Below are 144,179 nucleotides of genomic sequence, written 5' to 3' on the forward strand. Positions count from 1 at the left end.
CATTAATTTTAAATTGATTAAAATGTTAAATAAAATAAAATATATAAAAAACTCTCTTTCTCTCCCACCGATTTCTTCTCCCCCCCCCCAAAAAAAATCCTCATGACCACCACATGCTCCCATGAACCTAGAACTCAGCTCCCCCACCCTAGCCCGCAACTACAAAAAAGAGAAAACAAAAATATCATCCACAAAACCTAGAACCCCAACAACTACAGAAAAGAGAAAAAAATTCATTCACTGAGGCTTGTTTTTTAATGGGTAAACTGCCGAATACCCCATGGACTATTTCGACTGTCGAAGTGTCCACCATGAATTATTTTTTCAGCCAATTTAGCCATCGTTTAAATTTATTCTCCAATTTCGCCCTTGCCGTTAGCTTTTTCATAATTCCATCCGATGTCTATCAAAAACACCATGTGTATAGCGCGTGCTGCTTCTGTTGAGGGTAATCTCAGATTCTTCCCGTCCATCAATAACGACACCTTCTTCTCCACTTCCTCTGCACACACAAACCCTTATTTTGACTGAACTGGTATCCCCAGCTTCATCTCCTCCACCAAAACAGAGCACTTAAACTTAAAGCCCTTAAACTCCAATCCAAAAATGCACACAAAACAAATATAACAATTTGAAAGAAAAAACTAAGCAGAATCAAAGAAACCCAAAAATAAAATTCAAACCTTTTTGGCGTCTCTAGAAACGCCAAGCCGCTGTAAATTGTAATACATCTGACCGACCTTGGCCTCCTTGAGCGTGTCTTGGAACCACTGTTTCACACAGTCTGAGACCACTTGGGCCAGCGGAACTCGGCTTTGGTGTTAGTTTCTAGATTTACTGAGAGGAAACAGAGTGGGAGAATTAAAATACTTCATTAAGTGAAAGATGGCTGTTAAATAGCCTTACAAAAACAGAAAAGAAACTTTGCACGACTCCATGACATGCTGCACGATCACATGACCAGCAGCTCCTAAATTTAAGAGATCTTCCTGAAGAAACGTTCAAACCTCAGCTACTTCCCTAAAACATAGGGTTATTCCAACTAAACAGAAATACTTTAATAAATATTAAATAACTTCACATCCTCCCCTAAACTGAAAAGTAATTGAACTTTCAGTTTAAACTCGAACTCGAACAAATCCCAAGTGCTTCTCGCATCCTTATGTAAGCCTCCAACGTTAATGGCTTAGTTAGAATATCAGCCACCTGCATATTGCTTGGACAGTGTTCTAGTTTAATGACTTCATCTCTGGCAAGATCTCGAAGAAAATGAAATCTAACATCAATATGCTTACTCCTCCCGTGCATTACTGGATTTTTTGATAATTTGATGGTAGAATTATTATCACAAATGATCACAGTAGCCTATTCCTGTATAAAACACAATTCTTCGAGTATCCTTCTCAACCAAACAGCTTGACATGCACATGAGGCTGCAGCTATGAATTCAGCTTATGTTGTAGAGAGAGTGACAACAGGTTGTTTTCTCGAAGACCAAGCTACAACAGCTGAACTTAATAGAAATACGTATCCAGATGTACTTTTCCTATCATTAAGATCCCCAGCATAGTCACTGTCGCTGAATCCTATCAGCTTTACTCTAGTTTTCTTCTTGTAAAATAGACCAAGATCAGTTGTTCCTTTCAAATAGCGTAAAACTCTCTTAGCTACTTGAAAATGAAGTTCAGTGGGTGATTCCATGTATCTGCTAATAAGGTTCACAGCAAACATTAAATCAGGCCTTGTAGCAGGTAGATACATTAAACTTCCCACTATTTGCTTGAAGTGAGTGCTGCCGACTTTCTCTCCTCCCTCATCCTTGACTAGCTTTGTTCCTGGAACTATGGGATTTTGAACAGAGTTGCAGTCTTCCATATGAAATCTTTTGAGAATCTCCTTAGCATATTTCTTCTGTTCAATGAAAATCCCATTGCTTGACTGCTTCACTTCAATTCCAAGGAAGTAGTGCATTTTCCCCAAGTTTGTCATCTCAAATTCCTCCATCATGGACTTCTTGAAGTCTTTGAACATATCTGCACCATTTCCTGTGAATATTAGATGATCCACATAAAGACACACAATAAGAATCTTCCCTTCTTGACCATGTTTGACAAACAAGGTATGCTCATAAGGACACTTGATAAATCCAGTCTTCAAGAAATTGACTCTATATGACTATACCAAGCTCTCGGAGCCTGTTTTAGTCTGTATAAAGCCTTTTTTAGTTGTAGACCTTCTGTTCTTTTCCTTTTTGCACATATCCAGGGGGTTGATCAATGTACACTTGTTCATTGAGCTCTCCATATAAAAAGGCAAACTTCACGTCGAGTTGGTAAATGGACCAATCAGTCTGTGCAGCTAAAAATATAACCAAACGTATGGTATCATGACGAACTACGGGAGCAAATACTTCAGAATAATCAATACCATATTTTTGAGTATATCCTTTAGCTACTAACCTGGCTTTGTGCCTGTCAATCTCCCCATTTTCTTTGAACTTAGTCTTGAATATCCACTTCATTCCAACTTTTTTTCTCCTTTAGGCAAATCAACCAACTCCCATGTGTTGTTTCTTTCAATTGCTTGTATCTCCAGATCCATGGCTTTTCTCCATTTCAAACTCTTTATAGCATCATCAAACGTGTTGGGATCATTGCCACAAACAAGGCAAATTGAGCAATATTGTCATCATCTGAGAGCTCATCACCACTCACATAATCAGTCATCTAGCCAGGGGGTCTTCTCTGCCTTGGTAAATTTGAGGAGACTTCATTAAATCTTGGCTCAACAGGTTCATCTTCACTTTCTTCAACAATTTGCTCAGTTTCAGTCTCTTCAAGATAAACACTAGCTTCCTTTCTTGGTTTATCATTCCAGTTCCAACCACTAGCTTCATCAAACACCACGTCTCTACTAATTATGATTTTCTAAGCCTCTGGATTGTATAATCTGTAGGCTTTTGATTCGTTTCTGACTCCAAGCATTACACATTTTGTGTTCTTGTTATCGAGCTTGGTTCTTAAATTATCTGAAATATGAGCATATGCCAGATAACCAAATGTTCGAAAATAGCTTACTTCAGGCTTCTTACCACTCCATGCCTCCTCCGGTGTAACATCCTTCACAGCATGAGTAGGGCATATGTTTAGAATGTGACAACTCCAGTTCACAGCTTCTGGCCAGAATTATTTTGGTACCTTCATTCTTGCGAGCATACTTCTTACCATATTCATAATGGTACGGTTCTTTCTCTCGGCCACACCGTTTTGTTGTGGTGAATAAGCTGCTGTTAATTGCCTGTGTATGCCATTTATCTCACAAAAATTAACAAATTCATTGGAAGTAAACTCTCCTCCTCTGTCTGTTCGAAAAGCCTTAATAAACACACCAGTTTCTTTTTCAACAGATGCCTTAAATTTCTTGAAAGTCACTAAAGCTTCAAACTTTTTAGCAAGAAAGTATGTCCATGTTTTCCTACTAAAATCATCAGTAAAGGTTATAAAATATCTTTTGCTGCTGCTCGAGATGGGGTTGATTGGTCGACATATGTCAGAGTGCACCAATTGCAACACCTGTGTGGCTTTCAGCTACTTTCCTTTGGAAATGTTTCACGATGTTGCTTTCCCACCATACATTCCTCACAAACCGTTGAGGGAGCTTGCAATAGAGGAAGTCCTTTCACCATGTTCTTCTGTTGGAGTGCTTTGAGGCCATTGAAACTCAAATGCCCAAATCTGCAATGCCACAGCCATGATTCCTCTTTAGTTGTGGATTTGAAACACATTTGTTTCTTATCAAGTGCTTCTGTTTTGAGTATGAACATACGATTCGAAGTCATATCAGCTTGAATAATCAAACCCTTGTCAGGATGATGTATGTGACAAGAGTTCTTTTTAATCAAGATGACCATCCCTTTCTCCTGCAGCTGACCAAGACTAATCAGATTGTTTTTCAGCTCTGGAACATAAAATACCTCAGTTATGCAGTGCATCACTCCACTGACTTCAACTTTTATGTTGCCTTTTCCCATGACACACATACTGGAATTGTTTCCAAGTTTCACATTATCCCTGAATGATTCATCCATCTTTGCAAACAGCTGCTTATTTCCACTCATATGATTGCTGCAGCCCGAGTCCAAGTACCACGTGTTGCAGTTCTGGTTATTTCTTTCATCAATAGATGCCATCAGTAACATCTCCTCCTCTATCTCAGCCACATTAGCCTTGTTCTCTTTCTCCTTTTGAGGACACTCATATTGGAAGTGTCCAAGTTCATGGCAGTGGTAGCACTTCACAGTTGACTTATCAAATGGACCTTGACGACCTCTCCCTCTTCCACGACCTCTGAATCTGCCTCGACCTCTTCCTCTTCCTGATGTGTAATTCTCATGACTAACCTTGAGAGCTTGCTCTTCAATATCATGACAGGTCATCCTTTGCTCATGCACCATCAAACTACTTTGCAATTCATCAATTGAAAGTGCATCAATATCTTTTGACTCTTTAATCGAACATACAACGTAGTCATACTTAGATGTCATAGACCTGAGTATCTTCTCAATCACAGTGACATTTTCCATTCTATCTCCATGTATCCTCATTTTATTTGCAACAGTCAATGTTCGAGCAAAATAGTCAGTGACTGTTTCTCCATTCTTCATTTGCAACATCTCGTACTCTTTGCGAAGAGCTTGCAGTTGTGCACGTTTAACTCTAGTCATGCCTTGATACTTTTTCTTCAAGGAATCCCAGATATCCTTTGTCGTATCCTTCTTCAGAATTGTCTCCAAAATGGCTCGATCAATGGCTTGAAACAAGTAATTCTTGGCCTTCAAGTCTTTGAGCTTCTGATCCTCTAAGGTTTTGAGTTGAGCTTCTATCAACACCATTCCTTTTGCAGATGCTGTGATTCCATTCTCCACAAGACTCCAGTATTCTTTAGATCTCAAAAAATTCTCCATCAACATGCTCCAATGATCATAGTGACCATCGAAGCGTGGGATTGATGGTTGAACAAAGCTGCTTCCTTTAGTCGATATTGATACTTGCTACGGCAAGAGTTGCTGCTTTCCTTTGCTCTTCAGGCCCCAATTTGGAGCTCTGATACCAATTGTTAGTTTCTAGATTTACTAAGAGGAAACAGAGTGGGAGAATTAAATACTTCATTAAGTGAAAGATGGCTGTTAAATAGCCTTACAAAAATAGAAAGAAACTTTGCACGACTCCATGACCTGCTGCACGATCACATGACCAGCAACTCCTAAATTTAAGAGATCTTCCTAAAGAAACGTTCAAACCTCAGCTACTTCCCTAAAACATAGGGTTATTCCAACTAAACAGAAATACTTTAATAAATATTAAATAACTTCACATTTGGCCCTCGGAGCTCTCCATCTTCAGCTTAATTTGCTCCGGGTCAACCCGAAAGCTCTCCGGTTTCGGTGCTTGTGGGGTGCAATTCGGACTTGCGAGACTTGCTTTGTGCGTCTGGGCCTGTCTGAGAGCTTGTCCGTAGAGATAACTCTTGGAATCTGGTCGCTGAAGGAAGTGCCTTTCCCATGAACGATAAAAGCAAGCAGACTTTTTTTTTTTTTTTTGGGTGGGGTTTTTTTGTTGAATGGATTTGGAAATGGAAAATGAGGCAAGGCAATTGGTTTGTTATCTAGTTTTCATGGTTTGGGTTTTGGGTGTTTCTAGGATCTGAAACTACACCAGACTTTCAGATTTGTGCAAGGTGGGTGATAGCTTGGTGTATGCATTGTCTTTTCTATATAATTAATTCAATAAACCAAAACTCGAGGGATTTACAGCAGTTCTTGTTGATCTTCATGTGATTTTGGAAGACACGTAGTGCAGTTGTGAAATGGAAGGAAGACAAGCAGCGAAGTTGTGAAAAGGACGAGATTACCCTCAACAGACGACTCATGTGCAATTTACGTGGTGTTTTTGACGGGCATTTTGGATTGAATTGTGGAAAACTAAATCGGCAGAACGCATTGTAAAAATTAATATGAATAAATTGGCTGAAAAAATAATTCATAGTGTTCATTTTGTGACAAATGAAATGTTAGGGGCATTTGGCATTTATCCTTTTTAATTTCTTTTATTTCCTAATAGAAATTGATGGACCCGAACCTGGGTGATCCACATCTAAATGAGAAATTGATGGGGTCTGATTTGGGTGGGAGAAGATTGGTGGTGGAGAGAGAGAGAGAGAGAGAGAGAGAGAGAGATATTTTTTTAAATTGTGAAAAGACATTTTTGCCCATGTCAAGTGGAACTTATCCATATATCATGTATCATCGTTGGAAAAGTTGGTGAAGATGTGAGAAGCGATTATGATGAGACGTAATTAAAGTACCATACCACCAATGTGATTTAGTAATATAAGAGGCGAAAAGTAAAGTTTGGTCTTAGTCCAGAATCATTGCTACAATTTAACCAAAATTAAAAAAGCTTCGCATGCTAACCTCTTCAATCTTCAAATTTAAACCTCTAGAAGAAATCACGAATTGAAAAAAGGTCATAATGTTCAAGCTCCTAAATTTCAACTCCACTTTTTTAATACAAATGCTAGAAATTGAAATTCAGGAGAAAGTAATGTTGGAAGTTTGAATGAAATTCAGGAATATTTGTCCCACATTGGTAGAAAGTAGAAAGAGTGAGGCATAAGTGTGGAAGTCAACTTTGTAAATGGAAGTGGGTATAGCCAAGTTAGATTGGGCAAAAACTATTTGGGCTTTTGAATATTATATAAAACTATATAATATTTAATGGTAAAAAAGATGGGCTTTGGGGCACTTGGGAACTTTCAGATTTAAATTATTTTTTTGGTTTCGAGTTAATAATTTTTTATTAATTCAGATTAGTTTAATTAGCTGTTTTCTATGATTTGTGACTCTCGATAAGGTTTTGGAGGTTTTATTTAAATCAAACAAAGCCTCATTCGTTTGACACAGAAAAAACATTCTACAAGCATTTCACATTGTCGAGAGGAAAATATACAAAGTTCAGCAGAGATTCTAAGTCCGAGTGCTAGGGCTTAGAATACAGATAGTTGAATCCTAAGAGGTAGTTACCTATAGAACTTCAAGGCACGGAGAAGGGGTGAAATTACTGTCTTTAGGACATTGCATCAAATCTGCAAGCCTCTATCTCGAATTAAAGTCATTTTTATTTGTTGTTGTCTACTGTATTCTATATTACAGTTTGTATCTATTTCTTTGATATTGTTAATATATAATAATTTTAAATAGTCACTGATTATTGTTTTTCCAACAAGTAAGTGTTCACCCTAGGAGGAGAAATGGGGCTGAAACTGCTTTGTATAGCAGATGTTTTGCCTTCTCCTCTGTTGAATTAAGTTGGAAGAAAGTTAGGTTAGGGTCCAAGCAACAGGCCTCAGAGTGATCCAATTGCTTTGTTTGATAGGCATGCCACTCTTGGAACTTGAGGAAGCCCAATAGAAAGAGATTAGTTGATATGTGTTTGGGCCAAAAATTGGCACATCCCAAGCCATCGAACAAACAGGCAGGTTGAGGCCTCACGACAGCATAAATAGGAAGAGGAGTCCAGGAAGGAGAGCAATCATGTGTGACCTCTGAGATAAAGTCGCAATGGCGGAAGTCAGTCGAGGATGAAAAGTCAACAAAGCGACCTACAAATAAAAAGTCGACAACATTCTGTAGAAGAAGTAGTGAAGGGTTAGTGACATCAGAAGAGCTGAAGATTAAGTCCCCTTATATATGTATATCTGAGAGATTTTCTACATCTTTACGGAAGGTAAATCTCCCAAGATAGATAAGCGAGGTTACAATCTCGAGAGAGGGATAGCGAGGCGTGTCCGGAAGGGCAGGCGAAAAGCAGATGATCACCTATCGGGCTATCTGCCAGGGAGTGAAGAAAGAGGAGGAAAAGGGGAGAATATCTTTGCTTAATAAAAACACAATCACTTACTCGGAGGAAAGCAGTTTTTCTATAAATACAAGAAGAGTGAGCAGGGTAGAGGCACAAAAAAACCAAAATCAATCAAAACAAAAACTCAAAATGACTTGGCAAAACACTTGAAGCAGCAAAGCTCAAGCCAGGAGACACAACACAAACAACTCAGCGAGAAGCTCACTTGATTCCAAGTGAAAACCGGCTTTAGATTAGAATTCCCAAGGTTCGGACTTAGAAAATAAGTCATTCAAATTTCACAGTCAGTTTCTAGCCAGAGTCCGAGCGACCATACAGAAGCCGCGATGGTTCGCCCACTCGAAGCTTCACAAAAAGCCTAAAGTACATTGAAGCTCTGCCAGAATCAACCTTTGGTATCGATTTAAAGTTGAAACTTAGCAATCGAGTTGTCAACATTCGATCAGTCACCCGGGCGATTTCCAATCGGCGGGCGGTTCGAGTCCGGCGGGCGATTCGATCCGGCCGGACATTTCGATCCGGCCGAGCGAGCCTCCCATTCGAGCGAAATGGAGTTCCAATTGTATCTTCATCTCTCTAGCATGAGTATTTATTATTATAGTTTTGTAAAGCGATTACGCTACAAGATTCAAATTCCATGATTACGCTAAGCAGTTTAAATCCCATCGATTACGCACACAAAAGCGGTTAAATTCCATCAACCATTCACGGCGGAAACAGGCATTGTTTATCTTGAGATAAATTATTAAAGTCCTCACATAAATGCTGAGGCAAGAAAAGAACTTACTTAGGAGATATTCCTCACCCAAATTCACAATCGTTTGTTTAAATCGGTAACTTGGGGCGCAAGATTATCTACTCCAAACTAAGTGCACTAGAAATTTGTATTGCTAGCGATGTACGCTTTCACCAAAGAAAGTGACTTATCGACAGTTTATAGTTCTCAAAGCGGTTGAGGAACTTGCCTTTCCATCACAGGAGTGAGCGTAAGCGGGCAAACAATTTGCACACCGAGTGGGACTTCTCGGTATATTGTTCTTTACCGGTCCATGAATCTGGAAGCTCTAGGCAGAACCAACACCCGACATGGAAATAAACCAAGTGGCCTCGGGAAGGATTGGAATCGAGAGAAAGTGATGCCCGGCATTGGCACATGGCAGCAGGCGGGAGGTCGGGTGGCTCGGAAGGATGAACACGATACGAGGACTGCGTATTCGACAAGAGGTCACAACACAGGCAAGACCTAGATAATATGGCAGACCATGATGCAATGGCGAGGTCAGCGAGCAGTCGGGAAGGATCGGAGGTGCCATGGCGAATCTCAATCTAATGGGTGGTCGGCAAGAACCTTCCTAATGGTTCCCTATCGGGTCCACCTGGATTGGCATGGCAATAGAATCCCTCTCTGCCGGTGCGGTAGCGGGATGCGGAGCGGAGAAATCGAGTGCTGACACCGAAGAAGTGGTTCTGGCCAAGCGTGTGGCTGTACGGCGGTTCCTCGCCCGAGGACAAGTCTCGCAATCAGGCGAGGAGAACCACGACATTCGCGACAAGCGGCCCCAAGATCTCCCTATGGCAGTGCACGAGCGAGCAGACAATATTACCTTCACAGGCCCGAAGGATGGACCCAATCCATTCCCTCCACGCAGAGGAAGGGGAAGGGGAGGAATTATCCTTATGCCAATACAGAAGCAGGCGAGGGGCAAGCTGGAGAAACCAAGAGGAAGGCCAGGAAGGAGCCTGGAGAAGAAGTTACCTGACCATATAGGCGAACCGATTTGCTCGGCGAGCGAGTTTTCTCGGCCCGAGCGAGGTTGCTCGGCGAGAGGGTGGAACCTCCTCGGTTAATGCTCTAAATGACGTGGGGCATTGCGAGATGATCAGAGGAGATGATGGAACTGAAGCGGAGAGAAAAGGCCCACCTATAGAAAGCCATATCCACCTTACATCGATCAAATACCCTTGTCCCCAGGTTTTAAAGTACCAAACTTCACTTTATTCAATGGAGAGGATCCTCATGCTTCATCAGTTGAGCATGTAGGCAGATTTTCCACCCAATGCATAGCCATAGAGAATAACCCATGTTAAAGCTAAGACTTTTTGGGAACTCTCTCTCTGGACAAGCACTTGGTACACTAACTGCCCGACAAATTGTATTGGACTTGGAGCAAATGGAAAGCGTCTTCCATACTACTATTACGAGAGTTCAGCAGCCAGTCACCATCGGTGACCTTCTTTGCTCTCTCAAGGTGAAGATGAACACACCCAAGATTTTATAAGCGGTTGAGAAGCTCAAAATGAAGTCATCCCATCGAAGAAAGACACTTCATCCAAATGGCTCAGTGCCCTCAAAATTTCTTTGAGAAAAGATTTGATAGGATGTTGTTTGGAATCTGGCGGCCCAGAGGCTGGCGGACAACAGCTAAATCACGAGAATTGCTCGAGAGAGGAGCAGCAAAGGAGAGAAACTCTTCCAAAGCCGTATTACAAATCCCCTTCTTCCTCAATACATATGATTGAAGTGGAGTCAGAAGAAGATGCGAGGAATCGGAGGAGAGAGAGTTGCTGTTGCGGAAATGGCAAATTAAAGCATCCCATCGTTGTAAGACCCTTACAAAGCCTCCAAGGGATCAAAAGCCGCCACCATTCACAGGAGGGTTCGTTCCAAACAAACCCATGCAGAACAAAGTGTATTCTTTCGATCTGACCAAAGTAGATGCTTTGTTTGATGAAATGTTGCTACAGAAAGCAATAGAGATGCCTCACAGAATGCCCAAACCAGAAGAACTCAAGGGCAGACAGTATTGCTGAACACAATTCTTGGAATCATTCTACCAATAGTTGTGTTGTTTTCAGGAGATGTTATACAGGAAGGAATAACAGGAGGAAGGCTGAAGCTAGCAGAAAAGCCTCCATCCGTCACCACAGATCCTTTTCCCCACGCCACAAATTAATATGGTCAACCTAAATTGGCGAAGCGAAGAAGGGACGGAGCGACAATCGAGTGGACCCGGTAGAAGTGAGCGAATAGTTTCAAAAAGACTATGGAAAGACCAAAGCAACCATTTAGTTGGAATAGTGCTGCAGAGTGCAAGTGTGAGGTGGTGGAGGAGTGACACAAACGGATCGCCCACTCCAAGTGTTTTGACACGGATTGGAACCTCTTGCCCGAGATAAGGCGGACAGAAACTACCTAGGCTTGTCCAATCGGCGAAAAGAAGACTAGGCGTGACAGCCCAAGGAAGAAAAATCAATAAGGTTGCCCAGTGATAAACCTTTGGCGTGCCATCATTGAAAGGCGGTGGTATTACAGCCGAAAAGGTGGAGACCAACAATAGAGCGCGGGAACCCAAAGGAGGAGGTTGAGAGGCGATCTGCACATTCCTCAATAACGAGAAAAACGCATACAGTGCTTCAGTCAATTCGCCCAAAGGAAGAGCGAAATATTTCCCAGACGGAACAAGCGATCTCTCAACCGAAGTTGGGGCGAGAATCCTCGAAGAGCCTTCTATCCATACGCCTCACGCCTCTTTCGAAAATCTACTTAAACTCCCAGGCCCGAGCGGAGGAAAAAACCGATTCTATTCCGGAAGAAGGGCAAGTGGCTGGGTTGAGAGTATGAAGAGGAGCATTTGGATTATGATCCATCTGCGGATGACGAGATCGCTCTCGGAGCAGAAGAACTAGGAGAATGGGCGGAGGTATGAGGAGAGAACAGATGGATTATGACGGAGGAGTTGGATCGAAGCCGGGCCTTGGTGCGGGTGGAGGACTTGTTAAGTCTTGACCTAGGCATTAATATGGTGTTCATTACCGCGAAAAGTTACAGGCGATGAAGAACGGAGAGCACCACGGATGGAGATGTATTTTCCCAAAGTTTTGAGTGCGGGTTGGCGAGAAGCGAGAAGAGGGAGCACAGCGAGCGGTCGGGGCGAGAGGAACAACCCACAAGTTGGCTGGATCAGCTTTGCTTCTCCAAACCAACCAAAGAAATGGCAAAAAACAGCAAACTTTGGGGTGTTCCTATTCCCAAACTATGGTAGATGGAGGTGCAGCCATCAACCTACGCCTAACAGAATCTTTGAGTAAAATGGCGAGAGAAAGGGACTTAATTCCAACCACTTTGACCGTCACCAATTTGCAGGAGGCATCACCAAAACCCTTAGGATCCTAGATGTGGATGTTGTAGTAGGAAGCAAGAAGCTGAAGGTTGCATTCTTTGTGGTAGAAACTACCTCTACCACTTACAATGCATTACTTGGCAGAGACTGGATTCACCAGAGTCTATGTGTTCCTTCCACTCTCCATCAACAGTTAGCTTTATGGAATGAAGAAGGCTACATGGAAATAATAGAGGCCGATCCACGGCCATTTCTACTTCTGCCATGTGTTGTGAGGGCAAGGTATTATCATGATGACCTTGGTCCTTTCACCTTCTTTGGAGTCAACGAGCGGCCGCCCCCATGGTGTCACGGCCCAGAGACTCATTGAAGAAGGTCTAACCAATTCCTTGGAGGATTGGAGCAGACCTTTTGTCCTAAATTTCCATAGCATTAATGTCTAGTCCCAATCAGGAAAAGGATCAGCTGCAACAATCCGGTCCATTACAAAAGATTGTTGATATCTTGGGAGGAAAAGAAGTTTTTGGCGAGAATTCAGCCATCAATATGGCGAAATTCACTCATGAAAGCCTGAAAGCCGAGGAGGAAGAAGAACTACGGGAGGAAGTGCTAGATTTTGCACCAGCCGCCTTGGATGACTCTGCGGGGTAGAAGATCCTTTGCGGGAAATAAACTTAGGAGCAGGAGGATCAAGGCCTACCTTTATCGATGCACTATTGAAAGAGCCATAGAAGGAACTCGTTGCACTTCGCAAGAGTTCAAGATTGTTTTGCTTGGCATTATCATGAGATGCGAGATTAGACAGAACTTGGTAGAACACAAGCTGCCAATCAAGAGGATACCTACAGTCAAGCGAGGCGGAAGGAGGATGTCCATGGACCAGGCGAAAGTCAAAGAAGAAATAGAAAAGGCTGCTCAAGGCGGGATTCATCAGGCACGCCATCTATCTTTGATTGGCTAGCTAACATTATACCGGTTCTAAAAGGAAAAGCTGGGCGATCAGAATCTGCGTGGATTACAGAAACCTAAATGAAGCCTCTCCCAAGAATGAGTACCTATGCCAATGGAGACATGCTAGTAGATGGGCGCCCACAACGGATGCTATCTTTTATGGATGTAGCGCGAGTTACAATCGGATCATGATGGCAGAAGAAGATATCCACAAGACAGACCTTCATGTGTCCGGGCATATAGGTGCTTTTGAATACACTGTAATGCCTTTTGGCTTGAGAAATGCACGAGGGCTACCTATCAAAGGGCAATGAATTCTGTTTTCCATGATATGATTGGACATTCCCTGGAAGTTTATATTGATGATGTTGTGATTAAATCACGGAGGAGAAACCACATGGAGATCTAAGAAGAGCATTCCTAGAATGAGGCGACATAAGCGAAAATGAACCCAAAGAAATGCGTTTTGGAGTTCAAGCGGGAAATTTCTAGGATTCTTGGTCACCAAAGAGGCATAGAGATCGACAAAAACAAAGCAAGATCCATCATGGAAGCTTTGCCACCTAGGAACAAGAAGGAATTGCAAAGTCTCTTAGGAAAAATTAATTTTTTGAGGAGATTTATATCCAATTCTGCAGGAAAGATCCAGCCTTTCTCTTCTTTGTTAAGATTAAAACAGGAACAAACCTTTAAGTGGGAAGAACAGCACCAACAAGCTTTTGAAAATCAAGCATTACCTCTCAAATCCACCATTCTGTCCCCACCAAGGAGAAGCGAGACCACTCAAGCTCTATATATCGCATCAGTATCCATTGGAAGTTTATTGGTTCAGGATAACAAGGAAGGAAAGGAGAGCGGTTTATTACCTAAGCGAGAACTCTGCAGAAGTGGAAAGAAAATATTCTGCAATTGAAAGACTTTGCTAGCCTTGTACTTCCTTCTGTAAAGCTCAGACATTACATGCTGCCATACACCATCTATATCATTGCCAAAACAGATCTGATCAAATACATGCTAACAAGACCAATGCTTTGAGAAGGCGAGGTGGAAAATGGACCTTGGCCTTGCGAAATTTGCCTTGAGATATGTTCCTCAGCCGTCAAAGGACAAGGCATGGCGAACTTCTAGCAATCATCCGGAGAGGAGATGAAAATATGGACTCTCTAGACATAGCAAATGCAGATCTATTGACCAGAGCTCACACCTGCCTCAACAATCCTATCTACTCAGTTCATCTTGCACCTTGGAAGTTATACTTTGATGGATCAAAAACTGATATAACTTCCGGGGCAGGAATTGTCTTGGAAGAACCACTTGGAATCGAACACTTGCTATTCTTTCAATTGGATTTCCAATGCACCAACAACAGGCAGAATATGAGGCCTTAATCATTGGCTTAAATCTTGGTAGAACTAGGAATCAATCTGTGGAAGTGCAGGAGATTCCATGCTAGTTTTGAAACAAATTCTTTGGAGAATACAAGTGCCTAAGCCCTTCTTTGGCTGTCTATTTGGTGGCAGCTAGGAATCTTCTGACAGAATTGGAGAAGCCACTTGGGAACATATCCCAAGGGAAGAAAATTATCGGCCAATGAATTGGCCGGTGTATGCAGTGTACAAATGCCCCAAGGCGTGTACAAAGAATCATCAGGGTAGGAAAGAAAAGCCTACCATACATGTTCTGGCCAGAGGGATGGAGATAGATGTCAATTCTGCCACAATCACTTGAAGATGATTGGAGAAATCCTATCATGACCTATCTACGATATCCAACTTTGCCCTCTGAGAGAGAGTCAGAATCATGGCTTTAAACTACCTTATGTGGAATGAAGATTTGGTCCGAAAGAGCAAGGGAGGTGCTTTTAAGGTGCCTCGGAAAGGAAGAATACATGAAAGTTATGGGGAGACCCATGAAGGAATCTGTAGCACATCAAGGTGGGAGAAAAATGTCTGGTTAATTAGGAGATATGGCTACTTCTGGCCAACCATGATGAAAGATTGCATTAACTATTCCAAGGGGTGTGAATCTTGTCAAAGACACGGTCCAGTCCAGCAGGCTCCATCAGTTCCCATGAATCCAGTGGTAAAACCATGGCCCTTTAGAGGATGGGCAATGGATCTCATTGTAAGATCTATCCAGCCAGCGCCAGCTGCTTTATCATTGTTGCCACAGACTATTTCACTAAGTGGGTGGAAGCCAAAGGCTGTTAAATCTACTACATCTCAAGAGATCATCACTTTCATAGAAGAGCAGATTATCCAAAGATTTGGCATCCCAGAATCAATCACAACTGATAGAGGATCTTCCTTCATATCGAGAAATCTTGGACATGGCGAGAGGCATTCAAATTGACTGCTCCAATCCACTCCTTATTATGCCCAAGCCAATGGACAGGCGAGAATCAAGCAACAAAGTGATCATCAACATTATCAGGAAAATGCTTGAGAAGAATCCGAAACAATGGCATGAGAAGCTGTCAGAAACTCTGTGGGCATATAGAACTTCAAAAAGAGAGCGGTGGCATGACTCCCTATGCGTTAACCTACGGTCATGATGCAATTCTGCCTATGGAGATAGCTGTTCAGTCCCTCAGAATTGCTCACCAACATGACTTAGTAGGAGAAAACTACTCCCGGGCTATCTTCTTTAGGCTGGAAGGATTGGATGCAGCGAGAATAGACACTCTCAACAAACTCCTGGCAGGAAAACAGGCTGTATCAAGGGCCTACAACAAGAGAGTCAGAGGACAAGAGTTTTGAAGAATGGGAGATAGTCTGGAAGGCATTCGCCCCTCGGAACCCATGTGGCTGGTTATGGAAAATGGTCACCTACATGGGAAGGCCCTTTCATAATCAACCAGATCCTCGGAATGGGGGCATACAGGTTGCAGGATAGGGATGGAGAAGTTCATACGGCCCCAATCAATGGCAAATGGTTAAAAAAGTTTTATCCAACCATGTGGGATCATGGTGTACAAAGCAGACCGGGATAGACACAAGATTACACTAGAAATCTTTTGGTTCCTTTCAAAATTACCCTTGTTTCTACTTCCGTCTTTTAAGTTTGTCCCTTTTTTGTTGTACTTCCACTACTGTCTTTAAGTTTGTCCTTTGTTTCTATACATCTTTAAGTTTGTCCTTTGTTTCTACTTGTCTTTGAGTTTGTCCCTTTGTTGTACTTCTATACATTTTTAGTTAGCGAATTTACCATGCAATTTAATGGCCATGTCATTTAAGTCTGAAACCGTTCAAAAGCGATTCAAACTTAAGGGGCATTATTTGGGCCAAAATTGACACATCAGCCCAAGGCCCAGGAACAAACAAGCTGAGTTGGGCCTCACAGGCAACATAAATAGGAAGAGGAGTCAGACAGGAAGAGGAACAATCCCACATGGCAGCCTCTGGGATAAAAGTCGACAATGGCGAAGTCGTGAGGATGAAAAGTCGACAAAAGCGACCTCGAAATGAAAAAGTCAAAATAACAAGCTGCCATAGAAGAAGTGGTGAAGGTTCGTGACATCAAGAAGAACTGAAGATTAAGTCCCCTTATATATGTATATCTGAGATTTTTCTGTCTTTCAGGAGAAGGTAAATCTCCCAAGATAGATAAGCGAGTTACAATCTCGAGAGAGGATAGCGAGCGAGGGGTCATCGAAGGGCGGTGAAAAGCAGTGATCACCTATCCGAGAGCCTATCTGCGAGTGAAGAAGAGAGGAAAGGGGAGAATATCTTTGCCGCAATAAAAACACAATCACCCTACTCGAGAGAAAGCAGGTTTTTCTATAAATACAAGAAGGAGTGAAGCGAGGGTGAGGACACTCAAAAAACCAAAAATCAATCAAAACAAAAACTCAAAATGACTTCAAAACACTGAAACAGCCAAAGCTCATCGAGCCAAGACACAAACAAACAACTCAACGAGCTCACTTGAATTCCAAGTGAAAACCACTTTAGATTAGAATTCCCAAGGTTGGACTTAGAAAATAAGTCATTCAAATTTCAGATCGAGTTTCTAGCAAAGTCCTCGAAGCGACCATACGCCCAAGAAGCGCGATTACTGCCCACTCAGCTTCACAAAGCCTAAAGTACATTGAAGCTACGCGAAATCAACCTTTGGTATCGATTTAAAGTTGAAACTTAGCAATCGAGTTGTCAACATTCGATCCAGCCGGGCGGTTCCAATCCAGCCGGGCGATTCGATCCGGCGGGCGATTCCAATCGGCCGGGGTTCCGTCCGGTCGGACATTTCGATCCGGCCGAGCGAGCCTCCCATCCGAGCGAAATGGGTTCCAATTGTATCTTCATCTCTCTAGCATGAGTATTTATTATTATAGTTTTGTAAAAGCGATTACGCTAAAAGCGATTCAAATTCCATCGATTACGCCTAAAAGCAGTTTAAATCCTATCGATTACGCACAAGCAGTTTAAATTTCATCAACCATTACGGCGAAACAGCTGTTTATCTTGAGATAAATTGTTAAAGTCCTCACAAATGTCGAGGCAAGAAAAGAACTTACTTGGGAGATATTCCTCACCCAAATTCTGTCGTTTGTTTGCAAAATCGGTAACTTAGGCGCAAGTTATCTACTCCAAACTAAATCTGCTAGAATTTGTATTGCTAGCGATGTACGCTCGCACACCAAAGAAGGTGACTTGTCGACAGTTTATGGTTCTCAAGGCGGTGAGAACTTTGCCTTTCCATCACAGGAGTGAGCATAAGCGGGCAAACAATATGTTATCTTGTTTTTAGTGATTTACGCAAGGCCTTCCCCAACCATGGGAGGCAAAATCCAAAATTTGGGATTTTTAGCCCAAAACTTTCTCAACCCATGTATTTGGAGAGAGAGAGAGAGAGAGAGAGTGTTGGTTTGGGGTGGGAATTTGGGTTGGTGAAAAATGAGTGTTATTTGGCCCCATTCCAATCTAAGCGGAATTTTTGTGAGGCCCAATTTGCTGCAAACAAGAGTTAGTGGGGCCTCATTCGAAGCAAATGATGGGCTGATGGCCACTACCCCAAGTTGCTAGCCGCATGTCAAAAGCCTAGGCAACTTAACAACTGCACTTCAATGGCTACATTTCAAATGGGCTGCTTTCCATATGTATTTTTTTTCAAACCTAAAGGCTAGAAATCAATGGATGATAATAAAATTTGGCTAATAAACGGGAAAAAAATAATCCAACTACTGAAATTTAAATCTAAAGGTAAAAATAAGTAAAGATATTATTCTAAGTTGGTTGCGACCTCAAAACATATCCTAAACTCTATAAATACCCATAAATTTGTTAATAAAATTATGTTCGTGAAATTTCAAAATTTTTACTTCAAAATGGTCAAAAAAATAAATCACGGAGTAATATGCAAAAATTAACTAAAAAAAATTAACCACAAAAAAGAAAAGATTATATCATTCTTTAACAATTTAATAAAGTTGTGGACTCAAATTATGAGTCTGCAAGGTTGAAGGAAAAAATAGTTTGAATCTTGGAAGCACGTGAATAGCTGTATTTTTTATGGTGAAATTTGGTGTTTGAGTCCTCTAGGGTTGGAGATGGCCTAATAATTTTAACATCTAATCAAGTCATTGTGCTTCAAGTGGAGAACTGGCTGATATTAGTCTTTTTTAATGCCTTGTATGAATTAAAAACTTCAATATTCTACTTTTATGTGCAAGTTCGAAGAGATTCCCTATATATATATATATATATACAGTCCCCTTCTATTGAGGATCCCTCAAATAATTTTATTTGAGGGACGCCCTTTAGAGTACCCTACAATTTTTTTTCCAATGATCAAAACCATCTATTTTTTAGGTCTTCATTCATAGATCATCCTTACAAAAAATTAGACAATTTGGAAACCGTTTCGACATCCAATTGTGTCATACAAAATCAATGAACACGGTGCTTCAAGAAAGTATTAAAATTTCAATAACTCAATTGAATGATCAAATGATATCGGATTCAAGTGATTTTTTGTAGAGATGATCTTTGAATGTGTATCTACAAAATAGACGGTTTGGATTAGTGAAATACAATCCGGAGTGGGCCCTACAAGGGTGTCCCTCAAATAAGCTTATTTGAGGATCCCTCAATGGAACTATATATATATATATATATATATATATATATATATATATTATATATATATATATTATGTGAAAGTTCGAAGAGGTTCTTTATATATATATATATATATATATTGATTTTGTTATTCAAATTAATTTTTATGAACTCATCCATAGCTTAGGATTGGGGGAGATGGTGATCTTCGCAGCTCTTCTGCCCTGATAATGGAGATCCTTGCCATTAGACAAGCTCTGAGTGCGTGTGTCCAACTTCAACTCACAGATGTGATGGTTAAATCTAATGCCCAAAGAGGTATCTCGATACTCAACAGACAGATTGCGGTGGATGCTGACCTTGAAAGGATTGTCTTCGACATACGGGAGCTGGTGTCTCAGTTTACACGAATGACTTTTGTGTTTGCACCCTACGTTGTAATCGGGCTGCACACGCGATGCTCGTCTAGTTTCTAGACAGGGGGTCCTCATGTGTTAGAACTGAATGGCTCTTTAATATTCTTGCAGCCAATGTAAACCTTTCTATTTGTTTCTAATAAAATATTCCAGCGACTTTGACATTATATATATTTTCTTTACAATTTAAAAATAAAAAGCCTCATCCATAGCTTTTAGCAGCTTTGGTTTTCCATTTTTGTAGTAAAATACAAAAAAAAAAAAATCCATACAAAAATTTTACACACTTTATATTTCTAGCATTCTCTGGACCCGCTTTGAATTTCAAATATTTCTGAAACACTGCAGTATATCAATTCCCCAATTAATCCAATTTATTAAGTTTCAACAACATAATTAATCTACTTGTAACATAATAAGATAAGAGAACCATGCAACTCCATAATCAAGATTGACTTTAAGAAAATCTTAAAACTGGATCGCGTGCAGGAGAAAGCAAGAGACAGAAAGGGAGGCAGAGAAGGGCACAAGTAAAATGGGTACATTAAAAAGAATGGACAAACATAAATACAACATTCGATTGCCTTTCACTTGAAATAACTGACATGATACACATAAACATCACATTCTAGCAGAATACAAATTTTACTGCTTTACATTTCCAGTGGACTTGTGAATAGCTAAGGTAATCCCTAAGCTGTAGACTTTGGTATCTTGTACTGCTTCTTAAGGAAAAGGGAGGCTTCGAATCAGCTCTGTGACATAGGATTCTCACAAGAGTCTTAGAATCAGCCCCTAGTTTGCTTCTACCACCCTGCACGCCCAGGCCACTGGAAGACTTCAAGTCCTCAATCAGTTCTCGAGTCTGAGAACAGAAAAAAGTAGAAAGAAAAAGCACCATAAATTTAAGTCGACAAGATTGTAGAGACATTAACACAATCAAACATTGAATTCTGCAAGCTCAAAATTTAAGCAGTCAGAAACTTTGCTATCTTGGGTATAGGGTAAAATAAGATGGTTCTCTCTCTCTCTCTCTCTCTCTCTCTCTCTCTCAACAAACTAACTTGTTGAAATCACAGCAAGAGGAATGCCTAAAAATAAATAAAAAAGAATCCGAACATGACGACTGTCCAGATGTACATTTTGCATTTTAATGAAACTCTCATTGATAGTGAAATACGATAATGCCTTAAATAACCTGATTCACTTGTAAAGTCTCAACCAGAGAAAAAGATGGACTAACCTCATAGCTGTGCAACTTTATTACATCTCGAACACGTGCTACCTGATTTTCGACAACTCCTCTTGGAAGCCCATCTCCTCCAGAGATAAAAAACTCCTGTTAATCACAACCACAGTGACACAAAGTAAGTGCAAGTTTGGTTTACAAATTTGAAACTCCACGAAATGCTCTGTCATACAAAGTAGACAATTCTTCTTGTGAAGCAATTTAAATGAACAAATTCACCCGTTTATCTCTTCTTTTGCCAGATTAAGTTCAACCAACTTCCAAATGCCTACTTGTATCTTTCCAACGCTAAGGGCCCTTTTGATAACCATTTTAATTTTAGTTTTTAGTTTTCATTTTTCATTTTTCATTTTTCATTTTTTGTGCTAGAGAATAGAGGAAAAAGAGGAATGGAAGTGAGAATGAGAGTGAAGATGAGAGGGGAGGATGGGAGGGAGGAGTTATAAATGTGAAAACAAGAACTAAAAACTGAAATCTATTTGAAATTGTTTTCACTTTTGTTACTCCTCCCTCCCATCCTCCCCTCTCATCTCATTCTCACTCTCATTTTCCTTTATACTCTAGCACAAAAAAATGAAAACAAAAAACTAAAATTGAAATGGTTATCAAACAGGCCATAAATGGAACAAGTGTAAATTTGTGGGAAAAGACGATATGCAACTTTGTTGGATTACCTATCTGGATTCAAAACAAATTCTCTCTTTTTGGTCAGATATAAAAATAATTATTGGCCTATATTTTAACAGTCAAGTATGGTGATAAACCTGGAAAAAAAAGAAAAAAAAAAAAAAAGAGAAAAGATTCCATGGTATCAAAGAAGCAAACCCGAGTACAAATCCCAATAATGACAACCACCAAATATAGGTACTCTCATATGTTGGGTCCTCTAATGGTGAGGTGATGTCCACATGTGAGGAGTGTTAGGAGCTAAGATAACTGTTCACCCACGTGAGGAGTATACACCACTATTTAAACATATAAACACACCCAAAACCCATCATTACACACACTCAAAATCCATTTATAAACACACCCAAAAAGTTGACTTTGGGGTTGATTTTGGGTGTGTTTCTATGTTTAAATAGTGCTTGGGTTTTTCTATAAATACATGTCTAGGATTGAGTTTATTTATAAATTTGTATAAAAATTTACCACTTGCAATATTCAAAGGGCACAAAGCAGGTACCTTGAGGACCTCCAAATCTTCTTCTAATAGCTTTGCATCGCCCAAAGAGAAAATTCGTGATGGGCCTCCATCTAATACAACACGGAGTAAACCATCCTGGATAAAAAATAAAATAAAATAAAATTCCAGTGAAATAAAAATTACAGTAAATTTGACAGATTTGTGGAAAGAAAAGGGCGAGGAATAGACCAGCGTTGCTTGAAGGAGACTTGTCACGATGCGATCCCTTAGTGGTTCCACAATTATAGCACACAGTTGACTAAGTTCCTGCAGTAGTTCATAATGACAGGCAGCCCTTTGTCTTCAATGTCAATACAATCTTAAGAAACAAATACAAATTAAAAAATGACATGGATACATGGAAATTAATAACTGAAGAAGAAACACATAATAGGTGGATAGAAAAATCAGACAGAACACTCCTTTTGTCGTTCTTCTGAAACATAAACAATATGTCTAAACAAGTGCTAAAAATTATTCAACTCTACCAAGATGAATAGAGGTAAGTCAAAATTGACCGTACGTAGCATCCAATTTTGATGCCTTTTGAGCATGAATCCAACATAAAAGTCATATGATCAGGTTGATGTGCCAGATCCTAACTACCAACTACCATCTGAACCTATTAGTCAAGTTGATGTATCTTTCTACCTCATGAGATGTAACTCAAACTCCCAGGACCCTTGTTTAATGGCTAAACTTGTGCTAGTACTATCCACATGACAACACAATTACGAGTGAAAGTATACGCAACTTAAAGGTTGATCAAGAAGAGGTACAATTCATAACATGTAGAATACAAATTATATGCAACGTGAGGGCAATAAATATAGAATAATTTGGTTTCTTTCTATTGTGCAAGGAAAAAGAGGCTAAAGGCAGATGAGATCTTGACAGATCAGTCATTTTCAAGCTTAAGCAGCTTTAACTACCACCAAAAATAGAATGTAGCTTCCAAATGGAATAAATCTGACCGTATCAAGTGGTTCATACACTGCTTCGAACCTAGAAAGAGAAACACTTGGTTTATATAAGTTGTTAATAAATGGTTCCCTCAAGTCCCAGAAGATAATCTTAGTTCCTGCAATAAACAGTTGGTAAATTAATAAATGGTCTAGTATCTCAAGGAATTTGACATCTACTAAAAACACAAATCTTGTACCAGTGAACTCGCAAATTTGATCTATAGCAGCATTTATATCTTTTCTACTCCCATCAAACGTGTCCTTCTGAGTGAAACTTTTTGACTTCTCATCAATGGATTTCTCTACAAACAAAAGGTCAATATATCAAGCACTGAAAAGATTGCAAACAACTGATGTTAATATGCGTTCCTCAACCTAAATTCCTGTAACTAGAAAGATTGCAAACAAATATAAAGTTAGAAAACCACTTTTCTGCACTTACTGGTAAACTTTTGGCTGGGTTTCTTCCTCGTCCATCGCTCCCACATGCTATCTTCCAACTTATTCAGCTGACTGATTGCATACTGTGAATAGCACAAAAGTATACCAGATTTTTCACTAATCTTATTGGTCAATCAAATTCCTATTAGAAAAAAGTATATGGCAACCAAACAAATTTATATCTAAAAGATATGGTGAAAAGAAACCGGAGGACCATCAAATGTAGATGCAACTAAAGATCTTTAGCAAATAATTATAACAGAGTGCCATCATTTTCTTATGAAACTTAGGTCTCATTAATATAAGAATCACGTGCATATAACCCATCATTTTCTCACCCAGGACACGTACAATACCAGAACAAAAACATTATAAGATCACAAGCACCTAGAAGAACTCATCTGGCCAATTCAAATTAGGAGTATCATGGCTTAGTTGAGTTTAGCATTAAAAAATCATTACGAAAATATTTCCTCCCCTCATAATGAAAACAAGAAGCTAAACCTGAACTTACATAAAGTGTATTTAACTGAACACAAAGTGTTGGAGTCGTTCGAACACTAATTTCAGTAGACCTTCTCTCATCAGGCAGCCTAGGGTCAAATAGTTCCTTCTTTACAAAAGCCTTTATTCCAACTTCCTTCTTGTATCTTGTAAGAATGGGCACAGGTGGAATTAAATCTTCCTTGGTAGCTGCATGACCAAAATCCCAATGTAAGGTCTGTGTGGATACAATAAGGGTAGATAACAAGGGGAAAAAAAGAAGAAGGTTAAAATCATTGTATGGCATGTAGAGAAGAATGAAAAATCTTGTTAGCTTGATATACATTGTTTAACATTACGGGGTATTGGTAAGCTAACTTGGTAGCAAGGCTTTGGTTGTAGGAGCTCCTGGGTTGAAACCTCAAAACCACAGTTCTCAATTCTTTGTTGGTTTGCAAGGTGTAGGTTGGGGCAGCACCTATTGGCATGCATTTCTCTCTCACCACGTGCAGGATGGGGCTGCACGTGAAGGAGGGCTCAGTATGATATACAGTGTTGACCCATTCCTTCACAGCTTAAGCTTTTGGGGTCCAAGGGAAATCTAACAAATCTAACAATGTAATAAGAAAACAAATAAAGAAACAATTTTGTTTTCTTTTTGGGCACAAAATAAGTATTCATCATTCATGAACCTATTTATAACTAGAAGTTCCTGAGTTCAAAGAAATAAAAGCAGAAAAGAACATTTACACAAATAAGTGCTACACTAATATCCATCAATAAAATTATCTACAGGTCAATTCTCTAAAAGGCCAGATAAACAACTGTTGCCCAAGGAATATGTACGAGAAGCAGGGTAAAGGAAACATAACTTGTGATCAGATAATTTTAAATGACCCTCACGAAGTTTTCCACAACTGTGATAACACATGTATGTCATGTCAGTCAATTCAGAATTGTGCAACTCACAAGTAGCACATACCCAACTTGTCAATGACATGATTTGCGAACACTTGAAAAGCATTGTCAACTCCACGAAACAAACCACTCAATTCTGTAGGCCTCATTGGAACTTTGAGATCAAAAAATTGGTCGACAGTCTGCATGAAGAAATGTTTATAAGGAAACACATCAGCAACGTTGGTCAGTGGCAAGAGCAGATAATAGATTTGAAGGCCAAATCCTACAAGTATATCCAGAATTGTTAGATTCCATATGAAACCGCTGACAAATTCTAGAATTGAAGTACAGATACTTGAAAATGCATTTAATAGTCCACTTCCTTTAAAACCAACCTCCAATAAAAGTTCCACATTATATCCAATTCAATTTATTTTTCATTTCATAAAGACATCCTTCCTTGATGAATAACACAAATATTTGACTGCTATTGATTGTACTATAGATGAGGACTCCTTGTCCATTGCATGCACTTTTTGAGTTTTTATTTTTTAAAGTACATTTTGGTTCAAAAAATAACACAATCATTTGAAACCCAGAAATGAAAGCATTTCAAAGATATCAATGGCAACGATACAATTATTTGAGAAGATGCAGACTTTTGGAAACATATAACAAACTTATTTATCACCAACTATAAGTGTGTGACCCATATTGTCAACTATGTGTGCATTTTTATTATGAATACGCAAGTTATTGTTATTAACACACATAAATTGATCACTGTTTTTTTTTTTTCATTATGAAAGATATCCAAAAACTACTTTATAGCTTATACAATACCATATGCAAAACCCAAAAAGAACAAACAGTCATACCTCCTCCACAATCCTAAATACTTCAACTATTGAACTCCCATGCCGCTGTTGAGGTGATATTGGGTCCCACCTCTGTAAGATGATGCACACGAACATTAAGCAACTTACAAGATGAAAAAAGAAGCCCCATATATTGTTAAAAAAAATGAAGATGAGAAAAGTTTCCATAAATTATAACAAAAACTTACCTACATGCAAATGGTGATAAAACGGCTTTCCCTAAGTTGTTATGAAAATTAAACAAAGGACAAAATGGAACTAGAATAATTATGTCTGAAGAGGCAGGACAGCCAGACGGTCCTACAAATACCCAATTACTGAATAAGCCCCATGTGTTCAAAGTATTAACGAGTCTATGACAACCCGAATTACTGAATGGCATAATGAGTAGCAGACTTGGCCGTTGATACACAAAACTTACAATTTTACATGAGATCATGGATGATGGATTTGAGTAATACAATCATAAGAAATAACTGGATGCTTCACATATACTACCTTCCTCTCATTTTCCACACTGATAGAAAGAAGAGATAAAAGTATTATCTCTTTCATAAAACCTTCCACAGAATATTACACAAGTATTACTAACCACAGTTTAGGGGCAGGGGCCTCTCCCCTATTTTATTTGTCACCATGACTCCTCAATATAACCTACCTCAAAGCTACCAACTTCCTGGAACCCAACACCACCACTAATTAGGTGAGAAAACATCATTCCAACAATAGTTTTTTAAGGAAGTTGAGGTTCCACCCCAAAACCAATTGGCAATGGGGGGAGTAGCCCTACTCCTTATAAACTCAGCTAGGTCCCTTAACTTTTCAATGTGGGGCAAACACTCTCAACACGCCCCCGCACGTGTGGCGAACTTTTAGGCCTTACGCATGAACAACATATATTGGGTGACATGGAAGCACGTGTGGCCGTTGGGCTCAACACGTGAAGCCTTGCTCTAATACCATGAAGTTGAGGTTCCACACCAAACCCAATTGGCCATGAGGAGAGTAGCCCAACTCCTTATAAGCCCTTGCTAGGTTTCTCAACTTTCCAATTTGGGACAATTCACTTTCACATTCTCACACGCCTCTGCACGTGTGGCCGTTGGGCTTTCACACGTGGGCAACCGCTCTGATACCACGAAGGAAGTTGAGGTTCCACCCCAAAACCAATTGGCAATGGGAGGAGTAGCCCAACTCCCTTAATTTTTCAATGTGGGACAAACACTCAACTGTTTTAATCCATGTGAAAACACATAGGACACTTTCCTTCTGACTGGATTACCAAAAGTTACCAATCTAGTGTATATCAAACAAGTACAACAATTTCTGAAGAAAGACATAAAATACCAGTCAATATCATGTTCACCCCTACATCTCAAACAGGTAGCATAAAAACAAAAATGTGCTTGCTTCCTTTCTTTTTATTGCTTTTATGGCTTGTGCTTTCAAGATGAGAACAATAAAAAGTAAACTAACATAAGAAATTAAAACATAAATAAATAAAAAATAAAAAAAGGATAAACTTTAAATTTTACCTCTTGTTGAACAGCCCGTTCAACCCAACCTAAGATCCTTCCAAGTTGCGAATTGACCCAACGCATCACCAATGTTCCAGATATGGATCCAATCTAAGAAAATATAAGAAGTTCAATAAAATGAAAATAAGAACCAATGGAGCATATTGGTAAACAGAAAACCTGACATATTGTTCGCAACTATCTAATTTTTCAGCTTTAGCTTAGCGGAACCAAGTCTTTTACCAATTGTGCATATCCATGACTTTACACTATTTGAAGACAAATTTATATTAAAAATGAAAAAGAAAAAAAGGAGATATGTAATGTAGAAAAAAATCCAACTATCACCTGGTATGGAGCTAGTTTCCTACAGTATATATCTGCAGTTTCCTCTCCATAATTGGACGTAATAAGTTCCATAATGTACTGCTCAAGGTTATCAGCTGCTGGAAATACAGATATTACATCCTCGGTCAGATGTTCAGCCACACCGAGAAAAGGTTTCTGAAATAACACATTAGCATTAAGTTCTCCACTTCCACCCCAAAAAACTACTGTATCGTGGAAAAAATGTAGATAAATGTAATTCTCATTATTTAAAAAAAAGGGAGGGAGCATATAAGCTCACCAACTTGTTGCCATAAAGCCTATGAAGGAGTGAGGCTGAGACAGAAGTTGCTTGTGGATGCCTCTGGGATAAAATTGGCATGAACATGGTTGTATCTTTTTTTAAGAGTTTCTTGGTCTCTTCAGCAAGCAATGCCAAAGGATGTTCATGCTTTGAGTCTGATTTTTCAACAGACTGTAAGATCTGTACAACAAGAAAATACATTTTTAAAATTTAAAATTCAAATCCATTATTCAGCTGTCTTAAATGGAAACTTTAATCGTATCAAAGGTATCTGTTTTTGTAAGTGTGTGTGTGTGTGTGTGTGTGTGTGTACACATGAGTTCTGTGGAGAGTGACCACTGAATAAATTGTGTACTGGACTCTAGTCTGAACAATTTACCACTCGGTGTCTTCTCGATTTTGAAGCTTGCTAGTTACTAGTAAGCCTAGCTTGACATCACTGCCCCTTTGTCTTTGACTAGGGTCCCAACACAATATTTATAAGATCAGTGTTTTATTGACTATTCAGGGGAAGTGTTAGTTAGAGTTGTAGGTCTTTCTCTAGTTAGTGTTTTATTAACATTAATGTATTATTGTATTTTACATTCATGCTTTAATTCTGCAGCACAAGAGCCCATAGAGATCACCAAAATCTGACCCTTCCCCAAAGCTTCTCCTCCCCTACTTGGCTTAAATCTTAAAAAAAATTATATTTCTTTCCATCCACACAACAGGACAAGAGCTTCGCTTTCTTTCCACCATTGATCACAGTGTGTTTTTTATGCAGGAAAGAATAACAGCCTTTTGGAACTACCCAGCTCACGCCAAACTCCTAAAGATATTTAGACATAACTTCAATGCTATCGGGCAATAACGAAACACAATAGTCTGCTATATCCACAACTTTTTAACACTTTCAAGAGAACCTTAAGTTTTTCCTCACTTTGTAATAATAATAAAAGTTTTGCCTTACTTCATAGTCCTCTATTCCTAGCAGGACATTAGTAAAACATGAAAGATCAAACAAACATTTCAAACCAGTAGAGTCTTCACAAACCTCAGAGTAATATTACCAACTCTTAAAAGCCCTGAAATAAGAAGCCAAAGGCTTCACCTTATTCTCAATGATGATAAACAAATTAGGGACAAAGTTTCTGGTCAACTATTACAACTTTATGTACATGATAGAGCCTAAAAATAATTCCTATACAGCCAAGTTTTGATTAATTTTGTTAGTTACCTACTACTTTCAAAAGTTTAACATGTTAGAATGTGGGCTTGAATTTCCTCATGACTGGGGTCTAACATATACACAACACTGGACTCCTGTTCTAATACCATGACAAATATTTTTGGTCTACTAATGTTCCAAAAGCTTAAGTATGGGCCAAGTATTGTTTTTGTCCTTACACCTCTTTTCCCAAAGGAGAAGTCCATTGCCTAATTTTCCTATATTAAATTTTGCTTAATTGAAATAGTAAGACTTACTAATATATTGTGTGTCAAAAATCTTATAAAAAAATCACTGAAACACTTACCCTTGTAAATGCATTCTTAATAGAAGATGATATATATGATTCTATCTGATCTCGATCTGTGCTGGATGTATATTGCATCATTGCCTGTGGAACAAATAAAAGAAATCATCTTTAAACCTTTTACAATTTGACAACACATTTGAATATCTGTTATTTAAAAAAAAATCCAGATACTGGAGTTGGCAAAAAATAAGGGTTCGTCACAAGAAAGAATAACTTAGAAAAGTTGGAAAGTTATACTAGTTGTTTTCCACAAGTCAAGAACCATGCTTGGCTCCTCACCGCTGAGATGTCACCAATTCATACCAATGAATTGGTGAAAGTGGTGAGTCCCACCATTCACCTGACACCTTAGCAGTGAGAAGAAAAGTTTTTCCTCACCGATGAAGAGCCATGCATTATTCTCTAATATTAGTCAAGCACAAAGTTTCTTTTGAGTCCACACATACTGCTTCAGGTTCCTCCAATAGAAGCCTTTGAGCAATCATTGCAACAGCTACTACATTCTCCATCATAACTGGCACCTACAAGGTACATGAGAAGTTTAAGAAAACTGAGTTGCAACCAGGAAGGTCCCTTGGTAAAAGTGACTAAAATTAGCATAAATTTTTAATTAGCTGAATCAGCTGGAGCCCAGAGTGGTGTCATGAAGATGCAACATTAACAAGTACCAGAAGTGAAAACAGCTGCATAGCATAAATACACAAGCATATAATAAAACAGAAAGATCATGCAAGCAAATGGGCACAAGACCTATGATAGTTATTTCCATGGTAGTATAAAAACAAACATATACAAATTAAAAATAATTGTTTAACAAAGCTAACATCAGCCTGACAATAAACCAAATTAAGAATGAGGACCACACCCAAGTATAGCACTTCTAGGACCTTAGCATACCTCAGAAAAGTGCAGATGGTAGTCTCCCAACTGCTTATCGGCCCATTTCTGAATGGGCAACAAGAAGGACTGTAAGAAAGATAAATCTTGGTGACCCTGATCGCCTTCAACTCTACAATGTAAACTCTTCAAATGTAACCTCTCTTGTGGTCCCCGTTGTTCCTTCAATGGTATTTTCTTTAACTGTTCAATGGCATGTTTTAAAACTCCTTGCTCACTTGTAATAACATGCTGTGATCACAGAATCAATACAAACTGTAAATGCCGATGATACCTATCAGTAGAAAAAAATTACTAATGGAACTGCCAAGATCAGACATTCATGAGAACAAACAAAAATGAAACAACAGAATTAGAAAGAACTAATCTAGCTTAAAAGAAACTCAAAGAATTGAACAAATACAGCAATTGTTGTAGAATGGACCAACTCAAAGAAAATGAGACAGTACATAATTGATATGATATCATGCTGACAAGGACCCACCCATGAAAGACAATCCACTAGCAGTATCTTTATACTTGAAACCTTCCAAAAATATGCATTTAAATTTTTTTATCACTGTAGAGCATGTGTGTGTGTGTGTGTGTGTGTGTGTGTGTGTGTGTACATGTGGTGGGCTTCAATTCCCAGAGAAAAGATTTGCCAGTTGAAAAGTATAAGATGAAACGTCAAGTTGTTCAAAACCGAAGTCGATTGAACCAAGCTTTTGAAGACATCTACCACATGTTGGAATCTATTATTAGTGTCATTCAATGCAACTTCAATTATCCAAGATGCTCTACATATAAATTTTTAAAATGTTGGAAAAACATTTATGTTTCCAAAGATACGGAATGCCTTCAATAAGAATGAGAGGTTCATGGGATGGGAGAAGAGTACCTCCGATTGTATAACTTATAGGCCTATAGGCCTCAGACTAAAACAAAATTATAAACAACATCGTACAAAACTCTGGGTTTGTACAATCAGAGGTACATGTTGTTTGTGTGTTTGTGTGTGTGTGTGTGTGTGTGTGTGTGTGTGTGTGTGTGTGTGAAAGAGAGAGAGAGAGAGAGAGAGAGTCCTTTATGTCTTTAAGTCCACATCTTCCAGTAATTATATGAAAAACAAATATCTTTTTTAAAGTACATATTATAAATGTAACAATATAAGACACAAGTCAAACATACTCTCCATCACATATAAACAATGACATTATAGCTTTTCCCATAAAAAAAACAAAAACATCACTTTAGTGGCTGCAGAACAATGCGAAAAGTAAATTACTTTTATGCCTATTTTACCTGACGGAATAAGACCCATGCATAGCAAGTGTAATGCATGGTCTCCGTGATTCCTAAAACACGCCACGTTGACTTCACAAGCTCGAGTATTTCTTCCACTTCCTGAAAATAAAGATAAGCTAGAGACTCTGAGAGACAAAGAAAAAAAGCCCAGCTGCTGCTTTCTTTGTAAATTCATATTTGACAACTTGGGGTATCTACAGCTGGAGCCCACATGCAACAATAGACAACAGTGACTGTTAATGGTTTTGATGTTTGTGCCCTAAAGATTCTCAGGTTAAATCAATTTTCGACTTCAGCCTTTAATTAAGAGCTGAGTTATAAACTTTTTTGCCTCACAGGGGTACGTATGCAGAAATTTGTATGTATTATTTACCAATCGTGTTGAGTTCAGGACTTCCTAGGAGCCCTGGGTATGAAATAAGTCCGTGTGTTTGAGACATAGTTTTTTTTTTTTAACTGGATACTCTCATTATTATTAGTTTGGCTCAAGAGTCTATACTTCAAAATCAGTTGTCAAAAAAATTTAATTATTTTGTGTTTCAGGCATCTCTCTCTCTCTCTCTCTCTCTCTCTCTCTCTCTCTCTCTCTCTCTCTCTCTCTCTCGTATTGTTTAACTTGGTACAACAACCCCTGACTTCTCTCTGTTCTTCTCTCTTCAAGACTTCTCTCTTTTCTTATCTCTTCAAGACCTTAACTCTCTCCCTATCCCCACATTCCACAATATTTGCCCCCAAATAAGCAATCATAAAATGAGCATTCTTCTTAGATTTCAATCAATTTCAGCTATCAAGATTCAACCTTTTCACCACTAATTTACAACCCCTAAAGCTTTCTTTCTACATTTCCAAGCCTTAAACCCATAATTCTTTCAACCCTAGCACCCACCACATAAAACCAAGGTTAAGTTTCCTAAACTACCATACATCACTATGAAGTAAACCAAAACTACATTTTATTTTACAGAAAAATTCTGAAATCTCAGAGCTTTTAAAACAGAATGGAGATCCTAACTCCAGAAAGCTTTTAAAACCCAACCAATCAAGCAGAAAGTGACTTGGCAATGTAAATGAATGCAGTTCTTTTGTAGATTTTGACAGAGACGTGTTGTCATGGCCAAGAACCAAAAGTACCAACCTCAGTCAACTTTCCCTCATCTAACATATCAAAGACACTGAGAAGCAGTTTCTCATACAGTCTAACGTTCAAGTGATAACCATCTGCCCAGTGACATACTTCACCAGTTAAGTCACCACGAGCAGGCCTCTCAGCAAGTGGAGTGGCAATCTCTCGAAGAGATCTTAAGCATTCTGTTCGTTGGAGTTCACCCGTGGAAGTTGGAAGAAACTACAATCAAAAGAGAAAGGAAAGGGGCGAAATGAAAAACAAAACAAATATAATTATACCAAAAGCAACATGCAAAAAATTGAGATGGAACCATGCCGGAAATGTAGACCATATTAAATAGTACAAATTTTTTTTGAAACCACCAAGTTATAAAAGAAATCATTATTATAAAAAATTTTGGGCTAGAGTTCACATGGTGGTAAAACAGGAAATGGGTGCTAATTTGTTAGTTTACAACAAAAGAACACCTAACGCCCAACTATATGCCACATGAGCCATAGTTGATGTGGTAAAACAGTGAGTGGGACTGGGTAGCTTTTAGGTCATTTTCTTCTTTTTCCTTTTTTCTTGTTTACCAAAAACACAGAGAGAGAGAGAGAGAGAGAGAGAGAGAGAGAGAAGAAAAGTTTAACACCCAAACAAGATCAGTAGAATTTTTTTTAATAAGATATTAAAATACAAGAGAAATGCACAAAAATTCCATCATATTCCATACACACCCTCAAAGAAAAACACAAGTTACACTAATGTTTAACACCCAACTACCCCTATTTCTGGTGTTTCCAAAGCAAATAAAAGGTTTAAGACCCAAATATTTCCATTATAATCTTATAAATATATAAAGTAGAACAAATGGTTTTCAAGTGTTAGTTAAGAGAATAAATGATTGGGTAAGGGAAATTTTAATTGTCTATTATTGTGATAGAGAGCATTCCAGCCATTTAGACGAACAGAAGACATACCTCAGATTCTTCAATTTTTGCTAAAAGAATCCTAAACTCACTGGCCTTCCGTCCAGACTCCCCAAATCCAACAGCAGGGAAATTAAGAAGCCCTTCCTCCAACATATTCAACTGTGAAAACAAATCAGAATTTCTCAATTTGGATCTCATGTGCATATATGGTCACCCCTCCAATTACACCAAATAGGAAATTTACAAGGCCAATAAAACGTAACAAGACAAAATGATAGATTGTAAGGAACAGAACTTACCTGCCTTTTCTGCCACCGTATATACGCCTTCTTGTCAGAAAATTCTGTTCGTGAAATACAACAGAGAAGTTCCAGAGGAACCAGTAGGGCATCCATTCTTTTTCCCACTTTTCCAGCTAGGGCATTAAGCAGCCCTTGTCTAGTTCTGATGTCCATGGCCTCAGATATCTGCATTTACGAGTATGGGAAAAGAAATCATTAAATCAATATGAATCCAATGAAATACAGTTCACCAAAACTGCATAAAAAATCATATTTGAAGACAGCAATGATTTCAGAACCCCTCTGGCTGACGCCACGTCAATTACAAACCAATAATGAGGTACAAAAAGGGTCACAATCAGATGAATATATTCAGTGGGGGGTACCCGAACAAGGAAAGAAACAACTGACCCACTTATAAAATTTTACAGTGCATAGCAGCTTGAAGTGACAGCCAGTAATGCAAGTAATGCACACAAGATTAACATATGCATGTACCAAATCTTGTATTGCTGGGCTACGATAAAGAAAAATTATGCAACAGCACATGACTTGGAACTAGCACAACCAGATGATTGTTTACAATATGGTCTATTCTCCAGTGAACTAATAAGCTTATACATGACGCTCAGCCTTTTAGTCTTAGTAATTAACCCTCCGGTTTCAAAAGAAAAACATGCCATGCAGTCCTCCTTTGTGCTCGCATAGTTCTTAAGTATTCTACCATATGGGCTCTCATTTAATATGCTGGACTGAACTGGACTATTTCAATTTGATTGTAATGTACTTCTTCCTATTGTATTAACCTTACTACTATCATGGGTTTGGTACGGTCAGGACTAAGACGCCGGATAATCTGTACGGTGTTACGTATTGTACTGTATAAGGGAACCAACAGAACTAAACAATGATTAAATAATTTCTAAAAATAATCTTATTTAGGAAGCTTAAAAATGCCTTGTAACTATCATCTATAAATATCATTCATCTCCAATGCTTATCAAATACCGCTTATTTGAAAGTTTTACAAACTACTCCTCAAAATCAATACACCCATTCAGGATGATGGATGAGTTCCAACCCCTTGGTCTTCCATTTTTAATAACACAAATTAATTGAACATTAATGGCATGTTACTTACTTTAAGTCATAAATCAGGTAAGTCGAGAATAGGGGAGAGAAGGAATGGGTATGGGATTAACTATTCCCCCCTAATCAATCTAATTCATGGTTTTTCAATTATTGGATTGCGAATTTTAATGTAAAACTCACATAAATTTTGATTTCTCATGTGTTGGAATCGGAATAATTCGAACACCATTCCCAGGTAAGTAAGCATGCCATAAAAGGAGAGGAAAAGGGAGAAGAAATAAAGTAGTAATGCCTCCATTTGAAAAGCAAATGAGTACTAAATACCTCCATCTGGACACGCATGGTCTCCAACAAACCAACCAATCCAGGTGCTCGCTGAGACTGACTCAAAGGATTTTCATTTCTACTACGTCCAAGTTTCCTCATCAGCTTGGACCTTTTGTCTTTCTTTTTCTCTTTTGACGGCACAATCAGACCCCTGTTCAGACAGAGAGAGTGCAAGCATGGATGGTGTCATGTCAGAACTAAACTAAGTACACAAATAGACCTGCAATCACAACGGCATTTCCTTGATTTACAAGAAAACAAAAAATATTTGCAGACCCAATACGAAAATGAAAGTATACCCTGCAGCACCAGCACATGCCAAAAGGACTTCATATGCAGTTTCACGGAGATCATCTTCTGTGATACCTAAACAAGAAAAGGAGAAAAAAAAAATTATGACAACCATTCCGTGCTTTTTAGTGTCAACTTTCATCAATCATCCTAGGGGCTGGGAATGCAGTCTTATATACTGATTGCCAAATATGTGGAAAAAGCAGACAGATGCATCTGTATAGGATACCTGTAGGTTACTCTATACCTCTTTAATACTTCCTAATGTGCCAAATATTTTAAAAAAATGCATCCAAACATAAATAATAATTAAAAATAAAATCACGTCTCGAATTGGGCAGCTGTTATAGACTGAAACATAGCAAAGGGTCATATGAGATATGTTTTACTCTTTGAGTTATACATAAATTAAGAATACTTGCATGATGAATCTACCACACCATATGAGTGTAACAATCTCGGAGAACTTTGAAAAAAATGTATGTAAATATCTATACATTGATCTACATGTATGCGCATTTAGCATTGTGGCGATATTGCAGTCTACTCTTTCCAGAATATTTACATTTCAATGTATCCAACATCCATATCCAACCTTCCTTGTGCAAAAGAAACAGACCATTAATATCAATATTCATCATGAAAATCTCCAAAACCCAATATCTTCAAATCCATTATTCCATTAATATCATCAGAATCTTACGCAAGATGTGGTTTATGATACAGAATTTAAAGTGTGTAAGCTCGGTAGAGCATAGGGTGTCTATCTAGAGGTGGGACCATTGCCCTAACTATGTTGGTCTTTAAGTAGTATTCCTTTTTCATGTCTCTCTTTTGAATGTCAAGTAGAGTAGCTAAGGTTTTAGAAAAAAATGATGCGGGGAATCCTATTGATGCATAGCTCTGTTTTGCATTGGTTGTCGAATCGTCGTCGAGTAGTCTAGCTAGCAACTACCAGCTAGACCACTGGACAACTTGTCCCCTGTTTTGTATTTTTTTCAATTTAACAAAACTGTGTTTCTTATCACAATATTTATTTAAAAAATAGTATAATGTATATCATAACCAGTTAGTTTAGAATTGAAAAGTCAACCAATGACCATAAATTCAAAGCTTATTGTACTACCTGAATCTGGCACTTCTACTGAATTCATAGTGTAGTTTTTCATGGTTAAGTATAATGTAGTTTGACTAGATTTATATGGTATGCATATACGCTGGTATTGGTTAAGATAGTAGGAATGATGATATCAAAGTACACAACTTTTTATTTGAGGGCTAACTCTCTCTAGATTTTTTTTTTCTTTCCTTTCTTGTTCGATAAGTTAAGGCCAAAATTTAATGTATCCGCACCTATCTCTTAATCACATGAGCCCACACCCAAGGGCCATCATGTGGGAAATGTAGGTCATTAATTAGACTAGTTTCATGCAGGGGAAATTTTACATAATTTAGTTTTGATACAATTTCAATGGCTTTAAAATCTAATACCTGTCTTAAAAGAAGACAATCCAAGCGAAAGATCAGTAGCATCGTTTCGAATCCTTCGTGAAATCCGGAGACTGTCAGCCTCATCAATATCATCATCCTCGAAATCTTCGATATCATCTACAGTCAGTTCTTGAGCTTGTGTGTAGTTAAAAGATTCTGACTTTGACACACTTGATGCAACTGGAGATGAGTCAAGGTCAGGAATAGATGAAAAGACACCAGGAGGTGGAGTTAGAACAGGAGGTGGCACGAAGTCCGGAACAGGTGGTGGTGCCCGTTTTGGAGGAGAACCGGAAAACTCAGGATTCGTAACCAAAAAGAATTCACCAGCAGAACCTGTACTGTTCTGGTAAAGTGGAAAAATGAACAGAATGGGTATAATTTAAGCAAACAAATTAACGGGAACAAGAGGAAATGAACCTTGATAATACGCAAAAGATAACTAATTAGAAAATAATTTTTTTTTGTGATTATCCTAATCCAAATTACAAAACAAAAAACAAAAACAAAAAAATCAACCAAAACCCAGAAAAGATGAGAATAAAATAATACAAATTTATAAATAATGAGCACAGGAGCTGCAGAAGGAAAGACTATTAATTGGGAATTCTATTTCCTTGATTGGTCCTAATTTGGATCCACATTATTAAAAACAAAAGGGGTAATAACAACACTAAATCTCCAACCAGATTTGAACTCCAAAGCTGACAAAAGTTTTCACTAATCAACATGAGAATAATTCACTAAATCATGTCTTAAATTGCACTTACCATCTGGGGTAACCCAGTATGGTCATGGTAGTCTCTAATAGCTTCCGAGAGTTCAAGCATTCCACCTACATAACAAAAATGGTGTCTATATATGTAAAGAAAGAAACTTTAACAAAACCAAAAAGTCGAAATCAACAATAAACAAACCAGATAAACCACCTTTCTTTGCACAATTGAGCACATAATCAACACTGACTTGGTCTAGATCCACATCATCTAGGGTAACCGCACCAGGAGGCATTATCACCTTCTTTATTAAGCTACCGGCAAGTATAAAATCCAGAAGTATTCGCCTGTCCCGACGATACCGTTGCAAAAGCTCCACCGCATTCTCCCTACATTCCATTACCAAATTGAAGTTTTCTTTTTGTTGTTTCAGCAAAGCAAAATTCTTTCAAAATAAAAAGCAAGACTTACTCTTCCATCTGAAAATTATTCCAACTCTGCTACCTGACAAATACCCCAAAACAGGAAAACTCAAGCTTCACAGAGTGGCATAGCTTGCTCTGTGAGGAAAGAAAAGAAAATGAAACTTAAAGATGGGGCTCCATTTCTTAGACGCACAAGAGAAGATCAGTTTCCGTTTGGCGGCTATGATTTCAGAGAAGAAAATGAAACTGGAGAATCAGAAGAAGCATGTCCGAATTGTTTACCTCAGTTTTTCCCAGCAACCAAACAGAGCATTGAGCTTAAATGAGTGAGAGAGAGAATCGCGGGACTCAAAAATGTAGAGGAGGAAAGCAAGTGAAACGGCGAGTTTTGACCGCTGTTGAGTTGAGTTGGGTTTGGTAGCTTCAAGCAGAAGTCCCGGCAACGGGTTCTGAGAGAGAGAGAGAGAGAGAGAGGAAATCCCAGTCGACGAGATTTGGATCTAAAAAGCTTTTTTTAATTATTTGTAGAAAAAGTAACTATTTGGGAATTTTACTATTTACGATTTACTACTTGTCGAAATTCTAACAGACACAGTTTCCTAAGTCTCATAAAACCCTGTTCTTCGAAGGAGTACTAGAATACAAAATATATATAGATGAAGGCTCTTCGTTTTCTAATCAAAATCGAATGGATTCTTCTTCTAGGGTTTGAAATCATGAATCCAGGTATGTTTTCCAAACAAACACTATTTTCTGTAATTAATGTATTTATTTTACCATCCTCCAATCTTTAGCAGAAATTGAAAGATGTTTTTATTATGATATTCTATTTTTCCATAACTCAAATTGTATGAACCTATTGAAATTCATCTCTCTAATTTAATTTTTCTTCGTGTTCTCATATTGGGAAAACTTGCCTAAGCACCTTTCAGATTCAGTTCTGGAGTTATTAGTATCACCATTAGACTATTTACGATTCAGTATTATTTGTAAGTTGTGGCATTCTGTAGCAAATGGACAATGAAAGTAAACTCGCTAAGATGACAACTCCAATGCGCTTGATCTAACACAGTGCTGCTTATACAACCTTATGGATAATAAGGTCCTGAATTTGCAAATAAGAATGTCCAAGAAGAAAATGAGATTTTGTGTTTCTTCAAAAGGATGGCTAGTAGCTGTGGAAGAAAATTTTGTAGTAACCTTATTGAATCCATTCTCTACGGTTAAAGGGAGGGAAAAGAAAGAAAATTCAATCATTCATCTTCCTCCATTAACACCTCCTAAACGGGGAAAGGAGCATTGGGCTAAAAATTGTGACTATTATTTCTACAGAGCTACAATTTCAGCAAATCCAATATTAAATGCATAACGACTGCATTGTTTTCGTGGTGTGAATATACCGGCTAGATCTCTTATGTGAATTGGCTTATATTAGACTTAATAAGGACTCAACATGGACTAAAGTAGAAACCATGTTAAATGAAATTGACGATGTCATTCACATTGAAGATAGAGTTTATGTTGTCGATGATGATGGTAATCTTTTATCATGTGATATGCCTTATGACTCATTTGTGAATTTGGAAGCGGATGGCAAGGGAGCTGTCGCGAAGAAATATCTTGTGTATTCAAATGAGAAAGAATTATTAATGATTCAAAGGTCTTTGGTAGTGCAAGGTGGCAATAATGTCGCGACAAGGAAGTTTATAATCTTTGACATGAATTTCGACAAGTGTGAGTGAATTGAGAAAGAAACGTTAGGTGATGCTGCTCTTTTTGTTGGTGATAACTCCACGATATATGTTCCAATTTCAAAGGTTGCAGAATATCAGTCGAATTGCATATACTTTAACCATGATACCATTTGTGGAGCATGCTGGAAGTTTGGACTTAATGATTTTGGATGTCAAAATTTTGGTGTGTATAACGTCAAAAATCAGAGCATATCAAGGCCTTACGCCGAAGATGCTATGACCCTAGAGAAGATGACCAATCGTCCTCCAATTTGGGTTGTGCCAACCTTTCAACTGTAAAAACTTCTATATTTATTATTGTTCTTTTCTTAATTCGTCGTTTCCTTCTCTTGTAAAGTAGTAACTCTACTATTTGCTAACGGATATATATATATATATATATATATATATATATTTATTTATTTTTTATCGAAAGGAATGAAACTTCATTTCCAAAACAAAGATACAAAATACAGGGGAGCCCAAATAAAAATAAAATTATGGGGTCCTCTCATTCAAGTGTTGAGTTAGGGTGAGCAGTGGGTTGAATTTCTTGGTAGTTGATTTGGAAACAATTTAACAAATTAGCCTTCAGCGTGAAAATGAAAGCAGACACAAAAACAAACAACTTGCTATAAAGAGGAGCCAATTTTGTGTCAACTTAATTTGCAGATACATTTTGTAAGAGAACCAAAACTTATCTTATATATGACCAATACGAAACTAATGTCCTCATAGTGAGGTCTCTGATTCCAGCAATCTGAGACATTTCCCCACCTGGGATATAGTTGTTTGATTGGGAGTCAGGTTACTTAAGAAGCAAGTTTTCATTTGTTTCTCAACGTATTAGGCTTTCTCAAGTGCTAACGCTCGCATCTAACACAATCTCTTGGCCTATTGTCAAGGATAGGACAATCCGGAGTACACAATAAATGGCCAATGCTTAGAAAAACTCTGTCCTCATAATGAGGCCTCTCCGATCACAGAAATATTGCGTACCACTGCAAACACATCATAAGCTATTATGTAATCAGAGGCAGTGGGGAGTTCCAGGCTTGCTCTTAAGCGGGATTAGTGCAGCCACTATCATTTTTCATGTCAAGGAAGTGAAACTAACAAGGAGCAAAAACCTGAAATATAATGCCATGTTTCCAGTGAAAATACACAGGTTCAGCAAAGGGAGTTCTAAAGCATTTCCAAAACATGAATACGAAAACATAAAGATGATAGCAAAACAACCAAAACCAACGAAATCATCAGATCATATAATGTGGGTGAAAAGAAACGAAGCATACTCACACAATGGGAAGTTTTAGCCCTTCAGACAGAATTTGTTCCTTAGCGTTTGGAGTTCATCAGTATTGGTTGTGTCCAACCATTCACCACGGAATGTTTACAAATATTCCTGTTCCAAACAAACTCCACATTAGTAAGGAAGAAACTGCTTGCCATATGAGGTGAAAAGAAAGAAATTAGTAGCGCAAAAGAAAAAGGATAAAGAAAATTTACAGCATCAACTGGTTCAGCCTGTTCAGCGGTTTAAATTCCCAGCCCTAAACTGGGATATCATCAGGGAAGTACGGTTTACTGCAGTAAACATACTCAATCCTTATATTAAATAAATAAAATGAACATACTCAATCCTTTCAAGATAAATCATGAATAGGAATATAAACTTTATACAATGCTGTAATCCTATCACAGGATATCAAATAAGAATAATCACTGCTTTGCATATTCACAGATAATAGAACAACCCTCCCTATATACAGTGGCGGATCTAGAAATTTTTCAGGGAAGGGGCAATAAATAAAAGACTAAAAACACAAAAATAATTAAATAATTAAACAACCAAATACCTTTAGAATCTAACGAAGATTAATCTAAATAAAAAAAATCTAAAAAAATTAATTTTAATTAATCTAATTGAAATGCATATCAAATTATCAATTAAACAAATACAAAGAGAGCCAAATCAGTAATAATAATATATATATTTTGTGGTCATAAATTGTGATTTCATTAAATGACTTTAGTAGTGGCAAGGTTCCAAACATTAAAATAGATGCTAAGTGCAGTGATTCTATTGGGTGAATGAAAATGGTAGAGATTATATGGAATTAAATTATAAGGCAGAGTTTTGGGGATTTTACAAACCAAATGGTGGTGTCTTTATTGTATGAAACAGACTACATCGTTTCATTAAAAAACCCACGCATCTCAATACGTCGTTCACTTAAAACCTAGAGGAAAACAAAGTTGAGTCAGGGTTTGGTCTTCTTCTTCGAGAGGAATAAGCCATTGACGGCGCCTCATAGAGCTTACATACCATAGCTGTTGTGGGCATTAGCAGAGGGGCATTTTCAGGCACCTCCAAAGCTTTTTCAGCGAAGGAGGTGCAGCTTTTGCGCCTCAGATCCGCCTATATACATGTTTGGAATTTAAAAAAATTTAAAAAAAATTGCGACAGAGATTTTGTGTTGCGAAACCCAGGAACATCATTTAGAATATAGTACACAAGGTGAGATTTCAAAGGACGTATATTACATTAGAATATTAGTATTCCAGAGTTCTGAACTTTGTAATGGTCAACTTCAGATCATAAGCAATTTGCCACAAGAAGGAATGATGCTACTAATTACACTAAAGGAGCAGTGCTTCAATAGAGACACGAAAGCAAACATCAACCACATGAATGCATTCAACAAAAATGTACTAATTCAAGCAAAAATTTTACTATTTTCTGTTCATATTGGTGCTTCCAAAAAGGAAAAAAAAACCTATTATATGAGTTAATAGAATGTTGAATTAAGACCAGCACCACATATGAACAAAAGCAGGAAGTAAAATTCTATTAGCAGGAAAAATCAAATTCATACAGAGAGTAGCAGGATTCCACATAGTTCTGATATCTGTAGCTTTAAGAGATGGAGACTCATCTGGACAGCATTCAATCTTCTCCTCTCCTCAGATTCAGACATATTGCTTTCTGGTATTTCCCAGATATTTCTACCCAAGTTATGTGAAATAAAGGCCACTTCATCAATTATTTAAATTACACAAGCAATTGAGCTGCTTGCTGAAGGGTCAAGAACGAGACACCCAGGAACTAGGCCACAATTTGATTTTCCCTCTAATACAGTCTCAAGCTCCTCCAGTTTGATGCGTTTTGGAAATGAAGAAGGCATTACCTAAGCCGTTGTCTTTTCAATCTTGAGGAAGTATGGACACGAGTTCCAGAATGAGATCGCTCAGAAGTGATTCATCAGGCAAGAGCCTTGCAGTACACATCCAATAAAAACACAAATTTACCATTCACAGAAGGGATAAGTGCCCAATTCAACCCGTTCATAAGAATCTGGCCCATGCCTTTGATACACAAAATCATCCAAAATATTTCCAAGAGCATAGAGTTTTCCCAAACCACTGATTGACTGCTAATAGTAAACATATAAAAAAGGATTAGATAAGAACATTAGATGACCGAACAAATAAAATGGATTACAATAATGCATGTGTGTGTACAAATAGAAACTCACCCAATAAAGAGTAAAGAGTTTAGCCAAACATAATTTCAGAGCACTCCTTCCTAACAAATTAAGAATAGATCCTATTCCAACAGGGACAGCAATCCTAGACTTGCTTGCTTCCAGTTATCAAGCAGGATGAGATTTTTCTTTTCCGTTCTCTTTTTAATTAAAAGAAAGGAACTTTTATTGAATCAAACTCAAACTATACAAGCAATGGAAAAGAAGTCCATTTCTATTTTCTGAAGTACAAAACAAACCAAAACAAAAGTGAATCAAAGTCAGTTATTAATTATTATTATTATTTTTGGTTTTAAAGAAGGAAAGTCTAACAGATAGCTACCTTCCAGTAGTATAATAGAAGGCAGACAAGTGTGCAGGCCTAAACACACTGGAAACAGAGGAAAAGTGATGATAAAAAAGACTTACTAACATTCTACGGAGTCTGGGCATTTTACATCCCAGCAGCACAAATGACTCACTATAGTATTTTAGATACATGTATTGCAACTTGATCCATATTTCACTCACTCTAGACAACCATGCTGACAGTGTGTATATATTACGAACATACATCACAGTGCTTGTATTTCTGTCATTGTATAATCAATAAATTGATATGGTTAAGTGAGCCGACTTATATTCTAGATGTTAGAATATTCCAACAGATCAATGCTAAGATACAGGTAGAAGCCACCTACATTATAAAAGGTTTTCTTTTCCCATAGAATCCTGTATATGCCATTCTGATAGTAAGAAACATTTAAGCAGTCCAATGAAAGGGGTTTAGGATGTTTCGGATACTTAGATGCTACCTGCTACAGATTTTTAACTTGTTTGTTTACATGCCAGATCTCGAACAGAAAACTTGGACCATTGGGATAAGTACTCTTAGAAAGTTCAGGCAAAGCTAAGCTTCCTCTGTTAGAAATGATAAAAAATGATAAGAGGAATGACAGCACACAAATTCAAAATGCAACAACATTAACGAAACAGGCATCCATCATAGCTCTTCTAGTTTCATTATCTGTACAAGTATATCATGTAATTCTCCAGCAGGATCTTTCTTTAAAGATGGTAGCTTCTCCTGCACCCTCTTCCATCACAGCACTTATATTGAAAAAAATATTTCTAAGAACACCAAACTTATCATAGAAGCAATCAAATTGAAGAAGAAGAAATTACATATTATAACAAGTAAAAGCCCCAAAGAAAAACTAGTGATTCACCATATTTTAGTTTAGACTTTGTTTCGAGAGCCATCTATTTATAAAATTTTGAGGGCTAACTTTCGTGCCTATAAGATGTATTTAATGACTGGGCAACATGTTATAGGATCAAATTGGCACATTTACAATAATAAATAATAATAATAATAATAAACAAAAACAAAAAAGGATATAATTCTAAACAGTAACCAGAATCCATAGAAAAGGAAAAGGCTGCAAGAAGAAGTATGTAATAATAGCATAACACTAACATCACAAAAATTGAAACATCTCTTACAATTCACCAGCAACCTCAAAACAGCAAATGGGATACAAACAAAAACTAATTGGGGCACCTAGGAAGCTAATTACCCAAAATGAAAAGGTTACCCAAATAATGAAGCAGCTCCTCTTCGCTTTGCAACACCAAATCTGAAAGTTGTTTGCAATGGCGAGACCACTTGAGAGAGAAAGGACTGAAAATCTGAAAACCAAAAAGAACACACACTTTTAAGTGTGCCTTGCCAGGGTAGCGGAAAAAGGCTAAAAAGCCCTCATTGTGAAAAATAAATAAATCATTTTAAAAACTAACGAAAATCATTAAACAGCAAGAATGCCGACGTAGAGGGAGACGAGAAGAGAGAGCTCATTCTCTCTGTTTTAGCGCTTTGTAAACAGAGCGCGAAACTCACATCACACTAATGCAGTTAGACATGAACTATATAAAGAGCTCTAAGCTCTCTCTCTCATTTCCCACAGAGAGAGACAGAATGTGAGAGCGAGAGGGAAGGCGAGAGCGAGTTAGAGAGAGTGATGGAGTCTATTTCAAGGTAACTATCTGAATTTGATTACTACTTTCTCGCTCAATTTCAATTTATTGCATCGTTTAACTATTGCATGTCAATTTAATTTTGAATTAATGGAGCTTGAACTAGCTAATTTTCAATGTTTGATTTCTGGAGCTTGAACTAGCTAATTTTCAATATTTGATTTCTGGAGCTTTAAATTTTTAGTTTGAGAGGTGAGTGATAGAGAGCAAAAAAGTAGTCTTTTCTAGCGGTAATTATATGAATTTACTTTCTCTTAATTTTAGTATCGCTGGAGCGTTCATTTCGTGACCAGTAAATTTAAAGTTGATTATTACTTTCTTGCTCAATTTCAATTTATTGCCTCATTTAACCATTGTATGTCAATTTAATTTTGAATTAATGGAGCTTGAACTAGCTAATTTTCAATGAGTGATTTCTAGAGCTTTCAATTTTTAGTTTGAGAGGTGTACCGATAGAGAGCAAAGTTGTTATCTTTTGTAGTGGTAATTCTATGAATTTTCACTTTCTCTTAATTTCAGTTTCCATAATTTTAAGCTCTGTCATTTGTAGGTTAATTCATTGATTTTCAACTGGAGATAGAGAACCAAGAGCTTTTAGTGAATGCAAATGCCTGTGCAGAATGTGAAGGTTTGGTCACATTTGGAAATGCAGCTTAGAAACAAGAGCATTATATGCAATTCCACCCGAAGATACAAACTTCAGCTAAGAATGAGAAACGAAATAAGAAAGCTGATAAAGATAAGGCTTGCAATTTGTGCACAAAGATGTCTACCTCTGCTGGTGATTTGTTCAACCACCAGAAGCATCATCGAGGTTGATTTCACACGGTGTGCACCAAACCTAAATGCAAGAAGAAGTTTACTACTGAAAGTGATTATCAGAATCACTTGAAGGGGTCCAAGCTGATGAGGAAACTTGGACGTAGTAGAAATGAAAATCGTCAGTCTCAACGAGCAGCTGGTTTGGTTGGTTTGTTGGAGACCATGCGTGTCCAGATGAATCAACACCAAGCACAGCAAACAGAAAGCAGCCTATTTGCACCCTTTCAAGTGATTCTGATAATCACTTTGAGTAGTAAACTTCTTCTTACATTTAGGCTTGGTGCACACCGTGTGAAATCGACCTCGATGATGCTTTTGGTGGTTGAACAAATCACCAGCAGAGGTAAACATCTTTGTGCACAAATTGCAAGCCTTATCTTTATCAGCTTTCTTCTTTCGTTTCTCATTCTTAGCAGAAGTTTGTATCTCCGGGTGGAATTGCATATAATGCTCTTGTTTCGAGCTGCATTTCCAAATGTGACAAACCTTCACATTCTACACAGGCATTTTCATTCACTAAAAGCTCTTGGTTCTCCATCTCCAGTTGAAAATCAACGAATTAACCTACAAATAACAGGTTGAAAATGACAGGCTTAAAATTATGGAAACTGAAATTAAGAGAGTGAAAATTCATAGAATTACCACTACAAAAGATAACTTTGCTCTCTATCGGTCCACCTCTCAAACTAAAAATTGAAAGCTCTAGAAATCACACATTGAAAATTAGCTAGTTCAAACTCCATTAATTCAAAATTAAATTGACATACAATAGTTAAACGAGGCAATAAATTGAAATTGAGCAAGAAAGTAATAATCAACTTTAAAATTACCGATCACGAATTGAGCTCAGCGAAACTGAAATTAAGAGAAAGTAAATTCATAGAATTACCGTTAGAAAAGATAACTACTTTTTTGCTCTCTGTCACTCACCTCTCAAACTAAAAATTTCAAGCTCCAGAAATCAGATATTGAAAATTAGCTAGTTCAAGCTCCAGAAATCAGACATTGAAAATTAGCTAGTTCAAGCTCCATTAATTCAAAATTAAATTGACATGCAATAGTTAAACAATGCAATAAATTGAAATTGAGCGAGAAAATAGTAATCAAATTCAAATAGTTACCTTGAAATCGACTCCATCGCTCTCTCTCTAACTCGTTCTCGCCTTCCCTCTCTCTCTCTCTCTAACTCGCTCTCACCTTCTCTCTCTAGCTCGCTCGCTCTCACATTTTGTCTCTCTCTCTCTCTCTCTCTCTCTCTCTCTGTGAGAAATAAGAACTGGAAATGAGAGAGAGAGAGCTCAGAGCTCTTTATATAGTTCATGTCTAACTGCATTAGTGTTCGTTCTTCCTAGTGTGATGTGAGTTTTGCGCTCTGTTTACAAAGCGCTAAAACAGAGAGAATGAGCTCTCTCTTTCTCGTCTCCCTCTACGTCATCGTTCTTGCTGTTTAATGATTTTCGTTAGTTTTTAAAATGATTTATTTATTTTTCACAATGGGGGCTTTTTAGTCTTTTTCCGCTACCCTGGCAAGGCACACTTAAAGTGTGTGTTCTTTTTGGTTTTCAGATTTTCAGTAATCTCTCTCTCTCTCTCTCTCTCTCTCTCGTATTGTTTAACTTGGCAAAACAACCCCCGACTTCTCTCTGTTCTTATCTCTTCAAGACCTTAATTCTCTACCTATCCCCACATTCCACAATATTTGCCCCCAAATAAGCAATCACAAAATGAGCATTCTTCTTAGATTTCCATCAATTTCAGCTATCAAGATTCAACCTTTTCACCACTAATTTACAACCCCTAAAGCTTTCTTTCTACAGTTCCAAGCCTTAAACCCATAATTCTTTCAACCCTAGCGCCCACCACATAAAACCAAGGTTGAGTTTCCTAAACTACCATACATCACTATGAAGTAAACCAAAACTACATTTTATTTTACAGAACAAATTCTGAAATCTGAGAGCTTTTAAAACAGAATGGAGATCCTAACTCCAGAAAGCTTTTAAAACCCAACCAATCAAGCAGAAAGTGACTTGGCAATGTAAATGAATGCAGTTCTTTTGTAGATTTTGACAGAGCCGCGTTGCCATGGCAAAGAACCAAAAGTACTAACCTCAGTCAACTTTCCCCCAGCTAACATATCAAAGACACTGAGAAGCAGTTTCTCATACAGTCTAATGTTCAAGTGACAACCATCTGCCCAGTGACATACTTCACCAGTTAAGTCACCACGAACAGGCCTCTCAGCAAGTGGAGTGGCAATCTCTCGAAGAGATCTTAAGCATTCTGTTCGTTGGAGTTCACCTGTGGAAGGTGGAAGAAACTACAATCAAAAGAGAAAGGAAAGGGGGCGAAATGAAAAACAAAACAAATATAATTATACCAAAAGCAACATGCAAAAAATTGAGATGGAAACATGCTTGAAATGTAGACCAAATATTTTAAGTACCAAATTTGACTGAAACCACCAAGTTATAAAATAAATCATTATTATAAAAAATTATGGGCCGGAGTTCACATGGTGGTAAAACAGGAAACGGGTGCTAATTTGTTAGTTTATAACAAAAGAACACCTAAGGCCCAACTATATGCCACATGAGCCATAGTTGACATGGTAAAACAGTGACTGGGACTGGGTAGCCTTTAGGTCATTTTCTTCTTTTTCTATTTTTCTTGTTTACCAAAAACACAGAGAGAGAGAGAGAGAGAGAGAGAGAGAGAGAGAGAGAAGAAAAGTTTAACACCCAAACAAGATCAGTAGAATTCTTTTTAATAAGAGATAAAAATACAAGAGAAATGCACAAAAATTCCATCATATTCCACATACACCCTCAAAGAAAAACACAAGTTGCACTAATGTTTAACAACCCACTGCCCCTATTTCTGGTGTTTCCAAAGCAAATAAAAGGTTTAAGACCCAAATATTTCCATTATAATCTTATAATTATATAAAGTAGAACAAATGGTTTTCGCGTGTTAGTTAAGAGAATAAATGATTGGGTAAGGGAAATTTTAGTTGTCTATTATTGTGATAGAGAGCATTCCAGCCATTTAGACGAACAGAAGATATACCTCAGATTCTTCAATTTTTGCTAAAAGAATCCTAAACTCACTTGCCTTCCGTCCAGACTCCCCAAATCCAACAGCAGGGAAATTAAGAAGCCCTTCCTCCAACATATTCAACTGTGAAAACAAATCAGAATTTCTCAATTTGGATCTCATGTGCAAATATGGTCACCCTTCCAATTTCACCAAATAGGAAATTTACATGGCCAATAAAACGTATCAACACAAAATGAAAGATTGTAAGGAACAGAACTTACCTGCCTTTTCTGCCACCGTATATACGCCTTCTTGTCAGAAAATTCTGTTTGTGAAATACAACAGAGAAGTTCCAGAGGAACCAATAGGGCATCCATTCTTTTTCCCACTTTTCCAGCTAGGGCATTAAGCAGCCCTTGTCTAGTTCTGATGTCCATTGCCTCAGATATCTGCATTTACGAGTACGGGAAAAGAAATCATTAAATCAATATGAATCCAACGAAATACAGTTCACCAAAACTGCATAAAAAATCATATTTGAAGACAGCAATGATTTCAGAACCCCTCTGGCTGACGCCACATCAATTACAAACCAATAATGAGGTACAGAAAGGGTCACAATAAGATGAATACATTCAGTGGGGACCCGAACAAGGAAAGAAACAACTGACCCACTTATAAAATTTTACAGTGGATAGCAGCTTGAAGTGACAGCCAGTAATGCATACAAGATTAACATATGCATGTACCAAATCTTGTATTGCTGGGCTACGATAAAGAAAAATTATGCAACAGCACATGACTTGGAACTAGCACAACCAGATGATTGTTTACAATATGGTCCATTCTCCAGTGAACTAATAAGCTTATACATGACGCTCAGCCTTTTAGTCTTAGTAATTAACCCTCCGGTTTCAAAAGAAAAACATGCCATGCAGTCCTCCTTTGTGCTCACATAGTTCTTAAGTATTCTACCATATGTGCTCTCATTTAATATGCTGGACTGAACTGGACTATTTCAATTTGATTGTAATGTAGTTCTTCCTATTGTATTAACCTTACTACTATCATGGGTCTGGTACTGTCAGGACTAAGACGCCGGATAATCTGTACGGTGTTACGTATTTTACTGTATAAGGTAACCAACAGAACTAAACAATGATTAAATAATTTCTAAAAGTAATCTTATTTAGGAAGCTTAATAATGCCTTCTATCATATTTGTAACTATCATTTATAAATATCATTCATCTCCAATGCTTATCAAACACCGCTTATTTGAAAGTTTTACAAACTACTCCTCAAAATCAATACACCCATTCGGGATGATGGAGGAGTTCCAACCCCTCGGTCTTCCATTTTTAATAACACAAATTAATTGAACATTAATGGCATGTTACTTACTTTAAGTCATAAATCAGGGAAGTCGAGAAATTCCCCCCTAATCAATCTAATTCATGGTTTTTCAATTATTGGATTGCGAATTTTAATGTAAAACTCACATAAATTTTGATTTCTCATGTGTTAGTAAACCCAGGGGAAGTCTGGAATCGGAATAATTCGAACACCATTCCCAGTTAAGTAAGCATGCCATAAAAGGAGAGGAAAAGGGAGAAGAAATAGAGCGGTAATACCTCCATTTGAAAAGCAAATGACTACTAAATACCTCCATCTGGACACGCATGGTCTCCAACAAACCAACCAATCCAGGTGCTCGTTGAGACTGACTCAAAGGATTTTCATTTCTACTACGTCCAAGTTTCCTCATCAGCTTGGACCTTTTGTCTTTCTTTTTCTCTTTTGACGGCACAATCAGACCCCTGTTCAGACAGAGAGAATGCAAGCATGGATGGTGTCATGTCAGAACTAAACTAAGTACACAAATAGACCAGCAATCACAACAGCATTTCCTTGATTTACAAGAAAACAAAAAATATTTGCAGACCCAATAAGAAAATGAAAGTATACCCTGCAGCACCAGCACATGCCAAAAGGACTTCATATGCAGTTTCACGGAGATCATCTTCTGTGATACCTAAACAAGAAAAGGAGGGAAAAAAAATTATGACAACCATCCCATGCTTTTTAGTGTCAACTTTCATCAATCATCCTAGGGGCTATGAATGCAGTCTTTGCTACTGATTGCCAAATATGTGGAAAAAGCAGACAGATGCATCTGTATAGGATACCTGTAGATTACTCTATACCTCTTTAATACTTCCTAACATGCCAAATATTTTAAAAAATGCATCCAAACATAAATAATAATTAAAAATAAAATCATGGTCTCGAATTGGGCAGTTGTTATAGACTGAAACATAGCAAAGGGTCATATGAGATATGTTTTACTCTTTGAGTTATACATAAATTAAAAATGCTTGTATGATGAATCTACCACACTATATGAGTATAACAATCTGGGAGAACTTTGAAAAAAATGTATGTAAATATATATACATTGATCTACATGTATGTGCATTTAGCATGGTGGCGATATTGCAGTCTACTCTTTCCAGAATATTTACATTTCAACGTATCCAACATCCATATCCAACGTTCCTTGTGCAAAAGAAACAGACCATTAATATCAATATTCATCATGAAAATCTCCAAAACCCAATATCTTCAAATCCATTATTCCATTAATATCATCAGAATCTTACGCAAGATGTGGTTAATGATACAGAATTTAAAGTGTGTTTGCTCGGTAGAGGATAGGGTGTCTATCTAGAGGTGGGACCATTGCCCTAACTATGTTGGTCTTTAAGTAGTATTCCTTTTTCATGTCTCTCTTTCGAATGTCAAGTAGAGTAGGTTTCGGAAAAAAATGATGTGGGAAATCCTATTGATGCATAGCTCTGTTTTGCATTGGTTGTCGATTCGTCGTCGAGTAGTCTAGCTAGCAACTACTAGTTAGTTTAGAATTAAAAAGTCAACCAATGACCATAAATTCAAAGCTTATTGTACTATTTGAATCTGGTACTTCTACTGAATTCAGTGTAGTTTTTCATGGTTAAGTATAATGTACTTTGACTAGATTTATATGGTATGCATATAAGCTGGTATTGGTTAAGATAGTAGGAATGATGATATCAAAGTACACAACTTTTTATTTGAGAGCTAACTCTCTCTAGATTTTTTTCTTTCCTTTCTTGTTCGATAAGTTAAGGCCAAAATTTAATGTATCCGCACCTACCTCTTTATCACATGAGCCCACACCCAAGGGCCATCATGTGGGAAGTGTAGGTCATTAATTAGACTAGTTTCATGCAGGGGAAATTTTACATAATTTAGTTTTGATACAATTTCAATGGCTTTAAAATCTATTACCTGTCTTAAAAGAAGGCAATCCAAGCGAAAGATCAGTAGCATCGTTTCGCATCCTTCTTGAAATCCGGAGACTGTCAGCCTCATCAATATCCTCGAAATCTTCAATATCATCTACAGTCAGTTCTTAGGCTTGTGTGTAGTTAAAAGATTCGGACTTTGACACACTTGATGCAACCGGAGATGAGTCAAGGTCAGGAATAGATGATAAGACACCAGGAGGTAGAGTTAGAACAGGAGGTGGCACGAAGTCCGGAACAGGTGGTGGTGCCCGTTTTGGAGGAGAACCGGAAAACTCAGGATTTGTAACCAAAAAGAATTGACCAGCAGAACCTGTACTGTTCTGGTAAAGTGGAAAAATTAACAGAATGGGTATAATTTAAGCAAACAAATTAACAGGAACAAGAGGAAATTAACCTTGATAATACGCAAAAGATAACTAATTAGAAAATAAATTTTTGTTGTGATTATCCTAATCCAAATTACAAAACAAAAAACAAAAAATATAAATCAACCAGAACCCAGAAAAGATGAGCATAAATAATGAGCACAGGAGCTGCAGGAGGAAAGACTATTAATTGGGAATTCTATTTCCTTGATTGGTCCTAATTTGGATCCACATTATTAAAAACAAAAGGGGTAATAACAACACTAAATCTCCAACCAGATTTGAACTCCAAAGCTGACAAAAGTTTTCACTAATCAACATGAGAATAATTCACTAATCATGTCTTAAATTGCACTTACCATCTGGGGTAACCCAGTATGGTCATGGTAGTCTCTAATAGCTTCCGAGAGTTCAAGCATTCCACCTACATAACAAAAATGGTGTCTATATATGTAAAGAAAGAAACCTAACAAAACCAATAGTCGAAATCAACAATAAACAAACCAGATAAACCACCTTTCTTAGCACAATTGAGCACATAATAAACACTAACTTGGCCTAGATCCACATCTAGAGTAACCGCACCAGGAGGCATTATCACCTTCTTTATTAAGCTACCGGCAAGTATAAAATCCAGAAGTATTCGCCTGTCCCGACGATACCGTTGCAAAAGCTCCACGGCATTCTCCCTACATTCCATTACCAAATTGAAGTTTTCTTTTTGTTGTTTCAGCAAAGCAAAATTCTTTCAAAATAAAAAGCAAGACTTACTCTTCCATCTGAAATTTATTCCAACTCTGCTACCTGACAAATACCCCAAAACAGGAAAACTCAAGCTTCACAGAGTGGCATAGCTTGCTCTGTGTGAAAAGAAAAGAAAATGAAACTTAAAGACGGGGCTCCATTTCTTAGAAGCATAAGAGAAGATCCGTTTCCGTTCGGCGGCTATGATTTCAGAGAAGAAAATGAAACTGGAGAATCAGAAGAAGCATGTCCGAATTGTTTACCTCAGTTTTTCTCAGCAACCAAACAGAGCATTGAGCTTAAATGAGTGAGAGAGAGAATCACGGGACTCAAAAATGTAGAGGAGGAAAGCAAGTGAAACGGCGAGTTTTGACCGCTGTTGAGGTTGAGTTGGGTTTGGTATCTTCAAGCACAAGTCCCGGCAGGCAACGGGTTCTGAAAGAGATAAAGAGTAGGGGTGGGCATCGGGACCGGAAAACCAGAACATCTAACCGAATCGGTGGAAAAAAAACCCATTGAGAAAAAAAATCAACAAATCACACCGAAATGGTTCCAACCGGTTTTGGTTCCGGTTTTACACCTCACCACACCGAACCGGACTGGTCATTTTTTTTTTTTACAAATTTTTAAAATCTAATGCCATATTTTAAATTTTATAATCACTATTTTTCTAAGTTCAACTTCAAAAAATTTATGAAAGTATGAATTGGATTATTTGTTAATTTTTAAGCTAAAAAAAATAAGTTATTTATTATAATTTTTTATAAAAAAATTTAATTTAAATTTTAAATTTTTTTTAAATTAATAATAAATTAATAATCCAGTTCAAAACCGGAATCGGTCAGAATCGAACCAGCCAATTTTTGAAATTGTTTTTGCCTAAATCGGACCGAACCAAACCTGTTAAATAGTATTGGTTCCGGTTCTGATTTGAGGTGAGAATTGGACCGCCCACCCCTAATAAAGAGAGCAAATCCCAGTCGATCGAGATTTGGATCTAAAAAGCTTTTTTTAATTATTTGTGGAAAAAGTAACTATTTGGGAATTTTACTATTTACAATTTACCTGTCGAAATTCTAAGGAAGGTACGTGGGTTTCCTAATTCCAATAGACAACAGTTTCCTAAGTCTAATAAAATCCTATTCTTCAAAGGAGTACTAGAATACAATATATATATATATATATATATATAGATGAAAGCTTTTCGTTTTCTAAACAAAATCGAAAGGATCCTTCTTCTAGGGTTTGAAATCATGAATCCAGGTATGTTTTCCAAACAAACACTATTTTTTGTAATTAATGTATTTATTTTACCATCCTCCAATCTTTAGCAGAAAGTGAAAGATGTTTTTATTATGATATTCTATTTTTCCATAACTCAAATTGTATGAACCTATTGAAATTCATCTCTCTAATTTAATTTTTCTTTGTGTTCTCATATTGGGAAAACTTGCCTAAGCACCTTTTAGATTCAGTTCTGGAGTTATTAGTATCACCATTAGACTCTTTACGATTCAGTGTTATTTGTAAGTCGTGGCATTCTGTAGCAAAGGATAATGAAAGTAAACTCGCTAAGATGACAACTCCAATGCGCTTGATCTAACACAGTGCTGCTCATACAAACTTATGAATGATAAGGTTCTGAATTTGCAAATAAGAATGTCCAAGAAGAATATGAGATTTTGTGGTTCTTCAAAAGGATGGCTAGCAGCTGTGGAAGAAAATTTTGTAGTAACCTTATTGAATCCATTCTCTGTGTTTAAAGGGAGGGAAAAGAAAGAAAATTCAATCATTCGCCTTCCTCCACTAACACCTCATGAACAGGGAAAGGAGCACTGTGTTAGATTTCTTTATATACATGTTCAAGATCTTTCACACAATCTGAAATACGTAAAAACATACCTGAAGCCACCTTTCTTGAGTACACGACCTCTGAACTCATTCAATCAGTAGCAACAACAATCCCAGCAAGCACAGGAACGGCTCAAGACTTTTGCTCTCTCTCAGAATATGCTTCAGCTCTCTCTTTATGATGAGATTAGGGTTAGAGAACGTGTCTGATGAGAGCAGGGCCTTACCTTATATAGGACTAGGTCAAGTCGTCTCTACTCATCACCGAGGGGCGACTTGACTAATCTTCCAAGCCTACCAAAACGGTTCTCACAAAAAAGGAAATAAATAGGACCCATTAATAGGCTTCAAAACCCTTCCTTATTCCATAAGGTTTTGGGCCTCAAGGTATAACTTAATTTAAACTCTTATCAAAACATAATATAACTTAGTATCTAGTGCATCAATCTAAATAGGAAAACATAACATTCTCCGACTAGATCAAGCACTAGAGCACTAAGTTTCTGTATTCCAAAAGGTTTGATAATCTTTATTGGCCACGAGTTTAAAACAGTTAAGTCATTCCCCTCAAGCTACAGTGAAAAGTGATTAGACAAAATGAACTATAGACAAACACTGCTCTCTTTATTAAAAACATGTCATCTATAATCACATAATGCAATCTCAAAACACATGAAGCACCTACAAATGTGAACCTTAATATGTACTGATCCGTAATGTGAATCTTTATGCTTTTCAGTACATGTACCCCTTTACGACGTAGCAAGAGTCAATCCGCAATGTTATTAAAACTATAGTATCTTAAAAGAGACCATAAACTCAGATGCATAAACAAAATTGCATAATAAGTTTAAACAGCTAAATAGTCAAAATGGTAGAATTTATTCAATAATAAATAAAACTGTCAAACAAATTAACATCCATAAATGCAAATCCCTCAATCTAGAAAACAACAAAATAAACAAACTAGTAAAATATCATAATGGGAACAAGACTTCCACTAGATTGCAGCATCAAAGCTAGGAAATAATCTCATGCTCTCAACATGCCTCAGAAAAGCTTTTGAAGGCAAAAACTTTGTGAACAGATATGCAATCATATCTTGAGTTCTGATATGATCAAACCTGACTAGTTTGTCTGCTACCTTCTCCCTCATTATTATACATTTTCTGTCAATATGTTGAAGTCCAAATGACATCTTGTTGTTCACGTAGTGAAAAGCAGCCGCAGTGTTGTCATTATATATCTGTATTTGTCTAGAAATCGAGTCCATTACTTAATGTCTTTAATAAATTCCTTGGTCATACTGCATGAGAAGTGGCTTCATAGCAACCTGTGTATTAGGAAAACATTGTGGGTACAGCGAGAGAGGGTTTATGGTGACTGGGGGTATCGCGAGAGAGAAGAGATGGAGTTTGAAGGTGAGAAGGATGAGAGCTCAGAGTGACTCTGTGATTGGGTATCATGAGAGATGAGAGGGAAATTTTTGGTGAGAGTGGGGGGAATCTGAAATATTCACGAGGGATTGAAATTTTTTAGCGAAAAATCACTGTAGCGGTCAACTAAGCTTTTGGCATCGGAGCTAAATGTGGCGCTTAAATTTATTTTTCGCACAATCATTTTACGCATCAGTATATTTCTGTCACATATGCTAAGTATAATCAATGGCATCGGTAGGAAAAACCAAAAATTTGTGCTGATGCCTTTATATACTTTTAGTCTTATTATTTATAAAACCAATGTCTAATATACAAACAGCATCCGTATTTCATTTCGCCAATGCCTATGTAGTGTCGCGGAAAGTGAATTTTGGCATAGTGGGTTGAACTAGAAACACCAGATTGTTTAGCACTCTTCCAAGCACCAGCTGCTCCTGCCATCTTGAAAAGAAAACCAAAAGTAGAGATGTAATCATCCTCTGCTTTTCCAAGATTCGCATCAGCATTACCAACAAGCTCTAAATTCTCTGTGCATTTGTAAATCAACATATAAGCCTTTGTTGTCCAGAATCTTCTTCTTCTTTATTCTTGGGCAATGCTCCTTCGTTAAATCTCTTTTAGCTAGCGGAACTTTCTGTCCATAACACATACTCATGTCAAAACACTTGAGTATCCTTTCAATGTATGTTTTCTGCGACAGGCCTAAGAGACCTCCAGCTTAGTTTCTCTGAATTTCAATGCCTAACACAAAACGGCTTCTCCCAAATCCTTCATCTCAAAATTGTTTGAAAATAGTTATTTAGCCTCTTTCCATAAATTGTGCTCATTTGTAGCCAAAAGTATATCATCAACATACACCACTAGAAAAGTAAATCAGCTTCCACACTTCTTCAAATAAATGCATTGATCGGCTATGTTCTCTTTAAAACCAAAAGATCAAACAATTTAATGGAATTTGAAATACCACCTCGTGCTTGCTTGCTTTAGTCCATAAATTGCCTTGCCAAGTTTGCAAACCATATGCTTTTTTCTCTACTTTGCAAACCCTTTGGGTTGCTTCATAAAATTTTCTTCTTCAAGTTCACCATTCAGGAAAACAGTTTTTACATCCATTTGATGTAAAAGTAGGTCATAATGATGCGAAAAGAATTTTTTGGTGGAAACTGGAGAAAACATCCCAGTCTAGTCAATTCCCTCCCTTTGGGTGAATCCTTTTGCTACCAATCTAGTCTTAAATCTTTCGATTCTTCCATCTTTATCCTTCTTTGTTTTAAATACCCATTTCGAGCATACCAATTTCTGGCTCTTGTGAGGTTCAACTGATTCTCATACTTAATTATTCTTCATGCTTTCGAGTTCATTCAACATTGCTTCCTTCTATTTGTCTGCATTCTGACTCTCCATAGCTTCTTTAAAACTTGTTGGATCAGCTTCATCTCTAATGTCAAAATCTGCTTCTTGTAATTGCACATAATCTGAATTTGTTGTGGATCTTCTTGGTCTGTAAGATCTCCTTGGTTGCACTGGTTCTTGTGGATTATCTAGCTCAGGATTCTCGACAGCTTGTTCTTGTTGATAAACTGGTTCTTCAAACTCAGGTGGTTCCAATACAGTTTCACTTCAAAGAATCAAGGGTGTAACATCTTGTTCATCATTCTCGAGCACAACTACATCACATTCTTCTTCGAAAATAAAATCTTCATTCCTAGTGGCATTCTCCTCATGCTCTATAAACTTTGCACAACCAGTCTCAACAATTCGGGTATCATAATTTGGATAATAAAATCTAAAACCCTTTGACCTTGTGGGATAACCTATAAAATGACAGCTAATCGTTTTAGGATCGAGCTTCTTCTCTTAAGGGTTATAGATTCTAGCTTCAGCCTTGCAACCCCATACATGAAGATGTCGCAGGTTAGACTCTCTATAAGTCCAAATTTTGGAAAAATGTCTTAGGTACGGAGTTACCATCCACTCTATAGTTTGTTGTTTTGATCGTCTCTCTCAAAAAGCGTAGGCAAATCAGTTTTGGAAATCTTGCTAAGAACCATGTCCTTCAAAGTTCGATTTCTTCTCTCACCACACCATTCTGCAGAATTCCTGGTGTTGTGTACTGAGCAGCGATTCCATTTTCTTACAGATACCTAGTAAAAAGGTTTAGCATGTTTTCCTCCTTCATCAAACATCCATAATATTTACCCTTTATGCTTGATCTCATAATTTTGATCTCTTTCTCAAGTTGTCTTTGTACTTCAGTTTGAAATTTTTTGAAAACTGTAAAAGCTTGAGACTTTTCTGCTATGAGATATAGATAACCAAAACGAGAATAATCATCTATAAAGGTGATGAAATAGCGATTTCCATCAATTGTCTGATGAGGGAATGGTCCACTATTGTTTGTATGGATGATTTCTAAAAGATCACTACTGCACCTTTCCTTTTAGTCTTAGTGAGTTTTCCTTTAACACATTCAATACAAACTTCATCGTCACCGAAAGTCATTAATGGCAAGATTTGTTCTTTAACAAGAATTTTCATTCTTTCTTTTGAAATGTGCCCTAAACATTCATGTCATAACCTAGTGGACGTTCCTACACTTCTAATCTTTTTCTCACTCGATTTAGCTTTTAAAACTTCACAATTTTTATTGTAATTGAGATAATATAATCCATCTTTATTGTCTTTGAATTCTGAGATACAAAAACATCTTTATTGAATCCAAAATAAAACCAAGTCTTAATAATCTTCCAGAATGAGATCGCTCATAAGTGATTCATCAGGCAAGATACTCACAGTACACATCTAATAAAAACACAAATTTACCATTCACAGAAGGGATAAGTGCCCAATTCAACCCGTTCATAAGAATATGGCCCATGCCTTTGACACACAAAATCATCCAAAATATTTCCAAGAGTATACAGCTTTCCCAAACCACTAATTGACTGCTAATCGAAAACATATAAAAAAGGATTAGTTAAGAACATTAGATGACTGAACAAATAAAAAGGATTACACTAATGCATGTGTGTGTTCAAATGGAAACTCACACAATAAAGAGTAAAGAGTTTAGCCAAACCCTGTGATTTTATGGGATGAGATGAAATTGAAACTTCGAGAACAATACCTTCCATCTTTTCTGCAGGAAGAACTCGCAGTTACAGTTTCTCATTTTATTCATGGCCTTAGGGATGATCCCAAACACAAGGTAAGTAGGTCACATCCAGATGTGTTGGAGGACGCCTATTGCCAAGCTTGGATGCTGAGACATATTTGTCGCCACAACATTCAGGATATTCTAGGCAACTTGCAACCGCCAACCAAACTCTTCCCAATACGGGTATGCAGACGGGGTTTTCAAGACCATCTAACCCTCTTGCACCACCACCTAACAAAGGATCGGCTATTTCAACTAATACTCGCATTGAATATTTCCATTCGAACTTTAACTATCAACGCTTCCCGCTAGTGAGCTTTGTCAGATTGTGGAGCCTCTCGAAGGTGTCTATGATCCTGATATCGATGATTGTTGAAATTTGTCCCCTATTATTCATACTTGTAGTCTGCGTTATCATCATTAATTTACATTTTGTGGTTGTTTACTCATTGGAGTCGAGTTCTTTTCATAGGGAGAGAATGATGCAGGATGCATAGTGTAACGACCCGGTCCTAAATAAATTGGTAACTATTAATTTATTCAGATAAAAAACCATTTTGTCCCTAAAATATTTTATTAGGTTTAAAGTTTACTTTTTTATCGGGAAGGAATTTGGGAATTTCGATTGTACCGTTGCATAGAGCACGGCAAGATGAGTCCGTAGACACGTAGTGGGCCCGAAAAAGTTATGATCAAAATACCCTCAGTGGCATAATCATAATTTTTGTGAAAAGGGTTTGATAAAATTTGATTTCTCTCTCTCTCCGCACACTCTCTCTCTCTCTCCGCACACTCTCTCTCTCCCCGACGACAGCCCACTCTTTCTCTCTCTTCGAAACTCCGGCCAACTCCATGGCAACGGACGGGACCGATGCCAAAAGGACCGGTTCAACTCGGCCGTCAAGACCCGCCCTTCCCAACATCGGCCGCCTCCACCGCCAGAAACGTGACTTTTAGGTGGTTTTCGCTCGAAACTTCGCCTTCTCCGATCTCTCTCATCCGGCCGCCATTTTTGCTGATCAATGTATGAAAATTCATCCATTCTTCATAATCTAGCTGATGGTTGGGTAGGATTGCATCAATTTTAAGCTTAGGTAGCTTGATTTTCAAATTGGATTTCAGTCGGTTTTGGGATCGTGATTCCAGCCACTTCTGGTTACTTTTCGAGGTAGATCCGAAAACAAAAGTGGTTCCAAATAGGGAACACATAGGATAGGAGTCTTAAGCCGTGATTTTGAGATTTTCCACAAGCGTATTCGCTTTGACACCCACGCTGCTGCACGCGGCAATAAAAAGGGCATTGTGTCCCAATGTAATCTCCTGGTCCTCACGAGTGCGTAGGTGTGCTCGGATTTCAATTCGGATGTCGTTGGACTATCGAACGGATTTCGCATCGTGTAGGAATTCGCAGATCGTGACTATTGGAACCGTTTGATCATTTTGAAATTTATATATGGTGATCTAGGCACTCCTAGAATCGTGTGGGAATTCGCAGATCGTGAATTGGAGCTCTTTCGATTTAATAACTTGAAGTTTGTGTTTTACAATAACCGTCCGATCGTGCGATCGCGAGCGATCCAACCGTTCGATCGGGACCAAACTTGCAGGACGTCTATTCTAAACCTTGTAGAACCCATAGGAACTTTCATATCATAATTTGGAGGTCGTGGGCCCTGTGGGCCTGTTTGACCAAGTTTGGATAGTTTGACCCCTCGGTTGACCGTGAGTCTTCCGAGGTGGTTTCACCATTCGAAAAGTATTAGGATAACCTTGTGAACGAGTCTTAATTGTTATTTGAATTTAAATTGGAAATTTTCCGAAGTATGGGAAGAATATATGATTATCACGTCTCACACGTGGCGTTGGATTTTCCGACGTGTGAGGCATTTCCCATACGTGGCGTTGGATTTTCTGGCGTATGGGAAGATTATGTGATTGTTAGGTCTCACACGCGGCGTTGGATTTTCCGGCGTGTGAGACACTTCCCATATGTGGCGTTGAATTTTCCAGCGTATGAGAAGAATATGTGACTATCAGGTCTCATACGTGGCGTTGCTTTTTTGGCGTGTGAATGTTTTAAAGAAAAGGAAAAGGGATAAATTCTACAGTCTATTATTTCGTATCTGTAATGGATTGTATGTGGTTGGAACCAGGATTTTTGTTGGAAGAACTACGTGTGACTTGATCCCTCAGTAAGGGTACATAGGTAGCCTAGTGTTACAAGGTGCAGCCATGAGTTGGAATCTTTGAGATTACCAAGGTACTATTGATATTATGGAAGTTGAGATGAGTTTTATTAGCAGAATGTTTTATTCAGTTTGTTGGTGCCTGAGGCCAGAATGATATGACACTTGTTTTTCTAAGATATAATTTAATGCATGCAGGCAGTTGATATATATATATATATATATATATATATGCTGTAAATGAAGATTTGGACCATGTCCTTAATCTACTTGTGATTGTGGTTGGTTGTTAATTATCTCATGATGAAAATTGCATTTGGCATTCATAATTACGTTTGAGTTTATTATCTATCTTGGTTAAGGTATTACTTGACTTAAGAGCTCTGTTGGTAGTTTTGTTTCGGATTATTAGAAGGTCGGAGGCCGATTATGTGAATTGAATGAAATTATCTTGTGCATGCTGCCGATTGGTGATATTAAATGTGTTTTATGCAGGTTGAAAATTTTGGGAAATGCTCAATTTACAAGGGAGACTGCCGAAATTTTGGCAGAAAGTCTCGTACTCTTTTTCCTTAATTTTGGAAAAGAGGATGTAGTTCAGAAGTGAGGCCGGCATCGGTGTGATGTCGGGATTTCCAGGATTCATCCCAGGTTCCGAGAAATTCGGGGCAGGTCCTGTCATATAGGACCTAAATTTATTAGTTTCCTAATGTATTTGTTAGTTTCCTAGATTCTCTAGTTTTCCCAATTTTAGTAGGATTTCTACTTTTCCAGATTCCTAGATTTCTAGTTTTAAATTTCCTATTTTATTTGGGTTAGAGTTTCTGTTTAGGCAAGGGATTTTTATCCTATTATGTCTGGGTTTTAGTTTACTATAAATACCCCCATGTAGTTCTTTAAAATTCAGATTTGAATGTTGAGTAAACCTTTTCCTAGAACTCTCTGATTTTATCCCTTCGATCTATATTTTCTTCTCCTCAACCTCTTATATTCTTCTTTGTTCTACTGTTTCTACCCTTTGTCTCATCCTTTCGATCTATATTTCTTCTCCTCAATCCCTTATATTATTCTCTGTTCGATTGTTAAGTGATTAATTTAATACCTACGGGTTATTCTACATCAAGATCCTATTCCAACGTGGACAACAATCCTAGACCTGCTTGCAACTTGATCCATATTTCACTCACTCTAGACAACCATGCCGACATTGTATATGTTACGAACATACATCACAATGCTTGTATTTCTCGCACTGTATAATCAATAAATTGATATGGTTATAGTGAGCCGACTTATATTCTAGATGTTAGAATATCCCAACAAATCAATGCTAAGATACAGGTAGAAGCCACCTACATTATAAAAAGTTTTTCTTTTCCCATGGATTCCTGTAAATGTCATTCTAGTAGTAAGAAACATTTAAGCAGTCCAATGAAAAGCGGTTTAGGAAATGAGGGGCTCTATTTTTCTTTGTTTCAGATACTTAGATGCTACCTGCTACATTTTTAACTTGTTTGTTTACATGCCAGATCTCGAACAGAAAACTTGAACCACTGGGATAAGTACTCTTAGAAAGTTCAGACATAGCTAAGCTTCCTCTATTAGAAATGATAAAAAATAATAAGAGGAATGATAACACACAAATTCAAAATGCAACAACATTAACGAAACATGCATCCATGACAGCTCTTCTAGTTTCATTATCTGTATAAGTATATCATGGAGTTCTCCGGCCGAATCTTTCTTTGAAGATGGTAGCTTCTCCTGCACCTTCTTCCATCACAGCACTTATAATTGAAAAAAATATTTTTAAGAACACCAAACTTATCATAGAAGCAATCAAATTGAAGTTTGAAAAGAAGAAATTACATATTATGCATGTGTCCATGCATGTGCAACTATATAACAAGTAAAAGCCCCAAAGAAAAACTAGTGATTCACCATATTTTAGTTTAGACTTTGTTTTGAGGGCCATCTATTTATAAAATTTTGAGGGCCAACCCTATAAGATGTATTTAATGACTGGGCAACATGTTATAGGATCAAATTGGCACATTTACAACAATAAAAAAATTAAAAAAACTAAAAAGGATACAATTCTGAATGGTAAGCACAATCCATAGAAAAGGAAAAGGCTATAAGAAGAACTATGTAATAATAGCATAACACGCATTACTGAAATTGAAACATCTCCTCTTACAATTCACCAGCAACCTCAAAACAGCATATGAGATACAAACAAGAACTAATTGGGGCACCGAGGAGGATAGGAAGCTAATTACCCAAAATGAAAAGGTTACCCAAAAATTGAAGCAGCTCCTCTTCGCTTGCAACACCAAATCTAAAAGTTGTTTGCAATGGCGAGACCACTTTCAATAGAGAGAGAGAGAGAGAGGTTTTAAGACTGAAAATCTGAAAACCAGAAAGAATACACACTTTCAACGTGCCTTGTGTCACAGGATGAGAAAGCAGCCGCTCCAAGCACGTCCCGTGAGGCCCAGGATCCCTTCGAATCCCAGTTAGCCTTCTTCTATCTTCATGATATTTATGACTCTCACAACTCCGCGAGAGGTTCACCATCAAGTGTCGTCTCCCGTATGCGTCATGCCCCATAGCCAGACAACGAGTCACACTACCTTGTGACAATACAATCATCCCGCATCCAACAACGAACCCTCGATGCCCTTCCATCAAGCATTACATAAGACACGTCAAGTGCATCGACCACGTCACATGCCCCATTTGTGGCTCGCTCATTTCCCAAGTCAAGACATAACGATCCAACACGTCATCGTTTTACCCACACTTATGTTGGTCATTCTGTTAGTAGCCAAGATATCTCACATCCTCAAGCTATACACGCAAGCTATCACACTCTCATGTCGCCCAAGCCTTGGCGACATATGTATTCCGAATGTCCCACATAATCATCTATGCATTGCATATTAGACAGACGTACCGACATATTGAATATCTTCCTTCCATATTAGACAAGGCTGAACCCCAAGCCAAGTCCACCAAGTATTGTCAAATGCCTCGCTTGTTGACGGCATAGTGAATGCCATATGTTGACCTCACTCTTCACAACGATGTGCAATACTAATGGCCTCATGTGTTCTTACTGTCCTCGGGAAGTCCATTCCCTCAGAGACATAAATTGTCCTTCAACAATCCCATGCCCACCCTTATGACTACCTCCAATGTCATAAGGATGCTCATTTAATGCCATAAGGGTGTAAGCACCAAGGGTGGTGGAGAGCGTGACACAATGTCACCCCTATATAGCATTTTATGCATTTAGCCTTCAGTCAGGAGAAAACATCACCTATGCACGAGGAGTCATAATTGGGCATAACTAATTCATATGAACTTCGAATGGTGAACCATCAGTTGCATTGAACGTATCTCAACATCACAAATGTCCCAGTATTCTTAGCTTCCTCATATTCCTCCCACAACCTTCAGAAATACCCAAAATACCTTTCACGAGTGCAACTCGACCAACACAAACCATTCTAGCTCTTAAGCCCTCGTCCTTCCACACTTAGACTACCTCGTAAGCGCATAGATGTCCCAATGGAATCATGATAGCACTCACTTATGTGCGATCTGTGACATTCTTCCCCATTGATAATGGTGACGTCCTCGTCGACGTGCCTATTGCATTGTCGCATAATAACACCATATAGGAATATTCTCTTCTCCTTGTTCCATGGACCACAATGCACCATTGTGTTCACCCTTTTCAACTTCTCTCGAAGTTCCACGTCTTTCCTTCTTTGGGCAGAGATCTCTGTCTCTTGTCGCACATAACCATCGAACAAACACATAGCTCTCTGGTCAGGTAATTCCACATTGAAAGATATGCACCCAGCCCTGGGTGTGACTCGTAACCCAATCGAATGTCTTCCATGGCACCTCCATTTGCTTATGCATCTGCATGACCATACCTCCGTGGCATTCATGGGTTTTCCCTATTTATGTTGTCGACACACCCTCACATCCACGTCCGTCCAAAGCAAAGTTCCACAACACTTAGGCCATCACAATTCACCAAGGTTAAACATCATCCCTACTACTAGTGGAACTACCTAACTACCAATGCCCAAACTAGGACTTGACATAACCACTTTCATAGCATCCACACAGAAACAAGTAAGATGTCAACACCCAAGGTACTCCAACTTTGTATACCATCAAGTGCGGACACACTCCACGTCCTTAGAAACCATCATCACGAGTAAGACTCCAGGATCCACTTTCGGAACAATCCTTCCTTCCGAATATCAGTTAGCAACATTACGTCAAACATTGTACCCCAACCATACGTTCTCCACAATTGTAAGAGTAACCACTTAAGTGACTCCTTCATTAAAGCATAGCCCGTCAATGACTTACTCCCTCAATAGAGCCTAGCCCATTAGCGACTTACTCCCTTTGAAGACTGCACATGGGATACAAACAAGGATACAATTTTGAATAGTAACTAGAATCCATAGAAAAGGAAAATGTTGCAAGAAGAACTATGTAATAATAGCATAACACTAACATCACGAAAATTGAAACATATCCTCTTACAATTCACCAACAACCGCAAAACAGCATATGGGATACAAACAAGAACTAATTGGGGCACCTAGGAGGATAGGACCCTAATTACTCGAAATGAAAAGGTTACTCGAAAATTGAAGCAGCTCCTCTTCACTTTGCAACACCAAATTTGAAAGTTTTTTGCAATGCGAGACCACTTTCGATAAAGAGAGAGAGAGAGAGAGAGAGAGAGAGAGAGAGAGAGAGTGAGGTTTTAAGACTGAAAATCTGAAATCCAGAAAGAACACACACTTTAAGTGTGCCTTGCCAGGGTAGTGGAAAAAGACTAAAAGGCCCCCATTGTGAAAAATAAATAAATAAATTTAAAAAACTAATGAAAATCAGTTAAGAGCGCGAATGCCAAACGACGACGTAGAGGGAGACGAGAAAGAGAGCTCATTCTCTCTGTTTTAGCGCTTTGTAAACAGAGCATGAAACTCACATCATACTAGGAAGAACGAATGAACAAACTAATGCAGTTAGACATTAACTATATAAAGAGCTCGGAGCTATCTCTCATTTTTAGTTCTCATTACTCACAGACACAAAGACAGAATGCGAGAGCGAGCGAGCTAGAGAGAGAAGGTGAAAGCGAGTTAGACAGTGAGCAAGCGAGAGCGAGCAAGCTAGAGAGAGCGAGAGCGCAAATCGATGGAGTCGATTTCAAGATAACTATCTGAATTTGATTATTACTTTCTCGCTCAATTTCAATTTATTGCATCGTTTAATTATGGCGTGTCAATTTAATTTTGAATTAATGGAGCTTGAACTAGCTAATTTTCAATGTATGATTTATGGAGCTTTCAAATTTTAGTTTGAGTGGTGAGTGATAGAGAGCAAAGTAGTTATCTTTTATAGCGGTAATTCTATGAATATGATTGAATTTACTTTCTCTTAATTTCAGTTTCCATAATTTTAAGCTCTATCATTTGTAGGTTAATTCGTTGATTTTCAAGTGGAGATTGAGAACCAAGAGCTTTTCATGAATGCAAATGCCCGTGCAGAATGTGAAGGTTCAGTCACATTTCAAAATGCAGCTCAGAAACAAGAGCATTATATGCAATTCCACCCGAAGATACAAACTTCTTCTAAGATTGAGAAAGGAAATAAGAAAGCTGATAAAGAGAAGGCTTGCAATTTATGCACAAAGAAGTTTACCTTCGTTACTGATTTGTTCAACCATCAGAAGTATCATCGAGGTCAATTTCACATGGTGTGCACGAAGCCTAAATGCAAGAAGAAGTTTACTATTGAAGTGATTATCAAAATCACTTGAAGGGGTGCAAATAGGCTACTCTTCGTTTGATGTGCTTGGTGTTGATTCATTCTGACTAAACTACTTTAATTGGTGTTAATTGATGTGTGTTTAGTCTAGTCTTCATCTTCTTGATGTTTGTTTGGATATTGCTTGTGTTGAATTAGTTCATGATAAACTAGACTTTCTCAGGTTTCTAATACACATATTAAGATAGGCGGAGTTGCTATTTATTCAAATAATTCAAACAACAAATTTTTCGGAAATTGTGTTGATTTTTGACGTACCATGAGTATATATATACCACATGGTCTTAACATACTGTATATATAACAAATAGATATACTTACAGTATAGAATCTATAATAAATGCTTTGTTCACTCTAAGACATTTTTTAGTATAACACAATTATACCGCCACATAATATTACTAATTTACAAGTTATAACACGAGTAAACGACATAATTACCATGTTATGAACTTGAGGTATATCGAATATTTAAGGCTTGCCATTGTAGATGGGAACTACATTTCTTATCAAAGTTGTAGTCCATGGTTATAGAAGCTCAAAATACAGAGAAGGTGATTATGATTGCTGAAATGGGATTTCAAAAAGGCAATCGTAATTGGGATTAGAAGAACAAAGTTAAAAACTTAATGTGATGAAGAAGAAAGTGAGGGAAATGAGAGCCATTTTGGGAGAGAGAGTTTCTCGCATAAAAAATTTGAGTGTTGGGTGTTCGCATAGAGATGTAAAATGGTCCGAGTAGACTATTTATCTTACAATTTAAGCTCGGTATAGCTTGCAATTCGAATAAATTTGTGTTGCATCAAGCTTTAAGTAGGTCGACTAGATGTGGTTTTAGTTTTAAATTTTGTTAGTTTTTTAATTTTAGATTCAATTTCCTTTTTAATTAGTTTAACATATTGTGAATTTGTATTATTTTTGTCTATATCCACATACACATAAGTTAACATTACTTCCCTAAAACAAAAAAAAAAGTGAAAATTACTAGATTCTTTCCTTCCAGTAAAAATAATACCTATATACATAACCAATTTGACAGTTTCATAACCAGCTATCGGTGAAAAGCTGTAGAAGCACCGTGCGATGTTGCAAGAAGTGACACATGTCAAAATTATATGGAAGGGACATGGGTTTCCAACCCAATTCTAATAGACAGCAATTTCCTAATTCTATAAATCCTATTATTCAAAGGAGTACTAGAATATATTTGAAAGGGAAATTTTATTGGCACCCCATTATTTGCTCTTTGCACCCCATACTAATTTTAAACATGAATAACCTATTTTACCCTTGCACATAATTACTGTTAAGGGCAAAAATATTTAAAATAAAAATTAAATTTGCTCACTACACCCTACATATGTTCTTGAAACCCTAGTTAGACTTTTTTTATCAAACCGTCATGTTCCTACAACCGTAACGAGGATTATACGTTTATATAGGTGAAAAAATATCTTGTATTTATTCATGAAGGGTGAGACTGAAGTTAGAGAGGCTTCGAATGAGATATGAGTTTATTTTTTGGCGTTTTTCACGTTTAAGATTTCATGATGGTCGCTGGTTATGTTCAGCACACCAGTATGATAGGTACATTCGGTGGGATGCCACCGAAACATCGCACGTATTTCGGTTGTGTTTGATCGGCTGTTAACTTACGATGTAGTGTAAATCCACTCTAACATGGAATGGTGTTCAGTGGTGTATTACAGAACTTTTACCTACAGTTCAATGGCAACGAACCGAAATATATTTATTTATTTAGTAACTTATTGTCGACCACAAATTTAATGCAAGCTATTTTGACCTTACTCATATTGAAGGAACAAATACAAGCCCTACTGAAGAAAACAATGTAGGAACAAAATGTGTAATGGACTATAGCGATCAATTCACAACTTATTCGATAATTATTTTGAGTTTTTTTTTGGGTATGTAATCCTTTTTAGTAACATTAACATGGCATTAATGTTTCAAATTTTAATTTTAAATAACATGAGTTTTTTGTGTAGATATTCAATGGTAAAGATGCATTATTTAGATGGGCTAGTGCACAAGGAAAAATGAATAGTATTGTAATTGAATTAGAAGGTCTGATTATGGAGGTGAAGGCAAGAGCATACCTCAAGTAATACTTGCTTGTGAGAGGAGTGGTAACTATAAGTCTTGCAAGTCTAGTGAGACAATTAATGTAAGGTCGGATGCAAATGGTGATACGAAAAAGTGTGCTAGGGACACTAGTACCAAGAAATGTGGACGCCCATTCTTGCTAAAAGACATCAATATTGGTGATGGGGATGATTGGAAGTTGGAGGTGGTTCGTGAAGTACACAACCATCCTATTTCAAAGTATCCTTAAGGTCATTCATTTGTGGGGCGATTTTCTGAAGAGAAGAATGCCTTGTTGGTGGACATATCTAAGAGTTTGGTGAAACCCAGAGATATTTTGGTCACCCTGAAGGACAGAGATGCAATGAATGTTTCCACTATGAAGACAATATACAATGCTAGGATCCGACATATAACCAAAGAATTTGATGGGAGAACACAAATGCAACAATTGCATACTAAGTTATCCAAATACAATTATCTTGAGTGGCATAGGAAATCTAGTGATATTGTAACTGACTTGTTTTGGACACACCTCATTAATATTAAGATTTTGCGTGCATTTTCACATGTACTTATCATGGATTACACTTATAAGACTAATATGTATCGTTTCCCACTATTGCAAATTGTGAGGGTGACATCTACTAATATGACATTCTCTATTGCGTATGTATATATGAATGTCGAGAAGGAAGACAATTACACATGAGCTTTGACTACATTAAGGAGTTTGTTGGATGATAATTGTCTTCTTGGTGTTATTGTCACCGATCGACAGTTAACACTCATGAATTCTATTACCTCTATATTTCTGAAAGCATGACATTTATTATGTAAATTGCATATTAACAAAGGAGTGTTGGCAAACTATAAGAAGTTATTTGGGACCCTCAAACAATGGAAGCAATTTAATGAGGATTAGAATAGTTTGGTTGGTTCATAAATGGAGGAGGAATATTGGTGTTGTTTGAGACAGATTGAGTTTAAGTTTAGTGAATTTCAAAAAGTTCTTGAATACATACATGACAATTAGTTAAATCCATTTAAGGATAGGTTTGTAGTCGCATGTACAGACACTTATATACATCTTGGATTGACTACCTCAAATAGGTAAGTATTTTAGTCCATTTTAGATACGTTAATTTGAAAATTTATTTTTCTTCAACAAAATTTATTATTGTTATCAATAGAGCGAAAAGTGCACATGCAAAGTTGAAGCGACAACTCCGCTTGAGTCAACTTAACTTTGAGAGATCATGGGTAACTATTCACTCATTGTTAGAGTTGGAGCACACAGAGATTAGGGCATCTTTTGAAAAGAGTCGATGTTTTATTCAACATAGGTTTAGGCATCCGAAGTTGAGCGAGTTAGTAGGTTTTGTTTCTATAAAGGCTTTGAGTGTAATTGTGTGCAAGTCAGAAAGGTAAATTTAGTTTACTTATTGCATGTACAGTACATATATAGTCTACATCGTTAACATTGTAATTTATTTGCAAATAGGTTAGAGATAGATGGGGTGGATGCTTTATCATATGGTTGTGCTATTCATCGAACCCACCAATTACCATGTGCACATGAAATTGCGGACTATAGTGATCGTGGTGTACTAATCCCACTTGATGTCGTGCATTCATATTGGAGAAAATTAGATCTCATCAATATAGGAAATAGTAGTCATGGCACAACTTCACCAAGAAAGTCACAATTACAAAGATTCAATATGTGGTATGAACAACAAGATGATGAAAAGAAGAGACAACTTCACATGACACTGGAGGAGCTAATGAACCCTAGTTCCACTGCTCTTATTGAACCAAAAGTGAAGTTGAAGACCAAAGGGAGACCGCGAAAAGTCAATACTTCTACTCATCGTTTGCCATTTGCATTTGAGATTGCTGAGGCCTCCACTGCACCACCGAAAAATAAACCAAAGCAAAGCCTCACTGCCTCACTAAAAATAAACCGAAGAAGAGTACCACTGCAGTGCCAAAGAAAAGAAACATGGTTGCTTCTAGTTCCATATTGTCTTATCCAAAAAAATTTAAGGTACGTACTACAAATGTTGTATTTTACTATGTGTTATTATCACATAACTAATATATTGGTTTTTTTTTTAGCTTTATAAGCCTCGCAAAAACCAATCAACGTTCGATACATATATGCATATAGAGAAATTCCCTAAGGGTATTAGGAAATATATCACTCACCAAACTGAAGTTCTTTCAAATGGTAACTGTGGATATAGAACCATAGCTACGGCAATGGGATTTGGTCATAATGAATGGCGTAGAGTACGCAAGGATTTGTTGCAGCAACTACATGATATTTCTTTTGTTTTTAAGAAGTGTATTCGTGAACATAAACGGTGTAACGAGATTGAGCTAGCGCTTAATTACTTTGGTGATGGATTTGCACCATTCTTTTGTTGGATGACCATGCTTGATATGGGGCATATTATTACCACGTGTTATAATGTGGTTTTAATCATTCTAAGCATGCGTCAATGCCTTACATTTCTTCCTTTCTCAGTTCAATCAAGAGAAACCAAGCTACGTGAGATTGCCATTGGTTTTGTCGATGATGATCACTATGTCCAGGTATGAATTTATTTGTTTACACTACATAGTTCAATTTTATAAGCTATGCATATATTAATGAATTCTTGTTTTGTAGGTCCAATTTTATAAGTGACTACATAGTGGTAACCCATCGAAAGTGAAATCCACTTTTGTAAAACCAGGACCATACACCCACAAAGTTGAAATCAATCTGACTTTTGAAGAGTGAAATCAAACCTAGGCTTAATCAATACTCAGAAACGTAAATATATAAATCAAAATTGAAATCAAATCTTGGGTTCTCAGAGGATTTTGAGGTTAGATGGCATTGTGAAAACTTGACAGATCAGCGATGGGGGTTTGTGAAGGCTGAGGCGTTTAAAACAAGCTGTGTTTTCTGAATTTCTCACAATCAATAGAGATGGGAATGGACAAAGGTGAGCCTATTGGCTCTAGGCTCGAGGTGAGACGAAGGGGATCCAATATTTTTCAAATGACACATGCCGCGGCTACACTAGGTTATATTGTAGCTGTCGCTAGTATTGGACACATGTGAGGACTTGGGCATGTTGGTCAGCGCATTTTCGCATCCCAGCCACCGTGTCATGCATTCGAATCACGGAAGCGTACCCCTCCGCATCTCTGTGTGTTAGTTTTTTTATTTCTTTTCTTCTTCTTTTTCTTTTATTTTCTGTTTTCTGTTTTATGTTCTTTTCTTTTATTTTTTCCTTTTTATTTTTCTCTCCTAATTTACTTCTTTGGCTATTTCCTTTATCTTTGATTTTCGTTCTCCATCTTCTAGGATTTAGTTGTTTTGTTTATGTTCTTGTTTCCTTTGTTATTTTCCGCACCTTGAGGACAATTGTGTGATTTAAGTTTTGGGGTGGGAAAGTAAATTTTAGAATTTTTGTTTTTAATTTTCGTTTAAAATTTTCGTTTTTAAGTTAATATCCATAGATTATTTTAAACGTTAGAACAAATGGAAAGGGTGAAGATCAATCCCACAGTAGAGTCTTTTCTATTTATCGTTGCTTAGACACTAATTCATGAATTATACTTTGAAATTTTCACCTCACACCAACATGGTTTGTGGGGAGTGAGATTGAAGTACCTACTTTTTATCCCAGTGTGTTTACATTTTTGTTCCAAAAGAGAGAGAGAGAGAGAGAGAGAGAGAGAGAGTTAGTATGTGCAATAAAGAAATAATTGCCTCAACCAAAACTTTGCTTAGTAACCGGGCCAGTCCTGCCTACTCAGTAGTGATTCTCGCGTCAAACAGTAGAGTTTTGGCATGAGGTAGGGTGGTTAGTTGGTTTTGTAGCCTTTTCATCTCGAGTTAATAAGTCCTTAGGGGTGTTCTACACCTAATGCCCTAAAGCCTTAGTAGTTTGGGAGTCATTAACCTAAAGCTCGCTACATGGGTTGGGTCGAAAGCTTAAGTGAACCGACATTGCATGACCATCACTGTTATTAAAAAAAAAATTATTATAAAAAAAAAAAAAAAGGTGTGAAGTTAGTATGTGAAGTGTGAATAAAAGGGATGAAAGGTAAGGGTTTTGGTCGAGTCTCCTTAACTATGATGGTTCATTTTGCACCGAAGGAAGTTTGTGAATTCTTTTCTAATTGATTCTAAATAGCTTAGACTCTATAGTGGGATTGGTTGGAACTTTTGAAAAGACGTTTTGGTTTTTAACATTTTCTATGGATTGCAACTTGAATGGAAATTTTGTTTAGCTAGGTTGTATTTAAAGTTTTTAGTTCGTTAGTTTTTGTGTTTGTTTTCTAGATTTGCTTTGCTTGAGGACAATCAAAAAGCTAAGTTTGGGGGTATTTTGATGGGTATATTTTATATTATATATTTAATCCCATTCTTAGTATATTTTGGTTAATATTTTGGAAAAATTTTGATACTTTGAATTATATTCCCAATATAGGACTTTCGACTTCCTCTGGAGCAAAACATAATCAAATGGACGAATTTTGGAGTAATTCCAGTTGGAGGACGTTCGTGAGTCACTTAGCTTGATTGTATCGAAATTTCATATTTTTCTATCAAGCGGTTATCTTCTGGAAATAAAATAAAGGAGCAGTGCGCGGTGCTGGAATAGTGACGTTTTGGGCTTTTATTGCGTTTTGGAGCCCAAAATGACCTCGGATGGGTTCGTGGCCTTCTGGAGAAGTGTTCAGAATGTTTTTATCTTTAAAACATGCTATCTTGGGTCGGATTTTTAGGAGATTCGAGGCCAAAACGTGGCTGGGCAGATTGTGTGCAGATTCTCCTAATCCAATTTGGACTTTATATCCTAGTATTATTTTATTTTAACTTAGTTTCCTTATGGGGATTGGGCAGCTGGGTTTTAAGAGTTATTTATGTTCCTTCTCACAGCAATTTTAGGACTTCCTTTTGGCTTTTGAATGTGACATTGTGGAGAGCAATTGCTAGGATTTTGGAGTTTTTGCGACTTTAAGCTGTTTTCATTCTATTCATTCGAATGATATTTTCTTGAATTTCAACTATGAATATGCGTAACTAATTTTCTTTTGCTAGGGTGAAGCCTTGAACCTTAGCATGAATATGTAATTTTTATTTAATTGCTTATGATTGGTTGCATGCATACTTTGAATTGTTAATCATTGTTTTAAACTATCTAATTGTCTTAATGCCTGATCACCATTAGAATCTTTAGAAAAGTAATTGGATGCAATTTTGGTTGGAAGGTTCCCTGAAATTGACGCTGGCTTCTTGTGATTAATAATTGTAATTTCACTTGAGATGAACACTACGTCTTAAGGGTTGCATGGTTTTTCAAAGGGTTTTCACAAAACTTAATGAGTCTTTCATGTTTAGAATTGATCTGAACGTCCGGACGGGTTGCATGTTGGATATACGTTCTATGTTGGAGGTTCCAAGTAGAATATAAATTAGGAAAACCTAACCTTCAAAGTGGCATGTGCAAATCATAAGTAATTGGTAAAAATTCATAGGATTGCTAGGTGATGGTGAAGCCCTAGTGCTTTTATAAATTGGTATTTAAAACTCTTTCCTTCAATCGTAAATGTTTTTGTTTAAAATTTGTTTTTAGTATCAAAAAATTTCATAATCATCTTTCTCAACTTTTAATTTTAGGTAGTTAATTGGAAATTATTTTTACATAAATTGCTAAATAGTCCTTGAGGAGAACGACCTTGCATGAGCATCTATACTACAATAGCCTTGTATTCTTGCAAGTGTTTTATGTGATTTTAACCCTATTTGCACAGGTACTAAAAATCCTATCATTCATCGCACCACAAATTAAGTAGTCTGCCATCTTCCTCATGTTGCTCTTAGTCTTGGCACTATGTGCTTAAGGAACCTCTAGATTTTATTAGTGATTGAAGATTGTAATTCCTAATGATTTTAGGATTTTGGTTCGAAGGAGACATCGCCGGGGGGGTTCATAATTTATCAGGGCCTAGGATTAAACAAAAATAGGCTAAAAAGAGCTATGAATTATTCTATAGTTCAATAGCAGACTTTGGTGAAATATTGCATCGTAAATCTTACACTCTCAGCTTCACACAAAGGTTTCCATTGTCTTGGTGCATTATAAACTTCATTAAATGATCTATCCATCTATTTATTTTTATTTTGCACACCACACTCTTTTCCTTGAAGTCCTTTGAATATCTCTTATCATGCACTTGTCTCTCTTTGGATTGCCATAACACCACTGTGCGTAAGTTCTTGATCTGCTTATAAAAATAAATTAAAAAATTAAAAAATTAAAATATAAAAAAAAAATTGTGTCAACCACTCATTGCTCAGTAACCGGGTTGCTTATCTTTGGAGCCTTCATGATTCGGATCAGATTTCTGGGGTGCTTCATCACCCAGTTGCCTCCAATCCGACGTAAGCACACTGATTGACCATCCGTTACATGGATCATGTCGAAAGCTAGATAAAGTGAGCCACAAAATTCGTATTAAAAAATATATATATAAATTGATCTTCTTATACTTACTATGCACTTAGTGTTTGTGCAATCTTTGGTGGGATTCGCTTTGTGTGGACATATTTTTTGTGCTTAATTGAAAAAGAGTTCATTTAACACATTTGCTCCTTGATGGTAGACTCATTTGATGCCTTTTTATCTTTCACCATGACTGTGGTATGCCTCTACTGTTCTCTGTGAGTTTGTGAGTCTTGTGTGCTCATGTGTTTGTCCCTGACATGCTTTGCTTCACATGCGTTCAAGACAGCAAAGGGTTTGTTGCTTCTTTCATTCTTTACCCACAAACTTGGCATGTTTATGAATGGAAAATAATTATATCTTCAAGAGAACTTTGGGTCTGCATCTACAGTATGTTTTATGTCTTAATTGTTTTGAGCTTTCTGTCTTGAGTGTATTGCTTTTGTTTTTGTATGTTTTGGTTCTTCACAACTTCTCATTATTCTTTTTAGTTCTCTATTTTCTTGTCGCTTATCCCAAAAAAAAAAAAAAAAAAAAAAGAAAAGAATTTTCTGTTTGTTTTCAAGATAAAGCCTCTTACATGCTTTATTGGTTATTCTCTATGTCTTTATATGTTGGGAATGCAATCTGATTTTTTTTTTTTCTTTCCCTCTTATATATGCTCCCTTATGTTCATTCTTTGCCCTTTGGATTTCCTGACAAAAAGGGGGAGAGATTGTGTTGTGGAATTAAGGGGGAGAGATTGTGTTATGGAATTAAGGGGGAGTTGTGTTGTAATTCTGCTTTGAATTACATTTCTTCTCCCACATGCTTCACTGGTTTTGTTGTTTCATAATGTGCAGGGATTCAGGGCTTCAAGCTTAGAATAAGAATTCATTTGTTAAATCCCATGTAATTTCTTTTGAGTTGTAATAGGTGTTTTGTCTAGGAAATGCCAAAGGGGGAGATTGTTAGTACGAAATTCGTATTGGCATTTCCTAGACTTTAGTATAGGGTGAAAATTAGTTTGTGAGGAATTGTTGATGAACGCTTTGTCACTACTCTTTCAACCCCACACTTCCGAGGCATGCCCTGACCATATGAGAATCTTGACCTCAGGTAAATCATGACATAATCATGCATTCATTATAGGATTCCTAATTGGAGTTATTTTTCACTTAAAGTATTTTTATCTTGATCTTATTTTTAATAGGATTAGATTTTATCTCTTGAGATTACTTTCCTAGTTAGACTCTATTTTGGTTTAAGTTAAATTATTAAGTTTTCATCATCTTGGACTTGGAAAGGATGTTTGAATGAATATCCTATTTGGCTTCGTTGTTTACATATTGATATACACTGTTTTGTTGGATATCAATTGATGATTGGAAAATCATCCTTTATAGTACAAAAGATGACGAAATAGAATAGGACTTTATTTCAATCAAATCTGATTTGGCACGTTTGTGATACCTTAGTTTTTTGAATCATCTCTTGGAAGATAACAACACAGTTGTATAAAGCCAAGGCGTGCATCTCCTTCTTGGTCACAGCTTTTGAGATATTTGTTTTGAGCATATAGAATTCTAAGAAAAGCTGTTGTGCGTATATTTGAGATAAATCATCAAGTGTTCAATGTTTACTTGGTGATTTATCAAACACTTTAATCATTCATATTGCATTCATATGCATGTCGGTGACTCATACGGTTGAAGGCACCAAGACCGTGGTGGCGGTTTTCCTCCGATGAGCTTGAAGCAATCGTGACCAGATATTGCGTTCAACATAAGGAGGTCGAAGATCATCCTGCGATGAAGTTGAGTTACGAAGAAGTCGTAAACATTATCTAGAATGTGTCTAGGATAAGTGTGTGAGTACTTCTTGTAATCATCGTTCTATAGTGGATTTGTGTTGGATGAGGAGTCCCGTGGATTTTCCCTGAGGTGGGTTTTACCACGTAAAATAATTATCTGCGTGTTCTTTTATTTTATGCCCAACGTTACTGAGGATTGATAAGCCATATCAATCTTGCTACCGAAGTTTATTTTTATTTATTTGATTAGAATCTTAAATTGGCCTATTCACCCTCCTCTAGGCATTTTGAGTCATCCTGCAGGTATTTTCAAATTAGAATACCACCTCCAACCCAAGAGTTAAATTCCTTCAAAATCAAGAATTTGTGGCCCCTACTTGCATTTTCATTCCTTTATGTGAAGTAAAGCATGAGTAATCGTAATCAAAATCCAACTCCTTATTTTGATTCCAATCATATTTACTTCCCAGCAATGGGTATGGGAAGAAATTGGTTCCAATTCCCGACTTTCCCCATGTTTACTAACATAAGGAATGGAAAAACATGTGGGTCCCACCTTAAAATCCGTAATCACATACCTTCAAAATCATAAATCAGATAAACTAGTGGGGGTGCCATTCATGTTCTCCCAAAAATAACCTTAGAATTTTAGAATTTCATTCATATGCTGATTTCATGCAATTAGTATATAACTTAATGGGAATGACATCTTCCCACACCAATTTTTTACTTCACTTATTCCTCAATTCCCTAATTTCTTACTTCACTCATTTATGGTAAGTAAACATTGCATTTTTTTTATAAAAAAAAACTACATAATTTTCTACCATCATACGTAATTTATATATATAGCAAAAGACAAAGAATGATGGAACATTCAAAATACCAAAAATTGCTCTTGGTTAAGAAATTTATTAAGCATTGAAAATTTTCATTAACTAAGGATAATGTAGTAAATTAACATTTTTTATATTAAAAAATTCAAAATAAGAACATGAATCATATTTTTATGGGACACAACATCTATTTCTTAATATATAAATAAATAAATAAATAACTTCTAATTCTCAATTCTTAATTCTTATACCATATTTACTGACTATATCTCCCATATAGGTGGATCTTGTTAGTATGAAATTATGTTGTCATTTTCTAGAATTTAGTTTAGGTTTAGAAGTCTCATTTAGTTGTAGGGTTGAAGTAAAATTGATGTCTTTGATATCCAGAAACTTTTGGATTGAAATAGCTCAGCAATTCTCGAATACCGGAATTGTGACTTAACACGTATGAGGAACATGATCTGAATGGTAAGACATGACATTTTTCATGCACTCATGATAGGAACGTTATTTGGAATCTACTATGGTATTATTTCCTTGATCTTCCTTGATGTTAATCAATTAGAATCTCTTTATGAATGCATCTCTTTTAGGCATATTTTTCAATATATTTTGTTTATTCCTTCTTTCCTTATATTATTAAATTCGGCTTTCTCAAACGAGAGGAGAGTTGAGCGAAAATATTAGGGTTAGGTTTTCTTCTTCTTTTGTCGGTTCGTTGTCGTCACGTCTCAATCTGAATCCAGGGTGTTGATCTATTCCCTCTCCAGTGGTCATCGTTGTCTCTTCCTCTTCCTCCACATCTCGTCCAATTCAGTTTTGGCTCACAATAGCCTTGGTTCGCTAGGAGACTTAGGGTTTGATGGTTAGGGTTCCGTACTTCTATTCCCTAGCGTTGTTGCCTCTGTCGTGTTGCGTTGATCACCATTCGTCCTCTTAGTGAAATTGGGGTCTGTCGATTGTGGGTTTTTGTGCGATCGTGTGGTTGGCTTTCATCAATGGCTTCTGCGCGCGAGTCTCCTTCTTGCTGTAGTGGGTATTCTTCATGTCTTACTATCCCGCTGCCATGTCCCTTCCGATTCGCGATCAGGACGTGGCCAATGACGACATTGAGCGCTCCTTTGGCAGTTGCTTGGTTCTTACGCCAAGGGAACATGCTGGTGTGGTTATTGGTTCTTCAACAGTCTCTGATAGTTTTATTGGCTTTACTTATAGCCTTGTGGCTAAGTCCTTATGCATCAAACTATCAATCGTGATGGCTTTATCAAAACCATGTCTCAATCAAGGAAGTAGATTCTAACATGTTCTAGGTGTGCTTTATTAGTGCTCTAGATAAGAAAAGGGTTCTTAACATGGAACCCTGGCCGTATCGGTGTTCCTTGATTTTTCTGGCTAAGATCCCAGATGATGATAGTATACACTCTATGCCATTGATGTATGGAAACTTCTGGGTACATTTACATGGTGTACCTAGTTTTTGTATGATAGTAGTAGTTGTCCAGGCCATTGGTGCCATATTTGGGGACATTTTTTTAAGGATAACCGAGATGGCACTAGTTGTGTAAGTTGCTTTATTCGCATTCGTGTGCTGTTTGATGTCACCCTGCCCCTTATTCGCTGGAAACCAATTACCTATCCAGAGGTTGGGGAGAAATTGGTGGAGTTCAAATATGATTACCTTCCTGAATATTGCTTTGCCTGCGAAAGAATTGGCCATACTTCTCAAGTGTGTATTAAGAAATATGAAACCACCAATGGGGCGATTTCCCCTCTTCAGCGATTTACTTTCTTTACAGGGTACCAGTAATTCTCCATGCTATGAGGGTCTCTGGAACAAAGATGGGTCGGGGGATTAGGGTAGTTTTGATAATCGATCTTGGTGATCTAGTTCCCGAGGCAAGAATGAGCTTCAGGATTCTGTCTCCACTTCAACCCTGCCACGTCATTACCAAGTGTTGAAGGCCATAGAGTCTCTATGTCAATAGAGTGGGCTATCTAATAATGGTGTTCACTCCTTAACACCACCTCCATCGGTCCAGTCGGGTCTGTGTCGGAGTTTGGGCTTATCCCCATGGATATCCCCTAGAGGGAGGTGAGTTTGTAGGAACCCTAGCGGCTTTGGGTGCCCATACTGTTTTGCAGGCGGAAGTTGCAAATAGTGGAATCATGGCTACGTCTCGAAATATTATGAGCTCGGCTCTATCTAATCCTTTTAATTTGATGCCTATTATCTAGTTTTCTGAGGTTCTCCAGAAGAATAGGGGTCGTGCCACAATCTAAAAGTAAGAGGTAGGTTCAAGGAGTGCATCTGTAAATATCGATGTGAAGCGTAAGAATCCAAAGGATGTCTCTAGTGGCAATGATGTAACGGGTCAGATGTGGATTCAACTAGTCCTAAAAGATTTTGTAATGGTGCTTGTTCTAATAAGGCTAAGGAGACCGATCGTATGGGGTCTCTTGGGGTCCCCACTTAGTGCACAGCTTGAGCATTTGTGGGCTTGGCATTCAACGAATGCTCTGTTAGTTGAATTCTCTATTGGTTAAGTGGTTGAGGCTGGGTTTTTGTTTCAGTGCGGTGTCTCTTTCTGTCGTCTCCCCTCAACATACTTCTCAATTCTTTTGCTGTCTAAAAGACTATGGTACTTTCATAGGAGTTTTCCCTTGAAAGTTTTGGGATGCAGTGGTGTGCTCATTGAGGGTTTTCTTCGTTTGCTTTTTCGAGTTTGTTTGTAGTGTTTTTCTTCTGTTATGTTGACTCTTTACATAGTATCTCACCTATGTGCCTCCCAAAGAACTATGCTTGGCCACATGAGGTTTTCTTTGTCAGGTTCTGCGTTGAGTTGGTGTGCTCCTATGAGGTTCTTCATTGTTGTCGTCTATGTGTTCTCTTCTTGGTGTGTTTTAGTGTCTCTGACCCTTGGTGTGCTTTACAACTCTTGTGTTGTTGAGCTCTTATAAAAGGCTTTGACAGTTGGGATGCGTTGGTGTGCTCTTTTGTGGGGTCTCCTGTGTTGGTTTCTAGTAGGTTTTCCTTTCTGGTTCTTTGAAGCAGACCAAAGTGGCCTAAGTTGGACTCTTCTGTTAGTCCATGTCATGTGTGATACTCTTTCCTACCTTGAGGTTTGTCCCATGTAGTTTTCCTAGGAAGGTTTTAACGAGGCCATTGTATTCGTGCCAATCTATGTATGCCTTTTAAAGTGTGTTTGGATAAGGGAAGTAAACTTGAGATTTTGACAAAAGTCAGAATTTCTAAATTGACAGATCCATTCCCGTGTTTGGATAATAAAAAAACATAGAACTTTAAAAATTCCGCGTTGGAAAAAACATGGAATTTGGAGGTTATAAATCCCAACTTTAAATTCTATCTAAAAGTCATCATTTCTAAAATTCCAAGAGAGATTGAGTTTAAAAAAATATAACTTTACAAATAAAGGTTAAATTTCGTATTTTAAAATTGTTACCTAAACAAGAAACTTTACAAATTCTATAATATTAATTTCCGTCATTTTAAATTATGTCATTTATGAATTCCTTTGTACTTTTAAATTTTCTCTATGTTATGGGGAGTTTATGAATGACATCTCTTCAAAAAATAAAAAATAAAAAATCCTACTAGTCTCTCAAATATTTTGATTGATAATTACGTTGGTATTTCCTGGGGACTTAAATGTGATTATGCTTTGAATTGGAAAATATATTTTTGAATAAAAATCGGTCTTTCATAGTGTGATTATCAAAATCTGATTTTGATTGGAATTTTCCTCTTTTATTGTTTTGGGCCTCATGTGTTATCATCTTTAGCATAAGAAAGTATCTATGTGATTACTTTCATGTCTTGCAAATTAAAAATCTATTTTGAACGTGTGTTATGTTTTTGGTGGACCAAAAAGCATATAAAACTAGATTTTTCTCTTCTTTCTTCATTGAGTTTTCACGATCATATTTTTAGTCCATAAACTTTGGAAAGTTTAGTTTTTATTTCAGATTAATCATCAAGTGTTTCATCTTTACTTGGCGATTTATCAAACACTTTTTTCATTCATATTGCATAGATCGGTGATTCATACAATCGAGTGCACCAAGACCGTTGTCGTGGTTTTTTCCGGTGAGTTTGAATCGATCAAGACTAGCAATGGCGGAGCCAAAAAATCTTTCAAAAGGGATCAACATCAAATGAAACAAAATAAAAAAATTCATCTAATAAAAAAATCCTTTGTATTAATTTATGTATCATTCCAAAATATTTACAAAGGTTGTTGATCTTCAATTTGAATTGTTTGAGTTTTTTTTTTTGGGGGGGTAAGATTATGTTAACTTTTAGTTTTAGGTAATTAGGTTAATAATTATTAAGTTATTACAAAAAAAAAATTATAAAGGTAATTAGCACAAATTAGTAATGTGAGACAAAAGTTTTCATTCTTCTGTAACTCAACAATATTCCTTCTAGTGTTTTCAAAAGATAAGATAATGAGAGTGGTCAAATTTTAGAAATACTACATAAAAAAATCAAATACAAACATGTAAAAAGATCAAATATGAAACATGAGAAGGGTCACTTGAACACTGTGAGCCTTCATTGGCTCCGCCCTTGGCGACAAGTATCGAATTCAACATAAGGAGAGTTAGAAGAATTCTGGTGAGTTTGAAGCAATCGTGACTAGTATTGTGTTCAACATAAGGAGTGTCGTAAGATCATCTCGTGACAGAAGTTGAGTTACGAAGAAGTCGGTAAATATTATCTAGAATGTGTCTGAGATAAGTGTGTGTACTTCTTGTAATCATCGTTCTATAGTGGATTTGTTTTGGACTAAGAAGTCCTATGAATTTTCCGTCTAGGTGGGCTTTTAGCACATAAATATGTCCCCTTTAATTTTATGCTTTGTGCGTTCAAGAATTGATACACCGTATCAAACCTGCTACCGCACTTTATTTCATTTTGTTGATTATAGTTTTAAATTGACTTGGTCGCCCTCCCTCTAGGCATTTGTTAACTATTCTACATGTAATTTTCAAATCTCACATGCATTAATATAAGAGGCGTGACAATAGATACAAGAAAGATTTAAACTTAAATAAATATTAATCAATAGGCCAACATATATTGCCAATGTCATTAAGACTAATTAAACACGAAATTTTAGTTCATAGTTTATCGGGTTAGAGGTTGTAACTAAACAGGTAATTAAAATTTTGTCTTTTCTTAAAATCAACTAGTTACTCTCTCCCTATGTGAGTCCTAAAGGAAAACTTCATAAAGTGGGGAGGAGGAAGAAGCGTTACTGCCCCTCCTCCCCCTCTTCTCTTCTTGTCTTTTCCTTTATGTTAGTGAATAAGTCTACTGGGGGGGGGGGTTTGAATAAAAAGTCACTTGTGGTGGTTTCTTCTGAACCATGGTTAGATTGAAGTTCCCCATCACCACTTTTAGTTTATGTTTTCAATAAATCTTGCTCTCAAAATGCACTCCCTATTACTGCTCATGTTCTCTAAATTTGATTCTACATCGTCTTTGACGGAGGTTGCTACAAATCACCCAATTGTTCTTTGGCAAGGTTGTTGTTTTTGTTTATTTGTCCACTCTTATGCGCAGGTAGATCACTGAAAATTATATTTTCCCCAGATCTGCTACGGATGTGGTGGTGGGTGTGGCCGCGACGGCATTTCTTCAGGTGGTGGTGATAGAGTTTGTCTAGGCTCATGGATTGTTTTAGGGTTTTCGTTATGTTGGGTTTGTGGGCTTTGTTTGGGCTTATGGTTAATTGTGTGATGTGGGCTAGTAGTTTTAGTGTGGTTTTTGTCCGTGTTAGTTTTGCTTTTAGCATGTTAGTATGTTGCCCTCTTGGGATTAGTATTTTAGATGTCTTGTTGATGTCTTCAATTGTACTGTTGAAGTTTATCTAATGAAGTTTTTTTTTCTTCTTTTTTTAAATGTAATTAACTAAAACTGGCACTCTACTTGTTGAACAAAGTTCTGAGTTAAAATTTCAACAATACTTTAAATATAAGGAAATTACAAGGATTTTAGCTATCTTCTTCCTAGAGAGACCAAGCCTAGTAGTAAAACTGGCAATCAATATTGTTTTTGCTGATTCGTGACACAAAAGTGTCACAAGACATTCGCAAATACAATAAAGTACATTAATAAATTAAAAATTTACTAGAGTAAAACTAAAAAGACTTATATAAAACATATCTTACAATATCACATGTCAAAAGAACTAAAATTTCAACATTACATTACATACAATATCACATGTTGTGCAAGTCGTAAACAATTGTTCCATGTCCACCTAGAGAAAGAAAAATGCTAGCACAAATTTTTTTTTTCCTCCGCTTCAATCTTTCTCATGTCACACTCTCTTTCATGTACTAGATTTCGTTGAAGGCTTCATGCTTGAGGAGCTATGATGCAAAGTCTCGATGGCCTCTTTGGTTAGGGAATGAGAAGATATTACTTGGTGCAATATTTGATATCCTAAGCTCTAAACCATTTTATTTTCACCCAAGTATGGCATGATGTTTGACTTAGAAATAAAAAGCTAACACTATTTTGGTCACAATTTTCTTTTGAAACTTAGGAATTTGTCTTGCAGTATAATGGATTGCACTAGTGAGTTTACTAGTTAGTAGTTAAACTTAGCCTAAAAGAAATATTTGAAATGCATTCATTCTTAGAGTACGGGAGAAGTAGTAGGGCTTTTCATTTCAGCCTATAAGTAGGGTCCAAAATATAGAAAAGCTCTACAATACTCAAACCTTTAGGAATTAGTCCGTTTTGACTTTTCAAATGGACTAAATGTACCATACAAGTCTTGAGAAACCTAAAAATTACAACACAATCATCAGAGGTTTTTTCTTTTTGCTTCATAAAAATCATAATTTAGGGATACTAATGGTATTTCACACATCAACTAGTCCTTTTTGGTTTTTTTTTTTCATTCAATTTATAGCTTTTAGTGTTTATATATAAAATCAATGCAAAAAATGAGTTTTATTATAAATTTCTCAAAACGGTAAGACCAACTCCAAATAACTTGGATTCTGAAAAAATGGGATGCAGATAATATAAGAGCTCCCCAAGCTCATTAGAGGATAATACACTTAAGAGAATTACCACTCTTTAATAACACTCTCACTTGAAGATACAAAATTTCATCAGTTTAAATACATTCTTGAAAATGTGGTTCATGTTACATGAATATTCCATACTCTATTGGGGGAATTTCTTTCTTAGGTATGCACCTCTTATAGTTATGGTTTACTAGGTTTTTTTAATACTATATTACTCCCATCACTAATTAAACATACCAAATAAAAGAATAGAATTTATAAGCACTTCATGCTTGGCATTTCTTAGTGGCCACATTTGGTGTGCCTAGGACTGAATTGGATAACTCACAAGATTTAATAAAACTACGGTTGAAAGATTTTTCATTTTGTGAGGATTAAAGGGGACAACAAATCTCCTCTCCAAGAATGGAACTTTGTCGAACTAGATCGGACTGGACTGGACTGAACTCAACCCTAATTTTGTCTTGTCCTCGCCACCAAACGTCTACCCGTAAATAGAACCTAGCCACACGTAGTGCCTTCTCTAATGCCAATCAGACAGAATGTACTACATTAGCTTGTGGAAACAAATGCGTAGGCAAAGATAATACACAAGGACTAGCAAGTTATTAAGCCCAAAACAAAAAGCTCTTGGCGAGTAACCAGCATGTGAGAGAACTATAATATTCACATGAGACAACAAGACCAAGACCCGAAACTCTTATGCATTGCATCTTTACAATAGCCCTCCTCCTTTATCCGGGCTTGGGACCGGCTGTGCCTAAATACACATATTAAGACACAGGCGGAGTTGCTATTCATTCAAGTAATTGAAACAACAAATTCTTCGGAAATTATGTTGATTTTTGACGTACCATGAGCATATACCACATGGTCTTGACATACTGTATAGATATACATACAACATAGAATCTATACTATAATAAACTTAGTGATATATAAATGCCTTGCTTTGAGAAATTTTTGAATATAACAATCACAACGCCATATGATATTACTAATTTACATGTTATAATATGAGTAGACAACATAATTATTAAGTCATGAATCTAAGATACATTCATTTTAGAGAGGATAAAAGATCACCCCATTAGGCCCATTTGGTGAGTTGAATTTATAATCCTAGTTAAATTTTTGATGGTCTAGAGACAACATGGATTGGATTATGTCTAATCCTACTAGAGCCAAATGTAGTAGGATTATGAATCCTACCAAAAGATTGGAACTAAATTGGATTGGATTGGATTATATCTAATCCTATTAAGCCATGTAATAGCACATTTCAATTAATCCAACCCCTTAATCATGTGTAGTGCCAAACACATAATTGGATTAGTGTAATCATTTCTAATCCAATGTAATCCAATTCTACCTCATAACTCAATCCACTCTCAGTCACTAAAACATAGCCATCATGTGCATTTTTGTAGGTTGATTTACCCTACGAAGAAGGTGGAATACATAATCCCACTGCTTCAAATTCTTTACCTCAGACCCAATACCCAAGGCATTGGTGGGATCGTAGTGTTAACAAATAATACTTATCATTTCCAATCCAATCCAATCATGGTCACCAAACACAACCTCAATAATTAATAGATACATGTACAATAGCATGAATGACATTAGTAATACTAGTAGTGACACTAAGATGGTGAAACTGAAAATTTACTCGGTGGACACGCTTTAAAATGCGAACACGTAGAAGCAAAGCAAAGCCAAACCAACATGAAAGCATCAAGTACAACCTCGAGCTTTTTGACCGCATTGACCTTTTGTCATAACCATGGACCAAGGACACACTGTTGGTAACGTAAAAACCCATATACACTTGTGAAGTAGCCGTAATTTTTTATTTAGACTACAATAAAAGAATCATTTATTTATTTTTTTGGCTTTCATTTGCTAATTTTTTTTTTTTTTATACATTCGTTTTTTTAAAAAACGAGAAATAGTCTAACTATTAATCTACAAGAAGGGAATTCGAACTTGATGCGAGGAGACGGGTTAACTGCCCTAGTCAACTTACCTAACAAGCGTCTGCTTATCTCATATATCATTACTTGAACCATGTTGTCCACATTACACCGGCAGTCTGACAACTCGATCCAAAATGATAAATTACCAGTCACGCATAATAACTTGAAACTGAAATTTGCGTTTACAGTACACCAGATTACATTATTCTCCACTTTGACCAGCTGGGCGCCAAGAAGTGCCACACGCACCAACTGTTTGATTTAAGGATCGAAGGCATTTTTGGTCCTTTTTCTCTTTAGCTAGAATTTCAATTTTGGTCCTTGCGCTTTAACTTTGGCCAATTTGGTTTCCATGTTTTATAATCCGTTAACAATCTTCTCTCTTTTTTTTCTTTTTTCTTTTCCTGGAGTTCATCCATTGACAAATCTTGGTCTTTTCGTACGTGCAGGAGCTCATAAGTGTCGTTCTCCCTCGAAGGAACCAAATGTGTAATTTACCGCGTAAACTTAAAGCCCGTTTGAGAGGAATTTGATTGTTAACGGATTAAACCACATGGATCAAATTAACCAAATTGAAGAGGCATGGAACCCATTGAAATGTGAGCTAACCCTTCAATTACTGACCAAAAGTGTTGTTAACTGATTATGTTTGCAACAAGTTTATGATTCTAATAAAGTGATTTGTTAAACATTTCATCAAATTTTATTATTACGTTAAACCATATAGGACAATTACCAATTTGTACTCCGCTGGCTCTAAAGGCTAAGAAGCCAAGATGATTGATTGGTGCTGAAAACCAAGAGAAGACAACACATGAAAAAGAAGATACATACCAGAGGGCCAACAAGGCATGCCGCCCCAGCAGCAAAAGTGGTTTGTTATCTTAAATTGATCCTACTCCTGCAACCATAAAACAAATACAACCAAATGAAAGCAAAAAATATTAAAGGGAGGGACAATTCATGTATAAATTTATAAAAGATAGCACATCACATATGAAGCAATCGCCTTTGGTCGCTTAATTATTGGTTAAAAAAGGGAATTGCAAACCAATTAGCCAGATTATTACTTATGACAATGTGGAACAATTTCACCCTCTAGCCTTAAAATTACCACCTTTTGCAACTAAAATTACCATGCAACCATTGTATTAAAAAAAAAATTACAAAAATTTCAAACCCAACAGTTGCAACTAAAATTACCCAGCAACTAAAAGTGCGATATGGCCACTTTTCCCAAGTTTCTAAGAAAACTTCTCCATTCTGCAACCCTTACAAGATCCTAGAAGCTACATCCCAGAAGAGTAATAATACAACACAAGCAAACCTGTTTTTTTATAATCAATTTTGATTAGGAACCCAAATAACAATTTGACTGTTGGAAGATAATCCAACAAAGCAAAACCTTTACAAAGTTGCTCGAGATCAATCCCGAACATAACACGGCTGCTCAAAATTTATGTTTAGCAGCACCTTGTAAATAGGTTGAAATCCATGCAACAAAAGGTACTCGAGTCCAAATAAGGTGAAACTAGATACAAATCTCATGCATCAAACGATGGATAGCTTATCCTAATAAACATTAGGGCAACATATTGGAATTATGCTTCACATTCCTTGAATGCAAAAGTAGGTTTATACCATTAACTCTAAACTACCCACATAAGCATTCGAGCCAGTATAGATGATTAAACTTGTTATTAATTGAATGAAATTAAAATAATGCATGTTTATACAAGAGTTTTGATGTTCCAAAATTTGTTATGTAAGCAGGAAAACATTTAACTAACTAATTTACAGTTTCTAAAGGGGAGAAACTCATCTGCAACATAGAGAAATCTACAAGAATGCACATGGGTCAGAAAATCTTTGACAAGCAGGCAAAACTCTATCAATGTGTGTAATGGTGGTCACGATGTTCACATCCATCCAATCTTTGATGTCAACAGTGATTCATAACCTGAAAGAATATCAGACTTGCATCAATTTCTTGCTACCCATGCTTCATCCGTAACAAAAGACTTATACAAGTCACATTGGAAATTCTCTATTTTTGGCAGCAAAATGATTGTCAAAATCTTGGTAGAACTAACTTGGTACTTCGTCCCATTAAAAGTTGTCAATGCTAGTGGCACAGTAAACCAAATTTGATTAAAACCCAAATAGGCATGAACCCTGATATATATTCAGTTTTCTTAGACTAATGAACATTATTCCCCCCAACAAAAAAAAAAACAAATTGACAAGTGGGAAATCTTTTATGTAAATACAGTGACTTTCCACAAAATTTTGGAGCAAAACCTTGTTTACATTACAGTACACACAATCAAGTTATATATACACAAAACAGTATTTAAAAACTGATAACATAGACTGTTCAGCTTTATTTGAATAGTTTTGTGATTCAGAAACATACAATTGATTGCTAACCCCAACCAAAGGAATCTGCCGTGACTCATCTGTCTTGTTATGTACAGTATCCAGCTAAGATTCAAACATCATGCCAAGGGGTATGTTCTGTATCTAGAAAGAACCATCCCAGCTCCAAGCATACAAAACTGCATCAACACAAGATTAAGTAACTTTTAGTAAACACATTCATTAATAATCTCTAATTACAAGCATTAAACCAATATAATGGCATGTTGAATGCAGACTGCCAACAAAGATGAAAATTTAAAATACCCTCCTGCAGCCTCGAACTTTTTAAGGACTATATTATCAGTAGTTATTGAACAATCCTGAAGTACATTACATGCTCCACATGTACAAATACACACCAAACAAGGGGGAGAAATAAAACGAATGAATTGCAGATGTAATAAGACCACGAAAGATGAGAGCCAGAAAACTGAAACTTAGTGCAGCAGCATTTTATGCATGACAAGAGCCGTAATCACGGACAAGGAATTAACGATTGAGAAATACAAAACCATACCTCTGGGATAGTATACTTCAACTCCAACGACATGTAACACCTAATTCAATGAATGGGCTGCGATAATATCGCCTGAGCATGAATCCAACTACAAAACTCCATTCTTCAAAAAATTGTGTATGTTACTCATCAGGGCAACTCAAATCACTTCCTAATTCAATGATCCACGGCACCTGAATAAAAGATATCAACATTAGTAGCATACATAATCATAAGTTGTTGTCAGGCTCTCTGAAGCAGCCTGCCTTTTGTAAATAGACTTTATGATGATATAATGAAAGAGTAAATTCTTCCTTTGTATAAACATAAAGTAAAATCATGAATAACACCAAAACATCCTGAGCATGCATGAATGTCAACGACTTACTTTTTCGAACCACAGTTGCAAGGAATCTTTTTCTCCTCCAAAGGGAACTTGTAATTGTACGTAATTTCTTCACCCACAGCTATATGCCGTTTTGCATAAATGAAAATTCGTTTTTGACCCTCAACACTGATAACCTTGGTGTAGCAGTTAGGCTGCAACACAATTAATTCATATTATGAGGTCCAAAATCAATATAACTGAACGAGATATAACACATTTGCATTATAATCTAATATAGCTACCTCACAAGAATGGTTTATAAATCTAGCAACCCCTCCGCGTTTTGTAGCATCAACCTACACATATTTCAGAAAGAAAATATTAGCCACTAAAAATATCAACTTTACTCTAGTTGTGCACAAATAACTTTAAAAGAATACAACAGCAGAAAAAGGAGTAAAAGATCCATCCATGCATGGGAACCAAAGAATTATGTATTATTAGTGAATCTGGAAGAAAACACCAAGTTCCGTGCTATAGAAAATGGAACGAAGCAGCCAAATATTGCCGACCAGAGACTAGTCTATAACGTATTAAAAAAGAAAAATACTACAGTTAAAATGTTTCTGTGCAAATATTACAAATTTCTAAAATAAGGGCCTAAATAGAAAAGATAAATCAAACATAAAACAAGAAAAAAGCTTCATCAAAACTAAATTCATCATAGTGTTGGTTTACTAACCACATAACCATCATCAAGCCTAAAGAGATAACTGCTGCCAATTCCCATCTTCTCATAATGACGCTCACGTATATCAGATATCTGCAAAGTCAGAATACTAAGTAATGAAAAGAAAAAGAAAAGAGGCACTTCCTCCCCAACCAAAAAAACAAAAAAAACAAAACAAACACATGCACACACAACCACACAATTATTCGAGTGATAAAGCAACAAGAGTATAGTAAAACATACCCGGGGACGAATCAGTTCTCCAACATATTCAATAACAAAGTCTTCTGCCTCAATTGGCTCCAATGCAACAAGACCCCAATCATGTATCTTGCTCCTCTGGAAGCGTAGAAGCTTTTTCCTTGCCTACCATGTAATAGTATATCAATGCAATGTTCAAAAGGGAATTTAAATATATTCGGAGACAAGATTTTATTAAAAAATCACCTTTAATTGAGTAGCTTTCATAAGGTCAGCACCCTCAGCAGCAGCGGCAAGATTCCGCATCTTCACCCTATTAGTTCTTGCAGAAAGACCCTTTCCATTTGACAACTGTGATGTATTAATATCAGAACCTCGATGCTCAGCATTAACATATTTAACTCCCCTAACACGGGCTCTTTCAACAGGACTTGCATTTAGTGACCATCTATGCCATTCCCAGCCATTAATTGAAACCCGGGCACATCCACAAGATTTAGGGCAAGGATTTAGTTTCCTGGATTTGCTGGACTGCATCTTTCTTACTGGAATTGACTTACATGCTGCTTGCTTAGGAGTCCCACTGGTTACTTTCAGGACCTTCTTGGGACGTGCCAATTTCAAATCATCCATTACACACTCCCTTTTCAGCTTTGATGCCTTAGTTGCTGTATGAAGAACAGCAAAATACCGAAAATGAAACAACAGAATGAAGTGTCAAATTACAAAATAATATTTAAAGAAAAACTTAACGCATGAGTGAATGAATGAAAAGTATACTTACAAGGCTCTCGTTTAAGCCCAAAATCAGGACCATTGCTATTTACAACTTTCTGAACATCGCGGTGGTTGGCTCCATGAGCCAAAGCCATCTTTTTACTAGGTTTAGGAGGGCATTCCATGGGCTCACTACCTGGATAAAACAGTCCATACCCCCTATCATTAGATGCATTCCATTCTGAGTGACAAACCAAGTGCACAGGCAGAATACAAGATTGAAGCAAAAAAGAAAAAGAAAAGGAAAAGGAAACTATATCAATCAATGTAGGAATTGGCATACTTTTAACTGCATGGGAAACCTTCAATAGTTTCCGACTACTAGAACTCTTAGCTTCTTTCTTATCTGTGGATGCACACACTTTAGCAATGGCTTGCAAAGACGTGGCGCCAACAGATAATTCGGTTTGGGATTTGCTTTGTCCTCTCTTCTTCTTAGGAATCACAGTAGCATTTTTGAATTCTGTGGTCTCTGGCATATCTCCAGAAACATGTAGATTCTTAGACTTTTCCACTATTTCATTCTCTAAGTCTTTGCCATCTAAGGTTACAGACCGAGAAGATCCTGACTTTTTCAGAAACAACTTCTTTCGGTGATATGTATATTTACCAATGATTGGAGAAACCTTTGCAGTGCCAGAGTTGTCACAATGCTTTGATTCTTCCTCAAGTTTATGGTTTTTATTTGTCTTGCATGCTCTTTCCTGGAAGAAAAAAGAAGTGAATATCAACTGAAATGTCAGGGAACTCTAGTTATCCTAAATCCATAGAGAGAGAGAGAGAGAGAGAGAGAGAGAGAGCACGAGCACCATACCTTATGAGCATGGGTCTTCTTTGAAGTACGCCATGATGCAAGAAACTGATGAAGAACACAATCAATAAATGATGATTTCCATTCATTAATGACAGAATCATGAAGTTTCTTCCGGCACATTGCTGTAGCAATATATTCTCCAATCTTAGGAATACATTCATCCGACCTTGAAGGTCGGAATTTGCAAGTTTGTGATGAAATAACAGCTTTTTCTTTGTCTACGAGACCAGGGGGTAATGGCTCATTTATTTCTTGGTCGACAACCATATCATCTACATGTGAACATAATTCCTTAAAAGCATTTTCCAACAAATTAGACATCCGATTTTCACGTACAGAACGATCAAAAGGTTTTGCTACTTGTGATGCAGTTTCGGGGGATAAATTAGATATAATCATTTCTGCAGACATTTTACTTGAAATCCCCAATTCATCACATGTGTCTGAAGATCCATCAGTGCTCCTTAGGGGACACTGTACAGCAGAATCGACATTGGCCTGCAGCAACAACCATGTTACTCCAACATACTGAATGATCATAAATAGGATACAAGATGAGCTAGTGCAGACATGAATTACTAATTGTCCACTATCAGTTTAATGTTACAGAGAAAAAAAAGGAGGGGGGAGAAATCAATTCTCCAGATCACCTTCATTAAATTTTCTCCTTTAGACAAATTAACTAGTTTCCTGACTTCCGAATCCAGAAAAGATCCAACATACTCAGTCATAGCATTCCTTGCAGACAACTGGAGCTCTGTTTCTACATATTCTACGATGGATCTCATGTCTTCATATGAGGGGCTTATCTGTTTAGATGACTTTCCTTCCACAAGAACTAATGACACGATGCTTGATGGCTGTGCAGGATCAACTAATTCCTTTTCCAATAGTTCAAAACCAGGTGGGCGATCATCATCACAAGCATCATTTTTTTCCCAGGGCAGTAACTGCATGACCAAATGGAACATTAGAAAATGTAACATAACATCTTAATAAGAAACTAAAGCATGTCAAAGACGTACAGTTTCATGAGGTAATTTATCAATCTTCACAGCATAATCACCACTTTCACGAGGAGGTGTCCTCAACACTGGAGGACCAGACCAAAGTTTCCTCCTCCTCCAAGAAGAGGAATACTCTGCCACTGAATCATAGAAGACAGCATTCCACATGACTTGCATGCAATAATCAAAAAGCATTCTACAAACAGCTGCATACGACCCCCAAAAGTTTTCAATGCTTCCAACAGATTTAGTGCTTGGTGGAGGTTCTGTGGAATCTTCATTTATACATGTCTCATCAGCAACATAGTAGGAAGCTGCAGCTTCGCACAAAGGAGCAGCACAGCCCTTCAAATCTCCAGAACTTTCAGACTGTTGAAACAAAAATATTTATATATAATTTATCTCACAAAGCAAAGAAAATGTGTTTCTGAGTACTTTTGGCAGACCTAAAGCACTTTCACAGAACCAAAAGCAAATTCTGTAGTGTTCAGTAAAATAAACAAAAGGTGGTTTTAGGATCAAAGAAGTGTTTCCAGGTGAATTTGAAGGCAGCACGTCGGTTTTTAATGAAATTATGTGCTACTAAGCAACAGTCATAACAACAAAGTGCTATCAAAAGAAACAACTTCATTCGGAAGCACTCCTAAAGAGGCTTTAAAAGTAACATAATTAATAGTCTACTCTGGGAGTTGTATACATTACCGTTTTGCTATCTGACGAGCAAGTCTTCACAGTCTGATTAAGTCGTTGAGCTTTTTTTGTGGTAAAAAACTCGTTAATTACATTGCTGATAATCTCATCAAATACAACTCTACGAGCTGCTTTCAGAATCCCATGGTGGAGTTCACCAGAAACTCCCTCGGAAATTTCAGCTATAAAGCTTACGAAAGAGGAAGTCCCATTGCTTTTGGCATCAGAGTTGGTGACGGTTTCAGGTCCATCAGTTTTCCATGCATTTACAACAGATAATAGTGTGAATGGCGTACACTTATTCTCGACATGATATATCTGTGAGAAAAAAAAGTTAATAGCGGAATCAGAAGCATCATAAGTATCAGCGACAGCAGAGAGTAGCGAATCCATGCAACATTAAACATAAAAGACCTAGCAAATTCAATAAAGATCCTCCATGCTTCTAGACACATAACCTTCCAGCACGCCACTAAGTAATCTTCAAACACATTGTAGTGGATTGGACCCAAATCTCTCAAAAAGGTAACAAGATAAAATGCAGTATACACGCAATAAGCCAATGATTTAAAGTGAGCTTTACAGAAAATGCAAAATTTCAGGAGAGTCCACCTCCAACAAAAGGTAATTAAGACCGAATATCACAATTCCGAGTAAGCACCACACTCATTGTTCAGGTTTCATGTCTTATTTTTATCAGTTCGATGCTTACAAAGTCTATGTGTGTCCCAGATCTGAGTTGACTTGTTTTAATTAAACGACCATATAATGGGAATAATTTTGATTATGATGTACAAACGGTAGAATCCATTCTAAACCAGCAAGCTCAATTCTTGAAAGATGTGATATCATACTAAAATGCCAATTGGATTTTATTTATTTATAAGAATTTACATATCCAACCACCATCATCACAAGACGATCTCAAATCTTACCATTACTGAATCCTGAAGATATCCGTACCGATGCCACGAATATAATTCAAAGAGAGAATGCGGGCCGTGTTTCTGTCCTTCACCATCGGCATACAACCAACAAGACTCTTCATTAGGCTGGTATACATACATAGAGAAACAAACAAAACAAGAAAACAATAATCAGACAGTATCTAGAAAACTACATACGATTACAGTGTAATACAGATGCTCAACCAGAAAAGTATAAGTATGAATACCATTGGCATGGGCTGATTGGAAAGATTAACACTGCTGTAGTTGTTGGCATGAAAAGTGGAATTGAACTGGGGATCAGGATAAACAGGAGCCGGTGCAGGTGCAGGTGTAGGTGTGCTACACATAGGCAAATCCCCTCCATGAGGTGAGTTGAAAGAATTTGTGGGTGTGGTTGCTGTGGTTGAGATGCCCAAAGAGAGATATGCAAACCCAGTAGCAACATGATCAGGGAACTGCTTGAAGTACTTCAATGGAACTGGGTTGATCAATGAGCCATTGACCAAAGGGTACACAGGAAGCTCATCGGGCAAGAACCCGGTTGATAAACCCTCATATAATTGCTCTTGAATGTACGGACCGCACATTTGTCCGAGTTCATTGACATAAGTCCATCCACTCACAACAAAAGGTTGAGGCATATATACCAAACATCAAAGTACCCAGCAAACACATACAACGAAAAGAACCAGTAAAATCTGATCAGATGAAAGAAAGAGCAGAGAGAGAGAGAGAGAGAGAGAGAGAGGAACAGAGGCGGCAGGCGTGATGGAGAGGAAATTAGGGATCCAGATATCCTGATGAGAATTGGGTTTTACGGTAAATAAGTGCAGAGCGTACCAATGAAGAACGAGAAGGGCAAAAGCCGGCAAAATAATATAATAAAAACGTAAAAGGCTCGTTTGGTGGTATTCCGTTTTATACTCTGGATAGAAATAAATAATTCATATAAGTGGTTTGGTGTCAACTTATATTATTTAATTACTTGAATTATTTTAAATAATTTGGGCTTTTAATAATCTCCTTACTTGACTAACTAAGTAGTTTGGCAAGTCGGGGTGATAAGTGATTTTTAAAAATTTTGAGAAGCTAACTGTTTAAAAAATCAATTATTATTAAAAATTCTTTGTGAGCCTTTCATTTATTATGTAGAATCAGTTAATGTTTTTAATGATTATCAGCAATCATTTTCGATTATCGTAAAATCAACATCAACAACACTTTCAACAAAAATTTTACCAAGTCTCTCACATCAGCAATACAAACCATAAGTCAAATTGTGGTTCTCCTATATTTTACCAATTTTATCATGTTGGTCTTTGTAATTTTATTTATTTTTATATATAAAAAATTTCCAAAGTTAGGAAGTGAATGGGAATACTCACTTGAAGGTTTACCATGTGAGCTTGAATCCATGAGTCATGATCATTTGGGAGCACACTAAAGGCATGGTCAATTCAACTAACTCTCTATTAGTATTTTATTTTCATAGTCCCTCACAATTCAAAAACACATTACAAATTTTGTCAAATTCCTCTTAATTCTCTCAAAAATTCCATCCACAATACCCCTCTATATCATTGCTACATACTTACTTTGTGATGAAATTTGACGGAAATTTGGACATGCCCTTAATTTGTGAGGGATATCAAACTACATAGGTTAAATTGCCAAAATTGAAAATATAGAGATAAAAGTGAAAATCCAACAAACAGCAGAGATCAAAAGTCACTTTCAACCAAAAATAAAAAGAAAAGGCTTTATTGGGCTTTTGTTATATAAATAATTTTTTTTATAAAGCCAGCCAGATATGCAGAAAAAGAACTAAGCCCATTAAGCAATAGAGTGATTCTCATTTTCCAATCATATCCAACACAACTCTCAAACAAACACCAAGCATAGAAGACCCCCAAATTAACAAAATTAGGTGGTTCTCTGCGTTCTGCTTGGGCGGGGAACCTGGAAACGCGTCAAATTCCAAAATATGCAGGACCAAAGAAGATGACTGGTACTTGTTCACTCCCACATATGAGCTCCAAGTCTCCTGGGTACATGGAATTGAATGGTACGTGTCCAAGGTCTTGTCTTTCACTGTAAAAAATGGATGTAATTGGCGTAGGGTTGTGGCTAGGCTAGTGCTTGTGAAGGTGAAGGAGTTTAGACAAAGTTAGCAATCTTCCAGACTGATTTGCTCGTCACATTCTTTCCTACCTTACTTTCACCGGTGTGTGATGTGATAGTATGGCAGGAAAGAATGTGATGAGCATTTGCAGTCTGGGTAAGCTTACCGGTTTTAGCAGGGTGTCTGTTTATACCCAAATGAACAGCCAATAACCATCGGACACGTGGACCAATTTATAGCTATGGAAGCCTTCGGCACATAGCTACAGTTCGTTCCTACCGATCGCACGATTAGGGCAACTCCACTACAAAGGGCACGTGGCAGTCCCACAATTGGAGTCCACAGTCCCAAAAATTCTAAACAATTTGCACACCTCCCAAGGCCTATAAAAGAGAACAACTATCCCAACTAGGAGGTAATTAATCAGAACTTACGGCATACGCCTACTGATCTGCAATTTAATCTTACAAAATCCGTACTTACTTAAGCATCGAAGAACTTTCCGTCGGTACCACACCGGTGCCCTAAGTCTTACCGAGCGTTTGCTATCTTACGGATCGAACGCCCTACCGAGACCCAGAGCATACCGAAGGCCCAACATCTCTAAGTTGCGCGGAAAGTGCTGAATTATTTTTATGCGTTAACATTTTGGCGCCGTCTGTGGGAAACGATAAGAATCAACCTACAATTCCTAAAAACACATGGGAACCACTTCAGGGACAAACGTTCTTACCGGAGGACGGACTATCATACGGTATGTAAAGCGGAGCAAGCCCACACTGCACCCTAGCACACCCTTCGGTAATCCTCCGGTGCTTGACTATGGTCGGCGGAGCTTCTAGCTCAAATGATTTCCCTTTGGAAAGAAATGGCCAAGCTCCAAGAACATAACAACCTCCTCTCGTCCAAAGTAGACGAAACTTCAGTGCTACTTAATCGCAGGAAACGCAGAACATTTAGTCTGAACCTTCCGAGTCCGGACCCTCGGTCGGCGAAGAAAGGAAGAAGTGGGCAAAGGCAACGCTGCGCCTTCCAAACAGGTAGTCCCGCCCCACGGGACCAGCCTCACGTCAGAAGAAGGTCTACACCGATGTCCGCCATCGGATCAACGACAAGGATGCCGAACGGCGAGGTCCCCAATCGGGATCAATGCTCACGGGACTCACGGATGAGGGTCCTGGAGACAAATCACCTCTCGTGAAAGTCCGAGGGTTGGAATCGGAGGTAGAATCGACGACGAGTATGCCCGTCGAAGGCACCGAATCGAACTACCATTCGGAAACTCCCACGGAGTATTCGAAGGCAAGGCCATCAAGTCCGAACAAGTCCCAGCCGAGACCCCGCTTATTCGTCTGCTCTTCCGCAGAGTTCGAAGATGGAAGATGACCGAACCAGTCCCAAGACTGGGGAAACTCGGCCGGGACCCTTTACCGAGCGCATCAAGAGGTCCAGACCGAACAGAGAGGTACAGCCGTTGCGATACCGCTTTACACTGGCGTGGAAGACCCTTGACGCACCTTTACTCCTTCCAATCGGCGGTTGGATGCAAGGGCCTCGGGAGGAGGGCAATGCCGTGTTCTCATCCTCCCTGGAGTCGCTTTGAACTGGTTCTACCATCTTGAACTAAGAACGGTAGACTCCTTTGACGAGTGAAGCAGATTTTTTGAATCATTTCATGATTCAGACGGACCGTCAGTACTCTGCCGACGATCCGCATACGATTCGGTAGGGAGAAGATGAACCCTTACGAGAATACGCTGCGCATTTCAATCATAAGTACTCGAGATGTCCGGAAACGGACGATAGGGCAACCTCGGCGCCTTCAAAAGTGGCCTTCGATCCTCGCACTTTTGGTACCTTGTGCACAGTGAGCAATGGCGCACATATGACGAATCGATGAAGCGGCGGCATCCACCCCAAGGTTAAATATTTCAACTCCAAGCCGGGCCTTGGCTCGGCGAGGAATCGGCACCAAGAGCTATCACGGCGGGTGGCGACTCCTCGGCAGAGCACAAGCGAAAAGACGACCGTGATAATTGGCAAGGTGGCTCAAAGAAAGGGCGTGGGAAATACGGTCGCAACGACCACCGGCGCCATTGCCGAATCAAGACCGCTTGGCAAGGTGGCTCAAAGGAAGTCTTCTCCCTGTCTTGATGAACGAGCACGAAAAATCCGAAACCCAACAATTGGAAGCCCAATCGGCGGGACAATCGGGATACCGCAAATTCTGCCGATATCATCAATGAACGACCACAATACCGAAGACGCATTAGCTGAGGAAGATCGTTGAACGATTGATTTGAGAGGAAAGTTGGATCAATATATTGCCAAACCACAGCAAGCACCAACCCCAAACGCGAATCGACAGATCAACATGATCAGCACCATCAGCAGAGGCCCCACTCTGGCGGGACCCTCTAACCGATTAATGAAGCAATATGTGTGTGCGACTCACTACCCTCAAGTCTTCGGAATAGAAGACGATCGGTACCATAAGGTTCCGAAGGTGGGTTGGGAACCCATCACATTTTGCGAAGAATAGGAAGAATGGATCATTTACCCCCACGATGACCCGATGATCATTCGAGCCGAGATCGCCGACTACAATGTAGGTCGAGTCTGATCGACACCAAAGTTCGGTAAATGTGATTTTTGTCGATGTATTCAAAGGTATGGGAATTGCCGACAGCATGGTCAATCGGTAGATAACGCCTCTACTCGCTTTTTATGGAGATCTAGTCCGGTCGGTTGGCGATGCTCGGTCAAACCATCGCCTTGGCGTTGTCCCGAAAAATAATGACCTACGACCAATTCCTCATCGCCGACGCCCAACGGCATACAACGCGTCATCGTAGGACAAACGGCACTCACTAGGTCAAAGCCCACTTGTCCCCACATGTTGCGATGAAATTCCCTACCGCATAGCGATCGCTGGCGTTATCCGAGGGGACCAACTCGGCACGGACGTGCTATGCAACTGCCCTTAAATTGGCAGCTTGCAAACCTCCAATGAAAGCCATATGCGGGGACTACCGAACGGTGGCGGGCCTATAGACGAACCAAGAGAGGAAACACCAACGCCGGTAGCGCACCTGCGGAGGAACTCGAAACGGTAATCTGGATGGGAATTTCCGATTGGTGGGTAAAGATTGGCACCACCCTAGATCCCGACCTACGAGCGCAATTCCATTGACTTCTTGCAAGAACAAGCGAGGTCTTCGCTGGTCTTACGATGACATGTCGGCATATCACCTTATGTCATCACCACAAGCTTAGCATCTCCCGCCCATAAACCGGTCGACGAGCGCCGTTCAGATGATGCGAATGGTATGAAGCCATGCGCAGAGGTGGACAAGCTAAAAGCCATCGGCTTTATCGGAAGCTACGTACCATGTCCGCTTGCCAACTCGGTCCATGGTTCGGAAGGCCAAGGGGATGGCGAATGTGTTAGGACTATATCGACCGAACAAGGCCTATCCGAAGGACAGATCTCATTATCGAGGATCGACCACCTCGTTGACTCAACCGCTTGACACGAGCCGCTTCATGGACGCCTATTCGGGTACAATCGATTTTCATGGACCTCGCCGATGGCGAGCATATAGCATTTATCACCGACCGCGGGTTGTATGTTACAACGTCATGCCTTTCGGCTGAAGAATGCTGGTGCAACGTACCAACGGCTCGTCAATCGGTTTTTTCTGAACATATTGGCGGCATTATGGAGGTGTATGTCGACGATATGTTGGTAAAAAGCAGAACGGCAGGGGGGCACTTGGAAAACTTGGCCCTCATGTTCGGTATACTCAAGCAATACTGAATGAGGTTGAACCCAACGAAGTGGGCCTTTGGTGTATCTTCTGGAAAGTTCCTTAGATTCATGATCAGCCAAAGAGGAATCGAGGCCAATCCCGAGAAAATCAAAGTCATAATCGACATAGAGACGCTGAAGACATAGAAGGACATTCAAAGCCTTACCAGACGCGTCGCTACCTTGACGCGCTTCAACTCCAAAGCTACCGATAAATGTGTACCGTTCTTCAAAGCCTTGAAAGGGGGCAAACACCATATCGCATGGACTCCCGAATGCGACCAAGCATTTCAAGACTTGAAGAACTACATGAGCAAGGCATCACTGTTGTCAAAACCACTTCCAGGAGAAATTCTCCTCCTCTACCTTTCGGTATCAAGCACCGCCGTTAGCTCGGTATTGATACTGGAAGCCAGAAAGGCGAGCTACCAATATTTTATATCAACAAGGCTCTTCAGAGTGCGAAACCGGTACCCACCCTTGGAACAGCTAGCACTAGCCCTTATTGTGTCGGCAAGAAGGCTCCGCCCATACTTCCAAGTGCACGAAATCATAATCGACCAATCACCCTTCGGCAAGTACTTCAAAAGCCGAAACATTGGTAGGTTGGTCAAATGGGCGATCAAGGAGAATTTGACATACTGATTCAAGCCAAGGCCTGCAGAGAAGGGTCGGGCCGTCGCCGACTTCATCTCCGAGCTCATACCCGCACCATCGAAGCATGTTCTCTGAACGATGTTATTACGAACCGGGAAAACGGATGCGAGCGCTTTGATCCTTCGTCCCTTTATGGATCTTGCATGTTGACGGCTCGGCAAATCGGTAAGGCTGCGAGTGGCTTGGTGTTAACTACTCCAGATGGAAGCAAAGTCGAATCGCCCTCGATTCAACTTCAGAACCTCTAACAACGAGGCGGAATATGAGGCTCTCTTGGCGGCCTTCGGCTAGCCAAGAGCATGCGCGCAAAAGCAAATCAGCATTGTGAATCAAATAACGGCGGACTTCGCAGCAAAGGATGCCTCCATGTCCGCCTACTTATCGGCAGCCCACCAACTCCTACAAAGTTTCAGGCCTACGAGATTCGCAGATCCCGAGGTCGAAAACGATCCGCGATGCATTCTCGCGTTTGGCTTCAATAAATGATAAGATCGGAAGGAAGGTGCCGGTGGAGATACTATCCCAGCCAAGCACGGCAACGGCAGAGGTATGTACCGTATGGTACAAGGACACATGGATGTCTCCAATTTATGCCTTCCTAACAAACGGAACGTTGCCCATCGATAAGTCCTAAGCTCGAAAGCTACGGTACCGATCGGCAAGATACACAGTCATCGACGATGTCCTGTACAAGCGAGGCTACACCACGCCATATCTGAAATGCCTCACCAAAGAGCAGGGTGACTACGTCCTTCGGGAAGTTCACAGTGGGGTCTGCGGCAACCATTCAATGTCCCGGTCACTGTCACACAAAGTCTTCCGGCAGGGGTATTTCTAGCCGACTTTGCACCAAGATGCAAACGTCCTAGTCAAGAAGTGCGACAAATGCCAACGGTTCGATAGTGTCCCTAACATCCCTGCCGAGCCTCTCTCACCGATCGTAAGCCCATGGCCTTTCGCTTAGTGGGGACTAGACTTGATTGGTCCGATGCCGCAAGGTAATGGCCAGGTCAAATATGCTGTTGTCGTCCGTAGACTACTTTACCAAGTGGGTAGATGCCGAACCCTTGGCAACGATAACAGGCAGCCAAAATGGAAGATTTCATCTGAACGAACATTTGCCGATTCGAATCCCCTACGCCATCATCACCGATAATGGCGAGCAATTCGATTGAAGCCTTTGGCGATTCTCGCACTCGCCTCAAGATCAATCTATTTTTCGCGGCTCACCCCCAATCGAACGGTCGATGAAGCGATGAACAAAATAGTCAAGAAACTATTAAAATGGCAGCTTGACAATGCCAAAGGAGCTTGGCGGAAGCTTTCAGAGGCATTATGGGCCATCCGGACATCCTACGAACGGCAACCGAGAAACACGTTCTCCATGGCCTTTGGCTCGGCGATAGTCCCGGTGGAAATCGGAGAACCCTCCTACCGAACGGAAACTTTCGCCTAAAGGCAAATGAGAAGGCACTCGCCTTGAGCCTCGACTTGATCGAAGAACGCCGAGCGCAAGGCAATCTTCGAATGAAGCTTACAAACAGCGCATCTTCGGTACTATGACTCGAGTCGGATCCGCACTTTCCAAGTCGGAGGTGGGTCATCACGAAAAGTCTCTCCGCAACTAAAGAACCCACGGAAGGAACCTCGGACCTTCACGGAAGGACCTCACGAGATTATCGCATCCAAATGCGATCGGAACTTATCGACTGGGACTCCAACGGAAAGACCCTCGGTCATCCTTGGAACGTAGAGCATTTGAAATATTATTTTAAATGAAGTCACCTAGCCTACAGCAGATAATAGTGTAGATCAGAAGCCTTCGGCTTATTCAATTGTAAAACGAACTCCAATGTATCTTTGCCTTCGGCAATCATTAATGAAAAGGCCTACGGCGCAAATATTCACAACCTTCGGTGTGTTAATTTAAAAGATGCGGTAGAGACCATCAGTCGCAGTATACTACATTTTTAAATCCTTTTATTAGCCTTCGGCAATTAAGGTACCACGATATTCTTTCCTACCGATACAAGGTTAACTTGATTTTAAACCTGTTAACAATTGGAAGATCAAATTATTTAGCCCTCGGCAGTTAAATCAACTTCCTATCGACTCAGGTTGCGCTTGGAAGTTAGCTTGTTATTGGCCTATGGCTGATTAACTTTTATCTAGCCTTCGGCATTTAAAAAGTTCCTAAGACAAGTTAAACAGAAACATGCCGAAAGTAAAACTACTTGACAATCAACTCTGAATATTAAAACTGCTTGAATTAAAAGATGCCCTTGGCATCAAGGTGTTCAGAACATATTGCCTTATGACAGATTACATGAAATAAAACTTAAACAAGGCTCAAGCGGCAGTCTCCTCCTCGGCATCAAGGGCAACGGGCTCTTCCGGGGCGTCCTCCCCTTCGTACTCTTCTATCATCTTTTAGAGCTCAACCAGCTTTAGTTGAAAATGAGAAGAAGCTTTGGAGAAGATTATCATTGCAGAGCGTACGAAACTTTTTATCAAGCAGCGGCCTCCTCGGCCTCGGCATCGGCGACCTCCTCGGCATCGGCAGTGGTCCCCTCGGTAGGAGCCTATTCGGGGCATCCTCCCCTCGTAGTCCTCGATCATCTCTTCGATTATGCCTTCAGGGAAGAGGGGAGAATCGGCAATAAAGTTGAGGTTGAGCTTTTGTCCGGGGTTATACCGCTTGAAACAGATGAGCGAGATCCTCCGTTTCGAGCCCACCTCCTTGTCCAAGAAGGTAGAGAACTCGGAAGACTGACGGTACTCGGATTGCTTCTGGACTGCAGCCTCGATCTCCGAAGCCTTGGCCCGCTCCGACTCCTCAAAGGCCACCGGATCGCCTCCTTCACCTCTAGAGCCTCTTTTGCAGCTAGTGTCGACTCGGGCTGCCGACATTTCACCGAGCTTGGCTTGATAAACCTTGACTGCCGTTCGGCGCCTGCATGTCCTTCGCTAAGTTCGAATGAGCTTGGATAGCCTTGCTAGCCTCGGCAACCCTAGCCTGCCGTCTTTATAAGCCTTCTTCGCCTTTTCGGCGGCATTGATGGCTCCTTGATGCACAGCTACATGTCCATTGAAGCACGGAGAGCAAAGGAAAATGTTAGATACGGTGAAACAAACGGTGCGATAAGCGAGAATGGTTAGCGCTTCAAGCTTGAAGATGGAAGGCACGGCCAGCCTCCTCCGAAGGAGCTTCTTGGTGGTCCTCGATCTCGAAGCTCCATTTGTGAACCGAGGATCATGTGGTTCACAAATTGTACCATTTTTACGGACGAGGCCGAATGACGGGTTCGGCAGCGCCTCATCGTCTTCGGCGAAGATGGCCGAGCAGGCTCGGTCTGCCGACCGCGCCTCGAGCCGGATCGACATCTAGATCGACAAAGGAATGGGCGCTTGCCGCTGCTTTGGAGAATGGTGCCTCGGTAGGCACACCTCGGCCAGAGACGGACCGGCTGCCGTCGCTCCGGCATGCGCCGATTCGCGTTGAGCCGATGACGGCCTCGTTAAGGTAAGGTCTTCAGGTTGACTCCTCCCGATGACGCCGTACCGCTTCGGCTGCCCGGTTTTCTTCTTCTTCCCTTGGAGGCCGAGCATATGGCGCCGTTTGGAGGACTCGTTCATCCTCTTCACCTCGGTAGCCCTCTCTCTTCAGTCACTGCAAAACCAAGATCGGTAAGAATTCTCATTATGGCAAGAAACTGAGTCATAGTGGACAAGTACACTTACTCTCAGCAGGATTGACAAGTTGAGCCTTGATGAGATTGGGAGTGAAGAGGAATTTCGGGTAGACTCTCTTCAAGGCAGGGACCTTCACCTTACCCTATCGATCTACGGATCTCCGATTAGGTAGCGCTCGGCTGCAGTTTGACTACACAAAAAAAAAGGAACGAAACAATTAAACTCTGAAAGACGCTACAAGCAAGAGGGCTTCAACGGTATGGTGGCCTCACCGACAATTTGGAAGGTAGTGGGAATGTGGAAACGGACGGGATGTCCCGATAGCGACTCCCAATCACCGGACGAAGCACCCGCCGTTTCCTCCACGTCTTACGGGAGGTTGGCACGATCGACAAAATGGGCGCGTTCGGTAGCCTTCGTGCGCTTAGCTAAACCCAACCTCGTGGTCGGCGGACTTAGACTTTGTGACACCGCATGCGGATGGAAGAATTGTTCGTGCGAAGACGCTCCATCGCCACCATGCCAAGGCCGTGACTACTCCCATTAGTGCCACCCGGTTGGGGTTGAACTGCCGGGAGCATAGCCTATCGCCAAGATTCTCCGGCAGGTGCGGCGTAAGCCTCACTCCTGCGTATACGTCCAGTGAAAAGACGACTTCGCCATTCTTCAGTTGCTTAGAAACTCGGTTGCCGTTAGGATCCTCATCCAACCGAATCTGGTATGAAATACTAGGCATGATATTTCGCGATCTCCTCTTAGTAATCCTGTTGGGCTCCAAGTAATCTACGCCCGAATAGGTGCTCCTTCAAAACCCCCATCGATACCCCAGGATTGCTGGGATAGACTACCGATACCCTCGACCAAGAAGATGGTTCGATGGTGACTCTCCACGATCGGAGTGGAGGCCTCGACCGGCAACTAGCGCTCGTCTCCCAAGGAAAGGCTTGACCAACGCGGCACCGTCGCTATAAACAATAGCCAACGGTACCGGTGCATCATTAGCCCCTTCCCGATGCCGTGTGAAGGTACGGAGCTAGGGCCTTCACCGAGTATCTCAACATCGGTATCACTTCCGTCCCCAGCATCGGGACCTACCGCTTCATTGTGGAGTCAAAGAGACCGTCTGATGACTCCTCACCGAACGCATTAGGCTCACGCTCGGAAAATGACTCGCTATCAGACATCTACAAAAACAAGGAAAAAGGAAACTAAGGCTCATGCCGGATACTAGCCTACCGATACCTACATCGCTACCTATGGCGACTAGACTACCGAATGGAACCCTGTGGTCAGTCTAGTTCAAATCCAAGGAAAGGACGTAACTCTAAGTTAAATAAGAGAAGTAAATTAAGGGTGCCGAACGGTACCTTATGTCAAGCTCTGGATGAGGACCACGAACTATGCTTTCGATTGTCTTAACGGAAATCGCCTTTCTTGCCGTTCGCAACGCCGGAAATCTCCTGGTTTACCGTTAGCCCTCGTCGAAAATCGCTTCTAATGCCGGAAGCTCTCGTCGGAAATCGCCTCAACAGAGCTCTCACTTCTCACAAAACGTAAAGTGATTTCGTCTCTAGAGTCACCCCTATTTATAGGGAGAGGGGACATAACGGTACACCTCGAAAAACCAAACGGCGCGTGCGCCGCGCTTCATGATTACTCTCGCCACGTGTCGCTCATCCTATGGGGATTGACGGCACGCGAGCACGAAGTCGGCGCCAGATGTCTCTTCACACGTCAACTCGACACGACCTTTTGACTTTCCCGACGTCGCCTCTAAATGAACAAGGACGGAAGGGCCAAAGTTGAGCCCTCCACCACTGGGCTGTTGAGCGGTAGGACAACATGTCCTGCCGAAGAAAATTTCAAGTCCCCTTCTAGAACTCTCAAAAGAGAACTTGGGGGACTCCTGTTTATATCCAAATGAACAGCCAATAAGCATCGGATACATGGACCAATTTATAGCTATGGAAGCCTTCGGCACATAGCTACAGATTCGTTCTGCCGATCGCACGATTAGGGCAACTCCACTGCAAGGGCATGTGGCAGATCCCACAATGAAGGTAATCAATCGGAACTTACGGCGTCGCCTACCGATCCGCAGTTCAATCTTACTAAATCCGTGCTTACTTAAGCATCGGAGAGCCTTCGGCTGGTACCACACCAGGTGCCCTAGGTCTTACCAGCGTTTGCTATCTTACTGATCGAACGCCCTACCGAGGCCCAGAGCATACCGAAGGCCCAACATCTCTAAGTTGCACGGGAAAGTGCTGAACCATTTTTCTGCGTCAACAATATCTAAAAGATGCAGAGAACTTTATCTATCTACTCTTCCGCTGTTGAATTTTGCTAGATTTTCCAACGCGAATGCATCCACATGTTTTGAGGGGCTGAGTTTGTGGATCTTTGAGGTCTGTAGTGGTAGACATGAAATTTACAACTCTTAAAGCAGCCCTCCACTTTTTGCTATAACCTCAAACACTTGGAGATCTTTTTGCAAATACATTGAGAAATTGCCTCTTCAAAATGTTGATGGGATAAAATAAAATATCACAATTGAAAGCTTGTCTTTGGAGTCCTTTGAATTGATTGATATGCTTAACAGCACAGGTGAGAGACTTGAAGGCACACTTATAAACTGGAAATTTTGTTCACATTGCAAGACATTTGCAATGATTTAATAATTTGATCAATCACCCAAATGTGATAAAATTAGAATGTTTAGAAGAAGCTGAGATTTGTCTGCAAGATGACCTTGATAAACATTTGGGGTCCCTTCCAGTTTACGCAGGCAGAGTTGAAGTTCTTATTCTGTATGAAGAGATCATTAAGGTAAAGGGAACCCGGACCTTTCAGGCTGAAATTTTTGTTTATGCTTTTTTATTTTTTGCAAAAACTATATTTTTTAAATTTGAACCAATTTTTCATTACTTTGTTGTATAGAACTGTATTTATTTCACGTCAGAATTGTTTCAAACTTGAATGATGACATTGCAGTTCTCACTGCTTTCCATATTTATGTAAGTTTTGTTGAAAAAAATGAAAATAAAGTGAGAAACTGTTTATAATATTGCCAAATATATATATATATATATATATATATATATATATATATTGTAGGCTGTTGTTCGAGAATAATCCATGCCAGCACCATTAGATAATGTATGTCATTTGCGTATGCATATTGGCAGCTTTGTTGATGAGCTAGTCCCCACAGTGGTCTTTCTTTTCAGCGCAATAGCTAATTTGTATACTTGATACATATGATACATAAGCCACAAATTGGAAGCATTGGGGTACTTTGTATGCAAAGTCTACTGTAAGTTAAAGTCTTGTTGCTACTTCCTTCACAAGCATACTCTCTCTCTCTCTCTCTCTCTCTCTCTCTCTCTCTCACACACACACACACACACACACACACACGCACACAATCAGGAGAGGACTCACTATTATTATTTATTAGACTCAGGACTCACTATTATCAGCTCTAGACTCAGGATTCACTACTATCATTTCTAGACTCAGGACTCAAGAGCATATTCATCATACTTTCAAAATGATGCAGATCACATTTCTTTATATTTGGTACATAATTAGTTTTCAATATTTCTTGAAAATTTTCCATTGATTTGTTGTTCTCTTCTAACTCTTCAAACATCTAGATTTAGTACGAAATATTAGAAGTTGCAAAACCTTGCTTTTATGTATCAGAAGGTTAGCATGAAACTTTTTTCATGGCTCTAATGAAATCGAGTTTGCACGTATATGCTCGAGCATGAATCAAAGCCAAGGAAGGCAGGTTCAATATTTTTAGAAGAACTTATTAATGGTTAGTATCAAGACTATAGTTGTGGATGTTGGAAGATTCATTGTGGCATTCCTAACGAGAGGTTAAAAAAGAAGCTATTTTGGTGTTTTCTATAATTTATTTGTGTTGTTCCATCGAAACATTAGTGTGATGATATATCCACTCTGGAATTTCTACTGAATGAGGGTGTACAGTACCTTTGTACATTGTTCATTATGTGTATGATGCTAAGTGATTGTGAGCAAGTTGAGAATTTGTTAGCACTTTTTGAATATTTCATCTTTTGAACGTTTTGGTTATCTAGTGATCAGCATATCCCTTTAGAATTAACTCTGAACCACATGTTCATGTGAGTGCTATACAAATCAGAATGGTCTTCTAAGCTTGGGAGCTTTTGATCAATGATCTGGGATGACAAAGAAGTAGCAAAAAACTATTTAGATAGGCAAAAAAGAACTGAGGTAACTGTCTAACCTTTGCTCAATTATCCTGCACATAAGACTTTCTTTTTGCATCACCCATGATTATTGAGGAAAGAAAAATAGGTTAACAGTAAAGGATCAGCTGTGTGGCTTTTGATACCATGTGAAAAAAATAGATGTGAAAGTCTGATGATTTATTCCCAGTATAAATACAAAGCTGTAGTACAATAGATATGGACTTTAGCAACAAATAAGCGTAAGCTATTTAACTCTTATACAACAATCTAGATACTTAAGCCTATAAACCAACATTTGAACTTGTGCAAAGCTGTATTTGAACCTTCCAATTTTAAACATTCTAAAATTGCACTCAATTACATTATCATGTCTCACTCCTCATTCTCACCACTCAACTCCTCCAGTGCTTTTCCCTTTGATTCAGGCAATAACAGAGTAAACAACATGCCGAAGAAGTTGATGGTGCCAAGCATAATTAGAGAATTCTTCATACCAATACCTGGTGGGTATCCAGGGTCCGTTTTTGAAGGGTTTGTGCTTTGTGCAGCGTATAAGAACCCGAAGCCACCTACTATAGCTCCAGCCTTACCCGCAGCCGCTGATATTCCGTGACATGTAGACCTCAGCCTTGCAGGGAAGATTTCTGCTGGCACAACAAAGGTGGTGGCATTGGGTCCAAAATTGGAGAAGAAAAATGTGAGTGAGTACAATACCACAAACCCAATTCTATTAGGCTTCAATGTCCAATGATGGTAAGGAATTGCAAGGGCAAACATGAATACTGTCATGAAAAAGAAACCCATTAATTGTTGGAAACCTTCCAATACGTGATGAATGCCCTGTGAACCAGTTGCAATTGTATAGAGCTCTTCAATGGCATTCATGGTTTCTGCCGCTGGAATCCACCCAATTGCACTGAATATATCCTTTTGGAAAAGATTTTGGCTTTAGTAGGCAATGTCAAGTAAGAACCAAGTAGTGGTGGTACCAAGCAAGTGAAGTCCGTGCCGATGTGCAAATTCCTTGGTGAACAAACCAAACGATGCTTTGTCTGGATGTTGTTGCTCGATCACTTTCTCCTCGACGTTTCCCTCTTCGGATTCAAGATTAACTTGTAACACTTTAGACATGTCTACTGCTGCCTGTTTTGCATTGTTTTCAACAAGGGCAGTGTACCGAGCTGTCTCAGGCATTTTACTTCGCCAGTAGTAAGTAAGAGCAGCAGGGAGGGCTCCAAACATCAAAATGATGCGCCAAACGTAATCAGCTTGAGGAACAAGAGAAGCTTTTGGATCAACTGAGTAAGGAGGAGCCTTGTATGCATGATCAAATGCGCTTGAAACAATTATAGAAACAATCCCAGCCGTCAAAATTCCAAATCCTTGCATGGCAAAAACAGCCGCAATGAAAGCCCCACGAGTCTTTTTGTTAGCATACTCAGACATGATTGTAGCTGAAAGGGGATAGTCACCGCCAATGCCGAAACCAAGCCAAAATCGAAAGAAACAAAGCGTTGCCATCGCACCATTTGGTGTGGATCCAAAAGAGAGCCCTGAGGCAATGGAGCTGATCACCATTAGCATGAGAGTTATACCATAAACTTTCTTTCGGCCTAATTTATCACCAAGCCATCCAAAGCAGAGTTGTCCGGCTAAAGTGCCTCATAGGGCAACGCTGCTAACGGCTGCAGATACATTGGGAGGCAATGTGCCGGGCTTTTCTGCACCTTGCTCAGTGTAGTATACACGACCAAGGAGTTTGGTGATGAAGGAGATGGAGAAGATATCATAGGCATCTGTGAAAAATCCCATTCCGGCAATGACAATTGCTGTGAAATGGTACCACTGGGTCTTGGCAACATCAAGTGCATTAAGCACTACCGCTTGTTGATCTCTAGCCATGGTTGAATCTTATAAATATTGCTAATTGATTTCCAGTACTCTTAGCAATTGCAGAAAGTGTGTACCTTGCAAAAAGAAACATATTTGTTAGCAAAAGTAAGAAGAAAAACAATATATCAATTTTCCTTCTTAAAAAAAAAAAAAATTTATGAAGTGGCCGGTAGCCATGATAAAGTAGACATGTCTGAACAAATATTTCTTGACGGAGTGCTTGGCGTGTGCTATATTAAATATGGACAAAATATAAATATCAAGTACTATAAGATTGGTCACCTACTATTTTTTTATAGAGATGATTTTTGAATGAATATCTACAAAATAGACGGTTTAGAGTAATGAAATACAATTGGTGAGCTCTACAAGATTGCATGACTTGTTACATGGCTGCCTATGAGCTAAGCTTTTGTCTATGCTAAACCTTTAATTTGATTAGGAAGAGCAACTAAATATTCGTTAAATAATGATACTTCTCTTTCCAATGCCAAAAGAGATTCTAAGTTTGAATATTATGACATATTGTACTGTTCACTCATCAACATGAACTTTTCTAACTTAATCATGCTGAATTGAACAGATATCAACGACGAGTAATATGAAGGTTGAACCTGATCATTCAATGGCATCTACTTCCTCAAGTCGAAAGGAGCAGGATTATCAGCTTGAATCTGCTAGAGCTGAAAGGGGTGAGGTTAGAGCAGAGAAGCAAGGGCTGAAGAAGTACTTAGATCGGATAACAGATGACTACCACACACTTCAAGAAACAGAGAAAGAGAGTTGATTTTGACTTGCTTGTCGAATTAAGCTTAATTTATTCCATTATTGCCATGTAATATGATTGGGGGGTTGACTTTGTGTTTTGTTGACCATGTTCATCTTTAATAACAAAATTGATAATTGCGCGGCAAAAAGCACCTTTTGCATCCAATTGGAATGATTTGTCTAATAATTTCATTGAAGATTATACATAACTAATTGGTCTCAAATAAATATTGTTGTCATTCTTCTTTTATTTATTTTTTTGGGACAACGTCATTCTTCTTTGATTAACATACAAAACTTGTCTACTTATCAGGAATAGGTTAGGATGATATCAGAATTATTCTTACATATATATATATATATATATTTTTTTTTTTTTTTTGAGTTTATTAATATATGAGAATTGAATATTAAAATAAATAAATTACTGAGAAGCAGGATTTCTCACTCACACACCATCAAGATGTCATTGGGGGTCCAAACTTGGACCACTGATCACCAAGTCAAGACCCCAATTCACTGGAGCTAGAGTTGGCAAGTATTGAAACTATTCTAATTCGTAATTTTCTATGCATTGAATAAACTTCTTTCTACCTCCTTAGACCAAAACACTAATTATATTCAAAACCGAATAATCATACGCATAATTCAAAGATAGTATATCAGGGAATTAAACTTGGATGAGATTAAATCTATAAGCCAACCCAACTAGCTTCTATCTATAAACATGCAACATTTTATAATATTTTTTTTTTTCGTTTCAAAGTTTCATACACTCAAGTAACATCGTAGTTTGTGACCAACTAAAAAAAAGTAACAATGTGACAACGCACCAATACGTAAGGCATATACTTATACTTATGCCATTCATATCACTTTCTCATTTGATATCGTTGTTGGGATCCCAAAAATCAAAGGTTAAATATGTAACAATTGACTTAATAAATTTTGAATGGGAGATTTTATAGGCGATTCTAACTATTTTTTAATCAACATATAATGACTTCTTTCAGTATTAAGAATTACAAATTTATACGTGGATAGAGAACTCAATAAATTAAATATTTCTTGACCTTAAAAATTAAAAAAAAAAAACTTGTTTGACTAGAGCATCTCCCCTCTTTAATTTTAATTTTCGAGTGATTTTATTTGAATCCCACAATTTGCTCTTTTGACTTCACGTAATCTTTATACCCCCAAAACATTTTAGTGAAATGTAAAATTACTATCTACACCCATTATTTCTTCCTAAATTACCTTCACTAACTTAAACTCATCACACACTTTTATATTCACACCCCATCAGTTAGGGGTGGGCACCATTCAATTCAGGCTAGTTTTTGCCTCAAATTGGACCGAAACTAGTACTATTTACTTGATTCAGTTCGGTCTAGTTTTATAAAAAAAATTATAAAACTATTCGGTTCAAGTTGAATCGTTTGATGGTTCCATCGATTGGTTTTGAACCAAATTAATATTATCATTATTATTATTTATTTATACAAATTTCAACTGAAATTTTATTTTGTTCGCTTGAAAATTAACAAATTATTCAATTTCATACAAAAAGAAATATTGGGGCTAGAAAAGAGAGATGTTTTGAAATTGAGCTTGGGTAAATATTAGTTATGAGATTAAAAATATAGCATTGGATATAAATAAATATTAAAATTATATATTTTTTAATTTAGCCTGTCTAGTTCAGATCGGTTTGGTTTGTTGGGGTGTAGAATCGAAACGGGAATCGGTTAGATCTGGTTGGGTTCGGTTTTTTGAATTAGGTTTGACTTTTTGGTCAAAAGGTGTTTTTCGATTTTTTTGGTTTGATTTGGTTCAATTGATCGATTCTTCGGTTCCGATGCCCCCTACTATCAATTATGATTGAAATAACTCAATAATAAAATTTGGGGTATATCACGTGTGTATCTAGTTGACCCCTAAATATTTGAAAAACCTATCACGTGTGTATCCCTAAACCACATCAAATCTACAAACGACACCGAAAGGCCATTGCTCTTGCTGCATATATGCTCTGAAATACTAAGATCAGAACTCCACATCGCAACTCTAGTGAAGAACGACGCCACTAATCCCATATCGTGAAGAACGCAAGGTTAGCCTTCAATTTTGATTAGTAATGTTATGTTTATGAGTGATACTTCAGAAATTTGATATGTTTTAGAGTATATAGATGTATTCATGGTTGTGATTTTGTTGAAAATGGATGTATGAGTTTGAACCTGGTCTTACGAAAATAGTCGTAACTTTTGGTAGGTTACCACTGAAATTGTTTCAGTTTTTCCGTGGTAGTCTATTGAATTCGTTTCAGTTTTTCAGTGGTAGTCTATTGAATTTGTTTCTATTTTTCAGTGGTAGTATACAGAATTCGTTTCAGTTTTTCAATGGTAGTATATCGAAATTTGTTACTGCGTTTATACTTAATATTGTTTTTCAGATATGAAGAGTATTCGTAGAGGTACTACTGAGGCTACGTCATCTCGACTTGATCAGAGTATGTGGTCCATTACTAAGCTGATCGTGTCATTAGGGCAAACTGATGCATTGCGTACACGACTTGCCCACGTTTATCAAGCAGTTGAGAGCTTGCAGCGAATTTTAGAGGGTACAAGCATACAGTCTACCATGACATATCAACGTCGTCATGGATAACTGAATTGTTAGCATGCTTATATTAGAACTCATGGTACTTTAGTTGTTTTGAGAACTTTTTGCTTGTTTGTATTAGAACTCATGGTACTTTGGTTGTTTAGACATGTCAGCATGTTTATTAAGTTCTTATTGAAGATTTCAATAACTACATACCGAATGGCAATGATGCATTTCGTAGCTACCTATCGAATGATACATTCAGTGTTGAAGATACATCTTCAATATCAAATTTGGACTATCCAAAAAAATAAGTCCAGGAAAGCATAAGTTTCTCAAGTTTCATAGATTTATAATCCCAATTCCATAGCGAGAGAATTTTCTTCATTTATTAGTGTTAGAAATATGCCCTAAAGTCAAACATGGGATGTTGCTTTCTAGATATTTAAGCATCACTAATGGGCAAGATTGTTGTTTTCAATCATGATATTTGGTCTATTATCATTACAATAAAACAACAAGTCCTTGGAATATGAACTAGTATGAGAGCTATGCAATGACCTCTCATACTTCCACATAATTTCCTAAATGTTCCTGGTCGTAGGATTATCAATTGGGCGTTGATCATCCGCAAATATTGGAACACACTAGATTTGCTCAATTGAGAGAATGACTAGTCTCAAGTCATTGCATGTAGAGACACTAAGACAAGTGTGTAGTGCTTATAGGGACAAGTACACTAAACGCGATGAAACTGAAAGAAAATAATGTATTGGGAATTTCTCAAAACCCCATTAAATAGGAAAATGAATGATCTAGTGTTAACATGTCTCTTATTTAAATTTGCAAAAGCAAAATAAAAAAAATTAGAAACTCATAGAAGTCCTAATAGTCCCAAATCTTTTTAGGTTTATAAAAAATTGCACATTTGACTCTTTAATATACTTTTAAAGAAAGGGATAAAAGATGGTTACCCTTGGAGCGAATCTTGAACCCTATTAAGATGTTCAAGTAGTGTACTTGATCTTTTTTTTTGTTGATGCTCCACTATGACTCTTCAAATAGGTACAAATGAGGTGTACCTCCCCAAAGTTCTTCACCCAAGATGATTGAGATAAGAGAACAAGAACTTGGGAGAGAAGATAGTGCTAGCCCTCACTCAACCAAGTGGCCAACCAAGGGGGTATTGAGAGAGAGGTGTGATATTTCCTCTCTTCCAAATTTTCAACTTGAAACCCTAAAATAAGATGGTGCTATGGCTTCTAATATATAGACTCATATGTATGACACATGTGGACTTATTTACATGTGTTGCACCTCCCCTTTATTAGCCTAATTTTGGGTCATCTTGGTCTTTCACTTTTTTCTTATAATGTATCACATGTGTCTAAAGTCATATGATCCATTTCATTAATTCTTTAAGTAATGTGAGACTCAATTAATGTTCTATAACTTTAATTGAATAAATTAAATTATTCTAATTAGTTTAATTAATTTAATGACTTAATAAATTAAGTTTCTAACTTGTCCAACAAGTATTAGTCCCAAACAACCTTTGTTGACCGTGTCAAGTATTGGGTCAATGGTTGACCTTTGACTTTGACTTTGACCAGGCCACAAAATCTTTTCTTCTCTTTTAATTCTCAATCCACTCCTTTTCGGTATGCGATCTTTTAAGTTCTAATTAGCGAGGCCGTGGATAAGTATGATTTCTTCTAAATCGAATATGAATTGTATCCCTCCATACAATTCTCCTTATTGGTGAAGGCTAATTATAATTAATCCTCATAGGGTTTCCATAAATCATGGTTGACACCTAACAGTATGTCATGGTGACCCAAGCTAAATAGAATTCATTTACAGAACCTAGTCAGTTTGTGATTGCAATGCAATTCAGTCATTCTCTAATACAATACTATGTCGTATTGTTGGGGTACGGTTAACTCATGTCAAATCCCTAATATGATATTTCTAGGTTATATTGTTCACTTGGATGTGATTGCAAATATTTTGTTTCAATTGTCATCCTATACTTTGACCAAAGATTCAATGAATCATATCTCTAGAGTATTCTCTCTTTTTCTAAGAGTAGGGATTCCTTATTGTACTTTCACATGCCTCTTTGAACTTGTTGGTGTAGGGGTTGAGTTCAAGAATCAGACCCCAAGAATGCTTCGAAAGGGTAGTTGAGCCTTAGGAAGCACTTTGGTTACCTTCACTAGCAAAACTAACAGTCGCTTATAGATAATTTCTTAGCTTGGCATGAGAGGCTCGTGGCATGGAAGCAAAGCAATCATGAGTTTAGCATTAAAGAGAGAGAGGGCTGTGAGTTCCTATGAGAAGTAGGGGTTCTAAGGAAATTGGGAAGGGATTCTAAGAAGATTTGTTTAAGAGAGAGGGAGATGGGGGTATAATGCGTGTGTTGAGTAGTTTCCGGCAGCTTGACGAAAACTTTGTCAAGCTGTGGAACGATTTACCAGAAGATAAAATGGGAAGATATAGAGGAATGAGGCTCGAAATTGCAGAGGTTTCAGGGGTGAGAGATGAAGCTTGCTATCTGAATGTGTGTTGTAGCTAGTGGTGAAGTAGTGGGTGTGGTTGTGATAATGGGTAGAGGATACCCTCCTTTATAGCCGCTTGGAAGCTCCTTCTTCCCAAGAAACCCTAATGGTTTCTCTCTAATTTTGCTAAGTCTTCTCCTCAATTTCTCTTCTCTTCCTTCGATTCAACTTCTTTTGTGAAATCTTCCTTTGTCCAAACACACAAAGACAAGATTTTTGGGAGCTCTAAGGCCTTCTTGTAGTTGCTTCAGTGTTAGACTCCTATTTTTGGCTACTACCTCACATTCTTTCCTCCCTCTTTCATGGCAAGAGCTGGTAGGAGAAAAAAGTGGGTAATTGTGTTGGTCTTAAGGGTGTTTTGCTCAAGTATCCCTTGCTTTGTCTGATGGCTTGCATTGGGTTTGTCTTTGGCCATGTGCTTGAGTCTCCCAGAAGCCTGAGCGTACAAACATCTCTTGGTTTTCTATCGTGGTTTCGTTTCAAACTATGTGCTGGAGATTTTTTAGATATTTTCTAAGCTACTTGGGCCATTTGGGCCTTCATAAGGTGATGAGTTAGTGTATTAAGGGAATAGGCCAACCTCCTAAGTGATGGACCATTTTATTGAGATGATGAGCTAATTTTTCCTAAAGTATTGGGCTATCTCTTCTAGAGTATTAGGCTTTTTTCTCTCCCTTATGCTTACCCATATATTTGGGCTCAAGAAATGGGCTTGAGTTTTGGGGCTCCCAAGCAGCCTAAAACTTCCATTTCTCGGCTCATCAATGGGCCTCGTGAAAGCTCGTTACCATCTATACCACAACTCAATCAGCAAGCCCCGGGCATTTGCGTGGCTTGGACCCACTTAAGCTTAGAGCGTGGCTAGGTGTAATAATAATGATTTTCGCTTGGCATAGCATGTCGCTTGGCGTGCTTGAATTTTGTCGCCTTTAAAAAGGGATATGATGCTTGACAGGATAATTAGCATGGGCTTGTAAAGCCGGTGCTTTTTATAGGCTATTGTGTGGCGAATTACATATTTATTTGGCATGGCATGTGGATTGTGACTCGTGCGAGCGTGAATGACGAACTTTCGCATGCTCCAAATCGGGTCTCTTCTTAATAAGGTATCGCACTAGGCTGAGATTTTATTTGGGCCTCAACACTGGACATCTTTATGAGCACCTTTAAGTTGCATATTTTGATGTGAATGTATAGTGTTCTCAAAGATAAACAATTCATACACAAAACAATTGTGATGTCTCATGTTTGAGGACTAATTTGCATTATCACAACTTAGAATTACTTGTTTGACATGTGAGTAAAACTTTCATACAAGAATTCTTAGGTTGATCACGTTCAGTGAACTCCATCTCTATTGAGCACCTACACATTTGTCGCAGTGTCTCTACATGAATGACTTAAGACTAGTCATCATCCTAATTGAGCAGACTAGTGTGTACCAGTCTTTGCATATCATCATTGTCCAATTGGTGATCCTAGGACCAGGAACAGTTTAGATTGATTTCCATTTATATCATGATCCATGGACTTGTTACTTTGTAATTTGCATATAAGTTTCCTAAACTAACATTCACACCTTATTAATTATAGTTATGCAATATTATATCCTTATAATTTCCAATTTTATATTGACTTCTAGGGCATATATCTAGGGGTGGGTACGGTCCGGTTTGGATCGGTTTTTGCCTCAAATTAGAACTGAATTTGGTACTATTCATCCAATTTGGTTCGGTTCGGTTTTAACAAAAAAATTTCAAAAACTGTCCGATTCGGGTTGAACCGATTTCAGTTCGGTTCCGATCTGGTTTGGTTTTGAACCGGATTATGAAAATTATTTTTTTAAAATTATTTTTAATATAAATTTCAGTTTTGAAATTGAACTTGGATAAATCTGAGTTATGAGATTAAAAATATAGCATTGAATATAAATAAATATTAAAATTATATATTTTATAATTTGATCGGTTCGGTTCGGCCTTGGTCCGATTTTTGAAGACATAGAATCGGATCCAAAACTGGTCCAAACTGATCCAGTTAGGTTTTTGACCAATTGTTGACTTTTTGGTCAACTTGATTTTTTTTCCGTTTTTTCCGGTGCGGTTCGGCTCGAATTTCCGATTTGCCGGTTTGAATGCTCACCCCAACATATATCTAACAGTCTCCCACTTGTACATAAAGCCAATCAGTCACACAACATGTTTGCAGTTGAGACGTTTACCAAGTCATAGCCAACATGTACTAGGCTTTAGTGATCTATGCTATATCAACGTTCTTTGCAACTTTGATATGATCGATGTCATGAGTTACCATCTCATTTATGTAACGTCTTCTCTGAATTTTGGATGCCTGATGAGACTTAAGTTCCTTGGCTCGAGTTATTGCCCCAAGAGTGTTATCTTCTTTTAAAAGCATTTATCACTCATGGTAGGAACTTCTACTATAAAGGAGATTTACCTTTTCATCCAAAAAAGTTGACATATCAACTTCTGTTGCAGAGATATGCATTGTTCTTGGTCATAAATCAATTAGTGTCACAACGTCTGTTGAAGAAGAATGTGAACCTCATAACATAATTTCACCACCGCTAATTAAATAATGGGATTTATTATTTTAGTTTCGACTCATTCGAGACGTGGTGTCTCTTAATTACAATTCCTGGTTTTGAGGGAACATCCTTTGGTTCCATCATAAAGAAACAGAATGTGTGTGTTTGGTTTTTCGACTGCTCCTAAGTCGAACCTCAGGGTGCTCACGTATCACTTATGGGAATCTAGACACTCGTAGTTCAAAGAATTGCAATGAATAAATGACTCATTGCAAGGGAGATTTGATTTGAATTGTATTGAGAAGTGTTCAAGTGAATTTAGCTTAATAAACTAGGGATTTAATATGGAATTGTGTTTAGGGCGAGTTTGTCTAAGAATAAACTAGGGATTCTGTTTGGATTTAAGATTTGGGCGGTTGCATCTAGATTGCCTACGTACCATTTTGAAAGGATCAAACCAGCGCAGTTAGCAAATTTGGAAATTAAAGGGTAAGTGTGGCCCACTAATTTAGAATTTGTGTCTTTGAAACAATTTGGAGATTTTAAGATTTTCATAGGTAGATGACCAATAAGAAAAATTGGATGGTTTTGTACCATTTTTTTATTGTCAATGTCCAATAAAAATAATATGCAATTTTGATGAACCCATTATTGACATTTGCATTTGGACCCCAAATATGACTCTGAGGATTTTAAAATTGATCCATTAACCATACAAAAGGTAATTTGAGCCTTTGTAAATTCAATGAGTGTTTATTTGGACTGTCCATTAATAAGGGATATGATTTCCTCACTCCCCTTTTCTTCACTTACACTCCCTTTTGCTTTTTATTACTTTTTAATCCATTTTGTTCCTTCTCTTTCCTATTCTACCCATACCCAACATTAATTTCTTTTTAGTCCACTTTTATATTAGTTCTTTTTCTTTATTCTTAATTTTCGAACTTGCACTCCATTTGCAGTATTTTTTTTTCCTTTAATCAAGTAAGAAATTGAGTTTTTTTTCTCTTTAATATTGAAAATGGAGTGTAAGTTAGAAAATTAAGTATAAAGAAAAAGAAATAATATAAAAGTGAAGTAAAAAAGAAATTAATGTAGGGTAAGGATAGAATAGGAAAGAGAAAGAACAAAATTTATTAAAAGTAGTAAAATGGAGTGTAAGTGGAGAAAAAGGGTGGGGTGGGGGTGGGGAAATCATATCCTTACTAATAAGTAGTCCAAATAAACACTCATTGAATTTACAAAGGCTCAAATTACCTTTTATATGGTTAATCGATCAATTTTAAAATCCTCAAAGTCATATTTGGGGTCCAAATGCAAATATCAATTAATGGGTTCATCAAAATTGCTTATTATTTTTCTTGGACATTGACAATAAAAAAAATGGTACAAAACCATCCAATTTTTCTCATTAGTCATCTACCTATGAAAATCTTAAAATCTCCAAATTGTTTCAAAGACACAAATTCTAAACGAGTGGGCCACACTTACCCTTTAATTTCCAAATTTCCGAACTACGCTGGTTTAATCCCTTCAAAATGGTACGTAGGCAATCTAAAGACTCAATCTAGATGCTACCACCCAAATCTTAAATCCAAATTGAATCCCTAGTTTATTCTTAGCCAAATTCGCCCCAAACACAATTCTATATTGAATCCCTGGTTTATTAAGCTAAATTCACTCAAACCATTAATCTCCCAAACATTATTGACTTTTAAGAATTAATGGGAAATTATTTTTGACAACCCATTAATCTGTTTCGGGCCTTTGATATTTGTTATCAGTTAGCCCATGAGCAAGGAGTCCATATCAACAAAGGTTAGCCGATTGAAGCCAACTCGATAGCTATTCAACTCTTCTAGAGTTTGTTTCCAAGTAAAACCAAACCTTGCACTCCCATATTTATCTCGAATACGTGTGACCAATCCAAATTGAGAGCAATCACTGTGTTTGTGCAAATAATCTCGCGGGAGAATATTCGCTTCTATATCCTTCAACCTTCGATATTTCTTCTCTCTCTTCCTCGATTCCTGTAAAAAAGACTAGAGTAAATAGACCACACCCGGGGGGTATTGGCCAAAGGCCCTCCGATGCCTAAGTTAGTTCAAGTGTTTGTAGTGTTTGTAGGAAAACAATAGCTAAGTAAAGGGTAGGGAGTTGTATGTATGGTGTGAACCGGGTGGCCGGAGCCGTGTGTGGTGGCCGGAGCCATGCGGAGAAAATATAGAGAGTGGAGAGGGAGAGAGCTTCGGGTATTTTTCTTGGGTTTAGGAGTAGGTTTATATGTACCTTGAATGATGAATGAGGTCGTCTATTTATAGGAGCCTCGGGGCTAAGGTTTCGTAGAGAATATGATGAGTTTATTCTCTACCCAAATTTGTAGGGATCGAGTCGGACTTGATTATATCTCTTTATTGAAGATAATATCTGATTCAATGATATTATCTTTTTTTTATTGAAGATAATATCTAAATTAATGATATTATCTCGCTTTATTAGGATAATATCTGAATTAATGGTATTATCTTATTAAATAAAGATAATATCCTATTAATTAAGATATTTATCCCTATTAATTAATTGGCCAGATAAACTGGTTCATTTAATTAATTTAAGAGATAATCTTCTTTTCCACGTGGCGTGTCGTGATTGGAGACGAAAATATTTACTCCCACACACTATATCTCATCAGCTTTTTAAAGATTACACAAAAAGCCAGAATTGGTACACAGTTTTGGCAAGTAAAAGGAGAAAACAAAGAAAGTAAATTTAAGTGTTAACCACAAAAAAACTTTCACTTTTGGAAAAATCCAAAACTTTTTCAAAAAAGACAGAAAAACCTCTCAACTTTCAAACTAAAGACATGCAAATGTAAAGGATTCCTTAGGAAATCCAAAAATAAATAAGGGCAATTTTGTCCATTTTGGCTTCTTTTAAAAAATTTCTCTCTCCTTTGGCCTTTTTCAAAGTCTATGTTGGTCGCCATCATTTGTTTTGTCTATATGTACAAACAAAAGATGATTCAAGTAAAGTGGTTGTGCAATTTATTATTATTATTATTTTTTGTTCGCTGACTTCTCCTCTTCCTCTTGCTATTTTTTTTATTTTCTTTTCTTTTCTTCTGTCTGTTCACACACCAGCACAAGATGAGGAATTCATAGATTGATGAGGCTGTGCAATGTGGCCTTCCTTTTTCTTTTTCTTTTTTTTCCAGATTAAATCATATTGCTATCTCTTCTTCCTTTCCCTTCGCTATCACACGAATTGGCCTTCAACAATTTTTCCTTTTGTTTTCTTTATTGTTTCTTTGAATCTCAGCTCTATACTTTTTATATGCAGAGCATGCAATCAAGAACAAATGAGCAGAGGAGAAGTCCGTGTAGCGGAAGGGTAAAGACCCAAGTTCTTCTTTCCTATTTGCTGATTTCGTGGGATTAACTCCCTGCATTTTTTTTATTCTTTGATTTGTGCCCCGTTTAAGGATTCATCATCCACAAATTGTATGGGTTTGTCCCGAAATGGATTCATCATCCATAGAAAATGAGTTTGACCCCAAGTTGGATTCATCATCCATTGAAAATGGGTTTGACCCCAAGATGGATTCGTCATCCTTGGAGAGTGGGTTTGACCCCAAATGGATCAAGATTGAACCCTATATTTAAAAAGTAAAGGAATAAGCATTGCTATGGAAACAAATCCCCATTACCTGAGCATCTGTGCTTTCTCTTCAACAAAGAAAACCAGCCTCTTGTATTTTCCTCTCTTCCTGTAAAAACTCTGGCGTTGCAACTTCCCTCATTTTTTTTTTCACTTCTATATAGGTAAAACAATATGAGCCAGATGAAGCAAGCCACACTTTGAAATTTGAAAGTGCTGATAAGATTTAGCCTCATTTTTAGGCTAATTATCCCCTTAAGAAATGAATATTCTTAATTCGAAGTCCCACGATTTTAAAATGCAACATATCCCACAACCTTAGGAATAAATTCTGGCCTATATTATTACTATTTTTTTTAAGGAGTCAAAATTTTACTGTGCTTATTATTATATTTTTTTTTATCTCAACAATGTCCAAGATTATCTAGAACACATTTTTAGAGTTTGTTCCTATATCATAGGGATTAGGATCAGATTTAAAGTCCACGTAAGTGTACACTTCCACTCTGCTGCTATGATAATATCTTTCTTCGCTTATTTTGCCTTTTGCCTATTTGTGTTCTTGTAACTTAAATTGAGACACTTATCAGTTGTTGAGAGTTCTGATTCTAGGGTGTTATAATTTTGTCCCTAATATATGCATCTATTAAGTGCAACTTGTTTTGAAATATCTTGGTCATATCATATATGATCGCATATTTATTGATTAGCACATGAACATTTCATTTCTTCTATTTTAGATTTCTTTTAAGAAGATTTCACTTGGTGATGACGTTTCTTCTTTTAACTTTGAACGAGCTCCCACTTTTTCTTTTGGAATATAGCCATTTCTAAATTGCTTATTCAAAATACTATTTATCTTGAACGTTATTCATCTTATATGAATATCCAGCTCCTTGGTTGAAGGTCATACTTCATATCATCATCATATGATCTTATTATGATCAAGAAAGTTACTTATTAACTTTCACCATTATTACATAGTTGCTGTAATACACCATATGTGATCAACCTTAGCCCCCAACATGATTTAAGTAAAAAGTTTCCGCATTTGAATAGTTGATTCACATGTTTTGTGGCTAAAATTCAATTGAAAGTTTTTTATATACATGTTTCTTGTAATTAGGATCACCGTAGAAAAAGTAGCTACATTCCCCACTCTCGAAAGTTGTTTAAATTCATCAACACATGTTGGTACCTTGAGTACAAATACGTTACATTGCATATGTCACTTTGTTCATGCCACGTCTTAAAAACTAGTGAAATAGGATGATCTGGAGACCAATGAACCTACAAAACAAGAATTCATTAATATACACATATCATATAAAAATAAACTGCAAACAAAAACAAATAAATTCATGCCTGGATATAGTGATCATCACCAATAAAACTAATGAAAATCTTGAATAAAACATTAGGGGAAGCCAAAACATAATAGACAATGCATCTTTTCTTTAATAATAGTTTTCAGATTTTATAAATTGTTTTTTCTTTCATTCTGCAGATGCTTAATATCCCATATCTCCTGGGTGGCTAGATCCCACCACAACCACTTTAAAGTGCTTCTCATTCCTTTTGTTTTTATTTTTTTTCATATAGACGAACTTTTCATTCCTTTACTTGTTAGTGTTTTTTTTTCCTAATAAAATTAGACCACAACTCAGGCGGCAAAGCAATCCCATCTATTAGGAATAACTCATGTGATTTTTGTTTTCAATTTAGACAATTGATCATGTGTACATATATGTAAGCAATTGTCCTCTAATAGTTTCCAGATTTTATAAATTTTTTTTTTCATTTCGTGGATGTTTAATATCCTATATCTCTCGGGTGGCCAGATCCCACCACTACCACTTGTAAGTGTTTTTCATTCATTTACATGTAAGTGTTTTTCAATTTTTTTTTCTAATAAAATTATACCATAACTCAAAACCAAAGCAATCCCAACTATTAGGAATAACACATGTACTTTTTGTTTTCAATTAAGGCAATTGACCGTGTGTACATATATGTAAGCAATTTACTTAAACATTGTTGATGAGTTATCCTAAAATTTTAAATCAGATTTCCAAATTTCTATTAATGCCAATATAATCCTTGAGCTCTTCATTTGTACATAGTCCTTCATTCTTACTGTACTCAATGTCCTTTTATAGGGTACATGGGTATTAGTTATATAATTTTAACTTATCTTGCAGCACATACGTTTTTTTGGATTGTTTCAATATTTTTTTTCATTTTCTTTTCCTTTAAAAAACAAATTGAGATTTAAGGTGGGCTATTTTAAGTTGATGAGGTGTAGTTGAATAGATCTGCATTACTTGTGGTTATTTTTATTTTTTTCGATTCACCATCAGCAAGAATTTGTGTTTGTGCTTTTGCTTCATTTTAGTAGCAATGTATCGGTGTTGTGTATGATACATATGATAGATGTCATCATTTTGAGTGTATAGGAGTTGCTTAGTTTTAGTCTCATGAAGAATATATAGTAATCACTAGCTAAATTGGACATGTTGCAACAACACCCCACTATATCTCAGGGTATATGGTAGCGTCAAAGTAATGCTAGGTGTGAATATGTATACGTTTTTACTAACAGAACCTCGTATGACCCTTGAAAATTGAATTTCTCCAAATTAATTGTTGGATCAGTATTACTATTCCTAAACCGATACGTTTAGGATCATGTTGTTATAAGTTATCTCTACTATTTACTTATATACTTCACTTAGAGTATAAAAAATAAAAAATAAAAAATATTGTTTCTTGCTACGAAAAACAATATTACCTCTATATATATCTTTTAATCTTCTATTTCTATTTTCGTAGAGACATTATGCAATTCATCATTTCCAATAACGGAGACGACGATATTTCATCAACAAACATCTACTTTGTAGGGGATCAAGTAAAATTTTGAACATGCCCACTAACCAATAATTTTATTCAATTTGTAAACATGATCCACTCCTTTTTCCCATTTAGCACAATTCATCCGGAATTAGACATGTTTCTCAATTACATAGAAATCAACTATCAAAACTTGTAAGCAAAATACTATTCATTCTTAACTTATTCACTTATTTAATTATTTTTTCTTTTATATACAATAGTAAAGCACTCCAACCTATTCCATTTAATTTTATTCTTATAAAGTGAACTTGATTAATTCTTTTTTTTTTCTTTTATGTACAATAGGAAAACACTCAAGCAATCGATAAAACATCCAGGTTGGAAATTATGTGGAGGTTAAACTTCCCGCGATCCAAACTCATGTAGAAAATAGATTGGTTGCTCAAGTTCCTAATTTGGCAAACTGGATCAATAAGGTTGTACAAGTTCAACAAGCTCTTTAAGGATATAAGAGATGTTATGAGGCGATGCACTATCGGACATTAACAAAGTATAAAAAAAAAGGGAGTGTCTTTAGCTTGTCCTGTAGAATTCATGAGTGCTAACTCTCAATCGGTGATAATTACACTAAGAAGAAAATTATCATCCAACAATCCCTCAATCTAGTCAAAGCCCATGTGAAAATGGCCCAAAAATCTCAATAGTAACAGGGTAAGTCTAGAACAAGTCCGTTATAGTGTCATAAGATGTCTTGTGCCACTCAATATAATTTTGTTCGGACAACTTCGTAAGCAATTGTTGCATTTTGTGTTCTCTTAACAAATTCTTTGGTTCTATTTTAGATCCTAACATTGTATGTTGTCTTCATAGTTGAAACATTCATTGTATCTCTATCCTTCAAGGTGATCAAAGTATTTATGAGTTTTAGCAAACTCTTAGACATGTCCACCAATAAAGCATATTCTCTTCTTCAGAAAGTCTCCCCACAAATGAATGACCTTGAAGGTACTCTAAAATAGCATGGTTATATACTCCACAAACCACCTCCAACTTCCAATCAGCCCTATCACCAGTATTGACACCCCTTAACAAGAATTGGATATTTTTTGGTACTAGTGTCCCTCAAACACTTTTTAGTATCATTATTTGCATCCGACCTTACACCATTTGTCTCACTAGACTTGCAAGGCTCATATTTACCATTCCTTTTACAAGCAAGTATTACTCGAGGTCTCCTCAGCCTTTTGCCCTGACCTTCAGAATCAAATCTTCTAATAACAATTACAATATTATGTATTTTTCTTTGTGCCCGAGACTATCTTATTAATGTATCTCTACATTTGATATTCTACATATTACAGTCAAGTTATTTGAAGTTAAAATTTGAAATATTAATGACATGTTAATGATACTATAAATGAAGTAAAAATAGATACTTAGAATGATTACTTCGTAAGTTGTGAATTGATCACTATATAGTCCATTACACATTATGTTCCAACATTGTGGTTGACAAGAAGTTACTGATAACACCAATATACTTCGGTGTGTCGCCACTGAATAATAAATAAAAGTAAGTCATACGATACCGAACCACTTTCCATTTTACAATGGAATTTCATCGTATATTTAGTTAAAGGTAGTGACTAAATTATACATTTCATTAAGGTAATGATTTTAAATGTCACTTACTATCATTATGCAATTAAAAATGTGTGGAGAAGCTCAAAGTCTATTGTGTAGACTTTCTTTGTTGAATTTTTGTGTGTTAATTAATAGATAGCTGAAACACATTGTCATCTAGCAATAAGATAAGCTTTAACATAAACAAACTTTAATAAAGAGGTAATAAAGAGCTAGTATTGCATTCTCTTCAGTCTTGTTTGTCTTCCAAGACGTAAAACTAATTATAGATCTTAATAAGATTTACAATCACAATTTGTTTTCTCATATGTTTTCAATCTTAAGTATAATTTCATATTTTAATTTATTTCAGATGCTTCAAGATGGTCAATTTATCATTGTAAGTGCTTTATATTTGTTTTTTCTTTACCATAACTGATTTGATTGATTGTTTTTATTTATTTATTTATTTAGTTTAATGATTAATCTTTTAGCTTGAATGCCATCAAGTTAACTATTATATGGATGATGTGCAAATTAAGCATTACAAGTTTAAGGGAATAATAATGGAATTCATTGGTTGCCAATATGAGGCACACTATCATCTGTTTTATCCAAATTCAGATGAAGAATATATAGCTAATCACTGGCTAAATTGGACATGTAGCAACAACAACCCATTATACCTCAGAGTATATGGTAGCGTCAAAGTAATGCTAGGTGTGAATATGTATACGCTTGTATTCACGGAACCTAGTATGACCCTTGAAGATTGGATTTCTCCAAATTAATTGTTGGATAAATATTACCATTCCTAAACCGATACATTTAAGATCATGTTGTTATAAGTTATCTCTTCAATTTACTTATATATTCACTTAGAGTAAAAAAAAGAAAATTAAAAAGTATTGTTTCTTGCCACGAAAAATAATATTACCGCTTATATATATCTTTTAATATTCTATTTCTGTTTTCATATGGACATTATGCAATTCATTATTTCCAATAACAGAGAGGGCTATATTTCATCAACAAACATCTACGTTGTAGGGAATCAAGTAAAATTTTTGAACATGCCCACTAACCAATAATGTTATTCAGTTTGTGAACATGAACTGCTCTTTTTTCCCGCATAGCACAATTCATTTGGAATTGGACATGTTTCTCAATTACATAGAAATCAATCAACATAACTTGTAAGCAAAATACTATTCATTCTAAACTTATTCACTTGTTTAATTATTATTTTTTATATATACAATAATGGAGCACTCCAACCTATTCCATTTAAATTTAATCTTATAAAGTGAACTTGATTAATTCTTTTTTTCTTTTATGTACAATAGAAAAACACTCAAGCAATTGATAAAACATCCATTACTTAAGAGTGCATAAGATATGGTGGCTTATAGATTACAGGTTGGAAATTATGTGGAGGTTCAACTTCCTGTGATCCAAACTTATGTAGAAAATGGATTGGTTGCTTAAGTTCATAACTTCGCAAACTAGATCAACGAGGTTGCACAAATTCAACAAGCTCATTAAGGGTATAATAGATGTTATGACACTACACCAAACACTAGATACGACAACGCAAAAGACTACAACGTGCAGTTTGAACGTTGTTAGCAATCAACAACGTTCATTTAGTACTCATTGTCATATCCTATTACTAAAAATTATTTCACAATGTGCAAATATGATGCTGTTAAAAATTGATAGCACAACGTTCATGTGTACTTTGCTAAATACTATTTTACATATACAACGTTTTCGTGCATGTTGTGGTTTATGTTAAACGTATACAAAGTTCATGTGCGCGTTGCAAAATACTGTAATGATAAACAACACACTGAAATGCGTTGCGAAATATTAATGTTGAGGTTCGCGTTGTGGTTCTTATTAGACAATACCACATTTCTTAAAACGTTGCCAAAGTATCTACTAAATACCACGTTAATTTGAATGTTTTTAAATCTAATAAATAAAATAGAAATTATTATGTAAATACATTTAAGCATTTCAAACCCAAAACCAAATGCCAAAAAGTTGGCGCTAAACCCAAATTTCAAAAGCAAAAAATGGCACTCAACCCTAAAACTCAAATACCAAAAGAACTCGCAGATTGAAATCCCAAACGCCCAAACCCTCAGACCCTACTCTCTCTCTCTCTCAGTGTGCAATAATGGCCACCAACACCGCCACAACCCTAAACGCCTTCCTCACCATAGTGACCAAAACCCCATCGGGAAAATCTCTCTTGCAAACACTCATACCCAAATTCGATTGCCGAGAATGACATGTCGTCTTCTTCGTTGGTCTCCCTTTCCAACTTCAAGTACCGATTGGAGGCCAATTGAACAACAAGAGCTCGTGCCATAGTGGCCTTTGTTGGTCTCTCTTCCTACTTCTCCTCACCAAACTCTTGTGAGATCTAAACACCAAATTGTGACATCCTCTCTTTGAAAATTGAAAATCAAGGGGCTGAGCCCTAAACCAAATATCAAATCATCTCTCCAGCAGTGCTCTGCTCATTTATCTTCTTAGTGAGTTGAGTTATTTTTCTTTACTTTTTTAGATGTTATTTGTTTTTTTTTAAGTCATTGAAAATCTACCCATACTCTTTGTTTGACATTGTTTCTTTTTGTATTTCTTAGTTTTGAATTAGTGGGACATAAAGAAGAATCCATATAGAGAAACAAAGGTATTTAATTTTTCTTAGTTTTTATATTGTTTATTTTCTTTTTTTCTTCTACATTTTTCTTAGTTATACTGGTTTCTTTTTGGCATTTTGTTTCTTATTGTTTTCTAACTGTCCCTGCTTAAGAAATGGTATGTTTTTATAGATTTTGGATCTCAGAGAGAAAATTGGGATGCAAATATGTCAACAAGAAAGTATTACTCGATGTCTCCTCAACCTCTCTTGCTCTAACCTCTAGAATCAAACCATCTAATAACAATTACAATATTATTAATTTTTCCTTGTGCACGAACCCATCTAATTAATGCGTCTCTACAATTGATATTCTACACATTACATTCATGTTGTGTGAAGTTCAAATTTGAAATATTAATTCCACTTTAATGATACTAAAAATGAAGTCAAAAAATAGATACTCAAAATGATTACTTCGTAAGTTGTGAATTGAACACTATATACTCTATTACACATTCTGTTCCAACATTGTTACCTTCAGTAGCAATGTAACCTTGATTTTCTTCCTTCAATAAAAGTAAGGTCAAAATAGCTTGCATTAAATTTGTGGTCGACAACAAGTTACTGAAAAAACCAATATACTTCGGTGTGTCGCCACTGAATAATACATAAAAGTCAGTCATACAATATTGAACCCCTTTCCATTTTACAGTGGAACTCCACCTTATCTTTAGTTAAAGGCCGGTCAAATACAACCGAAATAGGTTCAATGTTTCAATGGAATGCTACATGATTTTCCTGTCACGTTCTGTACTAGTATGTTGAATGTAACCAGTGATCTCCATACAACCCTAAACTTGAAAAATAAAAAAAAATTAACTCATACCTTATTCGAAGACTCCCTAACTTCAGTTTCACTCTTCATGAATAAATACTAAGTATACTTTCACCAATATAAGCGTTTAAACCTTGTTAGGGTTGTAGGAATACATGATGGTTTGAAAAATAAGTTCGACTAAGATTGTAGAACGTATGTGGGGTGTAGTGAGCAAATTTAATTTTTATTTTAAATATTTTTTGTCCTTAACGGTAATTATATACAAGGGTAAAATAGGTTATTCATGTTTAAATTTAGTGTGTGGTTAAAAGGAATACTTGAATGGTTTTCTTTTGGGTGACGGCCTACCAAGATTCAACTATCAAAATATTGGCCAACAAAAGAGTGTTGTCTCCTCTAAATAAATATTAGAAGTCTTTGAGAAAATAAGATTTCAAAAGTAAATGTTAATCTGCACCTGTTGGATTTTTTTTTCATTATATAAAAAGACGATAGAATTTTATTAAATCAATTGGAAAAAAGTGTACAAAAAATACAGATTGTAGAGGGATATGATAGACATGGGTAAAAACTTCCATAGTGACGAGCCAGCCTAAAAGCCAAAACGATTTGGAGAGAATCACTCTCGAAAATAACTTTTCTATAACACATTTCTATTGTCATAACTTCCTCGAATCTAGTCCAATGACATCAAGGACAAAACTGGCTGCTAACCGACATGACTCTCTTAAAGAGACTAAGAACATCCACCAAACTTAGTTTATGAAATTATGACAAAAAAACACTTAAAAACTCATAAAGTTTTGGACTTTATTGACCAAAATGACCCAGACTAAAAATATATTTAAAAAACCCCAATATATGGAAGAAGAAGCAAAGCTAATCTTCCTCTTGGACATGACATAGAGAGTGCCACCTTGTTGCTTTATGGCCCTAACGCGCATGCCAATTAGTAGATCTACGATGACCAAGTGGCAACATCTCAAAGAGCAGACCCCAAGATGAGATACATCAAAATCCAGCCCATATTCGGGATAGAGACAATAAATCTGCCAAAGGTTGGAGAACATAGAGAATCTAGGGGAAAAATCCCTCATATTGGAAGCTCTATCTCTGCGAGACCCTTTTTTTTTTTTTTTTTTTTGTTGTTGAAAAAAAAATTGGAAGTTTTGGCCTTTAAATAAAAGATTAAGTACTGTCACGGTTGAATTTTGAGTGACCCAAGGCCAAAAAATTAAAATGAGGCATTTTCCTTTGTGTAAAATCAGAGTTTAACAACAAACAAAAAATATTTTTTTTGCACATGTATGTTCTTCTTCACTTAAGTATAATAGTTCTATTACACTAAAATAACAGAAGTGCATGAATGATATAACATTTAAAAATAAAAAACCATCAAATCATTGACAACAAAAAATCATCATAATAAATTAACTAAACGTTTTCTTAAAGGAAATGTTGGATGGATTGGATGTTTGCTATTCCAAAGCAAATTAGACTCTCAAAAAATCAGTTGTAAAATGGCCTTGAACACTAATATACAATATATATATATATATATATATAAATTTTGGCCCCCCTTGATCTGAGGCCTAGGCGATCGCCCTCATCTGTTTTCAAACAAGTCTGCTAGTTATATAAATATTTACATGAGCACAGTTAAGATTTTCTCTAACGAATAGATATATATATATATATATTTTTTTTTGTTTCCTTTTAATTATTTTGACTGAATTATTCTAGTAAAAACCAAATGTTACTTTCATAGCCCTTTTTTTTTAAAGAGCATTCAACTTAGGTGTCCAAATATAGATCCTCTTTCATCATAACCCTTGTCATGCAACATATAAATGGTTTGTCGACTTGGACATGTATGCACAAACAAAAAAAGAAAAGAAGAAGACTTGGACATGTACCGACTTGATGTATAAAAATAATACAAATTTATAAATAAACTCAATCCTAGACATGTATTTATAAAAAAACCCAAGCACTATTTAAACATAGAAACACACCCAAAATCAACCCCAAAGTCAACTTTTTGGGTGTGTTTATAAATGGGTTTTGAGTGTGTGTAATGATGGGTTTTGGGTGTGTTTATATGTTTAAATAGTGCTTGGGTTTTTTTATAATTTCAACCCCCATTTTGGGTGTTTTAGTGAAACTCCCAGCATGTATGTGAAAGCATAAATCCACCAAAATACTAAGGAATCTTATACGAATTCTCAAGTTTCAGTAGTACGAAACAAAAGCTAGTTAAATACCTATTTATATCCTCTAAAGATCTTGGAAATTTATTATGCACTACTAAAAGAAAAGTCAATTGACACACGAGTATCGGTGTCCACTCTAGATTTGCATTGACACTTTTGGTGCTCAATCTTAGAGGTGTCAAACGGCCGGTTCAGTCTAGAGTCGGCTCATAATAAATGGGTCGTGCTAGGTCCATTTATGAAAATTATCAATCCCGTGCTCATGTCGTGCCACTAAACATGCTAAGATGGCCCACACCAAATTTACTTATGTATTGCTTTTATTTTTTGTAATTTGTTTTACAACTTCATTTAAATATTTTTTTACAATTATATATATATACAAATAAGATTTATTATTTGTTCAAAAAAGAGGCCAATAACTTTATTTAAAGTACATTTAAATAGGAAATGAGTAGATTATTATTTAGATTTTAAAAATTGAAAATTGAAAAATAAAATCATTATTTTATATATAAAGAAAACATTAAATTTTAATATATATTATTAGAGATAAGAAATAACCTTGAATTTAAGCTATAAATGTAATAACATTATGTATTATTTTTCTCTAAAATAAATATAATTTAATAAATGAGCTTTAAACAGGCCAGCCCTAGTCATTGGGCCTAATTACCTTGTCCCGGCTGCCCAAAGATACAGATTGTGCCATGATGTGCCTTACTTAAATGGATCGTGCTCAGGCCGGCCCAGTCCATTTGACATATGTACTCAATATACTAAAACGGTGCCCCTTAGTATATTGAATACTAAGTGCCAATAGAAACTCTATTTGTGAAGAGAAATACCCATGTATTGTTTGATTGAATCTACTAATCCATTATCGCAGTACTAATGCAAGCAAATATGAGAATCTGCTTTGGGAGAAGACTATTGTTTAGAGACCATTAAAATTTACATGGAAAATTGAAAAATATTATAATGTGGGTCCAAACACCACCTTAGTTCTTTCCTCCAAAATAACAAAGGTGAACTGCGTCACAACATGAATAAAACGCTGAAAATACTACAACTCTAGCATCCCCACAAGTAAGACCTTACATTTAAAGTGTTTTATTCTTCTCATTACAATAAAATTCCGTGACTGTGTAATGTTGTAATAAAAGCTCACTTTTCTTATGGAGGCCTCCAAAATTTTGGCTGTTTTGTGCCTTGCTTGTTGTAGTATATACGACCAGAGAATTTTTGGTGACGAAGGAGAAGAAGAAGAGATCATAGGCATGTGTGAAAAGTCCAATTCTGGCAATGACGATTGCTTTGAAATGGTACCACTGGGTCTTGGCAACATCAAGTCCATTAAGCACTAGCCCCTTGTTGATATCTAACCATGCCTAAATCTTACAAGTATTTGAATGGCACATGGGCAGACCTACCTAAAGGGCAGGGCGGGCAATTGTCCGACACATTTTGTGAACTCTCTCTCTCTCAATTGGATTTTTATTCTTCTTATTATTAATTTTTAGGATTTGAAAATGAATTATATAGTATGAGTTTTGGTTATTTGTTGATAATATATTGATATTTATGGGTGAGCTCGTGCTATTATTTTTGTGTTGCATTGCATTTACTTTTTTGTTTTGTTTTATTTTTATTTTTTTTCAATAAGCTTCCATTTATGTATAAATATGCATTTGAGGCTAATGCTCATTACGACTGGGTGTACTTTTATATGTTTATTAATGAAATTCACTCGTACCATCGAGTTTTTAATGTAAGTTTCGCCCGCTCGGCTTTCGAATCCTAGATCAGCCACTGAAATGACATCTTCATTTAAAAAAAGGTATGGTAATGACATGTTTACGTATTAGGAATTGATATTGGAATTATTTCACTTCTTGAGACAATCTTAGGGGGGTGTATTCAATTAGGATTTTAAAAGACTATTTTGGAATAAATAAGTCTTGTGGTATTCAATTAAGACTTTTAAATAATCTAAACAAGTCTTTTGGTATTCAATCAGGACTATTAGGATATTTTAAAGAGGGTGTCCAAATCTAATGGTATTCAATCAAGATTTTAAACAAGTAACAAAAAGTCTTTTGGTATTCAAAAACTTGCTAATTTCGATGAATTTTTTTTTAATGCGGAAATTGTGTGACTTTTTAGTGGGAGGTATAAATACCAAACCCTATAAAAAATCTCACCTTAACCCATAAGACTTTTCACGTGAGATTTTTTTTATCTGCTAGAGAAGATGAACAGCTCTTCGTGAAATTGAATAGCTCTTCGTAAACAAGATCATGAACTAGGTAGAGGGCTACCATGGGCTCTAGCCTAGCCTTTTTATAAAATTAAAATATATTACATATATTTTAATATTATTTATCCCATAAACACTTAGTAGCCCACTCAAATATAGTTTTGTAACCCATTGTCTACTCAATTTTTGTAGGCATATAATCATATTTAATTTGTTTGCTCAATTAATAAAATAATCTCTTAATAAACACTCATGATTTTAACTCTCAACCTTTTACTATTTTATCCCAATATGTACTTTAATATATTTCTAGAAAAACTATAGAAACAGTAAGTATCCAAACAAAAATTAGTCCTTAGATTTTAAACTAAACAACTTTAATTAGCCCACCCATTGAAAAATTCCTGGTTCCGCCCTTGAACAAGATATTGCTTCCTTCTCACGCGAACAGCTCTTTATTTGCAATATGCCATGTTATCTGTATATGGTCTGTGTCTGTGTGTTTGTATATGGTCTTCGTGGGTTTGCAATATGGTCTGTGGCCTGCGTTTGTATATGACCTGTGTTTGTACATCTCGCTTGTTATCTGTATACAGACCATTGGTCTGCGCAATATACCAAATTTTGTAACTTCCTTTTGTTCAGCACTAGGATTTTTAAATAATAATTATTTGTTGATTGGCTTTTTATAGCTGAATTTTGTTCACGCAAACAGATGGGAAATTCATAATAATGCTGGGAGATAGAGATGGTTTGCTAGCTGGGAGACCACACGTGACAGATTAAAATCAATGCCAAGGATTTGTCTACTTCTAACTAAAAAAAAGTTAACTTGCATGAAAATTCTCATCATCATCTTTTGTTATTTATGATCCATCTTCAACAGTTGCACCCAATTACATATTCTCATATGATGTTGTCCCAACCAAACATTCTCGATATGGTCTGTGGCCTGTGTTTGTACAAGTCTAGAATTTGTATAATTTTGTGTGGTGTCAAATGGAAAAGAATTGGTCGAGTGGTATATATTTTTTCAACGTTCAAAGGATTTTGATTAAACTATTTTGATTGTACTTTTCTTTTATTTTATTTTCTTATTTGGTATGATACGTATTCTTGTAAAATAACTAATAAATTTCTTACATACGTTGTAATAGTAATTTAAATGGGGGATTCACAACAAGGAAATAATAAAGGAAAGGGCAAAGAGAAAGAGAACTATGAATCTTGGACCATGGACGATACCAATGAGTTGTTGCACCTCTTGTGTTAGCATGTGTAGCACTACATAACTTTCTTCGCAAAGAGTGTCGTTTCTGATGAATTTCCAATTGAACCAATAGACGAATCTTCATCTTCAGTATTACCAGTTAATGAAGAAGATAATTTTGAACCAATTGTTCAAACTCAAGAGCAGCAACAAGAAGATGCTAATGAATGGAGGGCTAGAATAGCTTTCGATATGTGGAGAAATGCTATTTAAGAGGACATGAAGCTACATCAAATTGGCTATTAAAAGATTGGAAAATTTGTATTAGCTTTTACTTTTCTTTATTAAAATTATCATTTCTTTGTTATCTTTTTCATTGACTCTTGTAACTTTGAACGTTTGCTTTTATTTATTGTTTCATTTCTTTGTTATCTTGAACCAATTGACTTCCATTCCATTTAATCAATTGATTTTCAAAACAATGAGTACCCTGTTGAAAGGTATCCTAGTGGAATTGACAGAGGAGTTGAAGTAGTCGATGAGAAAGAGGAGGCAAGGGATCACGCTATGCAGTACCTCAAAAGAAAAGTTCCATCGTCTATTGCATTTGTATGCTTGTAGTTAGTACAATGCTTAGGTTATCTACAGATTACGCTGGTACTATTTATCAAATACTAGGCTTTGAGTTTGATGTACTACACTGTTCTGTGATTTGAGACTATTTTTTTTTTTCGGGAAACAACTACAATGTTCTGTGATTTATAGGACCGTTGGAAGTCAATTGGTTAAATGGAATGGAACCACAAAGTTAGTTGGTTAGCAACATAAAAGAAAAAAATCCATGTGGTCCTTTCAAATCTTATAAATTCTTATGATACAAATGTTTTAAAATCCAAACATAAAAAATCTTGATTATAAAAATCTTTTAAAAAAAATCTTTTAAGTCATTACATTCCTAAATAGTCTTTTAAAATCCACTAGACTTATTTATCTATAAATAGTCTTTTAAAATCTCAATTGAATACACCCCCCTTAAGGTGTGTTTACTAATCTGAAATTGGAATTCTCATCTAGAATTGAATTTCACATATGGAGGATTCCTATGTTTACTTCACATCAAGGAATCAAAAAGTAAGTGGGGCCCACAAAAAATTAATTTTCCTAATTTTGGGGGAATTTAATAGTGGAAGGTGTTATTCTAATTCTTGGAGAATCAACTCATCAAGATTTTTTTTTTACCCATTATTTTCTCACACACTTTTCAAAATTCCAAATTTGCCTCTGTTTCATTATCCAACAAAACCTACTACGTTCTATCAAAAACAACCCATTCTGCTCAAGAATTCTGAGGTAAGATTTCTTTCTTACAATTTTTCTAGTTGTTGTTAGTATTTCTGGAATATTATTATTTTGTTTTCGTTTTCCCATTTTTCTTGGCTTTTGTTTTTGTTTTCTTTTTTCTCTTTATTTTTCTGGTAATATATATGTAGATGATGAATTTCTGAGGTTTATTAAGGATTTCATGACAAGTTCGCCATTGTGGAGTAGGAGCTTTGGTTTTTGGGTAGATGGTTTGGGTTGTTTTTCTTTTTTGTGCTAAGTTCTGTTTTTCCTAAACTTGTTCTTGGGTCCTAGTCGGTGTTTTACGAGCTTTTATGGGAAAAATTATTAGTATATTAAAGGGAGAAATCTGCATTAAATCAAAGTAAGAGATTGTGAGTGCTCATATAGTTCTTATCTTTGTCAAGTAATAATCTCTATTAGGAATACAATTTTGAAGGTGGTGATGAAATAAATTTACATGCATTTTTTATCTACATGGTTTTTTTCTTTGACTGGTAGGAGATGAATGATATATGGCAATTTTACTAGTTCTTTCTATAACAATGATGTTGATTTGGTCTTTACAAAAAAAAAAATGATGTTCATTTGGTACTAACTGCCACTTATCAAATTGTATGTCGTGTATACATTTTGTTCTTTTTCATTGTGTTCTAGTCTTATAATTTGATTGACTGTTTTTTTTTTCTTTATTATTTTCTTTATTTACTTGGCAATTGATGTCCTTTAATACACTTTTATCTTGTTATGTGATGTAGACAAATGGCTCATCTAAGTTTGTCCACAAAGAAGAAATTTCATGCTACATTAAATGCATTAATTGTCTACCTTCGAACCATATTTGTTGCTTGTGATGCTGCTTATTTCTATGCTTGGTTTCGTTTCCAAAAACTCCTTAGAAGTCCCTCACGATCCGTTATAAGAGTCTATAAGCAATTAGATTACCTATATGGCCTAATTTATGAGAGTGATGTGACATTTATTGCCCAACTACGGATGGATAAACAATCATTTCATAAATTATATCAAATTTTTGTCACTAGAGGACAACTACGACCGACTTGAAATGTGTCCGTAGAGGAGATGATTGTAATGTTTTTACATATTCTTGCACACCATATTAAGAATCACACAATCAAGTTCAATTTTCGTATGTCCGATCGAACAATTAGCAAATATTTTCATGGGTGCTTCAAAACAATGATTCGATGCCAAAAGGATTTTTGGAAAACATCCGAGCCTATCCTTGAGAACTCAACAGACCTAAAGTGAAAGTGGTTTAAGGTGTGTAATTTTGTTGCATTATTACAATCCTTATCAAAAGTTTTTTTTATTATATATTCTTGTAAACACGAATTTCCCGGGACAAATGAGACAATAACACGTGTACAAAATAATATTTGTATTAATGAAACTTAGGGTTACAATCTCTGTATTAAATCCTTTGATTCGATCTCCAAAGTGTTTAAAGAAAATTTCTGTTTGATACAAGGGTCGTAGAGACTTGATCTTGATCAAACAAGTAGCACAAGGCTTGTTTGGTGTTTGGATTTTTCTAGGGTGGAGGAACCGACACGTATTTGTTGTGCTTTGTGGCTCTTCCAAAGTGAGGTGAAGAATGCAGAGAGTTTTCTGTTTCTTCTGAGTGCTTGGTTTGTCTCCGCCCCCTTTTTTCGTCTTGAGGCCTCCTATTTATAAGTTCCCACAGAATGCTTGACCTAAATAGCTTTCCTTCTTTAGGACCCTGCTTTGTGGGATTTTGATTTGATTTAAAATCAATTCCGATAATTTGGCAATTTAACCAAATTATCTTCGATTGATTGACTTGATTAAAATTTGATTTAAATCAGAGTCAATCATAGAAGATTCTTTCCTTTAATTTTGTCTTCACTTTGAACCGTTTGATGCACTCTGTAGGATGTCAACACGTGTCACTTTTGACAACTAATCCGATTTTGATGAGGTCATACGCCACATGGGCGAATTATGGGGCCCACAATTTAATCCACCAAACCCTAAAACAATTTAATCCACCAAACCCTAATTATTTTCTTACTTAGTGGAATTTAATTCACCAAAATTTCATTGTCTACAAATTGCCCTCACTTCACAATACACTATAGATGTATGCTTGCCATGTATCTATAGTGTGACTTGAAGTCCTTATTGATGGCGAATGCATTTTGTTCACAGGTCAATTGCAAGAGTTGATCTTGATTTGATGAAGTCACTCTTGTTGGCGATCACCTTTCTATTGTTGCAATGACCTTCTTGTACAAGGTTTTTTTTTTTTTTTTTTTTTTTTTCACTTGGCTGTATCAACTCTTGGCCGATAATCATTTGCATGAGTGCATTGAACATGGTCTTTCGCACAACTAGATTCTAGGACCATCAAACCTCCAGATCATATAGTTTCATATGATAAAGAAATCCTTGTATTTTGAAGAGGCCTCCAACTAAATCAACAATCTTGCATGGTGGTGAAGAAAATTCCTACTTTCGTGGCAAATAAGTATGGTCTCAACCAAAAGGGATTATGATCTTGAATGCTCTAAAACAAAAATGGAAAGAATATGCCCCTCCTGATTTTTATTAAAATATTTTGGGACCCAAACAAGGGAATTCCCTATGCATATTTTGCTTGGTTTGTGCACCAAAGCTTCCACTTCTCTTTTTCAATACGCTGACAACATCCCTTGGCAACTAATAATCACATGGTTGGTGTTGTGTCTCTTGCTTGAAGTCGTGCGCCTTCTTAGCCTTGAGCCCGTGCTCACCCAACCTCATTGAGCCAATCGCCATGTTCAGATCTATTCCTTCGTTACTTGGTCGATGCTCAATGAACTCGTCTTGGCATGATGATGCTGATAAGTTGTTGTTCCCATACTCCAATGAAGTGGGGTCAGTGTTTTCTTATATGAAGGAATATGCCACACATGTAACTCATGACAAGGAGGCCATAACGCAATTAGCTAGCAACTTATTTTTATTTTTTTTGGCAGGGTACATGTTGCTAAGGGGGCCAAACCTGGAGTTGCAATTGAGGATTTGATCGCAGCTAGAGTTTTGAAGCGCATACCGAGATGATTAAACTATCAATACCATGATGCCAGAGACATGTCAAAAGGTAGAGTTCATCTTGTTGGATATGTGAGGCGTTACATGCATCATGTGGCCCATGTGAGGGTCAGTTGAGGTTTGCATCCACCAATCGACGACGAAAGAAAAACGTAGAGGTCCTAACTGCTTGGGTTTGAACCATTTCTTTGATTTGGTGATAACCCACTTAAGTGCTTATGCTTGATCTTGTTGGAGGACGAGTGAAGAACGTAGACGTCCTATACCGCTTGAGGTTTGATCCATCTCTCCGATTTGGTGATAACCTACTCAAGCACTTAGGCTTTACATATTGGAGGACGAGTGAAGAACGTAGACGTCCTATACCGCTTAGGTTTGATCCATCTCTCTGATTTGGTGATAACCCACTCAAGCGCTTAGGCTTTACATATTGGCGTATGAGTGAAGAACGTAGACGTTCTATACCGCTTGGGTTTGATCCATCTCTCCGATTTAGTGATAACCCACCCAAGCTCTTAGGCTTTACGTATTGGAGGACGCCCAACTTGATCGAGCACATATACTTTCCCAAAGAGACTTCCTTTTTTTTTCTTCTTCAAGATTCACCAAAGAAATTATCCATAG

At 37.3% G+C, this 144,179-nt stretch overlaps 3 protein-coding genes and 2 pseudogenes across 9 annotated transcripts; all 5 read right to left on the reverse strand.

Annotated features, from left to right (window-relative positions):
- Positions 1 to 853: 853 nt before the first annotated feature.
- On the reverse strand, positions 854 to 2,031 carry LOC148916740 (secreted RxLR effector protein 161 pseudogene; annotated as a pseudogene).
- Positions 2,032 to 19,989: 17,958 nt separating this feature from the next.
- On the reverse strand, positions 19,990 to 38,579 carry LOC103330800 (protein unc-13 homolog). The gene is given in 28 exon segments (XM_008233413.2): positions 19,990 to 20,214; positions 20,217 to 20,331; positions 20,710 to 20,805; positions 21,902 to 21,997; positions 22,091 to 22,168; positions 22,876 to 22,982; positions 23,064 to 23,168; positions 23,309 to 23,390; positions 23,822 to 24,000; positions 24,773 to 24,890; positions 25,569 to 25,640; positions 27,104 to 27,196; positions 27,434 to 27,589; positions 27,714 to 27,896; positions 29,234 to 29,317; positions 29,683 to 29,757; positions 30,134 to 30,364; positions 31,418 to 31,519; positions 32,556 to 32,765; positions 33,509 to 33,619; positions 33,760 to 33,927; positions 35,158 to 35,311; positions 35,460 to 35,526; positions 36,943 to 37,288; positions 37,713 to 37,777; positions 37,872 to 38,047; positions 38,130 to 38,218; positions 38,366 to 38,579. Coding segments are annotated over 27 exon segments (3,333 nt in total). The 5' UTR covers positions 38,138 to 38,218; positions 38,366 to 38,579; the 3' UTR covers positions 19,990 to 20,158.
- A 1,840-nt stretch (positions 38,580 to 40,419) lies between these two features.
- On the reverse strand, positions 40,420 to 54,197 carry LOC103330801 (protein unc-13 homolog). 6 transcript variants are annotated; one of them, XM_089051570.1, is made up of 14 exons: positions 53,963 to 54,197; positions 53,727 to 53,815; positions 53,557 to 53,644; positions 52,571 to 52,910; positions 51,209 to 51,275; positions 50,907 to 51,060; positions 49,523 to 49,690; positions 49,272 to 49,382; positions 48,313 to 48,522; positions 44,924 to 45,035; positions 42,239 to 43,250; positions 41,326 to 41,578; positions 41,116 to 41,221; positions 40,420 to 40,946 (listed from the first exon to the last, which is right to left on the reverse strand). In XM_089051570.1, exons 4-11 carry the CDS (start codon positions 52,620 to 52,622, stop codon positions 43,201 to 43,203), a joined length of 924 nt encoding a protein of 307 aa, XP_088907696.1. In that variant the 5' UTR covers positions 52,623 to 52,910; positions 53,557 to 53,644; positions 53,727 to 53,815; positions 53,963 to 54,197; the 3' UTR covers positions 40,420 to 40,946; positions 41,116 to 41,221; positions 41,326 to 41,578; positions 42,239 to 43,200. The 6 variants fall into 6 exon arrangements, with proteins under 6 accessions (XP_088907696.1, XP_088907698.1, XP_088907697.1 ...); XM_089051572.1 differs by lacking the exons at positions 53,557 to 53,644; positions 53,727 to 53,815; positions 53,963 to 54,197 and adding exons at positions 53,315 to 53,379; positions 53,472 to 53,549 and having other exon boundaries at positions 48,313 to 48,503; positions 49,313 to 49,382; XM_089051571.1 differs by lacking the exons at positions 44,924 to 45,035; positions 53,557 to 53,644; positions 53,727 to 53,815; positions 53,963 to 54,197 and adding exons at positions 53,315 to 53,379; positions 53,472 to 53,549.
- Positions 54,198 to 90,188: 35,991 nt separating this feature from the next.
- On the reverse strand, positions 90,189 to 97,737 carry SDG25 (SET domain protein 25). Of its 2 annotated transcripts, XM_008233414.3 has the most exons (16): positions 97,144 to 97,737; positions 96,905 to 97,021; positions 95,982 to 96,287; positions 95,298 to 95,648; positions 94,923 to 95,222; positions 94,273 to 94,770; positions 93,742 to 94,162; positions 93,466 to 93,594; positions 92,928 to 93,349; positions 92,724 to 92,846; positions 92,493 to 92,573; positions 92,053 to 92,106; positions 91,811 to 91,962; positions 91,444 to 91,616; positions 90,922 to 91,063; positions 90,189 to 90,465 (listed from the first exon to the last, which is right to left on the reverse strand). In XM_008233414.3, exons 1-14 carry the CDS (start codon positions 97,558 to 97,560, stop codon positions 91,595 to 91,597), a joined length of 3,393 nt encoding a protein of 1,130 aa, XP_008231636.2. In that variant the 5' UTR covers positions 97,561 to 97,737; the 3' UTR covers positions 90,189 to 90,465; positions 90,922 to 91,063; positions 91,444 to 91,594. The 2 variants fall into 2 exon arrangements, with proteins under 2 accessions (XP_008231636.2, XP_088908709.1); XM_089052583.1 differs by having other exon boundaries at positions 93,466 to 94,162.
- Positions 97,738 to 111,604: 13,867 nt separating this feature from the next.
- LOC103330816 (putative inorganic phosphate transporter 1-5 pseudogene) lies at positions 111,605 to 113,942 on the reverse strand (annotated as a pseudogene).
- Between the last annotated feature and the right edge of the window lie 30,237 nt (positions 113,943 to 144,179).

The sequence above is a fragment of the Prunus mume genome, linkage group LG5, assembly GCF_029339155.1.
Source record: "Prunus mume cultivar Tortuosa linkage group LG5, ASM2933915v1, whole genome shotgun sequence".
Lineage (NCBI taxonomy): Eukaryota > Viridiplantae > Streptophyta > Magnoliopsida > Rosales > Rosaceae > Prunus > Prunus mume.

What these genes read in the sequence shown, in the direction of transcription:
- LOC103330801 (XM_089051570.1), bottom strand. Translation starts at nt 52,622, where the DNA reads ATGCGAAACGATGCTACTGATCTTTCGCTTGGATTGCCTTCTTTTAAG. An exon ending in GCATGTGCTGGTGCTGCAGG is followed by an intron (nt 51,061 to 51,208) that starts GTATACTTTCAT and finishes CTGTCTGAACAG; the next exon opens with GGGTCTGATTGTGCCGTCAA. An exon ending in GGGTAACCTTTTCATTTTGG is followed by an intron (nt 43,251 to 44,923) that starts GTAATTAGCTTC and finishes TACTATTAGCAG; the next exon opens with TCAATCAGTGGTTTGGGAAA.
- SDG25 (XM_089052583.1), bottom strand. Translation starts at nt 97,560, where the DNA reads ATGCCTCAACCTTTTGTTGTGAGTGGATGGACTTATGTCAATGAACTC. An exon ending in GCTCGTCAGATAGCAAAACG is followed by an intron (nt 95,649 to 95,981) that starts GTAATGTATACA and finishes TTGTTTCAACAG; the next exon opens with TCTGAAAGTTCTGGAGATTT. An exon ending in TGGGCTTAAACGAGAGCCTT is followed by an intron (nt 93,350 to 93,465) that starts GTAAGTATACTT and finishes TTCTTCATACAG; the next exon opens with CAACTAAGGCATCAAAGCTG.